Consider the following 144,179-nt stretch of genomic DNA (forward strand, 5'->3'; position numbering starts at 1 on the left):
TCCATGTAAATACAACCTCATCATACACACCACTTTGCGTTGAAAGGGCATTCTATAGGTGTTGCTGTGCGTATTTGCACAGAACACTCATAGAACAAAACACATCACCTGATTTATCAGAAATGATAATTCTGGACATGTGTGTGAATGCTGCAACACCCTCCAATTGAAGTAGCAAGACACAACAAGGAGAATTCTTTTCATTTCTCCTTATTTTTTCTCTTTCAATATATGCTACAATGCACAGCATACATTGAAAGAGAAAAATGCTTTCACTGATTGTTTTTGTGCAGGAAGGTGTGTCTTTTTGCACAAAAACAAACTCCACATGACACAGATATCCTTGCACCGTGGTGCAAGGGTGCCTGTGTCACCACATGGCTGCAGTTTAACACCATCGCTGCTAGTGATATTTTCCTCCTGTGCTGATATTTCATGAATCCCATTGTTCATGATGAGCTCAGCTCGTCATCAGCACAGCTCCACTGTGCCTCATGACGAGATGAGCTCATCATGAGCATCGAAGGGGTTAAGCAGCAGTGCAGAGGGAAGCATAGACTTCCAACATATTTATGTACATAAGTTGCATCCCTGTGCTTCAGAAGTACCACAGCACACTGCAGCTAAAGAGCTTACACTGTCATGTTGCAGCACTTCCTTATAGTTCTGCACTTACACATTCACCATACTTCACATATGCATTCTTTTAGTCAATTATGCAGTACACATACATTTATCTAAACTTTCACACACTAGCATACAAATTTAGCTCTTTTTTAACCAGAGTAGTTAGTTCTGAAAATAATATTTTTTTCTTTTTGTAGTTTTATAAAAAAAATTGATTCTTTGAACGATTTTTTTACAAGGAACAAAAAGTCAACAGGATGAACAAAACCATGAACTTTGGGTGAAAAAAAACCCTCCAGCATTGATGGTTATCGAGAGCTCTGCAAACTAATGGGTCCATTAGGATGGCGGGTGGAAAAAGTCCGCCCGCCACCCTAACGGACATCGGGACCGCCCGCCTGAAGGGCGGGGGTCCCGACATTGGCATTAGGATGCGCCCGCCACAGTGGCGGGCGCATTCCTCAAGTTAACATTGTGGCGGGCGGTGCTCACTACACCGCCCGCCACAATGGTAAAAACAAATGCACGCATTTGCATAATCGAAGCGGCAGGCACCGCGCGGTGCCTGCCGCTGTGAGTATGCAAATGCAGGGGGTACCACAGGTACCCCCTGTGTGCCACCCCCCTTTGGCCATTACTCTGGGGGCCCACAGGGGCCCCCCAGAGTGAACACTGCATGCCATGGACAGGCATTGACAAATGCCTATTCTAATATGGCTGGCGGTGTCTGATAGACACCGCCACCATGTTATCCCTTTTCCGCCCCAGCCGCAAGGCGACAGGGGCGGAAAACAGGCGGGCGGTGTTTCCAACTGCTGGGGTCCCCTCCGCCATCGTAATATGGCGGGGGGAATGCAGGGAAGGATGTCGGGCGGATTGCCTCCGCCAGGGTGGCGGTGGCCACCGCTACCCTGGTGGAGGAAATCCGCCCGACATCCTAATGGGCCCTCATGTCTACCGATTGCTTCCCATAGCAGATCAACCGATTACACTTCACATAGTTCATTTTTACTTTTCCAAATTGGGGACGTATGTCCGGATGTGAAGTTGAAGGTGATGCCCCAGAGATACTAGGAATTTCCGGTGGTGGAGGTGCATTTTGGCAGAGTCTTCTGCATTCTTCGTGAGCGTAATTCACTGGATGCAGGGATTGTAGGTGCTTCCCCATACTTGCAGTGCAACAGGAGTATTTTTTATTAGGATCTCCTCTGGATAGCACAGCACTGCAAATCTTACAAGTCACCTTGGTGGCATTCACTTTTTTTTGGCCCTCCGGAAAAGTTAAAAATGTCCATACAACGGATGTGTATTTTTCCAGACGGGAAGGTTCTGGTAGAAATCCCTCTACATCTGAATCGTCAGAATCCGAGGACTCTTGCAGAGGTGTAGCCATTTTTCTCTGCAGAAGGAAATTCAGGTCTCCAATGAAGGAACATGAGGTTCTTCTCAGCACAGGTCTTCTCCCCAGGAAGGTCTAAGAAGAGTGATTGAAATGGGTGGGGTCCTTCAGTAGTTAGAATAGGAAGTGTTATGAACCAATCAAATCTCTTTATTTCTGGTCACAAGGGGTCAGCATAGGGTGCGCACAGGCAGCAGTGATGAGAACAAAATTTCTTGAGAGAGGCTATCCACACCGACTAATAAGAGAATCGTATAAACGAGCCCGATTTTACGATAGGGACTGCTTACTCAGAACAAAAACCCCCAAACCCAATGATCAATTGGTATGCATAACAAGGCATTCAACAATAAACGAAAAAATAAGATATGTCATAAATTCAAACTGGCATATATTAAATAGTAATAGTACCAACGAACAGAAACTGATGAAACCGATTTTTGCACACAAAAGAAACAAAAATCTAAAGGAATTCATCGTTCACTCTCGCTTTGCGGATAATTCCCAAAAAGATGTACTAAATCAACGTTCAATTATAACCAACCACCCACTAAAAGGAACTTTTCCGTGCTCATCATGCAACTCATGTAATAGCATCTTGTTAGGCGAGGAATTTGAACACAATGGCCACAGAACCAAGGCAAAGGAAATGTGGAATTGTAAAACAAATAACGTAGTCTACTTCATACAATGTCCATGTCTCCAAGGATACGTAGGTGAGACCTCAAGAGCTATTCAAACACGCCTGAATGAACATCGTTCGGCGATAAGAACCAAAAAAACTATATGCCCAATGGTCAAACACTTTCTAGACAAAGGGCACGGTGCTAATGATTTTAAATGGAGGATCCTAGAGAAGATCCACCTTCCAGACTCTAAAGGAGGCACATCTGTCCGCAAGAAACGAGAAGTTTTTTGGATTTTTGTCTTCAACACTTTTAAACAAGGCCTAAACAGCGAAATTCCGTGGGAACACGCAATTCTCTAAAATAAATAAATCCTAATATACAAACAACACACTTTGATGTCCATATAACCATAAAATAGTGCTCCGTTAATTTTCATGAATCTTCTACATAGATTAACACCCTTAGCCCCTCTGAAATAATAAAATACACCAGACCAATCTAGAAATCTAAACTACTAATTAAATATACTAAGATATAAGTATCCGAACCTTATAATCACTGTCGAAGATAATAACTAATGAAAGACCGAAATATAGACAATGACCTCTTTATTTACATACCCTTACCATTTGAAAAGAGAAATTGTTGCGTTCGAACACAACCCAATAATAGGATCAATAGGAAGATTTCACGTGAAGCTACTCATTGCGCTCAGTAATGGTTTAACGAAGATTTATCTTTGTGCTACAACAAAGAAATCACATCTTCTATGCTACATAAATTATATATTAACATTAATATGTTAACTTAGGATATCGACAACTTTATCCAGTGTCTCTAGCGATCACACACAACATAAAAGAATCCCACTGTAAGCGTGACCCTTGAGAACTAACTGGAAAAACTAAACCACCGAGTCACACACCAAGAATTAAAAGGAGGCATTCGGAACGCTCCATCTTGCAGTTACTTGAGGAAAATAAGTACACTTGGGGAAAATAAGCGCACATCGCAATATTGCCAAGGATGTAAACATTGACGGCAAATCAATTAGAAGTAGAGAACGGGCGCGCATCAACTAAACGCGAGTATATGAAACTCTGCATCACCTTCGAGTCACACGTAAAGCATTAAAAGGAGGCATTCGGAACGCTCCAACTTGTAGTTATTTGATAAAACAGCGTACACCGTAACACTGATATGAATGTAAACATTGCCGGCCAACCAATCAAAAGTTGTGAACGGGCGCGCGCTAATCAAAAGCGAAGATAGGAGACTCCGCTCCCATCTCAGACCCAATCAAAGAAGAACTCTCTAAACTCCGCGATTGTTTAATTAAAACTCCGCAACTCCGCACCCTCACGTTCTAGCTACGTGATTGCAGGTGCTAGCAATTTAGAGCATTTAATGACCACATAAATAACGGCGCTAGGAAACAGACTAACAACCTTCATTTTTTCCCGCGCTCGCCGCTCATCAAGACGTCGCATCCCGCCACCGGACATAGGGAGCCCTGCCGACCAGTTACAGGTAAAATTTTCACCAGAGGCCCCCAAAAATAGATCACTTGAGAGAAGTAAAAATAGATTTTTGATATTTAGCTTCCAGTGACACCTGTCTCCCTTTATATTCTTTTAAATCCACAGGCAGGGAGATCTTTTAAAAACTTTGCTTGGAATACATCTAAGGATTAACATCTTTCCTAAACCTGAAACCTGGGATAAGCATCTTTCTTCTTCTTAGGTAAGACATAGTGTATTACTAGAAGGAATATAATGACCACTATAGATACAACATATGTCCAACCGCTGATCATAATATTCATATACCTTCCTAGGTTATCAGATCCTTAAGAAAATTAGAACAACTATCAATTTGAAGTCTACTGAACCAAACCCAATGCACATTAGATAAAGTCTAGGAGGTAAGAAACTGTAACCCATATATTTTAAACAATTATCTGAGACAATGAGATGGATCGTCTTTAAAGAAAAAAGTAGCTGTTAATAAATAAAATGCCTAAGCATCCATTATGTTTATTCTTCCTATCATGGCATCAATCAGAAATACCCAAGAACGAATTTTATCCAATTTCATCATAAAAGGGTTCCGGTTGGCGGGATTTACTATTCTCTCATCGAACCAATCAGGTAAAATAACCACAGATTTACACACCTGGTTTGTACGGTAACTTATAAATTAATAGACAAACATGGAAATGTCCTTTCTATCCTCAGTTTTTATCAACTTATCACCAAAAGATTCCGAATGAGAGAACGAAAATTTATCTTAACATCAACTCTTTGATAAAACGACCAATTAGTAAGTATTGAACCCCCTAATACATAAAAACTTATCCCTGCAGTTCTAGACATAGGAATATCAGCAATTAAATAAAAAAATTCATGTATCTATTGCGTAACATTGGATATTGGTTAATCCACTCTGTACCTCCGGAATACCTCCAGAAATTTAATAAAAATTAATCTAGAATGTGCCAAACATAAATGCTAATTTACAGAGAACCCCTTTCTCGACAATTGCCCATCATTGGCATGTACCTTTCTCTATAAAATACCCTTCAATGGCATGTACCTCTTTCTCTAAAGTCCTCAACCTACAAATAGACAGAACTAATTCCTTAAGGAAATGACAAGACAGATGTAAACTATTAAGTTGTCTCCTCTTTTTCTACAGCTGCTAAAATAACTTTAAAGCTTAATTTTTTAAAGTAATGAGAATGTTTAGAAACATGCTTTTAATCTGTGAATTGGAATTGATATAATTTATATTCTATGTATTTTGACTTTGTAGATATTGTGTGGCTGCTCCAGGAAGAAGGCGCTGGCCGCCGAAACGCGCGTAGAGACCAAATTTTGATGCCACTTACTCTTATATTTTAATTTGTAAAAAAACTGTGTATGAATTTATTATATGTAATTGTTAGGTATATAATGTGATTTTATAATTGTCAATTGATGTTACATGAATGATTTTCTACTTGTGTTAAATGTTTAATAAAAGCCTGTTTTTTTAGCTAGCTGTAGTTTACTTTTATATCGTATCTGATCTACATGTGATTTGTATCGCCAAATGTCCTGGGTTGTTACTTTTCATTCGCACAGGCAGCACTCACCCAGGGCAAAGGGGGTACTTCGTAGGGAGATGGGGAAGGCGGGGTGTAAACATTACTAGGGCTGCGGGAGTGGGGTCGTTTAAGAACTCAGGCAAGGAGCAAAAGTCGGGGGTTAAGGCTTACCTGTGAATTCTTAACCACGGATATGTATTTACCAAATATGCCTGAACAATGAATGATTAGTTGTAAAGGCATGCGTGGTAAAGGCATATTCATGAGTAAGAATTTCGTTGTTTAGCCTTCGTGGAACCGGCATGCGTGGTAAACCCATGCATGGTACCATCATACAACCCACAACTTCTCTTATCAAAACCCTTTTGAATCACATCATACTTGAATCCCCGTCCATCCTTCCCTCCTTTCGATGTTGCCAGTTTCTTTTCGTCACTCTGATAAGATGTATGCCTTTTTAAACTCCTTCATCCAAACTCAATGTCCCAGTGATTTTTATTGGTCCCTTTGTCAGGTTGTCATTCTCTTCAAACCAGTTCTTCTTTCCTTAAAAATCCCTTTGCTACAGTCTATTATCTTTTTTCAAGTTCCACTCACAATTAAATACATCAGTATTTCGTCTATTTCTTGTTCAATCTCTGCCTCTAATTTTTTCTTGGTCTGGCACTTATATATAATTGTTTTACTGACAACCTTTTCTTCTCATGTCACTGCCACTTGTTCACACTCTATATTACCCCTTCTTTTTTTTCTCCACATTGTCCCATTTCCAACCTTGCTTTCTCTTTTATCGCATTCTCTCTCTGGCTCTCTGTGCATGTACACATCTATTGGTATTTATATAGTGCAAACCTAGCTAGAAAATAACAGAAAGTTGTATATTATGTGGGGGAGATGGGATTATACAAATACTTTTCACACATATTTTTTAGGCACAAAGAGGCAGATTTACAAAAAACTAATGGAGCGTGGTGCTGCAAGTCATTTTGCTGCGCTGTGTTCCTTTCGAAGCACGGGGATGCAACGTATTTACAACAATATGTTGCATCTCTGTGCTTTCCCCTGCTCTGGCACACAAACTGCTCCCATGCACAGACACATGAACACTTGTACCATGGTGCAAGGATGCCTGCATCGTGGGGAGATTGTTTTTGTGCAGGAAGGGGCACCTTCCTGCACAAAAAAACAATCAATTGAGGTGATTTCCTCTTCCAATGCATGCTGTAAAATGCAGCACCTTTACAGCACACATTGAAAGAGGAGAAAAAAGAGGAGAAATTAAAATATTTCTCATCGTTGCACCTCGCTGAGCTACCCTAAGGGTGGCGTAGCATTCTGACGTATTTCCAGATTTACAATTGCTCATAAATCTGGAAATGTATCAGTGGACATGGGTGTTGCGTGGAAACATCCCCATCAACAGCCATGTCATGCCCCCAACACGCAAAGTGTTGCATGAAAAGAGGCGATATGTACAAGGACAGGTAAAGTCACGCAGCGTGGCTTTAAGTGTGCTTGTAAATATCACTCAGCAGGTTGCGCCGCCGGTGCGCCAAAGCAACGTGATGCACTGGAAGCACAAGGGGCTTGTAAATCTGCCCCTGGGAGATTAATATATTTGCCAAGAATCACACAATGTTGAGCCTAACGCCAAGGCTCGGAACCTTAGTCTTCTATGTCCAAGGTAGGCAGCTCTAACCACTCAGCCACATATCTTCCACGTAATATCTTTCTTGTTCTTTCTCTCAGTTTAGTTTCCACACTCTCTCTGCGTACCCTGTGCCTTATTCATTTGCTTATTTTATTCATATAGCTTTCTGTTAATTTCCTTTTTAGATCTGAGTATTGACCATGAAACTGTCAAACAGACATATTGTGTATAATATGCAGAGTGGGCTTTGACCCTGCCCCTCCCAACCAGTGATTCTCTTGGACCAGACTCTTTCATTAGTTTTTGATTTTAGGCTTTGCCAATCACTTCTTGGTGAAGCCCAACCAATTGAGTACTCAACTCTCATCTATTGCTCTTGGCTGGTTTGGTGTATCTTTCTGCCTCCACTCTAGTGCTTTCATTGAACTGTATGAGTAACTACTTAACAACTGGTGACACTCTGCCCGCTGCTGCTGGTTTTAATATGCTTATGCTGCATGTGTTAGTTAGCATGTTAATCTCAGACCTATTGGCTTTGCAAATGCCTTTTCTTCAATGCTACCTTCCTGACTCAACCCTTGATGCATCTCCTACCACTAGACTGATGTGAATTGTGTAATTTCCTTCGTGGAAATCACACTAATGTCCCAACATTTATGCAAAAATACAGTTTTGGCACTTTCACTTTTTTTACTGTGAAAAGCATCATTGCGTCCACTGCTGTTGTGGGGACGCATTTCCGCTAAAGAAAGTGCAATATTGCATGTAATGTGAACAACAGCCACTCGTGTTTGGTTCTTTTGCGTTCTTTCTGTGCTCCCAAAATATGATTTTTACCCGAACAAAGGGCCAGATGTACGACCCTTTTTTGCGGTTGCAAACGGGAGATCGGCCCATTTGCGACCCAAAAAAGGGTGCAGGCATGTACAAACTCGATTTTGCGAGTCACTGACTCGCAACATAGTGTTTACAACTTTCGCAAGTTGGATGGGGCGTCCCTTCCTAATAGCGAGTCTCAATGTCATGTACTATTGTTTTGCTACCGCATTTGTGGTCGCAAAACACTTGCAGTTTACCACCTACTTAAAGTTGGTGGTAAACAACTCGCAAACAGCAAGGGGACTCCTTCCCCTTTGCGAGTGTGTGCGAAAATATTTTTTAAGAGCACTGGGCCCACTGCCTGACCTTAAAAAATTTAACTGAAAAGTTTCATTTTTCTCTTTTAATTGTATTCCGTTTTTCTTTAAGGAAAACAGGATGCGTTTAAAAAAAAAAAACTGCTTCATTTAAAAAGCAGTCTCAGACATGGTGGTCTGCTGACCCAGGCAGCCCTACCATCCCTGTGAGTGCTAGCCATTCCCAATGGGGTCGCAAATTGTGCTTGCCTCATGATTATTGATGAGGCATGCAATTTGCAACGTCATTGGGAATCGCACAGTGTCTGAGAAACTGTAGTATATTCACTTTAGCAAGCCCTAAATTGTGAGCCGCAATACGGCGCAATTTGCGACTCGATAAAGTAAATGGTCATACATCTGGCCCCAAGTCACAATTAGGTGGCATGGTTGAATGGTGTGATCTCAGGCATGCCACTTAATTATAACGTGAAATGCCAGATATTACCCGAGATTATGCTGCTGTGAACAATATTTTGATCAGACCTACCTACTACCTGGAGAGACAGCAGTCAGCTGCTTATTCGGCTCCGTACAGCACTACCTGACGTGGCCAATCAGCATTGTTTTGATTTTTGTTTCCGTGCACGATCTCTGTTTGTATTTCGACATTCGTGTATGCTCTGGCACTGCGGCGATGCGTGGTGGAGAGAATCGTGACTGATTATTTTTTAAACTTGGTGTTTTTTTAAAAGCATGTGTTTTGAACAAACAACTACATTCAATAATGTATTTTGTTTGTGGAGTTCCTGTCGGTGAAATGCCACAAAACAGCACACTTTGTAAGACTTGCCTTCCGTCCTGGCTCGATGGTATGTGTTCGTGTGTGTCTGCATCCTTGCCTCTCAGTTGTATGCATGCCTATGAATGGAAAATGCTGAGTACAGATAGATACCTGTCGAATTGTGGCATTGGAAGCTTTGTATGTTATGCCTCACCTACCACTAGAGGCCGCAATGGCACAAGAACACAGATATTCAAGTATTAATATACTTATTCTTTATTGTGACAAATAAAAGCAGAAATACATTTGATTTTAAAACAGGAAACCCCATTTATGGATCAAATGTTTCTTTGCTAGCATAGCAAGAAACATAAATGGTACCTTTAGAAAGTCCAGCAAGCAGTCAAAAAGACTGATGTGGCTGTTGATATCTGACTACACTTACATTGTGACTACATTTAGATTGGGTCCAGTAATCTCTGTTGTTCTCTCCACGTCGACATCTATGTTCAGTGGTGCGTAGAACCAGGTTATTACGGAAACAGAGCTTCAAAAGGAACTATTCAAGCTTGTGTGTAATGTTACAAATAAGAGCTATTCACATTCTCTTACTTATACTAATGTGCAGTGCAGGACATTTTTGAACACCGAGACACAAAGGGGAAGCGAATCACAGCATAAATCCATCATTTTTAGGAAATCTGTATATGCCAATTTAGACTGAAAAACACTACTATGTTAGGACCATTCTGTCTGACTTTTGGTAGCCAGTCAGTATAGCTGTGGATAGGCCACACTTCCCTGGATCGATTTTGTGGTCTAGGATATGGGAGCAGCCGAAATACAGTTTTCAGAGTCTAGGCACAGAGTTTGCCCTTTTCACTGATCAGCCCACTTAGTGAATTTTGTTAGCTTTTCAAAAAAGTTTGATCTTCAGGTGGACCAAAAACGCGTGGGTTATGCCAGTTTTGCTTCTAAGAGAAGCAGATCACCACCAATAAGGATGCAGAGCAGAACAGACTAAGGCAAAAGATCCCGAGCAAGTCTTCGTTCTTTATTAGTCTTTCCCTTGCTGGCTAATTATATCCTCTACCCATTTTTAGGACTGCAGTAAGCCAAGACCTTTTGATTTATCTAAAATTATATGTCTCATACATTTCCTTAAAGAGGCTTCCAGACAGGCCATTTCATCCACTAGTCCGTTGCTGTGCCATTCAAAAACTGCTTGCAGTCACTACAACACACAGCGTGGGACACTGGGCCGGACTGTATGAGAGACTGGCTAACTTCACTTTAAGTGACTGCATTTTGCTCTTTCAGAAGAGGCCCATACCCACATAAGATAGTTCCCTTAAGTGTTAGCGTTTTTTAAAACCTTTATTATTAGTTTAGCATTTAGAACCTGATGTGAGAGCGAACATATGATGTTACAACGCAAACAATTACAACGCATGCTTTTACAACATGGTTTTTACATCACAACTACCATTACATTGCATGCTTTTACAATGCATGCCATTACAATGCCTTTTTAAAAACTGCCATTACCACACATTGCAGTACAATGCATACATTACAATGCATAGGATTACTACGCATAATACTTTTAGGGCAACTGTAGGGTAAGCGTTGGATAGTGTAGGGGTAAAAATTACGATTCCCACTCCAATGACTGCAACAGTAGGGAAACTGCTGGATAGTGTAGGGGTAAACATTACTTTTCCCACTCCAGTGAGTACAACACTATGGAAAGTGTTGGATAATGTAGGGGTAAAAATTACTATTATCACTCCAGTGAGTATATCAGTAGGGAAAGTGTTGGATAGCGTAGGGGTAAACATTAATATTCCCATCGACCCAAAAACCCATACCTACCCTAAAACAAAAAAATCTCCATTACTTACCCTATAATGCATTACAATGGCATGCGTTGTAATGGTATGCGTTGTAATGGCATGCGTTGTAGTGACATGTGTTGTAATGGCATGAGTTGTAATGGCATGCGATGTAAAGGCAGTTGCATTGTAATAGTTGCGTTGTATAAGCAGTGCGATATAATGGCCACGTTTTGTAAAGGATGTTTCCTGTGAGAGCAGGACACTTTCTACTAGTGTTTTGCTGTGAGCATAGGGCACATTTCAGCTTTATCAGTTATTGCCTCCTGCTAAGGCTGTTGTAAATGTCTTTTGGAGTAGACTTTCTGTATCTGACTGCTGCTGTTTCACAGTATGCAGCAACAATTGGTTCTGTAGGGAAGTGCAATATTTCTTTTAAAACCTCTTTATCTCCCGATAGACTGGGAGTGGCCAAGTAAATGGTACAGCGCATCAGGTTAAGAAGTAAAAAACACAAGTTGATACCAAACAAAAACAAATTCAACACAGTTTATTATCAATCATATATCGTGGAATAGTGAAGATGATGACATATCAAGACAACACATAGGACTGTCATGTAACATATACATTTCGCGGGAATTAGAGCGCTTCAGGGCCCCTTGGGCTCTTGGGGACATCGCGACGCGGTGATTGTAGCCGCCATCTTAGGTGAGGGAACCAGGGAGTGCCGAATAGAAGGCGCCATCTTGGTTGGGGGGCTAGTGATCTTATTGCAGGACTCCCGTGTCTGGAAAGGGCTTAAAAGTGGAACTTCCTTATCGACTGGTCAGACTTACTTGACCATCGCGCGCGGAAGTATCTGTTGCTGCATTGTTTGTTTTTAATCATTTTTAAAACTACCTGCTCTACTGCGCGCTCGCGCTAACGTTCTTGGCGCCAGGCGCAACCTTTCCTTAGCTTGTAATTGGGGGGCTACACTTAGAATAGCTCTTACCTGCATCATAATTGTGACCTCACCCCGCATTTCACGGGAATTAGAGCGCGTCAGGGCACCTTGGGCTCTTGGGGACATCGCGACGCGGTGATTGTAGCCGCCATCTTAGGTGAGGGAACCAGAGAGTGCCGAATAGCAGGTGCCATCTTGGTTGGGGGGCTAGTGATCTTATTGCAGGACTCCCGTGTGTACGGCTATTTAAGATGGCTGACTCTAAAGCGCGCAGCGTAGGCGCGCAGCGGGCACGCCGGCGGATCGCCGGAGGTGCGCCAGAGGTAAGCCCGTTTGTGCGCGTTCGCACACAGGACGCGCCAGGCGCCGGACACTCTGCCTCTCGGCACCAAGCCATATTATCATACTCCCGTGACGAACTGGTAAGCCTGAACTCCGGCACTCTCCCTAGCTGTAAGCATAATACCATTTGTAGGCACCCAGATTCCTTGTCCTGCGGCTTGCTGAATGTGAGATCTCTCATCAAGCACTGTGAAGAAATTGCGCTACTCCTAGAGTCCTACGACCTGGACGTACTCTTCATGACAGAGACTTGGACCACAATGACTAGTTCGGTGGAACTGGGGATAGCCTGCCCCCCTGGTTTTAAAATAATACATAATCCCAGGGTGGGGGCCAGAGGAGGTGGAGTCGGCCTAATCTTTAGGGAGACACTAGATTTCTCCCAGCTCAACATCAAGGCCTTCTCTGGATGTGAACTGCTGGGCTTTTCTATAAAGGGTCAAGGAGGTGTGTTACACACTGGGCTGTTTTGATACAGACCCCCGGCTAGTACGTTATCGGTTGTGTCTGAGCTCATAGATTTAATCTATGACCTCTCTCATTCCCACACAAGGCTGATGGTGCTAGGGGATTTCAATCTTTGGCCAGAGGGACCGACAAACTCGGCTTTCGTAGAGCTGGTCCAAGCCTGCCGTAACATTGAGTTACAACAGCTTGTACTCTCCTAAACCCACTCAAAGGGTCATACCCTTGATCTGCTTTTCGCCGACGTATGTCAAGTGTCTCTGAGGGACGTCCTACCTCAGTGTTGAACGGACCATGCTCTTGTCCTCTTTTCTCTCTCATGTACTGCCGCTATAGCAAAGAAAGGTTGTGTGGGTGGCACTAGGATGGGTAGACAATGGTCTAAACTCCTTAAACAATCTACCCTGCCTACTTTGCTTCCGGACGGCTTTATACTGGGAGTTAGTGTGGACGTGAGCTACGACACTTTCTGTCAGCGAATCTTGGCTTCTCTAGACTCCTTGGCTCCGATGCGTAAAATTAGAGCTAGGACTAATCTTGTTATGCCATGGTACTCAGAAGAACTTCGGCAGCTTAAGCTTCAGTGTAAACAGGCTGAGCGTGCCTGGAGAAAACAGTATCTGGAATCACATAGAGTCCTCTTTAAACAAGCATTGGCAACCTATAAAGTCCAGATCAAGCTTGCTAAAGCCAGATTTCTAGAAGAATCATTGAAGGCAGCTGCAAACAAGTCCCAGGCCCTATTTAAGATCGTTAAAGACCTGGCCCATCCAGCCTGTACTATAAATGACATACCGGCCTCCCATGCTCTTTGCGATCTGCTGGCACAAGCTTTCGAGGACAAGATTGCTACCATCCTAAATAATCTTGCCTCGTCTTCTGGCCATGCCATGCACAATTCCACTCCGTCTGAGAACATGAAGGGGGGCGCCAAGCTAGCCGGATTGAACAATTTTCCCCTACCATCCTTTGAGGACTTTTGTGCTTTGGCTGACGGTGTGTCCTCGGGCTCTCCGTCTGATCCTCTTCCACCTAAATTCTGGAAATTGTTTTGGGAAGAGCTTTTTCCCCCACTTTTTTCCATTTGCTGCCAGTCCCTTAGATCGGCACGGGTCCCAGACTGCTGGAAACTGGCTGTGGTTTCCCCACTGCTTAAGAAGGAAAACCTGGACCCTGCCTGTCCAGCTAACTATAGGCCAATTTCCCTGCTGCCATTTCTAATTAAAATCCTTGAGAAACTGGCCACAAAACATCTTTCCAACTTTCTTGAGACCACTAATTGTTTGGACGTGGTCCAGTTTGGTTTTAGGCCAGCACATGGGACAGAATCGGCATTGGTGACTGTTCTGGACGACCTTCGGACGCGTGCTGACCAGGGTCGAGCAGCCTTTTTAGTGCTGCTCGATATGTCGGCCGCGTTTGATACGGTCAGCCACGCAATTCTGATCAGGAGACTGGCAGAGGTTGGGGTGTCTGGCCTGGCCCTTGAGTGGCTGGTGTCGTACCTCGATCATAGGCACCAGGTGGTAGCCCTGCCACCCTTTAAATCTAACATCAGGAGGGTTGGACAGGGTGTACCCCAGGGGTCGACCATAAGCCCCATTCTATTCAATCTTTACCTCCGCCCCCTGATCATGTTGATAAAATCTTTTGGCATATTATGCCGACGACACCCAACTTATCTTCTCATTTGAGGGTAAGGAGGCGGTGTCACATGAGGTCTTCCATCGTTGCATGAGCACCACGGCACAATGGCTGGGCAATAACTCCCCGCAATTTAACAGCTCGAAAACCTAGGTGCTGCACTGCTCCATGGATCGTACCCCTAGGCCTCTCCGACAGGATTTTTGGCCTCCTGACTTTCAAGGTACTAGCCTGCCTGCTGAATCCGTCCGAAATCTCGGGGTGGTGTTTAGCTCCAGTTTTCAGCTAGACGTATCAGTGAACAGAACGGTGGTCACTTGCATGGCACTGCTCTGTTCGCTGCGAAAGATCTTACCCTTGCTCCCTGTGCAGGCTAGACCAGAGGTAGTGCGGAGCATACTCTTAAGTCGGCTTGACTATTGTAATGCACTACTTCTGGGGGCACCTGCTACACTGGTGGGAAAATTGCAACGCGTACAGAATTTCGCCGCCAAGTTGGCACTGTCGCGCCAACGCCTTGACTCTTCTGCCAAAGCACTTAGGGACCTTCACTGGTTGCCAGTCTCTCAACGGATTGATTTTATAGCTTTGTGCTTGGTATTTAGGGCTCTTCACGGACAAGGTCCGTCCCCTCTGCAGGATCTTTTCTCCTGGTACACCCCGTCTAGATCACTCCAGTCAGCCTCGGCGTACTTGGTAGTTGTACCCAAGATTTTGAGGTCCCGGATGGGTGGTCGGTCCTTCAGGTTCACCGCAGCGAGAGTGTGGAATTCCCTTCCGCTGGGCCTGAGGGGTCTGGAAGACCTCCCTTCTTTTAAGAAAGCCTTGAAAACTTACCTGTTCCCCAGAACAATGTAAATGGATCGGATGCTGGAAACATCATGTATGTGTCATAACAGTCTAAGCGCCAGGATGCCCGTCGGGTGACAGTCAATGCGCTATATAAGAATGCCTATACAATACATACATACATACATACATACATACAATATAATAACAAAAAATGCAAGATTAACAAGGTGTATCAAAACTGAAAAAGATCAAATATGCAGGACATTACACAGTTTAACATAAAGTACACAAATGACTCAGTAGGGTGTCCGCTGGAAACATATACATGTTGTTCAAGCACATATCCTCATTGCATGGATGTGAAGTATTCCAGACAGGGATACAGAACACCTATAAGTATTATCAGCATTTTGACCCATTCATGTTGTGTGCTCCTCTGAGAAGGAATGAAGCTGCCAGAGAGTGATTTATTCTAGTCTCACCATCTGTGTTAAAGAGGTTCAAAAATATTTGTACTTCCCTACAGAACCAGTTATTGCTGCATACTACAAAATTCGTCAGGATCTGTGGAATACTGGGTCACCCCATTAGGCACCTACTAGGACTAGTTGGTGAGGGAACGTACTAAAAGGTTGTCTGGTTGCAGACCCAACAGCTTTTTAAGGTAAGCAGGAAAAACTTGCATGGCTTGGCATGATAGAATCTATCCTCCTAGCAGCTATGGAACGTCCAGCTCCAGTGCTGAACGTTCCATTGCGCAGGTGAGGTTCGAACGTCCAACTGCCGACAGCAGCACTCCTGAGGTAGTGGTGCCGTCGGCCGTTGGAATAGGCGCAGCACCTAAGAGGTTAGGGAAACACTGTAACCAAACATCACTAAGGGCCTGATTTAGATCTTGGCGGAATTGGTCCCATCATCGCTTTTTTGGATGTCTTACGACCCGCCAACTTGGTGGTCCACCCACCCTATTTAGATGTTGACTATTGCATAGACAGTCAATTTGAGAACAAATAGGACATTGAGGTTTATTGTGACTTTGGAAAGTGTCACTCACCAGACTCCACTCCACCAGGTATTCCTGTCAAGTCTTCAGTATGTAGGATTTTCAAGACTTTCTCCTTCCAGAACATGAATGGTATTGGGGACCTGGGAGAACCACCACGAGTCCTGTTGGCCTCCATGTGATGCTTGAATGCAAGGGAACACACCCTCCCCCGCAGGCCACCTCTTCCTAATTTCCTTCTGTGTGTGCAGGTTGTTAACTACAGTATTCACTCTGTCAACTATGTTTGCCCACATTTGCCTTTTCTGTAATAAGGGTGTATTTTGGACATGAGCTCCAAACAATTGTGATTCTACTCTTAGGAGTTCATCCACCATGACTGAAATTCTTTTCAGTAAAACAAGGATTTTTGGGACTTAGCATTGTGCACAAAATGAAAAATAAGTAAATTATTAACTACAAGGTACTAAAGAAAGGGGATAAAGGACAGGAGACAGGGAGAATGAAAAACAAAAAGCCTCAGTCCACTGGCAGAGTCTCTGGGAACAAAAGTCGTCGTGGAGTGGAAATGGCAAAGGATCAGGGTCTGAAATGGGGTGTGTTTTATAGTGTGATATGCAGGTGTTTCCATTTGGTTAATTGACATCAGTTTTGTTCTGTTACCATCCATCCAATGGCCACAGAGATGGTGCACTGTGAGGCACGTACCGCGATGGACTCAATCCATCTTGGAACCTCCGCTAGTAGATTGCCAGCAGAACTGTGAAATCTAAATCAGCTTGCAGGAATCCACTTCTGATGGCGACGGAGTAGTATTTGCCAGAATTGGAGCCACCATGTAACCAACGGTGTGCTGTGACCACAGTCAGAAATACTTTTTCGATGGAGACAGTGAGTCAGCCTACATGCATCTAAATACGGCGGGCAAAAGACTATTGACTTGGGTAAGTACTCTGGACCGCTGCCGGAGCAGGATGGCGTAATGCTGCCAAGATCAAAATCAGGCTCTAATTTATTTTAAGGCTGAGAATATTTTTGCAAAATTGATAGAGATTAGGCTAATGGAATAGGGTTGTGTAATGCAATGTCCTAGACGCATTATAACAATAGCTTTAATTTTTGTAATGAGTGTCAAGGATTGCAAATTATTAATATTCTAATGCATATGATTAGTATGTGAATAAGGAATAATCAGTGCTTTAAATGGAAAAAATAAGTGTAGGTACTCACCAAATGGACTTATGGCTAAGGGGTGGAATGTGGGGTGGGGCAAGGGGTAGAATTTGGGGCAGGACAGGGGGTGGGGCTATATTACTAACTTTTTCAGGCTTTATACAGAAAAACTCTATGTGCACTTTAAAAATGTCGGATGAGAAGTGGACAAATAGAATCATCTCAGCAATTCTACCAGGCAATAATATGACTGATACCCTTTGTTTAATTAAAAAAATGTTTGCACTTAGCCTTCATCCATCCATCCATCCACCATAGGCGAACAGCCACACAACGGCATTCAGTTTTTTAAGATATTATTTTATTTCGTCCTTGACACCCTGGCTGCGGTGCACTGCAGGCACATCAGCATCATTCATTTTTTTAATGATTATTTAATTTCCCCCTGACCACAATGACTGCCAAAGGCACACATTAACCTTCATTTTTTTAAGATCATTATTTGTTTTACATATGTACATCCCTGAATGCCACAGGTTTGTCCTTTAGAATAGATGGACATAAAGCAAAGAGCTATCAGTATGTTGTGTTATCCTGATTGGAAATTACATTTTATGATATGGTGGTTTGGTTTGGCTTTAAAATGGTTGATTCATTATTACCTAAGTAACCAACTACACTAATATTGCCTTTGTCTGTACTAATTCAAACTGCAACAATTCCACATTTCACTAAATGTTTTTCTTGCTTGTTTGGCTTTCGTTGCACAAGAGAAGAGGAGACATCACCTGCGATACTTCCAAACAGAAGGCATGTACAGTGACGTCAGTCCTCCAATCTCTTCCGATTGTGCAGCTTAGTGCCACTGCCAACTGAGAGATTTAAGATGGCCCCAAAGAAAGTTGTTCCCAAGAAAGTGACCAGTGAGAAGAAGCTGCTTTCCACCAGTGGCATGCTGACCACAACCTTTTTCAGGAGCCGTGTGCCTGGCAGACCAGTCTCCGGGTAGGAACCTGGGAGCAGCACTCCCGCATCAACGGCACCACCTCAAAATAAGCCCAAGACCATGTCTGTCAGTGAAGCAGCCATTGCAATCATGGTGATGGCGACGAGTAGAGACGCTGAATTTGTTTTGTTTCTTTCTCAAAGTAGTACCAAATCGTTTCAGGAAACAGAGCTAAGTGGACAGCAGCCGTAACCAGCAATAGCACTTATTCCTGAAGTTGGAGCAGAACTGGAGTTTGAGCCTTCTAGTGAGCAAGAATCTTCTCTTTTAGATTAATTGGCTCCCAGATCGTCAACAAGGAAAAGGAAGGGTACCACTCTGCCATCTTCTCCAAGCACCACTTCTGATGATGATGATAGGGACATTTAGTGGACCCCGGCAGAGTCTGGGAGACACCAGGCGAGGCATGGTAAATGAAAAGTTCCTGAAAGCCTTAGAATTATGGAAAAGGAATGATGAGGAGGAGACGAAAACAAGCTAGTCATTGCGGAAGCTGGCACAAGGTACAATATACTATTCAACCTGGCGCTCAAATTGTATCCAACCATGCTGGACTCCTGCTGTGATGGTGATCTAGTTGTGGTTTTCAATTTAGTTTTCTGCTGTTTTGTTGTTTCTGGTAATGCATTTTCTGTACTAGAATCCACTGACACATTTTTTGTTTAAAGTGCTGGTGTGCAGCTCAAGAACATAAAGTATCCCTGCCCACGGAGGTATATACTTCCAAAATATTTTAAGAAATTCCCGATCATGATCTTGAACTCAAACTTGAACACGAACAGCAGCCAAATGCTGCCATACTTCCAGAATTGCTGCTTGCCCTCAAACTTTACTGAGAATCATTGAAGAGTCTATCTCAAAATTGCCAATCAATTTGATAAATTTTCATGCACATTCTGTATTTGTTCTAACACCTCTGTTAACATAGCCAATGAAGATGTACCATGCACAGTATATAAACTAGCAAAGATTATCCCCTTAGGAGTACATTCATCTATGAGTTGTACCATATCAAGTGAAACACACATAGTTAGATTTCCATGTTTTTTAGAGGTGATGTGTGAGGATTGCCTACTTCCAATTGATTGGTTTTGTGAGCAATCTATATATATAAAAACGAAAGTATGTCTGTTTGTCCTTTATGCATTTTGGGAAGTTGTTAAGTACACTCCCGCGAAGGTTTCTGGCAAAAAAAAAAAAAAAAAAATGTTAAAAGTTGTTGAGTGCACTATCGCAAAGGTTTCTGGCAAAAAAAAGAAGAAAAACTTGTGAAAAATATCGCCCCCCCCGGCTCCCCAGGGCCCTCATAATCTTTCCAATACTAAACGTTTACAGTTTCCGGTGCGACTCGCTTTTGCAATGACCATCAGCAAAGCAGAAGGACAATCGCTGCAAGTGTGTGGACTAGATTTGGAGAATCCGTGCTTCTCACATGGACATCTGTATGTGGCCAGCTCACGCATCGGAAAACCTTCTGATTTATTCATGATCGCACCAGACGGAAAAACAAAAAATACTGTGTATCCACAAGCACTCGAATAAATAAGCTGAATTAAAACAACACTTTAAAATGTTTTCCATATTAAAATGAATAAGTTTCAACAAAAATGACACAATGCAAATTAAATGTTATCATAACAAGTTTCCTTAAATTTCCTTTCTTCTGAGATCGCAGCAACGCGCGACGGGTAAGCTAGTCCAAAACAAAAATTTGGCTTGCTTTATAGATGCTTTGTCCATGATAGCATTATTATTCCGTACTCCAGGTTGATGCATTTGTTTTGGAATCAATACTTCAGTTGCTCTAGTCAAAAAAACATTCAGTTGAAGTTGTCTATATACAGCCACTACTTGATTTAGTAACTGTCTTAATTCCGGAGCATTATGGCCATCCACAGCCAGATATGGCTAACCCAGGCCAGGTAGTCCTTGGAATAATTAGGAGCCCATTCTGACATTTGGCACTACATCACATCAGGATTTCTAGATGATGGCAAAGTTTGTATTAACCAGGTATGGAGCTGGTGTATATGTATGAAAATGCCTAGTGTTTTGACCTACAGGATTAGACTCCACCCATATAAAAATATTTTAAAAGGGGTGCGCAGCATGTGCATGTACAACAAAAGTTACTTTACCCTCTGCCTCCGGGAAACCTCATCCCATTAGGGGTTGTGTTAATGGTGCCCTAAAGCATACTCTTATTATAACAGGTTGTGCCACCACTCTAAGACAAATTCAGAATGAGATTCAAAACTGAGATAGAGATGGAGAATACACTTTGCTTTTCAAGTACCTGGCAAACTTGCAGCAGAGACGGAGCTCGTGTCTGAAATGAGGAAGGAAACCAATATTGCAAAAAATATCTCAGCTATTAGCAAATATTGGGAAACTTGTGTGTGTGACAGTTCTACTCAAAGATCGTCCCCGTATTGGGTAGAAAGGATACTTTTTTTCAGCTATAATGTTAAATATGACACGGTATTGGGCTCCCAAGATCTTCTGACTAACAGCAGTCTTAAATGCCAAATTACCAAGTAGAAACAGACAGATTGGTGGACTGTAACCCGCGAACTTCCTGGACATCTAATTAGGATGGTGCATGTGAGGCTTACGGGATTATTTGTTCATAGTAAGTTCCGAATCTCTTTTCACCATAAATCGACACACACAAAAATATCAGAAATTCTGTGAATGTACTGCAGCTTGCCTTGTGTTGTGAATCCAGGCACGGAGAGAGTTCGGCTAATGGACAAATGTGATTTTTAAAGGGATGGCAAAGGGACTGGTCTGTGTATTCCTCTTTCTGAGTGAGGAGGCTCCTAATATCCATGATACAAGGTAAATATGGCTGCGTACATGTGATGCTGATACCAAGAGAGAGATAGGATATTTAGTAGCAGCCAGCATAACACCATACATGCTAATAGATGTGACATTTATACATCATGGTAACAAAGAGAACCAAACAGCACGTGCATGTACAGTACTTTTTCATCTTTAACAGTTTTCATGACATGGAATGAAAGGCAATTCACTTGCATATCATCCTATACCACTCTATTTTTAGGAGAGCACAACCGGGGTTGGGAGAAAAGAGCAGAGATAACCAATTTCAAGGTCTATGGAAGGAGAAAAGATTTAAAACAGAAAAGCGTGGGACTGAAGCCTCGCACATCCTGAGGACCTTCTTCCAGAGTCATTTGTAGACACATATTTCACAGCTGATGGGAGGGGGAAGGAGTGAGCTGTTCCTTGTCTCTTAAATAAAACTGCGGATAATGTTGGAGTCTATTTTAACCTCAACATATACATTACAGAAATCTAAAATGTGATACATGACTACATATAAAACATACATACATAAAAAAAATGAGAAATATATATATATATATATATATATATATATATATATATATATATATATATATATATATATATATATATATTACCTACTGGCGGTCGCCAGTAGGTATATATAGTTAGGATTTTTTCCCTATGGGATTTCTGAAAATTCTATGTCTAATAACTTTGGCGTTTGTGGACGGAATCGGCTGAAATTTTCAGGAAAATGGCACATTTTGTTTCTGAGCAGCCCCTGAAAATTTGGGGGGTGTTCGGCAAGGGGGGGCCGAGAAAAAAGGGGGGTCCCAAAACGCGTTTTTCCCATGTTAATTTCCATAGGGCGGTTGGCCTCACTTTTAGCTCGAACGGCTGAATGGATTTGCACGAAACTTGGCAAAATTGTAGGGACTGTTAGCCCGATGTGCCTTTGCTAGGTCTCAATATATGTGCTCCAGTGGATTTTGAGAAATTAACGTTGAAAACAAGATATATATCTGTAACAGCGCTCCGGGCTGCGCTCCGGTCCGCTTACTTTTCGCGAAACGGAACTTTGCGATGCGAAGCTGATTGGCTCCCCGGTGTCTGTCAACATTCTAAACAGTCCGGAGCGGCCGCCATCTTATCTCTCGGTAGGATCGAGAAAGAAGAAGAGGTGAAAAACGAAGGGGGAATTTAATGAAAGGGGGCAAGGTATACCCCTCTTGACCCCCTAGGAATGTTGTTGGGGTTATTAAAGGGTCCCGTGGGGAAAATAAAAAAAAAATTATTTTTCACGGTAGAAGCGCTTCCCGGGCCGCGAACTGGGCCGCAAACTGGTAGCGAAACGGGAATTCGCCATTTTGTGCTTCGTTTTAATTAAATTACTAGGTATAAGGGGGTGCGGGAGACCATTTTGTGCTTCGTTTTAATTAAATTACTAGGTATAAGGGGCTGCGGGAGACGTATCCTAATCCCTTATGTTTTCTGAGGGTGGCTGAGGAGGCTCATATATGTTGATACATGTCTTCCAGCGGCTGTGCGTGAGCTTTTTTTTTTTTTGCTGCGTGACGTCTGTTAACGTTCGATTCGATGGAAATCAGGAAGTGTTGACCGCCAATTTGTCAGTGCGATAAAATATTTTGTTATAAATGAATCCTTATTGTTAAACATTGTCTGCGCCATCTTGCCTTTTTTCCAATGCCACAATTTTGTCGTGCACGGCAGCCATTTTAGATGCCAGGCCGGTCCCAGGCTATCACCTAGCCCTGCGGATGTAGTTTATGGCCCCAGCTGTAGAGAATCCAGACATGCCAACCCTCCCGATTCAGGCGTGAGACTACTGATTTCAGTGCTAGTCTCCCGCCTCCCGATTCCTGCAAGCAAAAACCCGGGGGCATATTACCAACAACTAGCGATAATTTTTGTCTCTAACTTGTTTAGAGACAAAAATTATCGCCGCACATCGGCGATTTTTATCGCAGATAAACCTTGCTATTAGCAAGGTTTATCGCAAATGCGATAAAAAACGGCCGCAATGCATGAATATCGCTGAAAAGTCAGCGATATTCATGCATTATCCAGCAAATGCTCTTAGCCATGTTATCCACCTCCCATTGGATAACATGGCTAAAAACTGCTCAGGGCAGGTGTTAGCTTTTGGAGATATTCGCGCTTAGCGCGAATATCTCCAAAATTTGGTAATAGGAGATAGCGATGTTATGGACTGTTTCCAGTCGCTAACATCTTGGCACGCCCACTTTGCATGTCATTAGTGATAGATATCACTGACATGCAAAGCGGGGCCCAAGATGGTCGCTATCTCCTTTTAGCTGTCACTAACTGGAGTTAGCGACAGCTTGGTAATAGGGAGATAATTTTATCTCCGCTTTCTTGGCTTTTAAAGCCAAAAAAGCGGAAATAAACCCCCTTGATAATATGCTCCACGATTCCTCGGGGGTTTCAGCTGACAGGGCTTGGTATTGTGTTACGTGCTAATTCTTCCAGGAAACGTCAGAGGGTCGATGCAGGGGTTCTAGAAGGGGTGATAAACCATTTAAGCCTCATGAACAAGCGCATGGTCTTTTAAAGATCTGTGAAGTACTCGGGCGGCGGTGTGTGTGTGCCCTCTTTCAGGAGCGGGCGGGGGGGGGGCACTGCCAGCAACTTGCCAGGCCAGGCAGTGTTCAACACTTGCATCACCCTTTCTCTGCCTGCTATTGCGCTCCATGCTTCGGAAAGGTAAGAAAAAGAACGTGCATTTGAGTTTGAAATGTCCGATCCTGTAGCAGTACACTTGCAAAGCACACACATGACAATAACCCGATTCAAGGCCCCATTCACCCGATTTTTTAATAATATATAGTACTCCAAAAAAGTAGGATTATAAAACTTTATTAACTTTTAAATATAACGAACGCAACAAAAACTGTAAATATATTTAAACATTTTTTGACAAAAAAAAACAACAATGGTCCGAAGCTGTCTTTTGTGCGAATAGTCCCAAGGCAGCACAACGTGCTGAGTTGTGGACGGCACCCAGGTGAAGAACCATCCCTTTTTTAAACCCCATGGTGACCAACTAAGTGCAGGTTTTACATAAAGTAGTGTTTACCTAGAGTGGTGCTGTGTAGGACAGTCTGAATGGAAATTAACCAGAACTATAACGATAACAACAACAACAACAATAATATAACTTTTATGCCCAAATTACGCAAACATTTAGCTAATCTGCTAAAGGGGGGAGTCGCCATTTCTTTTGATAATTTATTCACCCATCCGTAGCCTCTCTATTCTCCATTACAATGTGTTTCTTGCTGAAATTAACCAGAACTATAACCATAACAACAACAACAACAATAATATAACTTTAATGTCCAAATTACGCAAAGATTTAGCTAATCTGCTAAAGGGGGGAGTCGCTATTTCTTTTGATAATTTAGTTATCCATCCGTAGCCTCTCTAATCTCCATTACAATGTGTTTTTTGCTGTCGCTAGCTGATGAAAAAACTAAAGTGATAACTTCCTCATCCTTATTTTGTCTTTCTTCGTTCCTTAAGATGTTATCTGTGTCAACCTTTTCCGAGAATGCTGATGCGTTAGGGATTTCCTTGTGTTTCTTAATAGCATTGGTGTCTGCACACTTCTTTGTCAATTCTGTGAACATGAAAACTGCTTCATAAACAGACGATATCTTTGTTTAGTCATTAGTGTTAAGTGTGTCTGAAACTACAGTGCCCTTCTGTTTTTCTTTCTTCAGGCTCTACAGAGTTTTGTGTGTTGTTCTTTTGAGCGACAATTATTCCAGAGGTTTCAGGTTCACTTGTTTTGTCCTGCAGTGAGTTAACAGCTTTAGAGACTTCATGTTTATTTGCTATGTCCTGCTGTGCGTCAACTGCTTCAGAGACGTCAGCCTCATTTGTTATGTTTCAGTAGATCTTGGACCTGCCCGGCCGCGCCCAAAATGGCTCCGGTGTAAATGGGACTCGTAACTGCTTGTTGTGTACTGGTTGCCCAACCTTGATATCACGAGATACGTATGCAGTTTTGAAGCACATGGCAGAGGCTCGTCTGCTGTAGTGGGGCACCCCTTTATCGTTTCAGTTGCCATTCCGCCCGCTTTTGCTACACTGTGCCTTTTCCGCCATTCAGCTGTTTACCGCCCGCTCTTACGGCTACAGCGTCTCGCTCACCATGTAGTTGAGTTGCTCCCACTCTTGCGGTGCAGCGATAGGCGGCTGCCACAGGACTCTTAAAATGGCGGCCGGCTCTTCGGATTTGGGCCTGGTCCAGTAAAATGGCCCTGGGACACCTTGGAACTCGGACGCTTGTCTGCCAGGGCTTGGGTCCTATTCTCGAAAGCGTCCCCTCAGCCTTGAAGATTCTACAAAAGTCTTGGGGATCTCGACTCCCGCAGGCTTCCGGTGGGGAGCGGCTGCCATGATTGCTTGCGGAATGGCCACGACGGAGCTACGAGATGGTGGTGCTCTCATGGTGACGCCAGCTTCAGTATGAAACATCCAGAAACAAGGTGGGGCTTTCATCGTTTGGGAAAAAAAAATGTTTTAATCCAATGAAAAGTGTTATTTTTAGGTCACATGACCTAGTCTTACATCATTAGGAAAACAAAAGTAAAATGAACCAATGAAAAGTTTTATTAACAAGTCACATGACCTGTTATGCTTACGTTACGCGCTGGGCGGCGCGCTCTGGATCATTTCCGGGAAGCTGCGCCTTGCGCACCGGAGCACTTCCGGGTGCGCTAACGCGGCGCGTCATATGACGCTTTACGCGACAACGCAGGTCCGGAATATAGTCAAAATATCTCCACCAACCAGCGGTCGGAGTACAACCGTTTTCAGCAGTCCAAAAAGTTCTGTTAAATCGCAAGAGCGGGAGCAACTCAACTACATGGTGAGCGAGACGCTGTAGTCGCAAGAGAGGGCGGTAAACAGCTGAATGGCGGAAGAGGCACAGTGTAGCAAAAGCGGGCGGAATGGCAACTGAAACGGTAAAGGGGCGCCCCACTACAGCGTGTCTTCAGGTCAAACGGATTGTGGGATAAGGTCCAGAATGGAAGAGTCATCAAAAGGCAAAAAGTTCCGCCGGACCCCGGGAGCCGGCCGCCTATGTCGGGGGCGATCTTAGGCCACGCCAGGGCAACACGACTTGGGGAGGGGGCAGAAGTCAAGCGCACCCTCCCAGTCCGCGCCACCACACCGTATGTTGAAAATCTGAAGACATCGTTCTACAAACTCTCAACCAGCCTTGGATGAAAAATCTTGAAGAATGTACAAACTGAAAACCAGTTTTTGTTTGCATAGCATCAGCAGCAACGCTTGCTATCAGAGTGCATGAGTTTCATGCTCGATCGATTGAGCTAGCCGGATCAGGCAACAAAAAGTATAAAATAGTTATGTAAATAGTTATTTAATAAAATGTTTTACCCTGTTACTTTGCTGGTGTGTTGTATATATTTATAATATTTGCATAGAGTTTATCGTTATTTTGGGCGGGGTGGGTGGCGGATCCGAGCTGTCTTGCAGCCATCATGGTGTGGAGCTCAGTTCATCTCACTAGTTTCGTATTTCTCATGAAGGGTTGTTCCTAATGTTTCTATTTTAGCGAGGTCAAAAAGAGATCCCATTAGTGATTTTGCTCGATTATTTTTTTTTTTTTTACACGATTTTTCACTATCTGCAAAGACTAAACAGAGTGTTGCGGCTTTGTGCTTGTTAGTAAATAGAGAATGAACCAAAGAGAATAAATTCTAAAATAGTAAATGCTTGGATAACAATCAATCAAATGGAGAGACAAGCAGGCACGACGGATTACAACGGGGGCAAAGGCCTGCGTTAACTACCCTTCACTATCTGCAAAGAGAGAGTACTTCTAAGAGAAAAGAGGGGGGGGGGGCAGCGTTCAAAGCACATCAGCGTGCATAAACACGAAAATGTTTTTACCTATCACGTACTTGACATTTGACAGTTTTTGATATTTGCTATTAAAAAAACATTGAAATTCAATGAAAAAACCATAGGTTTTAGCCCATATATAGTTAGGGATTAGCATTTACAAAACCTTGAAAATTCACTGAAAAAACCATAGGTTATAGACCATATATAGTTAGGGATTAGCATTTACAAAACTTTATTTTACTCACATAAAACCATTGAAATTCACATATATAGTTAGTTGCGCTAACTATATATCGCGCACCCGCAATCCACTGCTGATGATGTCACATATTACATCATTCATGACATGGTCAGTGACATCACTGATGACATCACTGATGAAATCTCAAATGACATCACTGATGACATCACTGATGACATCTCAAATGACATCACTGATGACATCAATGATGACATCTTAAATGACATCACTGATGACATCACTGATGACATCTCATTTGACATTACTGATCACATCACTGATGACATCATTCATGTGATTATACGATGAACCTCTTCAGACTCTGATATAACCTTAGATACACTCAGTGTAAACAGACACTCACAGACTGTCACTCATCCATGGAGTTACTCACACACCTAGTCAGTCATGCAAAGAATCAATCACACCTCCATTTCCTCAACTATACAGTTATACACACCTTACTTATTCGAACATATACTAACACATATTTACTCTTTTATACAATCCCTGATACAAGTTCACAATGATCCATACAGCCACTCACACATTCACTGGCTCTTATGCACAGTAATTTATATATGTGAACTCTCACATGTACTGTGTTTTACATATGTACTTACTTTGACATGTAGCACTGAGATATCCATTCACTCACCAATACACTCGTACACAGTCAACCACCCATACAGCTGTTTCCACATGCAGTTTTGAACCCATAGATCTAGTGAATCAACTGTTCACACATGTATGCACAGAGTCACACACCTCCCAGCCACCCCCACACACACACTCACTCTCCCATACAAATACTTGGACAACCAATCAATAACCCATACAGTTACTCATATAGCTACTGATCAACACATGCAGCAGTTCATAGAACAACAGATATAATGATGCACAAATTAAGATAGTTTAGTCACTAACCCATGCACTCAGTGAGACACATTTAATCACTCTCTCATACAGTCAGTCATGCACCTACTAAATCCTTCATCCAGACACTTATACATCCACTCATTCTTCAATATGTAAGACATATTTTAACTTTACAGAAACAGACAGCCACTGGATGATGTCATCAGTGATGTCACTGACCATGTCATGAATGATATAATATGTGACATCATCAGCAGTGGATTGCGGGTGCGCGATATATAGTTAGCGCAACTAACTATATATGTGAATTTCAATGGTTTTATGCGAGTAAAATAAGGTTTTGTAAATGCTAATCCCTAACTATATATGGTCTATAACCTATGGTTTTTTCAGTGAATTTTCAAGGTTTTGTAAATGCTAATCCCTAACTATATATGGGCTTAAACCTATGGTTTTTTCATTGAATATATATATATATATATATATATATATATGTATATATATATATATATATATATATATATGCAGGTCCACAACACGTAGCAACGCTACGTAAAATGCACTCCCCTCGAAGAACCAGGAAAAAAGTTCTCAGCTAAATGAGCTTTTCCCAAAATTCATATTTATTTAAAGTGCAGCATCGTGATAAGTCATGGAAGCACAAACCCAACGCGTTTATATATATCTTACCTACTGGCGGTCGCCAGTAGGTATATATAGTTAGGATTTTTTCTATGGAACTTTTGAAAATTCTATGTCTAATAACTTTGGCGTTTGTGGACGGAATCGGCTGAAATTTTCAGGAAAATGGCACATTTTGTTTCTGAGCAGCCCCTGAAAATTTGGGGGGGTTCCGTCTAGGGGGGGGCGAGAAAAAAGGGGGGTCCCAAAACGCGTTTTTCCCATTCATTTTTCCATAGGGCCTTTGGCCTCACTTTTAGCTCGAACGGCTGAATGGATTTACACGAAACTTGGCAAAATTATAGGGACTGTTAGCCCGATGTGCCTTTGCTGGGTCTCAATATATGTGCTCCAGTGGATTTTGAGAAATTAACGTTTAAAAAAACAGATATATCTGTGACAGCGTCCTAGATAGCGCACCAGATCGCGTACTTTTCGCGTAACGGAGCTTTGCGTAGCGAAGCTGATTGGCTCTCCGGTGTCTGTCAACATTCTAAACAGTCCGTTGCGGCCGCCATCTTGTCTCTCGGTAGGATCGAGAGACAAGAGGAGGAGAAAAACAAAGGGGGAATTTAATGAAAGGGGGCAAGGTAGATCCTTCTTGACCCCCTAGGAATGATGTTGGGGTTATTAAAGGGTCCCGTGGGGCAAATAATAAAAATTTGATTTTTCGCGGTAGAAGCGCTTCTCGGTTCGCGAACCGGGTCGCAAACTGGTAGCAAATCGTGAATTCGCCATTTTGTGTTTCGATGTAATTAAATTACTAGGTATAAGGGGGTACGGGAGACGTATCCTGACCCCTTATGTTTTCTGAGGGTGGCTGAGGAGGCTCATATATGTTGATACATGTCTTCCAGCGGCTGTGCGTGAGCGTTTTTTTTTTTTTGCCGCTTGACTTCTGTTAACGTTCGATTAGATGGAAGTCAGGAGCTGTTGACCGCCATTTTGTCACTGCGAGTAAATATTTTGTTAAAAATAATTGTTATAAATTAATCCTTATTGATAAACATTGTCTGCGCCATCTTGCCTTTTTTGCAATGCCACACTTTTGTTGAGCACGGCAGACATTTTAGATGCCTTGACCAGACCCACTCTCTGAACGCCGCCGATCCTCAGCATGGCTCCCCACCCTCGCAAGCATCTCCCCCACGCACTGGTCACCCCCGCTCTCTCTCTCATGCATGGGCCATAAACCTCCCCCCATTTGCGCTGCTCTTCCCTGAGAATCACACCCTGTGCCCGCCCGACACCTCCCTTTCACCCTATTCACTACCGCACCCTCTGACACTCCTCTTCCTCTGTGTCCGATTGTCCAGGCCGGTCCCAGGCTATCACCTAGCCCTGCAAATGTAGTTTATGGCCCCAGCTGTAGAGAATCACCCCTCTTCAAAGGAGTTACAGTAGATCAAGGCCCCCACCCGATGAGATCCGTCACACCACACGCGTTCCTACTATCTGATAACCATCCTGTATTGTGCTCGGGGAGGGGATTCTCACTGTGAGGGTGTGTGGGTCCGAGCCTGAAGCGGAAGATTCCAGGGATGCCTTTTTGTACATCAAAGTCTTCACAATTATGTGTCACATTAAAAATATATAGCACTCCAACAAAGTTGTAGGATTATAACACTTTAATAACTTATAAATATATACAACGCTCCAACAAAGTAAACACGTTTAAAAAAAACTTTTTAAACAACTATTTACATGACATTGCTTTAACCAGGATAGACAAAGAAATGACACAGTGATGCAAAAGTTTCTGAAAGAAATGCCAAGAACGTCCCATGTGAAAGTGAATTTTATCTGGCAATTTTTTTCTTTTCCTTCTCATGAAAAGAAAGTTAATGCCAGGTTCGTTACCTGCCTCATCTGCAAAAAAAAAACTCTCGAGAGGGACCGAAAAAAAATATAGCTATGGTAATCATACCATGCATCGGCACATGGAGAGGTGGCACTCTCTTAATTATTCTAAAGCACAACTTCGAGATTTGGTGGATAATCCCCGACCGGCAAAAACATCCACCAATGACTTAGCAATAAGTGAGTCAGAGGCAAGGGAAACGGTCCCAAATCTGTAAAAGAACTTTAGGCAGATGAGATTGACTTGTGTAGCATGTGGAAAATTAATTTCATGCGGAGAGATGAGTATTACTTTAATAAATAGATCATATGAAAATCATCAATGTCCAAAACGTTCTAGAAAGTAATTTTTGTCATTTTTGAGGAAGAGAGATAACCTACAGTGGTACGGGGTCGTTTTCGTTCGTACTAGGGGGGCCAGGTTACATTCGTTCGGGGTGGCTTAGGGGCATTTAAAACAACTTCCCTGATACAGGTAGCATATAAAGTAGAGGCTAAATACCAGGATCTTTATCGATTGCTTTATGCTGTAGAAAAATGAAAAACACACAACAAACCTGGACCATTCATATTTTCAATGTTTCTGCGTACTATACTTTTTAACTCTTAACTAATTGAGCTGCTTCATTTCACCTGCTTTTTAAAAAAAAAAAAAAAAATCGGAAACAGTGGCCATTTCTTCGAAACTTACCAATCTACGCCTTACAACTACGTTTGCTTTTTCAAAAACCTTTAATAAAAATGTTGGTGCCCAAATACGGGCTTACAACCCCGTGGGCCGGCCACGGAGCAGGCTGGAACTGAAAATGGGGGGGGGGGGGGTATTTATTTGTGGAAAACATAACAGAGTAAGTGGTCGTTGATTTCATAGTAAAAAGTGCGACAAGTGCAACAAAATCATATCGATAATTCATTGTGAGCAAGTACCAAAAGTGTCGACAATTCGAACCTTCAATAATAAATACAGTAATCAATGATGCATTAGAAGTTAATATCAATTCATTGTTCGAACGTGTAATCAGTACCCGTCCCATGTCAATTCATTGTTCGAACGTATAATCAATACCCATCCTGGATCAATTCATTGTCCGAACATATAATCAGTCTTATCCCATATCAATTCATGTGCTAAAAACTGCATACATATCTCATGATATCAAGGCTGAGCAATCGGGGCACAACAAGGAGTTGAGAGTTTCATTTGTACCGGCGCCATTTTGGGTGAGGTCAGGAAGGTCTAAGTATAGTCAAAATGTCTCCACCAACTCGTGGTTGGACCGGGACCTCTTTCGGCAGTCCAAAAGTTTTCGTTGAAGGGTAGCAGAGGGGACTGGTGAAATGAACCATCAGTGAAAGTGGGGTGGGAGGAAACAATCTCTCCTACCGGGTCATACTGGTGTCCCACCGGAACTGATCAAGTTGGTAGTCTTGCAGGATTTTGGTGATTTCAAGACTGAGGCCGGCGCTGGCATGAGCGCGCCGACGTTCCGCGGCTACGTCGTGGTCGTTCCGTGGGTGATCATGGCAGTCATTCCCCATCGGGGGTCGGGGGTCCCCGTGGCTCTTATAGAATCTTCAAAGTTGAGGAGAACGTTTCTGGTCGCAGGAAACTAGAAGCGTCGTTGCACCGCAACAGTGGACGAGACCCCCGCTGGGTGAGCGGAGCATCATTGCCTCGCAATAGTGGACGAGACCTTTTGTCACGTGAGTGCAGCGCCGCTGCATCGCAATAGTGGAGGAACCCTTTTGTTGGGTGAGTGGAGCGTTGGGGGTGCAGCTGAGGGGCCCCCACCTGTGGGGGTGGGAGAGGCTCATTCGCGCCGCCTCTCCCTCCCAGCGCACCCCACGCCGACACCTGGCGTTGATATCCGTGATGTCCGGACCAGGCGATAAGAGGGGGGGGAGGGGTCGGAGGCAGAGACAAGACATCCCCCCCGTGGCCTGCAGGGCACCGCTTCAGGACCGAACGGGGAGCTCATATCAAGCCGGGGCCAGACCAGGAGATACGAGGGGAGATGTCGGTGGCATGTGCAAGACATCCCCCCCCAGTGTGGTCCCAGCCATTATTGAAAAAAGAAGAAGATACCGTCGGCCTCGGCTCCTCTCCTGGTCCACCTTATGCGACGACCCTTTTGTTGGGTGAGTGGAGCGTTGGGGGTGCAGCTGAGGGGCCCCCACCTGAGGGGGTGGGAGAGGCTCGTTCGCGCCGCCTCTCCCTCCCAGCGCACCCCACGCCGACACCTGGCGTTGATATTCGTGATGTCCGGACCAGGCGATAAGAGGGGGGGGGGGTCGGAGGCAGAGGCAAGACATCCCCCCCCCCATGGCCTGCAAGGCGGCAGAAGAAGGGAATCGGGAGACCAGTACATTTCGGGCCATCCACCCCACGGCTGCCCTGCACGTGTCGAGGCCTCATCTTCCGGATGGGCGTAACCGTGGCCCTGTTGCACTTCGGGAGTTTCCGGAATGGGGGTAGGTATCTGCTGATTTGTATCTATTTCATGTTACCGTTAATGGGCGTGGCGGGCAGTGGGACAGACATGCTTGGAGCAGTGGGGGGGTGGCGGAGCCTAGCTACCTCGTGGCTGCCGTAACGTCAAGCTTGGCTTTTTTCACCACTTCCATGTTTCTTAAGGTATTGGTGAATTATACTTCTCCGGAAATTTAAAAGTCACAAATGTTTTATTTGTGTAATCGTTTCAGGTCAAACGGATTGTGGGACAATGTTCTGAATGGAAGAGTCACCAAAAGGTGAAATTGTTTTTGATGGTAAAATGATGTGACTCCTGCAATGTGTCGCATTTGCGGAACAGATATATGATGTAATTGTGTTGTTAATGTTACGGTGTACATGTAAAAAATGATGCATAAGTGTTGCACGGGCATTGTAGATACTCTCCTATATGTGCTTAGCAATTTCAAGTCACTTCCCCCGGGTTCAAGGGCCTTGTAAATACGTCCCCATGTGTGTCTGGTCATTTGAAGTCATTTTCCTTGTAGTGTAAGGCCCTTGTAAATACGCCCCCATGTGTAAAATTAATTCATTTGCCCTTAAATGTTGCGTTTTCGGTAATTTTATCGAATCGGTAATTTTACCGATTCAGTAATTTTACCGAAAATGCAAGATTGAAATGTGGGTAGCCAATTTTCCAGTGGCACATGGCTTTCAGAATCGGTATTTTACCATGGAATACAAATCCATGGTAAAATACCGATTCCTGTGTACATGCACATCTGTGCATGTACACATATGCCATGTGACAGACAGACGTGTCCTTAGGGCATGTCTGTGTGCCACATTGCACACATGCCCGTTTTGGGGGTGCTAGATGGTGTCAAAGTGATACCTCCTGCACCCTTGACAAATTCGGTATTTACCGATTCGGTAAATACTGAATCGGTATTTGAATTGAATCCTATGGGCTTCAAGGCCCATAGGATTCAATAGCAAATACCGATTCGGTATTTACCGAATCGGTAAATACCGAATTTTTAAGGAATCGGTAATAAATCAGATGTTGGTACTTACATCCCATTTACCGATTTTGAAATACCGAATCGGTAAAATTCGGTAATATTCGGTATTTCAAAATCGGTAAATGTGATTTACCTACACCTGGCGCTAGGTGTATTATTGTTTTACATTATATGTTTTAAAACTTTGTTTGAAATCAGATGCATGCACACTTAGGGCCAGATGTAGGTGGTCGTTTCAGGCCATTTACCGACCGGTTACGGCCGTTTTCGGCCGTTTCCGATCGTTAAATGGCAAATCGGTATGTAGGGGCTTAAATCCAAGGCCACGTGTAGGTAAATCTACATTTATAGAATCGGAAAAATTATTTGTTCGGTAAAATACCGAATCGGTAATTTTACCGATTCTGTTAATTTGTTATGTAGGGGGGAGTCTTCTGAGTCCCAAAGACCTTAACGAATCGGTATTTTAGCATGAAATCAAACTTCATGGTAAAATACCGATTCCGGTGTGCATGCACATGTGTGCTCGCACACCTATGTCATGTGAAAGGCAGACCTGCCCTTAGGGCTGGTTTGCTTGCCACATGGCACCTGTGCCTGTTTTGAGGGTGTCAGAGGGTGTCAAAGTGATACCCCCTGCACCCTTTTGCATACTTTTTTTTTTTATAGCATTGTCGAATCTAGTTCTTACTGTTATTGATTTACTGTTTGGTAATAGTGGTTAATAACATTTTTTATTATATTTCACCACAGATTCAACTGCAGATTATTTGGGAATTAGACAATGCCGTCTAAGGATAGAATTCGAAAGGCTACAAAACGTCAAAGACAGCTTGACCCCGGGAGACGGCCGCCTATGTCGGGTGCGATCTCAGGCTACACCAGGGCTATAAGACTTGGGGAGGGGGTCGGAGCCAAGCGTCTTCTCCGAGTCTGTGCCATGACACCGCCCCTCGGAGGCCTCCGTCAAGCGGTTTAGGGAGGTACCGTATCACATTGTTTTCAAATGCAGTCAGGTCCACAAACGGCCCCCACTTACTTTGAGAATAGTGAAGCTGCAGCAGGTGCAAATAAGGTTTAGACAGTGTTACAAGCGCTGCTCAGAACTCTGAAGTATGGCACCCAACATCCAGGACTTATGCCATTTGTGCAAGGCAGTGAAATCGAAGCAACTCAGGGACCAAAACTATGAACGAACACTCATGTATTAAAATTTTACTATTGATGCTTGACTGAGGCAAAGGAGATCAGAGTGCATGAGTCTCATGCTCGATCGATTGAGCTAGCCGGATCGGGCAACTAAAAGTATAAAATAGTTATGTAAATAGTTATTTAATAAAATGTTTTACCTTGTTACTTTGCTGGTGTGTTGTATATATTTATAATATTTGCATAGGGTTTGTCGTTATTTTGGGTGGGGTGGGTGGCGGAGCCGAGCTGTCTTGCAGCCATCATCGTGTGGAGCTCAGTTCATCTCACTAGTTTCGTATTTCTCATGAGGGGTTGGTTTTAATGTTTCTATTTTAGCTAGGTCAAAAAGAGATCCCATTAGTGGCCTACTGATTTTGCTCGATTCCTTTTGTTTTTTAAAACGATTTTTCACTATCTGCAAAGACTAAACAGAGTATTGCGACTCTGTGCTTGTTTGTAAATAGAGAATGAACCAAAGAGAACCAATTCTAAAACAGTAAATGCTTGGATAACAATCAATCAAATGGAGAGAGAAGCAGACACGACGGATTAGAACGGGGCAAAGGCCTGCGTTAACTACCCTTCACTATCTGCAAAGAGAGAGTACTGCTAAGAGAAAAGCGAGGGGGGGGGCAGCGTTCAAAGTACATCAGCGTGCATAAATACGAAAATGTTTTTACCTATCACGTACTTCACATTTGACAGCTTTTGATATTTGCTATTAAAAAACCATTGAAATTCACTGAAAAAACCATAGGTTTTAGGCCATATATAGTTAGGGGTTAGCATTTACAAAACCTTAATTTACTCGCACAAAACCATAGAAATTCGCATATATAGTTATCATCAGTGATGTCATCAGTGATGTCACTGACCATGTCATTAATGATGTAATATGTGACATCATCAGCAGTGGATTGCGGGTGCGCGATATATAGTTATTGCATCTAACTATATATGCGAATTTCTATGGTTTTGTGCGAGTAAATTAAGGTTTTGTAAATGCTAACCCCTAACTATATATGGCCTAAAACCTATGGTTTTTTCAGTGAATATATATATATATATATATATATATATATATATATATAGATATATATATATATATATATATATGTATATATATATATATATATATATATATATATATATATATATATATATATATATATATATATATATATATATATATATATATATTCTTCTTTGGAGTTGGATGTTTCTTTTGATATATACTATTAGATTTATTACTGCATACAGTGGCCAGGATAGAAAAATTCGGTCCATCCTATGCAAAAGTTGGCCCATATTAAAAACTGATGCGGTGTTATTTCAATATTTACCTGCAAGGCCAGATATTACATTTCGGAGGGGACCCTCGTTACGGACACATATCTCTAATCCCTGCCCTGAGCTGTCCAAAAAGAAAAATTGGTTTCTATAAGTGCAGCAGTTGCAGGGCTTGCAAATTCGGAGTCAACACTCAACATTACAACACTCCATTCAGCCCAGTACCTTTGCCAATCAGAGGGAATTACGGTTGCAAAACAGAATATGCTGTTTACGTCCTGGCATGCACATGTGGTCTGTGATACGTGGGAAGTACCAGGCTTCTAGTGCATGCTAGGATATTGCAGCATATTGAAGCAATCGTCAACAAGACAGCTCCTACCCGGTGGCTAGACACTTCAAAAGTGTACATGGCAACAATCTCAAGTGTCTAAGCTACTATGTCCTCACATCAGTACCTAAACCCAGAAGGGGAGGAGATCGGGATAGGATGCTGCGGCAATTAGAATCCAAAATGATATTGGAATTGGATTCTAAGGTACCTAACGGGCTCAACACTACGGAAGACCTGTATTATTTTTTATAAATGTGTTTATTCATACAAGCTCCGTAGCTATTAAATTTGCCAGCACCTTCCGAACATAAGGCATGGGTGGTTAACTGCTCCAACTGTAACCTTCCATTTATTTATAAAAATTATTATCCGTCTCAGTCCGACACCCAGAACAAATCTTTTTTTTGTTCTCTTTTTTCTAATTATTTGAAGCAGTGATGGATCAATGATCCTCAATGATCCTCCTGCGGACACCTAATCACATTTATACACACTATAATTAGGTTCAAATAGTCATCATAGTAGGGGTTGCCATCCAACAAAGATGTCCCCGGTATTTGGGTAAACATAGAAAAATGTCATGATTGAAACTATGTAGATATATTGGTTTCCTAACAGTATTTTAATGTTTTGCGCCATATTGCACATTTGAGTGTCAAGTTTACATTATCATTTATTAATATAATCACAATGATGAAATTGAAGGTTTTTAAGTATGTATATTATTACTTTTTACCCGTGAATTAATATGTGAAGTGATTTTATATATACATATTTATTGAAAATATTTTTTATCTATGTATATATTCAATATGATGTATGTCCCTATTGCATGGTATTTATTTGCAGTTTGCACATGCGCAATTGCACATGCACATCGCACTTTATGAATACTAGTTTGGAACGATTATATATAATTTGCATTTATGCAGATATTAAACAACTGTTGTCAATCATGAAATGAAAATAATGTATCGACGATTAAGCAAGAAATGGCAAATGCCCCCGACGAATTTTGTGTGATTTCAACCTACCAGTATTTTGTTTATTTTCATTTTGGTCACATGATGCACACAGATTTAGTTAAAAGGAGGGCATTATGGGAAATATTTCTGATGTGAACAAGGGCAACCGCCCGAAACGCGTCGTCTGCCACGCTGCTGTAAACTTTATCGGAATAAACTTCCTTTTGCCAGCATTTTGGGATTCGTTGGTCTTTCTGTGAGCTGAAACGTTGGTGATTCAGATTTGGCCTTTCGTTGCTATATATATTCACTGAAAAAACAATAGGTTATAGACCATATATAGTTAGGAATTAGCATTTACAAAACCTTATTTTACTCACACAAAACCATTGAAATTCGCATATATAGTTAGTTGCACTAACTATATATCGCGCACCCGCAATCCACTGCTGATGATGTCACATATTACATCCTTCATGACCTGGTCAGTTGGTCAGTGACATCACTGATGACAACTCAAATGACATCACTGATGACAACATCCAGTGACTGTATGTTTCTGTAAAGTTAAAATATGTCTTACATATTGAAGAATGAGTGGATGTATAAGTGTCTGGATGAAGGATTTAGTAGGTGCATGACTGACTGTATGAGAGAGTGATTAAATGTGTCTCACTGAGTGCATGGGATAGTGACTAAACTGTCTTAATTTGTGCATCATTATGTCTGCTGTTCTGTAAACTGCTGCATGTGTTGATCAGTAGCTATATGAGTAACTATATGGGTTATTGATTGGTTGCCCAAGTATTTGTATGGGAGAGTGAGTGTGTGTGTGGGTGGCTGGGAGGTGTGTGACTCTGTGCATAGATGTGTGAGCAGTTGATTCACTAGATGTATGGGTTCAAAAGTGCATGTGGAAACAGCTGTATGGGTGGTTGACTGTGTGCATGAGTGTATTGGTGAGTGAATGGATATCTCAGTGCTACATGTCAAAGTAAGTACATATGTAAAACACAGTACATGTGAGAGTTGACATATATAAATAACTGTGTATAAGAGCCAGTGAATGTGTGAGTGGCTGTATGGATCATTGTAAACTTGTATCAGTGATTGTATAAGAGAGTAAATATGTGTTAGAATATGTTTGAATAAGTAAGGTGTGTATAACTGTATAGTTGAGGAAATGGAGGTGTGATTGATTCTTTGCATGACTGACTAGTTGTATGAGTAACTCCATGGATGAGTGACAGTCTGTGAGTGTCTGTTTACACTGAGTGTATCTAAGGTTATATTAGAGTCTGAAGAGGTTCATCGTATTATCACATGAATGATGTCATCAGTGATGTTATCAGTGATGTCATTTGAGTTGTCATCAGTGATGTCATCAGTGATGTCACTGACCATGTCATGAATGATGTAATATGTGACATCATCAGCAGTGGATTGCAGGTGCGCGATATATAGTTAGTGCAACTAACTATATATGCGAATTTCAATGGTTTTGTGTGAGTAAAATAAGGTTTTGTAAATGTTAATTCCTAACTATATATGGTCTGTAATCTATGGTTTTTTCAGTGAATTTTCAAGGTTTTGTAAATGCTAATTCCTAACTATATATGGTCTATAACCTACGGTTTTTTCAGTGAATTTCAATGGTTTTTTAATAGCAAATATCAAAAGCTGTAAAATGTATTCTTCTTTTAAAGGAAAAATATATTTTATATGTATTTAATATAATTTTTTTATGTATATAATTTTTTTAAATAATTTTTTTTTTGTTTCGCTACTGGTCCGCGCACCGGGTAGCTTCCCGTTAGCTCAATTTGGTGCCGCGACCCGTTCCGCGCACCGGGAAACGTTCCGTTAGCGCAACTGCCGCGTTCGAAAACAACATTGTGACGCGTCGCGTAAGCGCGACGTATCGCATTGCCGCGTAATGCGTCTTATGAGGCGCCGCGTTAGCGCACTCGGAAGTGCTCCGGAGCGCGAACCGAGGCGCAAAGCGCAGCACCCCGGAAGCGCTCCGGGTGCGTAGCGGGACGCGTAACGTAAGCGTAAAAGGTCATGTGACCTGAAAATAACACTTTTCATTGGTTTAGAACATTTTTTTCCCAAATGATGAAAGCCCCCACCTTTTTTCCTCACTCTGACTTTTAACTTTGTGAGAGGAAGACCTGTTTCTCATTATTCAGTGATGGCATCAGTAGTAGCTGCAGCTGGTGGACCCCCCCCACCACCACAACCACCTAGGAAGGAAGGACCACCTACACAGTTCCTTCCAAACCCAGAGGAAGAGGAAGAAGAAGAGGAAGAGGAGGTAGAGCAGAGGCAGTTCTAGCCTGAAGAGCCCCGGCAATCCCACCGCAAAGACCATTTTATATGGCAATTTTTTTCTTACCCTCAAGGCCAAAAAAAGGTCAATGCCCGGCTGGTGACATGCCTCATTTTCAAAGCAGTTCTGTCCCGAGTCACAGACAAAAAGTATAGTTTCGGAAACTATACTATGCACCGCCACATGCAGAGGTGGCATCCAATTAATTACAGCGTTGCTGAGGTGCATCACCTCTAAGATAACCCACCAACTCCTGTGGCCAGTACATCGTCACAGGAAACTCTATCGGGACCAGAGGCAAGGGAGACGGTCCCAAGTATTCAGAAATATTTTGCGCACATGAAGCTCGTGTGCATTTATTGTGGTGCACTACTTTGTTATGGGGAGAGGAGTGTCAATTTAATGAATAGAGCATTTGAAAACCACAAGTGCTCGAAACGCCCCAAGAAGTAATTTTTTTTTGCTCCTGTTGAGCCCTTTCTAATGCCTGTTTTTCGTTGTCCCCCCCCAAAAAACAAAAAAAAAAAAAATTGTTCAAAAAATACAAAAAAAAAATGTTCAGAAAAATAATAAAAAAATATAAAACAACATAAACAATAAAAAAAAGTTATTTTCAGAACTACCTCCCATTTATAAAAAAATGCTAAAAGGTTTAGCACTCTGGCAATCTCTTTTTTTTTTGATTCGCTTCCCGGTTCGCACGCCGGTGCGCGAACCGGAAGCGAACCAAAAAAAAAATGAAAAAAAAATAAAGAGTGAGTATATGGGAAGGAGACAGAGAGAATAATGTTAAAAGAAAGACAGCTAGAGGGAGTAACACAGAGATACTGTATAATAGATAATTATACAAAGAAAAGATGTAAGAGGGTAAAATTGAGAAAAAGAAAATAGATAAGGAAGTGAAAGAAAAAAAGAGAGTAGAAGAATAATAAACAAGAGTTACTTGGAGAATGTGAGTGAATGTTCAAATTAAAAAGAAAGAGAGTAAAGGATGTGGATTGAGAGGTAGGGATAGAACGAAACTAAAACAACAACCCTGAGGGAAGGTGTTAAAAAAACAGTGAGTGAAAGTAAATAGGATTAAAACAAGGTGTATGATAGTGAATAAGGTTAAAACATGTGGAATGACAGAGAGAAAAAACAGAAAGAAGAAAAGAAGAAGTGACAGAAAAGAAATAATTGAAGCAGCAAAGAAATGTAAATAACATAGTGTGCTTGAACTTCAGGGAGAAAGCATAATGAACAACTAGTAAAAGAGTGAAGAGACAGAGACAGTGAGAGTAAGAGAGACGGACTGAGTGAAAAGGAGTGAGGAACTGTGAGAACAGAGGGACTGACAAAAGTAGTGGAAGGAGTGGAGTAAGTAAGTAATTGAAAAGGAATGAGGGAAAAAGCAAAGGAAGGAAACTGAGGGTTAAGGAAATAAAGCAGTGGAACTAATAGAAGTTGAATGTGATAGAGATGTAAGGGAAAGAGTACTAAATACTTACTTTATAGTTGTTGTTAACTTCATCACTTATAATTTTTTTACTTTCAATCTGTGAAAGAAAGAACAAAAATTTAAAAAATATTAAAACATGTATTTAAAAAATAGAAAAGACAAGGCAAAAGGTTGAAAATCATACAATTTTACGAAGAAATAAAGTTAGAGATAAACATTCAGAAAGGAAAATAAAGTAACAGTGAAAGACAGACAGAGACAAAAAGAAATAGAAATAGAGTAAATTATTTAGAGAATAAAAAGGAAGATAGATTCAGTGACAGAAAAGAAGGATAGAAGAGAAAAATAAACTGAAGATGTGTAAGATACTAAAAGAATGTGAGCAAGGTAAACTAAATAAGGAAAGGGTGAATAAGGAAAAGAGAGTGAGGGAGAGAGGGGACAGAGGAAGTGAAGGAAAGAGTGTCAGATACAGACTGAGTGAGGCAACAAAGAAAGATAAATGAGTGAAGGTGAGCTATACTAACTGATTGCAACAAAAAAGGAGAACCCAAAAATATTTAATTTCGAAAACAAAGGGAGGAAAGATGGAAAAGAGAAGCGAAGCAGAGGGTCTAAAAGCTGGAAAATGGTGCATGAGAGAAAAGAAAAAAGCAGAGTTGGAATAAGGAAACAAAGGTTGAAAGATAAGTGGAGTTAGAGAACAAGGGTGAAAGAGAATAAAACAAAAGGCAATGTGAGTATGTAAAGAGGATTGATAGAAGGTAGTAAAAGACAAGTGAGCATGTGACAAGACAAGTACAAATTAAAAATCACAATACAAAGTAGAGAATTAATTATACATGTTAAATGGTTTATTTTTGCTGTTCTCAGAATATATCAAATTTCACTAAAAACAGTGAGTTGAAGGTATTCATCATATAACAGCGGGGAAAAAACACAATCAAAATGATTGTGTTTAAAAAACCCATATAATATAACAAATCAGAAATCAGAACTCATCAAAAGTACACTTACTTTCTATGACGTCGAATGATATGCTATGAACAGCTTATACTCTGTTGTGCTCTAAAAAATCCGTGCCCGCCACTTTCTGAAAGAAAAGCTCTTTCTTATTGAGTAATATGTTAGAAACAATAAATGACTTGCCGCTCTCTATCGCACTTCTCCTCAAGGCCAAATCGTGTAAGAGCCATTTTAAACTCTTCGAATTCCCCAAAGCAAATCCCGTCATTTTCTTTTTCCCCGACTTTCAGAAAGAAAACGTCCAAAATCAGTTTCACAATCCTGTACTAGTAATATCTCCCCTTCTGGCTCACTCATGTTCCACATTTCCTATAACACTGATACTGCTTACTATGAGGCACACTTACACTACCTCTATGACTACTACAATTATTTAATTCTCTTGATCACTGTTAATCACAAAGCAATTTAAAACAGCAGACTAAATTATATCAACTCCTAGAATCATTATACGCCAGTTACCTACCCTAAAGTTTCACTTCTAAAAACACTAAGTAGGATTTTTTTAAGTCAAAAGGCAAACATTGTTTCATAGTCAAATGGGAATCATTGCCGAAAGACCAGCCTTTTTAACATTTTAGATAAGCTGTGTAATGTCCTGATGTTGTCAAAGGACCGTCATGTCATATAATAGCTGCAGTTACAAATGTTCTTTCTGAAATCGATGACTGTGTAGCCACAACATTTTTAATTAAAGTTGACAACTTACTTCCATCAGGTCTATATCGTTGGAATTTTAAAATCACATTACACCCATAAGTTTGTACAAATAATGTGGACAGCATTGCAGACTTACATTTACCTCTACTCTATGTTTTGATCGGCTGCTTGAATTAGCTTATTGAAAGAAACAGTTTTTCTGAACTCATTGAAAGTACACTTACTTTTCCATGACGTCGAATGATATGGTATGAACACCTTTTGCTTTGGAAAATACTCTGTTGTCCTTTAAGTAATCCGTGCCCGCCACTTTCTGTAAGAAAAGCTTCATCTTTTTCAGGAATAACTTAGAAATCATAAATCACTTTTGGCTCTGTACTGCACTTATCCATAAGGTCAAATAGTGTAAGAGCCATTTGAAACTCTTGAAATTCCTCCAAGCAAATCCCGAGATTTTCAGTTTTCCCCGACTTTCAGAAAGAAAACGTCGACATTCACTTTCACAATCTTGTACTAATAATATCTCCCCTTCTAGCTTACTCATGTTTCACATTTCCTATAACATTGATACCACTTACTATGAGGCACACTTACACTACCTCTATCACTTTTCCAATGTTTTCATTCTCTTGATCTCATTTACTAACAAAGCAATTTAAAACAACAGAGTAAATCATATCAACTCTTTGAATCATTATAGGCCAGTTATGTACCTCTATGACTACTTTACATTTTTAATTATCATGATCACTCTTATTCACAAAGCAATTTAAAACAGCAGACTAAAATTTATCAACTGCTCCAATCTTCGTAGGCCACTTAGCTTCCCTAAAATTTTGGTTGTAAAAACACTAGCTAAGAATTTTTTTAAGTCAAAAGGTAAACGTTTTTTGAAAGTTAAAACAGAATCATTGCAGAATGACCAGCCGTTTCCAGATTTTAAATAAGCTGTGTAATGTCCTGAAGTTGTTGAAGGACCGTCATGATATATAATTGCTGCAGTTACAAAAGTCCTTCCTGATATTGACAACTGCGAAGCCACAAAATTTTTAATTAAAGTTGTCAATTTAGTTCCATCAGGCCTACATCGTTGGAACATTAAAATGACATACTGGCCATAACTTCGTATAAATAATATGGACATCATTGCAGACTTACATTGGCTACACTCCATGTTTTGATCGGCTGCTTTTACTAGCTTAATAAAGGATACTGATTTACTGTCAGGCAAAGTTAAATATATAAATCTTTCTGAGTCTACACTAGTAGTACTTGATAGCCTACAGTTCTCGCAGTCATGCTGCCATTGATAAGAAAGGCCAAACAGATAATCTACATCTACACCTTCATCTTGCAATACATCAAGCATATACAATAAAACTCCTGACAATCCTGCAATATTTTGAGAGAATTGCGTTTGACCTGAAAATTTGTCTAAGAGATTTCGAATTTCAGACACACTTTCTATTTTTCTTCTATCAGTGCTACATTTCTCTAACACAGAATTCAACAAACAGCAAAATCTTTGATCCGAATTGACCACAATCTGTTCTTTTAAAGTTTATAGAGAAAAGACAACATTAACCACTACATTAGCATAGCAGTTGACACCAGAACTATTTTCAAATTTAAAACCAACAACATCTTGAACAGCATCCATTTTCTTTCTGCTTACAATTTCGGGTTCATCGACTTTTCGTCTTTTTGCCAAAACCTCCCTACTATTGGTCACATTTCTTCGTTTCCGGCCTACCACACGTTTTTCAAACAAAGGATATTGAGGCAAATGTGGCGCATATTCTCTTCTTAACCTATTGTATTCCTTAACACAATCTAGATCTGCACAAATGTTTGTCTCATCACACTCAATCACGTACAATCCAGATAAAGTTCTGACTCGTGATAATGCCACATAAGCCATACCCTCCTTGAACACAGAACTGCCAATATTCAACAAAGCACTGTCTACACTTAAACCTTGCGATTTATGGATTGTCACCGCATATGCCAAGCAAACAGGAAACTGCTTACGGCGAACATATAAGTCTTTAACAAGCAAAAACCTAGCAGAGCAACGACCAATTTGCTGTACATCCTCAATGCCATCAAATTTAATTTTTATAAATTCAATTCCATCTCTATTTCTGTATTTCTCAAAATCAACAACATTACCCATTGATCCATTTACCAGACCTCTTTCAACATTTAAATTCCTTCTCAAAATGATACGGCAATTTAAGCACACATTCAGAGTCTTTTCAAAACCAGCAGTCTTAGATATAGTCTTCTCTAAAGAATCCAATTTAGATTTCAAATTTTCAGACAAAATAATTGTTGCTCCCATATGCTCAATTCTAATAGTAATCGTGCATGTAAAGCTTCCTTCCCATGCTCGGTCACTTTTCCGATTCTAACATCTTGTAGAATATTCTTATAACCTTCATCCTTCGCCTGACGCATATTTTCACGCAGTTCAGCATAATTGAAGTTTAACCATATATTAACGTTGCCAATGCTCCCTAGGCACTTCCTGGTATCTTCATGCGTAAGCAGTTTAAACACTGGTTGTCCTTTCACTGGTGGCAGCTGCAGAAGATCACCGAAAACAATGATGTGTTTGCTACCAAATAACACATCATACTGTGTTTTAAGAACTTCTTGCATTCTCAAATGCACAAAGGCAAGCATGTCATTGGAAACCATGCTTACTTCGTCAATGATAAGAAGTTTCATCTTCTTTAGGACTCTTGAAACTTCACAACAAGCATCTCCAGATAACTTGTGGTATTGCAATTTGTTATCATGCTCCACTGGCAGCATCAGTAGACGATGCAAAGTAATACCTTTAATGTTATGTGCTGCCAGTCCAGTTGGAGCGGTGACAGCACAAGACAACGATGACTCAGTCCTTTTCTGCAAATAACATGAAATTGCTTTAATGAGGAAACTTTTTCCAGTTCCTGCTTCTCCACTCACGTACAGTCGGACAGGCTTCAACGACGTACATGAGCACTCTTTCTTCTCATGAATTAATCCATGATCAATTTGGTTGGTAACTTCGTCAAATATTTTCCTCTGCTCAACGTTGAGTTGTCTTTCCAAATCTTCTAAGTTAACCGCATCCTCCTGAGCATGTGCCATGGCTCTTTCCACTTCAATCATGGCAGTGGCAGCTTCATTTTCGATAACTGGTCCTCCTAGTGGATCCTGACTCAATGAAGTGGAACTCTGACTGTCCTGAGAACTGTCTCTAGCAATCTCGGCTGCAATTGTTGCTTCCTGCTCGATTTCTGCATTCAACATTTCTAGATATTTTGGAAAAACAGGACATTCTATGGACTCCTTGGCTGCATTGAAAGAATCTTCATAACAGAGGAAATCTCCAAGCAGTTCCTCTTCTGCACGCCAAGGCTTGAAAAGTTGCAAAAGAGCTAAATAGAAAAACTCTTTTCTTTCAGGAGATTCGCAACTCAATTTTCGATGATTTACCAATTGACATTTTCTTTGCTTGACCAGACATCCCTCACTTCCAATTATAGAATACACTCCTTTATCAATATCTTCTTTGATGTTCCTCTTGAATATGTAATTTTGTAGAACCTCATACAGACAAACATTCTCGAGGTGACTGCTTCTATTTGGATAATATGTATCCAACATGTTGGTCTTCAAAATATCTGTACTGTGTGGCTCCTTCTCCGCCAAATACTCAATTTCCCGTACAGGTTTCAGAACTCGATTACATGGTGCAGCAAGACCAAGACTCACCCAAATTATACTCCTAGATTTGGCATAGAGACTTGCTGAAGATAACCGATCAGAACATTCGTATGCTCCGATTTCTCGATGCGACAACATCTTTAGACTGAAACTGTACAACTTCTTACTGAGGCTCTTTTCATGTGAAATGTCATCCAACATATCCTTCAGTTCTGTCTTTTCTTTTTTTGTGATATAAGACGTCACATACCGAGCCACAGCCATACAGTTGTCAGCCACAAACTGTATATCCATGTTAGCATTCCACATGGACAAAATCACTGGGTTGTAGTCGTTGATGTACTTGGACTCTTCGTTTCTTTTTAAATTGTATGTATTTTTGGGTGATTTCCTCGTCACATTATGTCGCAGCGAAGACATCAAATTGTTCACTCTTCCTTTAGATATCACTGATCGTGGAAACCCAAAACGACATTTTGTATAGAACTTGTCCTTGTTTCTGAATTTAGGACGACAGTACTTTCCACAACGATGGTTTTGAAAGCGTAAAACTTGTTCTCTTAAACTTTTGTCTTCCTTTGTCTTTGGAACAGCACATGTAGAATACTGTTCTATGAAACTCATCACTAAGTCATCCGGATCTGTTCCAAATTTGGGTGCATCTTTGATCCATAGCAGCATATGTATATGAGGAGCACCTCTTGCTTGATACTCCTTTCTCCAGAAGAAATCCAACACCTCTCCAAGAGGTGGATTTTTCTTGTTCGTAATGAAAGACATCATAGCTTCAAATCTTTGATTGAAGTACCTGCATACATTGACTGGATCCAAAGAGCACAGTTCTCTGGGTGTCTTGAATTCGATATTTTCAATGTTTCCATTTGCCTCTTGTAGAAATTCAAGTAAGCCTTCCCAGCCATACTCGGCACAGCTGAGAGTTAGGAACAATGTGGGAGTTCCTAAGTTCCTCAGCATACATTTTAAGTCACCATGACGACGGTACAGCGACGGCCCGTGGAGGGAGTTACGGTGGGGCAGGAGGGCGGGGAGGGGGAGGGGCAGGGTGGAGGTTGCTAAAAACCGGCATATGGATAATTGCAGGTAAGTAAACAATTTAATTAATAAAACGAATTTCGTAGCGCGCCTTGCATCGTAAAATGCAATGCAGTGCGAGCTACGAAATTCGTTTTATTAATTAAATTGTTTACTTACCTGCAATTATCCATATGCCGGTTTTTAGCAACCTCCACCCTGCCCCTCCCCCTCCCCGCCCTCCTGCCCCACCGTAACTCCCTCCACAGGCCGTCGCTGCGACGGTACCAATACTCATTAGTACCACGCTGACATGCCATGAGATTAATCAGGTGAGAATCCAAAATACTGTCTTGCACATTGACTTTATCCATAAACTCCCTTGCCGAGATATTTTGCAGCTGTACAACACTTTTCAGGATGTGGTTCACTGCATAAGACAGTCCAGACAGATCACTTTCATACAGTAGATGAAACAAATAGGGAATGCATTGACGAAACCTAGGATCTTCTGCATACAATCGTAAAGTCCGGTATTCAGAAGCAGGAATTTGATCAGGTCGCTCATCATATCTTCCTCCTCGACCTGTTGGAAATAACTGTGGGAAACACCGAGCTTCCAAACTTTCCTCCCAAACACTAATGGGACTCCCTTTGGCTTGTTTCATTTGAAACAACTCAATATCATTCCCCATGACTTCTTTGGAATGCAAAGGATGAACACTATAATGCTCATATATTTCTTCATTTTTAGAGGCATCTACTTTCTCTATTTGTCCAGCACACAAATCGCTGTCCTCTTCTTCACTTAGTTCCTCTTTTGCAACACATACATTCTTGTAGTACTCATTGTTTTTCATCAAATACAACGTTGCCTTTTTGACTTTCCTAACATCCACTAAATCTTGCCAGATTTTCTTACTCTTTGTCGGAACCCCATTAACTAGGATAACCAGAGGTTCCTCTTACACTTTGTATACACCAATTGTATCAATATTTTTCTTCAAATCTAGAGGCAAATAAACAACTCTTCCCTTTAATCCTCTCTGTAAATCTGAAGGAGACAATTTCCCTGTCTTAGGCTCCATTCGAACAATAGCCTGAAAAGGATGGACACTTTGAATCAAAATAGATTCATAAGTATTTAAATCCTTCAGTTCAGAAGGAATGTCAACCAATTCCAGATTACTATGAACCGCTCTAGCAGGCATCCAGTTTTGATTTAATTTGTTAAAACAATAAGTACACATACGTTGATCCGATCCCAAATCAAAACAATTTTCTACCATCAAGTATGTTGCAAAATCCTTCCATTCACTATTGTTTTCCATTTCACTTTTTGCATATAAATTCACTAACTTAGTCTGATTCTTATAATAAGTCTGTCGACAACACACACAAGTGAAATTAGGTCTCTCACTTGATTTCACCGTAAACGTGGAAATTTCCTTGTGAAACTTATCTGTACTGGAAATCTGTACACTCTCTTCCACATTACCTTCTTCTACTGGGTCAATTTCAACATTGTTCTCTTTACTAGCAAAGTAACACAACTCAATTTCTTCACAAATATTCTTCACATCTACTTCAGAACCATGCAAAAGAGCAGTGCTTAATTGTTTAAGCATAATTGCTGGACTCTTAGCATAATACAACATTCTCACTAATTTCCTCACTTTATTATGATGGACTGCTAGCATCCTGAAATGATGAAAAACACTCTGGCATACTCTCCTGGAAAGACAAGCCAGTGAATGACCATGCAAACCTGTCACTTCTCTCACTCTGCAAGGATCTAATTCTTGCAACAACTTCATTTTCTGTTTTAAACTTTTCTTATTAAATGTCCGTACAAAATCACAAAGCAAATTGATGGAATCCTGTCGCACACTGCAAATACTACTACACTTCCAGGTGTACACTGGTCCCTTAGGACGTCTCCCTAAAACTTCATCACCTAACACCTCTTCTCTCTCTGTTGACACAAGTTTTTCTTTTTCAACCGGACAACCGTCTTTCACCTCATATGCTCGACCACTGGTATCAACTGCATGCACCAAATCATTGTCCTGGAAGTAACTCTCCTCATTAAAAAATGCCTCACAACTTGAACTATGCATCCATTCTCCTGAAAAAACTTCACAAAAATTGTACGATTAACTGTTCTCTTCATCTACTATTCGATTTGAAATCATAAATTGCCTTGTTTAGTTTCCTAATTCTATTGATTATCAAAATAAATAACTGTCGCTTAATTTTGAAAGCCTGATCAATAATTTTCTCTACATTTTTCTTTTTCTTATAAAAAGCCACTTTCTGTTGACCTTTCTTAATATTTTTTAACAAATTGCCAATTATCCTGTTGCGGAACATTCGTCTAGGAATGTCCCTAAACTGATTTTTCCTTCTACTGCCATGCACAGAGTTATCTCCTGCTCTAGCAGTAACATTTTTGAGGGGCCTTTCCTTCCCGTTTAAATTGGCTCTCTTCTTCTGGACTAAAACATGTTCTGTAGTGATACTTTTTCGTCTGCAAATGTTTCTTAAAAAAGATTTTGTTGTCTTACCCGGAGTTTTTTTGGTGACTTGACAAGTTTTTATTGTAGAGGACTGCTGCAAAGGTTTACCAAGGTGGGGTGTAAGTCACTCTGCTTCTTTTCTTTTCCTTTGCCTTGAGGGCATTTTTGAATTTTTCAAAAGATCTTGAGTTGAATCTGTGGTAAATTAAAAAATTTTTTTTATTAACCACTATTACCAAACAGTGAACCAATAACAGTAGGCAAACAATTAACACACTAGTTGTCAATTCTACCTACGGTAATTGAGCAGCATAGACAAATTTAAAACCCACAAATAGTAGCAATGGAATGGAATGCTTCTACAATAATTTGCTTACTGGATGTGTTTAAAATCGTTTCTTGAAGTCACTTAGGTTTCAGAATATGTACTGCTAGAGTTTCATAGCCAGCATGGGGCATATTTACAAGGCCTTTGAGCCTTTTTAAGTCAAAAAACACATTTTTAAAACACATCAAGTAAGAAAATTATTCTCCCAGATTCATGGGGGAAGTGACTTAAAATGGCCTAGCACACATGGGGGCGAATTTACAAGGCCCTTCCACCACTTTTGCGTCACTTTTAACATGTTGAAAATGACGTGAAAGTGGCTCAAAGGCCTTGTAAATATGCCCCATGCTGGCTATGAAACTCTAGCAGTACATATCGTGAAACCTAAGTGACTTCAAGAAACGTTTTTTAAACACATCAAGTAAGCAAATTATTCTCCCAGATTCATGGGGAAGTGACTTAAAATGCCCTAACACACATGGGGGCGTATTTACAAGGCCCTTGCACCACTTTTGCGTCACTTTTAACATGGGGAAAATGACGTGAAAGTGGCTCAAAGGCCTTGTAAATATGCCCCATGCTGGCTATGAAACTCTAACAGTACATATCAAGAAACCTACATGACTTCAAGAAACGTTTTTTAAACACATCAAGTAAGCAAATTATTCTCCCTGATTCATGAGGGAAGTGAAATATTTGTTTAAAGAAGCAGACACCATTTTTTGCTTCTCATAAATTTAAAAAGCATTCCTTTTCCTTAAAACGATTTTCAAGTCATAATTTGAAAACACAGCACAGCTCCTATGTACAAGCACACTCTGTCAGTACTAATACTTCACATTATCTCCAATTACAATTTCTCAAAGAAGCAAAATCTTTTTGTAAAACACTTGACACAAAGCAACATTTTAAATACACAACTTGCTTCCTAATTTTCTCCTTAAAGCATACTAGTCTCTATCTAAATTAAATGAATCTTTTCTCGCCTTAGCAAATGCTTTTTGAGTTTGAAAACAGTCTCAGACACACACCAATTTTTCTTTAGCAGAGCAAAGGGTAGGCACTCCAGAGGCTGCAACCAACAATGGCACAGAAATGCTGTAATTCATCACACATATCTCTCATGTCACCCAATCAAAACCCTTCCCTCACTTTTTTCAAATCAACACCCTTCCCCCCTCTGCCCTTTCTGCCTTTTTTCCATAGCAACTACCTCCTGACAGACCTCTCATGTTTACAAGTTCACACACCAATGTTTCAACTGAACTCTGAACTCTCAGTACACCTGCTTATCCAGTCCAATGTTTCTTAAAATGATTTTTTCTTAACCATTCGAATTACATCTTTCAAAGAACACATCCATGCACCCTAACTTTCTGTTTTCAGCAATCAAAATCCACCAATCACTGCTACTGAATCATTAGCACTGAAACTCCAGTTTTTTTCATTACAAACTCCTACTGTTTCAACTGCCATTTCATTCCCACACTTCATCTGACTGCAGCAGAACCTCCTCTCACCATGTTTTCTGTCTGGATTCTTGGACATAGTTACATCCACTGGGCTCACAGGTATGCTGATAACAGAAATTTGCACAACCTCAATTTACAAAATGTGGAAATCAACTGGATTGGCCAGAGAGGATTGAGATGTCACCAATTGATACCATTGGTGAAAACCTTTTTGCATTTGCCAAACCCTGACCTCTTAATAGTGCACTGTGGAGGAAATGATTTGGGCACTTTGACTGGGGTAGGTCTGGAAATGCTGTTAAAGGACACCTTTGAGCAATTGATGGCACTTTTTCCTCAAACTGCCTTGGTATATTCAAATATATGCCACAGACAGAAATGGAGGTGGTCCAATCAATTTTGTCCACAAATTGAGAAAGCGTGGAAGCATGTAAATAAGTCTGTTCAGCTTACATGAGAGACCATGGAATGGGCTCCATCTACAACAATAACTTGCGTTACTACATGCAAGATATCTACAGAGGAGATGGTGTGCACTTCTCAGATGAGGGGAACAGAGTTTTCATCCAGAATTTAAGACTGTGTATTGGTACCTACTTATAAGTACCTAAATCTTCCACAGAACCCAAAAGCTCTTTTAAGAGCTACCCTAACTATGATCACTCTAAATAAATTTAAAATGTAACTTTTTTTCACTAATTTTCACGATTTACGCTTTCCGGAGCGCTACCCGGGCGCTAACCGCGCGAAAATTTGAAACATTTTTTTTTTGGGCATATATGGGCCTCCTCATCCACCCTCACAAAACCTAGGGGGTCAGGATATGTCTCCCTTGCCCCCTTTTACACAATCCCAGCATTGTTTATCCTCCATCTTGTGTCCAAATTAGACCTTAACGCAAGATGGCAGACTCCCGTTACGCTGCCGGTAAGCTACCCGGTGCGCGAACCGGGGCGCGCAATGTCACACGCAGCAAAAAAAATGTGGGAAGTTAATGTACCAAAAAAGCACTGGAGACACTTTCACCAAATTTTGAATAGTCTCTACTACATACCAGTCCCTACCATTTTCCCAAATTTGATGGAATTCCATAGAGCCATTCAAGTTGTAGCCCTGTCTAAATATCCTGAGGTAAATTACATGGCAAAAACACATTAGAAAGAGTTGACATTTGCAACCAATGATAACATTACTTTCAAGTTGTATTTTTATGTGCTGACATTTGATTGGTTTGCTACATGAATATATATGAAAAATAAGACGGAAAGACAGCCATTTTGGCTGGTACTCCCTGAGGTACATTTAAGAACCATTTGCACGGAAACCTGAAACACTTTGCCACAGGTAAGTTGATAGTTTCTAAGGGGAAATATGTTGTGCAGCTAAAGTTATTTTTAAAAAACGTTTTCTGTTAGTTATGTACTGTCCCTCAGGTATAGTTATGGATTGAGTTAGGCTTCATTACATGCAGTTCTTCTTTTGTTCAGTTCCTGCCTGATACTATACACTGCCCAAAGATAACTTCACTGATAAAAACTCAGAAAAACCTGTATCAACTTCACCCCTACAGCGCATTATCTCTACTGATATAGCTTTAAAAACTATATGATCAAATTTGTCCATATTAATTGCAAAGAACTAAATGCTTGATAAAGGTAGTTTCATATTAGGTACTACTGAAAACGATAAATTAAAGTTATTTTTTTTCTGAAATTTACAGCAAAAAAAATAAAAATTAAAATGGAACAATCGAAGGAGGCTGTTGCAAATACTTTGGAGATATCATCAACCTATAAGGAAATTATGATTCACCCTAAAAATGAGAGCCAAAATATTGATGAAATTTCAAATGCAGAAGAAGACAGGGATTTTTGGGATCAATCTCTTGATGAGGAATACCTCAAATGTTTGGATGCAGTTGACCTGTTAGTTAGACTTTCAAATAAAGACATTCCTGAGGAAATAATTCAGGAGGATATCCCTGATAAATACTTGTTACAAGTTCTTCAAAATATAGAAAATTCTACAGAATAAATTTATATTTAGAAATTTAAAATTGTTTGACACATTATTCTTTTTCATTTGTAATTCATGCAGTAGGAGAATGAAGGAAAGTGAGTGAGTGAAGGAGTGAAGGAAGGCAAGTTAGGGAAAGGGAGTGAGGGACAGACAAGAACTGCTAAGGGAGAGTGAGGTATCAGAGTAAGAAGAGAGCGGTGGGAGAGATCGAGGGGAGGAGAGTGAGGGTGAAAGAAAAAAAGTAACGATACAGGAAAAGTGAGGGAAAGACTAAGGGAAGCACTGTAAGGACAGTAAGCAAAGTGAGGGAGGAAAGGGAGTGAGGGAGAGATAAGGGAGGTGAGGATACGAATTTATCAACTATCATGCAGAAGAAGAGTGTGGGGAAAAAAACAAAGAGGAGGACTAAGAGGAAAGAACAATCAGTTCAAAAATACAATTGCATTAAAGCATGAAGTGCTTTTCCACACATTTACATTTAAATAACCCATATTAGAACATACAAAATATCTACAGAGGAGACGGTGTACATTGAATTTTAGACTCTTCATTGGTACCTACATGTTGGTACTTACATCACCCACACAACACAACACCTCTATTCAGAGCTACCCTACCTCAAAGCACTCTAAAATATTATTTTACTATTTCCCTTGGTTTTCCCCTTGTTACGCTTTCCGGAACGCTACCCGGTGCGCGGACCGGGCGCTAACCGTGCAAATTTTTTTTTTTTAAAGTTTTTTTTTAACATATATGGGCCTCCTCACCCACCCTCAGAAAACCTAGTGGGTCAGGATATGTCTCCCGTGCCCCCTTATACCCATTCCCAACATTGTTCATCCTCCATCTTATGACTAAATTCGCCCAAAACATATGATGGCAGACTCCCGTTACGCTACCGGTGAGCTACCCGGTTCGCGTATCGGGTAGCGCTTCCACCGCGAAAAATCTAAATTTTTTATTTTTTTATTTTTTTGCCCCGCGGGGCCCTTTAATAGCCCCCACATCAATCGTAGGGGGTCAGGAGGGGTCTACCTTGCCCCCTTTTATTCATTTCCCCCTTTGTTTATTTCCACCTCTTGTCTCTCGATCCTACCGATAGACAAGATGGCGGCCGCTCCGGACTGTTTAGAATGTTGACAGTCACCGGAGAGCCAATCCGCTTCTCCTGGCGAAGTTCCGTTACGCGTCTGGTACGCGAACCGGGCCGCTAACCGGGACGCTGTCACAGATATATATATTTTTTTGAACCTTTAATACTCAAAATCCACTGGAGCACATATCTTGAGACCTAGCAAAGGCACATCGGACTACCAGTCCCTACAATTTTGCCAAGTTTCATAGAAATCCATTCAGCCGTTCGAGCTAAAAGTGAGTCCAACCACCCTATGGAAAACTCTTGTTAAAAACACGTTTTGGGACCCCCCTTTTTTCTCGGCCCCCACTTCATGAAACCCCCCCAAACTTTCAGGGGACGCTCAAAAACAAAATGTGCCATTATCCTGAAAATTTCAGCCAATCCCGTCCATCAACGCCAAAGTTATTCAACATAGAATTTTCAGAAATCCCTATTCAAAAAAATCCTAACTATATATACCTACTGGCGACCGCCAGTAGGTAATATATATATATATATATATATATATATATATATATATATTCACTGAAAAAACCATAGGTTTTAGGCCATATATAGTTAGGGATTAGCATTTACAAAACCTTAATTTACTCGCACAAAATCATAGAAATTCGCATATATAGTTAGATGCAATAACTATATATCGCGCACCCGCAACCCACTGCTGATGATGTCACATATTACATCATTCATGACATGGTCAGTGACATCACTGATGACATCACTGATGACATCTCAAATGACATCACTGATGACATCTCAAATGACATCACTGATGACATCACTGATGACATCTCAAATGACATCACTGATGACATCTCAAATGACAACATCCAGTGACTGTATGTTTCTGTAAAGTTAAAATATGTCTTACATATTGAAGAATGAGTGGATGTATAAGTGTTCGGATGAAGGATTTAGTAGGTGCATGGCTGACTGTATGAGGGAATGATTAAATGTGTCTCACTGAGTGCATGGGTTAGTGACTAAACTGTCTTAATTTGTGCATCATTATTTCTGTAGTTCTGTAAACTGCTGCATGTGTTGATCAGTAGCTATATGAGTAACTATATGGGTTATTGATTGGTTGCCCAAATATTTGTATGGGAGAGTGAGTGTGTGTGTGGGGGTGGCTGGGAGGTGTGTGACTCTGTGCATAGATGTGTGAGCAGTTGATTCACTAGATGTATGGGTTCAAAAGTGCATGTTGAAACAGCTGTATGGGCGGTTGACTGTCTGCATGAGTGTATTGGTGAGTGATTGGATTTCTCAGTGCTACATGTCAAAGTAAGTACATATGTAAAACACAGTACATGTAAGAGTTGACATATATAAATAACTGTGCATAAGAGCCAGTGAATGTGTGAGTGGCTGTATGGATCATTGTGAACTTGTATCAGTGCTTGTATAAGAGAGTAAATATGTGTTAGTATATGTTTGATTAAGTAAGGTGTGTATAACTGTATAGTTGAGGAAATGGAGGTGTGATTGATTCTTTGCATGACTGACTAGGTGTGTGAGTAACTCCATGGATGAGTGACAGTCTGTGAGAGTCTGTTTACACTGATTGTATCTAAGGTTATATTAGAGTCTGAAGAGGTTGATCGTATTATCACATGAATGATATCATCAGTGATGTGATCAGTAATGACAAATGAGATGTTATCAGTGATTTTATCAGTGATGTCAATTGAGATGTCATCAGTGATGTCATCAGTGATGTCATTTGAGATGTCATCAGTGATGTCATTTGAGATGTCATCAGTGATGTCATCAGTGATGTCACTGACCATGTCATGAATGATGTAATATGTGACATCATCAGCAGTGGGTTGCGGGTGCGCGATATATAGTTATTGCATCTAACTATATATGCGAATTTCTATGGTTTTGTGCGAGTAAATTAAGGTTTTGTAAATGCTAATCCCTAACTATATATGGCCTAAAACCTATGGTTTTTTCAGTGAATTTCAATGGTTTTTTAATAGGAAATATCTATAGCTGTAACATATATTCTTATTCTAATTCACAAATATATTTTATATATTTTTTTTTTAAGCAAAGGACCCAGATATGTTTACAGTTTATCACTAACAATGTTCCAGGCTAATGTATTTTCACGAGAAATTAACAACTGTCCTGCAAGTAAAATATTCCTATTTCGTGAAAAAGGGCGTTTCTTCGTCCCATGAGGGAGCCATTGAGCAAAAGAGACTCAACCTGCTGTCTTAGTCGCTGATAGGCCTGATTATCGGATTTTTATCGATCACTTTATGTTGCAACAGTGGAAAACAAAACAGCCCTTGCCCATTTATTTTTACAGCATTCCTGCGTATTATACCTAGGACTCCCGGTTTTATGGTATTTATTTTTTTGCCATTTCCGTCTGTATTTATCCATATTTCTTTTTTGGCCATTTTTTCTGTATTTATCCACATTTATTTTTGTCACAAGCAAAAGACGACGCTACAGCTAGTATTTTTCCACATTTATTTAAATTGTGAATGCACACATGCGCTCGGTTGTTATTGGTCAACGCTATGCTATACATTCATCTGAAAACGTTGCCATTTGCAGCATGTCCAAAATATGCTTAAAAGTGCTATCACAAGCCATTGTCTCAGAGCTTTGCAGTTTCTGCCATCGGCAGGGTGCTACATCCTCTTCCCCCACTGCACTCCTTACTGCCACACTGAGAGGCTAGTAGTAATGGCATGTAAAGACGTGACTGAATGCCAATTTAGGCCTACATTTCAAACGTTTAATTTTTGAGTGAAAATCAGAGAGGATTTTAATTACTCAATATGATTCTTAATTATGCTAATTTACCCCACTTTCACTTCCACTGAACCTAATTTGTTAAGCCATTTAAATGGTACTTGCTTATCTTTGTGGCACTATAAAAGTTTTCAAATGTCTGCAAACTGACAGGACCTAAGTGTAGTGGCACTACAAATCAGGGGTGCAATGCAGACCCCTGCATTCACTGTGGTGCAAGAAGGCGCCCACCCTTCTTGAGGTCCCCAGTCCACCAGAAGGATACGATTATTTGTGACATAGAAGTGTCTCAGGGCCCCTCAACATATTCTGTGGGGAAGGGGCATTATTTTGTATCATGTCAGGGCTACCAATTGATACACATTGAATCATGCAAAAATTATATTATTTACATATTTACAAAAAATAAAGCAACAAAAATGATGGCAGACTTCTGCACATGAAAGTTTGATTCCCCTCCCCCACCCACCTCTACTTATGAGTGCGCAGGAACCATGGCTGCCCCCAAATCATTGTGAATGGGACACGTTCTTTCCAGCAGGCATATTAACCCTCTGTGCTATAATGAGTCAGAACCTGCACTAGAGGAAGCTTTGGTCTCTCTCCGGGAAGAACATTAATCACCGGAATGGTCATTTTTATTAATGCCTGAAATTGCAGACTATTTTGGATCCACAGCCAGGGGGGGCTCAAGGGCGGTGATACCGGGCCCCTACATCAGGTGCTGACTTCAGGGTGCGTCCTGTTTGCAAGTTCATTTTAGTTTTAAAAGCACTCGCTGGCCAGTGCTTTGTCTCCAGGACTTTCTGACGTTGGCCTGGAGTGTTTTCTTCCCTGATTGCTATACTTGGAGCAATCGGCAGAGTGAAGAGGCAGGGGCCGAGGGGTGAACAATAAAGCCTCATTAACATGGAAATGGTCTTTCAAAGACCTGTGAAGTACTGGGCGCGGCTGTGTGCGCGCAAGCAAGCTGTCTTAGCCGGGCTAACACCTCTTAACCCTCTAAAGAGGGGGAGACATCAGATGGTTGGGGGTTTGATTCTATTGAAGTGAATGACTGAATATACTTGTATTTTCCCGTTTTTATATATAAATACAGACCAAGGAAAACTTGTTTCCCGTCTGTATTTATATGTAAAAATCCGTTTAAACGGAAAACCGGGAGCCCTAATTATACCCTACCCCCAAACAGTATTTTGCCTGTTACCATAGTAGTAGTTTATGGAACACTTACGTCAGCACATAGGTTAAAAATTTCACCACAATGTGTTGCTAATGAGTGACATATAAAACACAAGAGAGGTCCTAGGGGAAAGTTTATAGACCCTATCTGTTAAGCCCCCTAAACAGAACTGACACCAACAAAAGATTAACAGAGAGTCCAACAAAAAAGTACCTTTACATGCAGAAAAAAGAAGTGATTTTAACTAACAATGAGTTCCCATCAGTCCACCATCGAGACCGCCCTTCATCATTTGGGATCTCTTAGGCATAGATAATTCACAATCAGGGGTGAAAAAACCTGTGTTGGTGATTAGTTGCCATACACAGGAAAAACCAGTATTTTAATCCTGATGTGAAGTGCTAATGTGAATGCGATGGCGTTTCTAGTGGTGAACTGAATAGCAGTGCTTGAGAGTAAGTGAGTAGTGAAAAAGATAGGGAGATCTAAAATTAGGTAGTGATTAGGAAAAACAATTTAATAAACACCCTCACACTCCTAAATCAATAAAAACAGTGCTAAATAGTGGTTTAACAAATGTCCACTATAAAGGATATCAGGTCGACATGTTTCTGCAGTCGAATGAGGTCAAAAGATCCCCTGCTGCTTCCTCAGGACCATTAGAGCTACTGCTAGGTAAGATAAAAAGGATCATATCACCTGAAAGTGTATGTTTTAATCATCCTCTCATCCCAACTGATGAGAGGGAACAGCCCCACCTCACCTGGCACGAGCTCAGGTAGTGGATGCACCGCACTCTCCGTCGGTACACCGGTCGTCCCTCAAAGCTCTTTCGAGTGACATTAAGCATTATACTTCAAATTATAAATATAATTTCTATTGATGACTGCTACCCCCACAAAAAAACAGACGTATGTACTTTTTTAATTAACTTTTATTAAAACAATAACTGGAACTATAACTAAAATATAACACTACAATAAATAACTAGAACTATAAGTAACAAAACAATATAATAAACAACATATGATATGGAGTCCAAAATAAGTATTGTAGTTAATCTGCAAAACAAAAAGAAAATTAGTGTTTAAATTTAGATTGAAGTGACTAAATGAGATCAAACATCACAAGTCAAAGTAAAACTTGACAATATTTATATTTTTTAAAATCTTCGCAGTGTGCCTGAAACGCTTCCACTGGCATTGTACATGCAGACTTTGGTCCACCCTCTTTATCAATTTTTGCAGTTTAAAATATAACGTCCTACATGTGTTATTCATCTCCTACTTTCTCCTTTCAAATTCTCTTGTAAAGACCTTAACAACAAATAAAGGGAACATTTTCTGCATATTTTTAATAAAGCATATGACACAATGCATAGTAACACCGTATTTATTGAATGTTTTGAAAATAATTTTCACAAGTCTTAAAAAAGGTGAATGCAAGAAAAGTTACTTGCCGCATATGCAAGACTGCTTTCAAGAGGAGACCCCAATATAAACGACTTGTGTGGAACTGCAAGTATGCTGAAGCAGTTGCAGACTAAGAATCCGATCAACTTTGCAAGGGAAGAGTTAAGGAGATTGAGAGCGGCTCCTTCTGCTTCATGAGAAGGCCCGAGTACCAGTGGAGCAACACCGTCAACCTCTAGAGCACAGCCTAATATTTGTCCCCAATTTGAAACCCTTTAAGAGAAAAAGTAAGAAGGTTGGGAGCTTTGTATGCCATCCTAATATCTAATTATCCATAGTTATACAGAGATCCGCCCTGTATCAGACTCATATGTACAAGTGTATGTACCTGTTTTTCTCCCCACTGATTGATTGATTGGCTGGACATTTATTCTTCAAGGAATACTTCTCTAGAGGTATTCTTTGTTTGTTAATAACGTGGAATAGAAATATTCTGTCTAGTCTTTGCAAGTAGTGAAGGGTGGGTAATGCGGACCTTTGTCCCCCGTTGTAATCTGTCATACCCATCTACTCCCCACTGATTGAGAAACTAGTTCCACCCGGACCATTTATTAGAGGTACATCATCTGGCTCAACCGGAGAGTACCCCTAATAAAGAAGACATATGTAAAAAACGAAGTAATCACTGAATCCTGTTAAACAGAAACTTTAGCATGAAATACACTTGAAAAGAAAGGGAAAGAAATCAAACAAAATCAGTAGGCCACTGATGAGTTTTTGACTTCGCTAGATATAAGAAACATGAAAGTAGTGAAAAAAGCCAAGCTTGACGTTACGGCAGCCATGAGGTAGCTAGGCTCCGCCACCCCCCCACTGCTCCAAGCATGTCTGTCCCACCACCCGCCACGCCCATTAACGGTAACATGTAATTGTAATTGTGGTATACTTATAGAGCGCAACCTGTCACCACCAAGGGCATCCTGGCGCTTTGAACCCTGATCTAACAGCAGCTTCAGCAACTAGCCTATCCTCGGGAAGAGGTGGGTTTTCAACGCCTTTCTAAAGGCTGGGAGAGCCTCAAGGCTCCTAAGGGATAGTGGTAGAGAGTTCCAGAGTTTGGCCGCCGCTACTCTGAACGATCGGCCACCCATCCTCACTCTCTGGAAGCGCGGGACCACTAACAGCTTGGATGACGAGGAGCGTAGTGCTCGAGCTGGAAGACACCAAGCAAACATTCTCTGCAGTGGGATAGGTCCCAAGCCATGAATAGCTCTGAACACTATGCATGCAGCTTTGTAGCGAACACGAAGGTGGATCGGCAGCCAATGGAGTTCCTGTAGTGCTGCTGTAGCCGAGCTGTAATAGGGGCGGGACAGAGCGAGTTTAGCCGCCAGATTCTGTACCCTTTGGAGCTTGCCCAGTAGTGTTACAGGGGCATCCAATAGTAGTGCGTTGCAGTAGTCGAGTCGACTTAAAATTGTGCTCCGCACTACTTCGGACCTGGCTTGCTCAGGAAGGAGAGGTAGAACCTTGCGCAACATCCGGATAAGCATCATGCAGGTAGACGTGATCTTGTTTACGTGCAGATCCAGCTGTAAATTGGGCCCAAAAGTGACCCCCAGATTACGTGCCGAATGTGTGGCAGACACCGTCTCCGAGAAGGACGGGGGCCAGAAGTCGTCTGGAAGGTTCCTGGGAATTCGATCACCGGAACAATGCAGAACCTCAGTTTTGGTACCGTTGAACTGTAACGAGTTCAAACGGAGCCAATCCGCTGTGGCTTGCATACATCGGTGAAAAGTCTCCAGTGGGACCGCATCCTGTCTCTCCAGCGAGAAGACCAGCTGGGTATCATCTGCATAATTAAATGCAGAGATCCCAAAGGATTTAATAAGCTGGACTAGTGGGCGGAGGTAAATGTTAAAGAGTATAGGGCTGATGGCTGAGCCCTGCGGTACTCCTTGTCCTACTCTCCGCTCCTCTGAGCTGAAGGGAGGGAGCGACACACGTTGTTGACGGTTATCCAAGTAGGAAATTAGCCAGTCCCTAGCCTTGTCTTTAACTCCACACTCCTCCAGCCTCGCTATCAAGGTTGGATGGCTGACCGTGTCGAACGCGGCCGACATGTTGAGCAGCACAAGAAAGGCTGCCCGACCACTGTCGACTCGCGCCCGCAGATTGTCAAGCACGGTCACTAACGCGGATTCCGTCCCATGAGCTGGGCGGAAGCCGAATTGCGTCTCATCCAGCCAGGTGTTTTCTTCCAGGAAGCCGGATAGAGTGCGGGTAACCAACTTTTCCAAGATTTTCACTGGAAAAGGCAACAGAGAGATTGGCCGGTAATTGGAGAGACAGGCAGGGTCCAGCGTAGGTTTTTTTAAAAGCGGAGATACCACTGCCTTCTTCCAACAACCCGGTACAATCCCTGTTTCCAATGACTGGCAACAGATGGAATGTAAAGGCTGGAAAAGTTCCTCCTGGAACAACCTCCAGAGTTTTGGCGGAAGAGGGTCAAGAGGCGAACCAGATGAGATCGTGAGGGCTAGGTTGCTAAACTCCTCCAAGGAAGGCAAAGGAAAGCTACTCAGTTGGGGTCGACTGGCTTCACTTGCCGGAGCTCCCAAACTGAGGGCCCGGTCCAAGGAGAGCAGGGGAGGACTGCTCAGCCGGGGTCGACTGGCCTCAAGCGCCGGAGCTTCCAGACTGAGAGTTTGGACCGCAGGAGGCAGAGAAGAGCTACTCAGCTGGGGTCGACTGGCCTTCGTCGCCGGAGCTCCCAGACTGAGGGCCCGGACCAAGGGGGGTGGGGGAGAGCTACTCAGCTGGGGTCGACTGGCCTCACTTGCCGGAGCTCCCAAACTGAGGGCCTGGTCCAAGAGGGGCAGGGGAGAACTGCTCAGCCGGGGTCGACTGGCCCCAAACGCCGGAGCTTCCAGACTGAGAGTTTGGTCCGCCGGAGGCAGAGAAGAGCTACTCAGCTGGGGTCGACTGGCCTTCGTCGCCGGAGCTCCCAGACTGAGGGCCCGGACCAAGGGGGGTGGGGGAAAGCTACTCAGCTGGGGTCGACTGGCCTCACTTGCCGGAGCTCCCAGACTGAGGACTTGGTCCGGGGAGGGCGGGGAGAAGCTACTCAGCTGGGGTCGACTGGCCTCCCTTGCCGGAGCTCCCAAACTAAGAGCCTGATCCACGGGGAAGGGGGGAAAGCCACTCTACCGGGGTCGACTGGCCTCGATTGCCGGAGCTCCCAAGTTGTATGCCTGATCCTCTGGTCGGGGTCGACTGGTAGTTGAGGCTGGAGCTTCTACACAGGGGTGAGAAATCCCCTGCGAGGGTCGACTAGCCATCAGCTCCGGAGCTCCCGAACCAGTAGGAGAATCGACTGGGTCCTGCAGACCCTCCAGGATTCTGCGGATTTTCTCCTCAAAGGCCTCGGCAATAGAATCACAGAGGTCTTGCGATGCAGGGACGGAACTGGCCACACACGTGGGATGGGCAAGGTCTCTGACAATTTTGAAAAGGGCCTGTGCCTTGTTAGGGGCATGAGTCAAGGTGGATTCAAGATAGGACGCTTTAGCCAACTTGATCTGAGCCTTGTAATTTTGTATGGCAGACCGGAACACAGTTTTCTCCGAGTCTAGGTATTGTTTCCTCCACACCCTTTCGGCACGTTTGCAGTCGAGTTTGAGCTGACGAAGTTCGCTCGTATACCAAGGGCTGGCTCGATTCACCCTACCCCGTGACTTCCGAAGGGGTGCCAGTTTATCCAAGGAGCTCGAAATTGATTGACAGAAGCGAGCATAGCTCTCCTCGGCTGTAGTGCCAAGCTTAAAATCCTTATCTAAGATGTTCGGCAGGGGGGAGGTTTTGAGAATACGGGACCAAGGTCTCTCTAATTTAGCTTGGGGTAGTCCAGCCTCTCGTGAGGTATGGTCCTCCAGCCAGAGAGAGAACAAGATCAAAAAGTGGTCTGTCCAATACTGGCACTTAATATCCTCTATCGAAACCCATGATGGGTCCGCGAATACCAAGTCCAGAATGTGACCCTTACAATGCGTGGTGGCATTCACCAACTGTTCCATCTTAATATCCATGCAGGCTTGGCTGAGGGAATAAAATACATTGTCCCTTGAGCCACCGGCCCACAGGTTAAAGTCACCAAGAATCAGTAACTTGGAGTGGGAACTAGAGAGTTCGTAAATCAAGTCAATGAGGAGTGCCAAAGTTGGTGCTGGTCCTGGGGGGCGATAACAAAGAACACCTGAGCACAGTTTCAGCTCCTGCTGTTTAACTGTAAAGCCCATCAGTTCAAAACCTGATACCTCACGAATCTTTAGCTGGGAGAGAGTAAGCGAATCTTTATAGATGAATCCGATTCCTCCTCCTCGGTTAAGCGGGCGAGGAGTATGACTGATTTTATAGCCCGAAGGACAGGCTAGGCCCAACTCTACCTCACAGTCCTCCCGGGTCCATGTTTCTGTGAGAAAGAGGACGTCGAGATTTTCAGACTCAATAAGAAAGGCGATTTCCATGTGGTGCTTACAGAGAGATCTGACATTAAGCAATCCACAGGAGATTCGCTAGGTAGTTAGTGGTCTGGCCCCATTCTGACAGGGTCTGAGCCTCAGTAGGTCAGGCCGGGAATAGGTGATACGATGGGAGCCAGAGGGGCCAGAGGTAGCGGCCCTAAGCGCGTCCGTTGCGCGAACGGGCGCAAACGGGCTTACCTCTGGCGCACCTCCGGCGCACCTACGACGCGCCCGCTGCGCGCGAGCGCTGCGCGTCGATCCATCCATCCTAAAGTACTATTACGCTGAGCGGAGGACCGCCTACTAGCCTCTTGCCTTACGCAAGATGGCCGCGGAGTGCCTCGCCTCACAGCCCAACCCAAGATGTCGGACCCAGCTAAGCTGTCTGGCCTCGCCGAATGCGAGGAGATACATGAAATAGATATAAATCAGCAGATACCTACCCCCATTCCCGAAACTCCCGAAGTGCAACAGGGCCACGGTTACGCCCATCCGGAAGATGAGGCCTCGACACGTGCAGGGCGGGGCCCAGCTAACCGCCATCAGCCGTGGCGTGGATGAGCCGAAATGTACTGGTCTCCCGATTCCCTTCTTCTTCCGCCTTGCAGGCCACGGGGGGGGATGTCTTGCCTCTGCCTCCAACCCCCCCCCCTTCTTATCGCCTGGTCCGGACATCACGGATATCAACGCCAGGTGTCGGCATGGGGTGCGCTGGGAGGGAGAGGCGGCGCGAACGAGCCTCTCCCACCCCCCCAGGTGGGGGCCCCTCAGCTGCACCCCCAACGCTCCACTCACCCATCAAAAGGGTCGTCGCGTAAGGTGCACCAGGAGAGGAGCCGAGGCCGACGGGAACTCTAGCTGCGACAACACTGGAGAGGAATGTCTTGCACATGCCACGACCCTCCCCTTGTATCTCCTGGTCTGGCCCCGGCTTGGTATGAGCTCCCCGTTCGGTCCTGAAGCGGCGCCCTGCAGGCCACGGGGGGGGATGTCTTGCCTCTGCCTCCGACCCCCCCCCTCTTATCACCTAGTCCGGACATCACGGATATCAACGCCAGGTGTCGGCGTGGGGTGCGCTGGGAGGGAGAGGCGGCGCGAACGAGCCTCTCCCACCCCCCCAGGTGGGGGCCCATCAGCTGCACCCCCAACGCTCCACTCACCCATCAAAAGGGTCGTCGCGTAAGGTGCACCAGGAGAGGAGCCGAGGCCGACGGTATCTTCTTCTTTTTTCAATAATGGCTGGGACAACACTGGGGGGGATGTCTTGCACATGCCACCGACCCCCCCCCCCCCCCGGGCCAGGAGAGGAGCCGACGCCGACGGGATCCCTCTTCTTTCTTTAATGGCTGCGACAACACTGGGGGGGGATATCTTGCACATGCCGGCGCCGGCCTCAGTCTTGAAATGACCAAAATCCAGCAAGACTACCAACTTGATCAGTTCCGGTGGGACACCAGTATGACCCGGTAGGAGAGATTGTTGCCTCCCACCCCACTTTGACTGATGGTTCATGTCGGCAGTCCCCTCTGCTACCCTTCAATGAAAACTTTTGGACTGCCGAAAGAGGTCCCGGTCCAACCACGAGTTGGTGGAGACATTTTGACTATACTTGGACCTTCCTGACCTCACCCAAAATGGCGCCGGTACAAATGAAACTCTCAACTCCTTGTTGTGCCCCGATTGCTCAGCCTTAATATCATGAGATATGTATGCAGTTTTTAGCACATGAATTGATATGGGATAAGACTGATTACACGTTCGAACAATGAATTGATATTAAGTTCTAATACATCATTGATTACTGTATTTATTATTGAAGGTTGGAATTGTCGACACTAATGGTACTTGCTCACAATGAATTATCGATATGATTTTGTTGCACTTGTCGCACTTTTTACTATGAAATCAACGACTACTGACTCTGTTATGTTTTCCACAAATAAATACCCCCCCCCCCCCCAATTTACAGTTCCAGCCTGCTCCGTGGCCGGCCCACGGGGTTGTAGGCCCGTATTTGGGCACCAACATTTTTATTAAAGGTTTTTGAAAAAGCAAACGTAGTTGTAACGCGTAGATTGGTAAGTTTCGAAGAAATGGCCACTGTTTCCGATTTTTTTTTTTTTTTTTTAAAAAAGCAGGTGAAATCAAGCAGCTCAATTAGTTAAGGATTAAAAAGTATAGTACGCAGAAACATTGAAAATATGAATGGTCCAGGTTTGTTGTATGTGTTTTTCATTTTTGTACAGCATAAAGCAATCGATAAAGATCCTGGTATTTACCCTCTACTTTATATGCTACCTGTATCAGGGAAGTTGTTTTAAATGCCCCTAAGCCACCCCGAAGGAATGTCACCTGGCCCCCCTAGTTCGAACGAAAACGACCCCGTACCACTAAAGGTTATCTCTCTTCCTCAAAAATGACAAAAATTACTTTCTAGGACGTTTTGGACATTGATGATTTTCATATGATCTATTTATTAAAGTAATACTCATCTCTCCGCATGAAATTAATTTTCAACATGCTACACAAGTCAATCTCATCTTCCCAAAGTTCTTTTGCAGATTTGGGACCGTTTCCCTTGCCTCTGACTCACTTATTGCTAAGTCATTGATGGATGTTTTTGCCGAAAGGGGATTATCCACCAAATCTCGAAATTGTGCTTTAGAATAATTAAGAGGGTGCCACCTCTCCATGTGCCGATGCATGGTATGATTACCATAGCTATATTTTTTTTCGGTCCCTCTCGAGAGTTTTTTTTTTGCAGATGAGGCGGGTAACGAACCTGGCATTAACTTTCTTTTCATGAGAAGGAAAAGAAAAAAATTGCCAGATAAAATTCACTTTCACATGGGACGTTCTTGGCATTTCTTTCAGAAACTTTTACATCACTGTGTCATTTCTTTGTCTATCCTGGTTAAAGCAATGTCATATAAATAGTTGTTTAAAAAGTTTTTTTTAAACGTGTTTACTTTGTTGGAGCGTTGTATATATTTATAAGTTATTAAAGTGTTATAATTCTACTACTTTGTTGGAGTGCTATATATTTTTAATGTGACACATATTTGTGAAGACTTTGATGTACAAAAAGGCATCCCTGGAATCTTCCGCTTCAGGCTAGGTCCCACACACCCTTACAGTGAGAATCCCCTCCCCAATCACAATACAGGATCGTTATCAGATAGTAGGAACGCGTGTGGTGTGACGGATCTCATGAGATGGCGACCTTGATCTACTGTAACTCCTTTGAACAGGGGTGATTCTTTACAGTTGAGGCCATAAACTGCATCCGCAGGGCTACGTGATAGCCTGGGACCGGCCTGGACAATCAGACACAAAGGAAGAGGAATGTCAGAGTGTGCGGTAGTGAATAGGGTGAAAGGGTGGTGTCGGGCGGGCACAGGGTGTGATTCTCAGGGAAGAGCAGCACAGATGGGGGGAGGTTTATGGCCCATGCATAAGACAGAGAGCAGGGGTGACCAGTGCGTGGGGTAGATGCTTGCAAGGGTGGCGAGCCATGCTGAGGATCGGCGGCGTGCAGAGAGTGGGTCTGGTCAAGGCATCTAAAATGGCTGCCGTGCACGACAGAAGTGTGGCATTGGAAAAAAAGCAAGATGGCGCACACAATGTTTATCAATACGGATTAATTTATAACAATTATTTTTAACAATATATTTACTCGCAGTGTCAAAATGGCGATCAACACTTCCTAATTTCCTTCGAATCGAACGTTAACAGAAGTCAAGCGGCAAAAAAAAAAAAAAAAAAAAACGCTCACGCGCAACCGCTGGAAGACAAGTATCAACATATATGAGCCTCCTCAACCACCCTCAGAAGACATAGGGGGTCAGGATACGTCTCCCATACCCCCTTATACCCAATACTCACATTGCTTTTCCTCCATCTAGTAATTTAATTAAATCGAAACACAAAATGGCGAATTCACGTTTCGCTACCAGTTTGCGACCCGGTTCGCGAACCGAGAAGCGCTTCTACCGCGAAAAATCAAATTTTTATTATTTGCCCCACGGGACCCTTTAATAACCCCAACATCATTGCTAGGGGGTCAAGAGGGGTCTACCTTGCCCCCTTTCATTAAATTACCCCTTCGTTTTTCTCCTCCTCTTGTCTCTCGATCCTACCGAGAGACAAGATGGCGGCCGCACCGGACTGTTTAGAATGTTGACAGACACCGGAGAGCCAATCAGCTTCGCTACGCAAAGCTCCGTTACGCGAAAAGTATGCGATCTGGAGCGCTATCTGGGACGCTGTCACAGATATATCTGGTTTTTTAAACGTTTATTTCTCAAAATCCACTGGAGCACATATATTGAGACCCAGCAAAGGCACATCGGGCTAACAGTCCCTATAATTATGCCAAGTTTTGTGTAAATCCATTCAGCCGTTCGAGCTAAAAGTGAGGCCAAAGGCCCTATGGAAAAATGAATGGGAAAAACGCGTTTTGGGACCCCCCTTTTTTCTCGGCCCCCCCTTGACGGAACCCCCCCAAATTTTCAGGGGCTGCTCAGAAACAGAATGTGCCATTTTCCTGAAAATTTCAGCCGATTCCGTCCACAAACGCCAAAGTTATTAGACATAGAATTTTCAAAAGTTCCATAGAGAAAAAATCCTAACTATATATACCTACTGGCGACCGCCAGTAGGTAATATATATATATATATATATATATATATATATATATATATATATATATATATATATATATATATATATATATATATTTCCACGAACAACTCCAAACCACCTCCAGCAGCGCCGGCGAAGAAGGAGGACGGACCACTCAGTTGAGGCAAGTTGTATTTATTTTTAATCAGTTTCCAGCAGTGACGCATTTCGGGCTGGGCAGCCCTTGATCACACCCACTAGTGGTCCTCAGTAGGTAGTTATAGTTACAACCTAGTTTCCATAGGAAAAGCATTTTTTTGTCTGCCAATAACCTTGTAGCCCTTTGACAAATCTTGGAGAAATTTTTAAATTAATACGACGTTCACTTCAGCTGCTATCCTGAAAGTTTTGGGGTGATACGTCGAGAGGAGGCCGAGAACCAGGGGGTGCTTAAAAGCACGTTTTCCCCATGTTACTTCCCATAGGACCTTTTGGCGCGGCTACAGCCCGAACTGCTGAACAGAATTACACCAAATATTGCAGGAAGGCAGATTCCAGGTTCCAAGAAGTTCCTTTTTGTGGTTTGATGTAAATCCGTTCAGTAGTTGCTGAGAAATGTAAAGAAATTCCCAGTTGTATATAAATACTTCAAACCATGAAGTATTGGCAGCCATCTTATTACTCAGTTAAATTGAGTCACAAGATAAAAACATAAACAAAAAAAAAGAGGGCAGGGTAAAAACACCCTGACTGCCCCGGGGCCGAAAAAGCTATTTTTTTTAAAGAGGGAGTCGTGCTGGATCCGTGGCTCCTTCCTGATTTTTTTTTTAAATGAAGCGCAACCTTCCACGCCACATTAAATATAGGCTTTTTGGTAAGGCAGCTTATATAGTAATTCAGGGGGGTACCCATGCGGCACCCCCGCTCCCCGGGTACCGTCACCTTCCTGGGGCACAAATATTGAAAGAGATGCAGGGGCTAAATTACTTAATAATGCATGAGGGGGCTCAGGCCATTCCACGCAGCCCCAGGGACCACCACCTACCCGGGCTTAATTAACAAAGGAGGAGCCCTATATGTCCCTGGTAACCACACCTCCCAGGGCTGGCTCCAGCAACATCCCCGGGATCCCCATTACAGTTTGCTATATATTGGCGGAAGCCATAGCAAACTCAGCTCTGCTTTCAGCAAGCAAGTTCGAAAATGCTCTCGCTTGCTGAAAGCAGAGCATGTCTGTTGCCTCTGCCTGATGTCAAGCTCACAGGGAAACAAACAAATTGCTTTGAGATCCAGGGAGCTGCATGTTATCAGGTCCCTAGGTCTCAAAGCAATGCTGGCTCCCGCAGGAGGTGGGGAGCTGGCAGGGACTGTGGGGGCCTTCAGCTGTCCCCAACATTGAAAATGTGGGTTCCCCGGGTGGGACCAGGGCACCCACACTATAGGTTTGGCCCCGGTGGGATGGGATCCCCGGGGCTGAAATCAGGGGTTGGCTGATGGGTTCCTCGCGGCCAAAAATGGCCCTGGGAGGGTTGCCATGTATCCCACCCCTCCAAAATACACCAGTCGTCGGGGGATGGGGTTCCTGTGTCCAAAAGCGGCCCAGGTAGGAAGATGTGTGCCTCCTCCCCCACAAAATGTGCTAGGCCCTAGGGTATGTGGTCTTGGTGGCTATAATCGGCCTGGGAAAGGGGGCTGTGTGCTCCCTCCTGGGTTAGCTGCCTTTGGGGGGTTGGCCATATGCCATGGGTTGGCTGCATGTGGGGGGTGGGCGCGGGGTTCGGCTGTATGCAGCGTGGGTTTGGTTGCTTGCAGGGATGTTGGCTGCAGGGCCTAGCCAGAGGGAATGGCCACAGGCCATGCACAGCTAATGACCACACATATTACATCTCTCATAAAATCCTCTATGACATCATTGATAGTATCTTTGCGACATTTGCTGCAAAATTATTGATGAGAAAACTATGCAAGGCGGGGGCACAAGTTATAGGTACCTTAGGTCATGAGTTATTGTTACTTGAGATAACTCTAACTATAACTGATGAATTTCTGTGGTTTTCTGTATGTAAACTCTGAACCTAACTATAGCGTCCCCGTAAGCTTTGGTTTTTTAGTGAATATATAAATATATATATATATATATATATATATATATATATATATATATATATATATATATATATATATATATATTCACTGAAAAAACCATAGGTTTCACACACGTTATAATTAGGAATTAGCATTTAAAAACCTTAGCAATTCATTGAAAAAACTATAGGTTTCACACACGTTATAGTGAGGAATTAGCATTTAAAAAACCTTAGAAATTCACTGAAAAAAAACATAGGTTTCACACACATTATAGTTAGTAATCAGCATTTAAAAAACCTTAGAAATTCACTGAAAAAACCATAGATTTCACACATGTTATAGTTCTGAATTAGCATTTAAAAAACCTTAGAAATTCACTGAAAAAACGATAGGTACAGGCCCTTTATCGAAACTTTTTATTATAACAACTACCCCGGCCGAAGGCACTATGAAATTTGCACACTTGCTCCCGTTCTTGGCTGCACTTATCAATTATTCTTCAATTTCATATTTTGATTCAAACTCAAGGCCCTTTATGGAGCCTTTTTGTTGTAACTACTGTTGCAGTGATTCTGCTCCTACACACAACTGTGCATAAAGACTTACGACCTCAGTGAATTACGGTGTTCCAAACCCCACCTTAGTACCCAAACACCCTAACAGACTAGCAATCAGTGGCTCAATGGTTCTCCCTCCTATAGCAAAAAAAAAACAATTATTAATCAACCCACAACATGCGAATTAGGTTACCTCAGATAAGGTAGATAACAAGAGCACTCTTTCGTTACATTCTTACACCAGTCCAAAACAAGCACTTATAAACACACCTGCAACTTTGAAATGTTTATTTCTAACACTGTAATCTCATGCCCAGTACCTTACATAATACAAGCAAACATATTATCAGAAACAAAGCTGTCAGCATTGTTACTATTCCATAAAATACAAAGGGAGAAAGCATCCTATAATGCAAAAGGGAAACAGATTTAAAATATACCTAAATTTCACCCTCCCTACTTAGAAGGTTAGTTTTTAACTACAGAAGATCTCATACCTCTGTTACTCAGCAGTAGTGGATCACATTGAGTTCTACACAAACTGTCAAGATACGAAAGTCCTCAAACTGTGAGTAAGTAAATTCTTTATTGTTCGGTTAATTAAAAACTGTGTGTAATCATGCCTGCACACTTCATTACTAAACGTGCAAGTATAAGAGATGCCACAGCTGCATATCTCTTATGACTCGAACGTACGAACATCATTCCGAATAACACACACAGTATCCAGCATAATCTTGATGTTTCATGCTCTCACTTTACACACTAAAGTAGCAAGGCAGTCTACAAATGTAGTATATCAAATTATTCTCATATGAAGCAAAATATTCACCCTTCTCTAAACAATATTGCAAGTGCGTGTTGTGTGCAAAGCAGAGCAGGAAAACAAAAATGGCGTTTAAGCTTCTAATAAACCCATGCTAACTTAACACGGTGTGAGTGCAAGGCTCACCCCACAACACATTTCCTTGACCAAAGCACTTAATATAAAAGTAGGCAAATTACGAACGCACAGTCCAAGCCTAAAAAGCAGAGTCAAGTTCAATTTTGAAAAAAAATTTATTCGATCTTTGATAAAAAGCAGTAAATAAATAATAAAAAATAGGTAGAAAAAAAAACCACTCTTATTCCACCAGCGTATAAGCACAGTATGTAGTAACAGCCTCCAACAGGAAGTCATTGTTCTCATCTGAAAACATTTCAGCCATCCAAATTAATAGTGAGAATAAACATACATGTTCCTCAACCATCGGAGGAAAACTCGGGTCATCTTCAATGTAACTGCGTGCCAAGAAGTCATGCACGGCTGCAAAAATATTCCAACGTCCCATTATTCCACGTGTCGCTGCTAAGGCCATAATCCTGCCGCCAGAACAGAGCAAGTCATGAACCACTAAGGGACTCATCAGCTGGTCATAATCCGCGTTGGGAGACACCGTACTGCAGAGACACAAATCCAGGGCCCAGTCGAAATCACAGCTCAGGCAATGGAAGACAGCTTGAACGCATGTGAACAAGAAGAATCGAAACGATAATCCATAAGCTGCACTCATCGTTGCAAGACCCAGCGCTTCATAGTAACTAAGCATTCGGATGCGGACTAGCAACAACCGAGAAATATTCTCGTCGGCTGCAAGATGTGCATCCAAATTTAACTAAACAAATAAATACAAGCACACCTGCAACTAATGTGAGCATTAAGCACAATTCACCAAAAATGCTGGAAAAAATTGAATGAAAAAACACCGACAAGACACCAAATATAGTTTCTACAGAAGTCACAAGGCCAATGCTTACCCCCTACTCGAGGACGCATTAAAGGTAGTCTAAATTAACTCCCTAAAATTCCAGGGCACGTCTGTATTTAATAAAGAATACACTTCTGTGAGGGTGTTTGCTACATGAAGGACAAATGTTTTTGTAGCAGATATAACAGCGACCTCTTTTTGAGACAATAGCGCTCTTATACGGCTCATTTGGTTGACTATTCTTTCAAGGTCGGAATCAACGGCCAGATGGAAACATCCAGCTTCCTATGCAGAGGAGTAAACACAACATTTTTATAGCAAACCACACGCTCAGTTACCATAAATCATGTAAGCGATGCCTGCTAACATCGCACAATAAGCCACACTGCTGAATCAGATCTCCAATAAGTGACCACTTCTAACTATTCTCATAGCGCGCCATGTGCTCTGATTTGACAGTGAGAGAGTGATCGCACCATAGTTTCTACTGCTAATCATTCTCAGCATACCCTACAAATACGATAAAAAGGCGATAATTTTAACACCGGTCCTTGATAATATGCCCCGAATTTCGTAGCGCGCCCTGCAACGCAAAATGCGATGCAGGGCACGGAACGAAGGGGAATATTATCAACAACATAAGGTGATACATTATCGTCGCTTTTATTGGCAAGAAACTGCTGATAAAGCGGCGATAATGGGCTCGATAATAGGCCCTTGTAAATTCCCATAGCAGCCCAGGTTCTGGTGTTAACTTGGGCTGCTATGGGAATTCACAAGGGAATATTATCAAGACCATTATCGCCGCTTTATCGGCAGTTTCCTGCTGATAAAACCAGCAATAATGTATCGCCTTATGTTGTTGATAATATGGCCCAAAATTAGTTTTATTAATTTAATTGTTTACTTACCTACAATCACCCAGATTCCGTTGTTTATCACCCCCTACCCTGCCCCTCCCCCGCCCCGCCTGTCCCACTGCAACTCCCTCCACGGGCCGCATCTGGGCTTGATAATACGCCCTTGTTAATTCCCATAGAAGCCCATGTTAACACCAGAACATGGGCTTCTATGGGAGTTAACAAGGGCATATTATCAAGACCATTTTTGCCGTTTTATCGGCAGTTTCCTGCCCATAAAACGTCAATAATTTTAACACCGGTCCTTGATAATATGCTCATCAGTGCCATATTATCAGTAAAGGGCGATACATTATTGCCGTTTTTATCGGCAGAAAACTGCCGATAAAGCGGCGATAATGGGCTTGATAATAGGCCCTTGTAAATTCCCATAGCAGCCCAGGTTTTAGTGTTAACCTGGGCTCCTATGGCAATTCACAAGGATATATTATCAAGACCATTATCACCGCTTTACCGTCAGTTTCCTGCCGATAAAAGCGGCGATAATGTATCGCCCTTTATTAATATTATGGCCCATAATCCCTTAATGTACAGAGACGCACAAACTGATATTAAACAAAAAAACATAACAGCATGCATTATAGCAAAACACATTTACTACTATAAAAGTTTAACAACGGACAAATATAGGGGCATATTATCAAGACAGGCGATAACATTATTGCCGCTTTATCTGCAGTTTTCTACCCATAAAGCGGCAATAATATTATCGCCTGTCTTGATATACCCCATAATTCCTTAATGTACAAAGATGCACTGCACACACTCCCATACAACTTATCAACTCACCTTTCAAATTTGTAGATTAAGAAGAATACCACTCACACAGTGGATGTTCTTGTACAGAATCTCTCTAGTTCCGTGTTTGCAGCAGAACCGTCAAATGGAACATTTTACCTCTCATTTTACACATACATACATACATATAAATAACCAATTAAAATCCTTCACACATTAATTCAAAACAGAACACACATTTCTATTTATTTAACATTCCAAACCTTTCCAACTGACATAACTTTCCACCCTACCCCCAACAGATCATGCAAAAGTCAACTGTCAACAGAGGTCAAAAGTTCAGCACTGTATAAAACACTGCTCCTCAACAAATTTAGACTATGCATAAGCACTTACTTATAAGTACCAATATAGCAAAAATGTCTCATTACAAGCAACAAAAATATAAACACATAAACTTGATAAATATCTGTAAAAGATGTATTTTTAATTCATTTTTCTTGCTTACGTACACTTATGGAACAACTTCAAAATTTCGCACTGAACGCGTACAACAAATATACCGTAAAAAAAAAAAGCATACATCACTCATTTTTTACAAACACCGGACACCCCATCCTCCAAGCCTCAAATATAACATTCAAGACCGTAGGTAGAGCCTCAAATCCAGCACAGTACCAGCCGGCTCCCTGCATCATTCGGGAGCTGGCATTGCTATTCCTCACAGAGAGCAGCTTACATGTTTCCATTCTAATTTTAAACATGATTTCAACAGTTTGTTATACATTTTATAAAATAATATGGTACTGCACGCTAAAGCAGAAAAGTCAGCACAATTATGATAGAATACAAAATAGAAAAAAATATATATACTTCTACACTCAACAAACTCGTAACCAGAGTATACAGTATAATTCAAAAAACACTCTACCACAACTAGTTTTTCAAACACATTGTACAATAAAATGCGTCACAAAATAGGTTACATACATGGTGACTCTATAACGTCACATAGAAAAAAGAATACCACTCTTACACTACCAGGAAAACACAACAAAAGTACGAGGCCCAAACTTCCATTGTAGTGATTTCTTAGTTGCAGGTCTAGTTGTCAGATCGACACACACACTCCCTCATGGCTAGTATACACCCACTTGTGGATTCTTAAGCAAGAGACTGCGAAAATTTGTCAAAGAGGAGAGAATGTAAAAGTTTAGAAAAAGAAGATTTGGAATAAACTGCCAGAGTTCTTAATGTCGCAAGGACGGCATAAAGCTGTGCATTTGGCTGGGGCATTAATGTGTCCCATTTGTAATTACTACGGTCGTACCTAGTGGCATTTGGGCATGCCACATACCAATCTGCACGCTAAAACTAATTCAAGAGAGAAAGTCGGATGAAAAGTTAAAAACTGAGGTGTGCATCCCTCACCTTTACATAAAACATTGTAACTATGCTCACCCAGGCATTGCACCCATCGAGTACAAAGCATGAAGAAAAGGAGAAAATGGATTAAGAACCCACGAGTTTGGTGAAACAACAGGGCTCGTCTCGAACTTTTTTAAAACAACACGGAGTGCTGAAAAACAATCATTTGTATGGACTCACAAACGTCATGTTTTATAATTGTGAGATGGTGTGTCAAGCAGAAAGAAAACGAAATAAGTAGGGATATTAGAATATTGCATCATGGGGCATGGAGTTTTTTTCGTGTTGAAACTTAGGTACACGGAAAAAGGGTTGTATGTTATTTCATGGCCAACCTAAACGAGGGGATATTGGACCAATAGGGACTGAGGAGGGCGGGTCAGCTTGTTGATAAGGAGGCAGGTGAGTCAGATTAACGTAACGCTGCATCAGTTGGTTTAGAAGAGAGGCTTTTTTCACCCAAGCGGCAGGTACGTGAAAACGTGGGATTACTGTAAATGTGAGGTTAAGATAAAATCATTTCTTTAAACTGGGAACACGTACGCTTAGGGAGCATAACGGTTAAGGTTTAAGATAAGAAAGACAGCAATAGTGCGCAGCATATGAACGTGTATATTGAAGATAGCCTGAGGATTTTTTGCGAGTATGTCAAACAAAGGTTTTGTTATAAGCATCATGAGTCGGAGGCTGTATACGTTTTCATATACAAGCGGATAAGTGAATGTTTATAGAATAATGGGAAAGAGCGGGATGAGATGGTTTTAGAGAATGGAGTGACTTGAATGTATACTACTGACCTGTAAGGTTGAAAAAGTGGAGGGCAAGATTGATGTACCCAGTCCACTATGACTTGTAATAATGAACCAGGCGAGGTGACAACCATGATGTACAGGTGGTAATAGAATACTCAATTTATTATTTTGATAAAAATCTGCGAGAAGTTGTTGTTCTTCTTCTTTTTTTTAAAGCACATCGGAGAATGGATGATTAATTGGCATATGTTTTATTGTTGTTTCTAGTGACCCCCGAAGAAGGGCGCTGCGTCGCCCGAAATGCATTGGGTTTTTTATGAATAAAACACCGCTTGAGATGAGCCCGGCATTTATCGTATTTATTCAAGAGGTCCGGATGGGCACAGTGTAAATATAAGAAAATTGAAAAAAAGCACACATTCCACTTGTGGATTCTTAAGCAAGAGACTGCGAAAATTTGTCAAAGAGGAGAGAATGTAAAAGTTTAGAAAAAGAAGATTTGGAATAAACTGCCAGATTTCTTAATGTCGCAAGGACGGCATAAAGCTGAGCATTTGGCTGGGGCATGAATGTGTCCCATTTGTAATTACTACGGTCGTACCTAGTGGCATTTGGGCATGCCACATACCAATCTGCACGCTAAAACTAATTCAAGAGAGAAAGTCGGATGAAAAGTTAAAAACTGAGGTGTGCATCCCTCACCTTTACATAAAACATAGTATACACCCACACCATACCCATTCAGCGCATCCGTCACTACACACGTGACCCTATCTATAAAAAAGACGGAGCGCACGTGTTGTATGCCATTTTACAGTTGTTCCCAAAGCACCGAACAAAGGGCCCACTACTACATGTGTGGCCTCTTTGGTCACTGAGTTAGTAGTGCCCGAAAGCACTGAGCAGGTGAAGAACCTGCATTGATGATGATGATGGGAGCACGAGTATGTCGTGAGCCATAGAGTTATCAAGACTCGGCAACACTGTGGAATTTTAGTTTGCGAGCTAAACATCATCTGCGCCAGCTTGTCACCCACGTACGACGTACACGGCAGCCATTTTAGGTATCATAGTCTCCCTGTCCGCGATCAATCGCCAGCGCGCCCCTCTGACTCAGCAAGCAACCTCCGCGCACCCTGGCTCCCCCTCCCTCCCTCTCATGAGCATAACCCTTCTGCATGACCCTGTCCTTGGGAGTCACGCCTGCGCCTGACCAGCACCTCCTCTCCTCCCATGAATGCCCTTCTGTTGATAAACCTTCCCTCCGCGCTCAATTGTCCACGCGGCATGAATACCACTCCTTTGATGACCCCTTACCCCGTGTCCGACTGTCCACACAGGTCCGAGGCCATCGCCTAAGCCGGGAGATACCATTTACTGCCCCTCATTGTATGGAGTCGCCCCTCTTCAAAGGACACACTGTTGATCAGGGCCTCCCCACCCCCTGGGATATGATCAGGCGCACACATCCTAAGACTTGGCGGAACACTCAGCTGCGTGATGACCCCCTCCTCTTGTCAACAGGTTGAGGACCTCTATTGTGAAGGTATATGGGGGTGGGATTGACACGAGGATTATGGGGATGTCCTTTTCCTTACTTCACAATGTTATGATTGTAATAACGAAAGGTCACATGCCATAAACCAGTGTATAAGAGGCCAGGCCTCAGAGAGGCTGTTAGAGCACCTCGAGACGATACCTTGTTGTCTGATCTGATGTGTTCTGCTCCGTCGGAATAAAACTTCTGTTTCCTGCCTTCTGGTCTCCGGCGCCTGCCTCATTGCTTGGTAATTTGAATGGTACAAGGGCGGTTAGCGCCGGGCAAATCTTGGAAAAGGTCATAGCCCTACCTTTTTCCACAATTGGCGTCCCAAAGCGTGGGGCCCATCAGCGACACGTGGATCCAGTGGGAGAGGTCCCGACGACAGAGTGAACGACTGCAACGATCGGGAGAGCTCGTGTCCGATAGACCCTCGTCTGACAGCCAATCATCCGACCTTCACTAGTTCCGAACAGACCTCTCTCGAGTGATCTACGGTCCTGACTGGGAACCATCAGGAGTGCCACGAACACAACGAAGAGGAGAGGACGATCGGGCGCTGGATTCAGAGGACAGGAAACCGTCCATGCGGTCCGGGTAAGGTCGTGTAGACACGACAAACTGAGAAATGATTGTTTGGTTTGGATAATACTAGTATTACGCTTTGTTGATACCTCTGGAGATTCACCGTCTGCAAACGGAGAAAACAACAGGCTCTCTCTTTGCAAGCAGTGAAGGATAGGTAACGCAGACTTTTGTCCCCATTGTAATCCGTTGTGCCTATCTTCCTCCCCCACTGTTTTCCCGAACTGTCGTTCGTGGATTATTGTCTGGAGATTCTTTGTCTGCAAACAGGGAAGAACAAGGTCTCTCTTTGCAGGTAGAGAAAGAGTGGGTAACGCAAACCTTTTCGCACCCACTTATTCTCCCCACTGATTGTTTGATTGACCGAACATTGATTGTTCGGTATTGGTTCTTTTGAGGTATTCACCGCCGGCAAACAACGGAGAATAGAAATATTCTGTCTAGTCTTTGCCCGCCGTGATAAGATAGGTAGTACAGACCTTTGTCCCCGTTGTAACCCGTCATGCCTATCTTCTCCCCACTGATTGGTAGCCTGTACAGCCCGGACCGCTTATTAGAGATGAACCATCCAGCTCCACTGGAGGGCACCCCTAATAAGGACATGTTCACTAAGCATGGACTAGTCGCTATAGCTTATACTAAGCTATGGCATAAATATACAAAGAAGAACCCTGAAAGTCAGTGGCCACTGATAGGTTCCTTTGATGAAAACAAAATAAAAATATTGGAAATAGCGCTCCAGAAAAATAAGACCACGCCCACTATGCTTGATAGTATAGGCATGTGGCGCAAAGAAACGGAACAACGAAAGAAAAGAGAAGAAGCAAAAATAGGGAAAGAATTACGAAAGGCAGCCCACCTGGCCGCTAAGCAACTAGAAGAAGAAATAAAAGAAAGAAAAGAAGCAGCACAAAACCAAGAATCAGGGTCGACAGGTCAATGCCCTATTAGGACCCCCTCTGCGCTCTACCCTGAATTGCCCTCCAAACAACGGGCGAACGATGAGTTACTGCTAGGTCCCCCAATCATCTACATGCCCCCTCCATATGCTCCCAGCCAACAAAGCTTGCAAGCCCCGAGCGCGAGCGAAAGTGACCTTAGTGCTAGTGCACCAGCCCTCACGGCCTCCGCACCAGCCACATTAACAACATCGTCAGACGACCCCGAGGCTAGCAAACAACCACCAGCCAGACCAAATAGGTTGAGCAAAGATGAGCGGGATGGGATCGACAAAATAGCAAAGACATTAGTAGAACGAAGGGAGAGCGAAGAATACACAATGAACACATATAATTCGCATGCCGACAGCCACAGACGGCATTTCATTTTGCGATTCAGCTACCACACCCTGAACGCATATGAAGATAGGTATCAAAGTAAGGGTCCCGCTAAACTAACAACACTGTATAGGAAGATTGATGTTGGAGATGGGACTGAATGTGAGGCGACGAAACTCTTCATGCAGATGCTTGAGGTCTTCCGTCACCTCACGGAACAAGAACCAGAAGCCAAGGTTACAGTCCCTGAAACGACCTCAGTAGAAGTAGCTAATACTATGATGCCTATCAGAGAAGCGGCCCCTTACTGGATCCCGCCACGTGGCCAGGGAACAAGCGATGATATTAATCATGCAGATGCAAAAGGGAGAGTTGTGTACAATTGGGTTTACCAACCATGGGACCGACAAGATATCCTAACCTTTAAGCAAACTCTGCCCGATTTGAGAAAGAACCCGACAGCATTCTATACCGAATTAGGCACAGCCTTGGGTTCGACGATAATGACTTTAGCGGACATTGACTTGTTCTTCGGGTTATGCCTGCCAGCTGACGTGTGGAAGCAAATCCGGAAGGCTGACCACACGGATCTGTTTGGACATACCTGGGACCAACTCGGTAAACTAGACAGACAGCGAGAGCCAGGAAGGAAACCAGTAAAGGACATACTGGAACTCCCAGACAAACTAGTTCAGAAGTTAAAGACACTGATCCCAGAAAGAAAGGTAGACTGGTCGATAGTCACGGCCTGCCGACAGAAACCCCAGGAAGATGTGTCAGAATACTTCTCCCGATTCGAGACAGTGTTCTCCGACTACAGTGGCCAAGACATGACCACCGCAACCGGACAGCACCTGTTCGTACAAAATTATGTAAAGGGCCTATCACAAGAGGTCTCCCAAAAACTGCAGACGAGTGAGAGTAGTTGGGGGGCCTCCAAACCTGCAGCTATCCTCCAGATGGCTCAGTATTACGAGCACCAAAAGAATGAGAATGATAGGGCGTCCGAGAAAAAGAAGAAAGATTTAAAAGAAAGGGTAATGATAGCCCAGATACAAGGTATAGCGGCAGGACGGGAACCCCAAAGAGGGAACTACCAATCGACCACCCCCAGAAATCTACCTCCTAAAGATCACACCCCAACACCCCACACTGGACGTAGAGACATTAGCAATGACCAATGCGCCTTCTGCAAAGGATTTGGCCATTGGAAATCCCAGTGTGCGGTTCTGCTAGAGATGAATAGAAATAGGGACACCAGAGATGTGGCAGGTGGTCCGAGCAATAGAGGACAAGGACGAGGGCACACAAACGACACCAACAATGACAGATCAGGGAGATTAAACACATTTGACCGCCCCCGACAGAACCAATATCAGCTATCCGATGGTGAGAATACCCCCGATTTTGCATAGGACTGCCAGGGGCAAGGGAGGGATCCAGTCGAGCTCTGTGTTGACCAGCAAGGTCCTTACGTCACTGCTAAGGTCCTGGGTACAGAGTCTCCATTTTTGGTAGACACTGGGGCGACACGTAGTGTGTTATCGAAACGACTGATTCCAAGGGCACCCTTGTCTGGCTCACACATTACATCGATAGGCTTCGATGGGACGCCCTCCACTAACCCCCTGTCCGTACCTATCACCTTTGACCTAGAAAACAACACCACTGACGCGACATTTCTGCTCTCCCCCAACTCCCCTGACGCCATTATGGGCATTGACTTACTGAAACATTTTCGAGCTACCATTAGGTGTTCCCCAGATGGAATTCGAGTCATCCTGTACGACAACCCAGGCATGCCCAAATCCTGCCCCTCACGACACATGTGCCCCATAACTGACGCTGACCTGTCCTTGCTTGATACTCTGCCACCGTACCTATGGGCCAAAAATGACTCTGATGTGGGACGAATGATGATTGACCCCATTCATATAACTGTAAGACAGGACGCTATGCTCCCGAAACTCCCACAATATCGGATATCTCCCGAAGGCGAGAAAGCACTGGTAGCGATCATTCAGTCTCTGGTAGATGCAGGAGTGGTTGAAGAAGTGGTTAGCAACGTCTGCAACAGCCCAATCCTACCTATTGTTAAGAAGCAAGGCGAAGGAGATGAGAAAGCATACCGCTTCATCATCGACCTGCGAGAAATTAACAAAGTGGTTGTACCCCAATACCCTGTAGTCTCCGATATCACCACCATTCTGACCCTCATCCCGTCCACTGCCACCACCTTCACTGTTATCGACCTTAAGAATGCGTTTTTCTCTATCCCCATCCATCCAGACAGCCGTTATCTCTTCGGCTTCACTTTAAAATCCCGCTCATACCGATTTTGTAGAGCTCCCCAGGGGTACACCGAAAGCCCCAGCATTTACAGCCAGGCCCTCAAAAGACAGCTGGATGCCTTCCAGCTACTAGATGGAGTGGTGTTGATCCAATATGTCGATGATATCCTTTTGGCGGCCGACACGACCCCCCTCGCAATCACAGCCACTGTCCAACTCCTACACTTTCTTGCAGAGAATGGCCATAAAGTTTCCAAAAAGAAATTACAATTCTGCCAGCCACAAGTGACATACCTAGGCCATCTCCTGTCCAAAGAAGGGAGGAAACTCACACCCGACCGAATCCAAACCATCCTGGACACCCCCGTCCCAAAAACACAAAAGCAAGTCCGCTCTTTGGTTGGCCTAACCTCTTTTTGCAGACAGTGGTTACCTAACTACAGCCTCATTGTGAAACCACTACTTGCCCTGTTGACCAAAGATGTCCCCTCCCCGCTCCCCTGGACCCCTGAGTGTCAAGCATCCTTTTGTGAATTACGAAATGCACTCTGTTCAGCACCCGTCCTAGGAACCCCGGATTACTCCAAACCCTTCTCCCTCTTCACCCATGAAAGGGAGGGGTGTGCATTGTCTGTCCTAACTCAATCAATTGGCCCTAAGCAGCGCCCTTGTGCCTACTTCTCCGCCACTCTTGATCCTGTAGCCAGAGCTTTGCCTGCCTGCCTTCGTGCAGTAGCCGCCGCTGCTGTCTCTATCCGCCAGAGCGAAGGAATAGTACTTTCAAACTCCCTCACTGTGTTAGTACCCCATGCAGTTGACACCCTTTTGAACCAGACAAAGACCCAACACCTGACAAGCGCACGACTGACAGGGTACGAATTGACTCTATTTGCACCCCACATTACACTGAAGAGATGCACAACTTTGAATCCTGCCACTCTGTTGCCCTTGCCTGAAAATGACCCCGACGCGCCTCCCATACACGACTGTGTGACCCTCACGGACGAACAAACTAGGAGTAGAGTTGACCTCCGAGACACTGCTTTTACAGACCCTGATGGAGAGCTATGGGTAGACGGCTCATGCATCAAACTCCCATATGGCACCACTTCAGCTGCCTATGCTGTAACGACAGCCCGAACAGTAGTTGAGACAGCCTGCATCACACAACGATCTGCCCAGGCAGCGGAACTGATAGCCCTCACACGAGCATGCATCATAGCCACAGGGACCACCGCGAACGTATATACAGACAGCCAGTATGCCTTCGGGGTGGTTCACCATTTTGGGCTCCTGTGGAGGGAGAGGGGATTCCTGACGTCCCACGGCACCGCCATCCTCCACGGAGATCTGGTTTCTGCCCTGATTGATGCAGTTCTCCTCCCCAAACGATTAGCGGTGATCAAATGTCAGGCACACAAAAGGGTGACAGACTTAGTCGGACAAGGGAATGCACTGGCCGACATCACTGCACGAACCACAGCTGAGAATAGGACAGTGACACGCATGTATGTGACCAGGTCACAAGCAGAGAAATGGACTGACACAAGGGAAATGATCAGAGACATCCAGTCGGCCAGCACCCCTCACGAACTGACTAAGTGGGCAGGGGTGGGTTTGAAGGATGATGAGGGCTGCTGGCGAACAAAAGATGCAAACAAATGGTTGCTACCTGACTCATACCTGATCCCCATACTGACAATGGCTCATTCCCCCGCACACATAGGATCTGCACCCATGATCGAACTCATTTCCAAAGTCTGGCACAACAACAAAATCCCCGACTCAGCCAGACGCCTAGTCCAACAGTGCCTTATCTGTCTGCAACACAACCCCGGGAAAGGAACTGTGGTACCCCGGGGAGGGTTTGGGACCCCCAATCACCCCTTTGAGGTCCTTCAGATGGACTACATCCAACTAGAGAGATGCCAAAGCTTGAAGTATGTACTAGTCATCGTATGTGCCTTCAGCAAATGGGTAGAGGCCTATCCAACCCGTGACAACACTGCCATGACTACTGCCAAAGTACTACTGAAAGAATTCTTCCCTCGCTATGGCCTTTGTCGAATTTTATGGAGCGACAATGGCCCCCACTTCATAGCTGAGGTTATCCAACTAATCCTAAAAGGATTGGGGGTGAGACAGAGATTTCACGCAGTCTTCCACCCCCAATCCGCCGGCCTGGTGAAACGCCATAATGCCACACTGAAGTTGAAATTGTCAAAAATAGTGGCAACCACCGGACTTAAATGGCCAGACGCTCTGCCTTTGGCCCTGCTATCGATGCGCTCTACCCCCACCAAGCACCATTTGACCCCCTACGAGGTTGTATTCGGGCGACCGATGAACCTCTGGACCGCTCCCAAGCCAACCTCCATTCATGACGTCCCGGACGTCCTACTATCTGATTATTTGTGCAAGTTAACTAAAACGTTGTCTGTCATTCATCAACAGGTGCAGCAGGCCATCCCCGATGCTTCCAGGGGCCCCGGCCACGACATCCAACCGGGAGATTTCGTGCTAATACGAAATTTCCAACGGACCAAGAGTTTGGAACCCCGGTGGACGGGCCCCTGGCAAGTGCTGATTACCACACGGACGGCGCTTCGAGTGGAGGGGAAGAGGCACTGGCTGCACGCACATCACTGCCGGAAGGTCTCTGCAACCCTGGCCACGACAGAGAGCGTCAGCACCCAAGAAGAGCTCCTGAACAAAGACCGACCGACATTGAACTGTTATCCCGATACTGAGGTACTTGAACTTGCAAAATTCTCTGATCCCACTGTGCCATCCAGAGAAGGGTATTTCCTGCGTCGAAAGGAGGGAGCTTCGGCTAAGTAGGCCACGGACTAAGTTGAATCTCAGAACGGTGACCTAAATACAACCAAGGGTTGCCGGGAGAGAAGCTAAACGAAGTCTGCGGTTCTGCCGGCTACCGAGCTCCCTTGAAGATGATGGAAGCGCCAGATAAGAAGATGATGGAAGCGCCAGATAAGAAGATGATGGAAGCAACAGGAAATACCCACTATAGAAACTCAAAGACTGACAATTTGCACAAATCAAAGACAATCGCCCTCTTTATTGTCTTCCTCTTCTGCCTCCTCCTCATGACCACCTTCTGGATTTTGGAGGAAAGCACACCGGCTCATGAGGCATTGCTACCTACTGCACAACCGACCCCCATGAAAGAGCATCACCTGATCTCCCTGTCACCTCAGCTCCGAGAAAGGCGCAGGGAATTCTGGAACAATTCCTTCGTGCAACTGTTGCACCAACACAACCTTGCTGCAAATGCTACGAACTGCTGGATCTGCGGGTTGCTCCCGCATGCCACTGGACACTCCATCCCCTTCATCCCTTCTCCTTTCTCAGTTCACGGCTCCTGCCTCGCCTGGTTGATCCTCATGCAAGAGAGCCACAAGGACAACGCCACTTCCGGCCAGACCGTGTCGCACTTCTACTCTGGGTTCTGGCTGAACAAAACCGGAAAGACCTCTGCTGCCCTGTGCCCTGCGCTCACAGGCGCCACCTTCCTTAAAGACATTCCAGCCAAAGAACGTGTCGAAGTACAGGTGCTCCACAATCCAGCTAGATCCACCTTCTCTCATCTGCAAAAACAAACCACCGCCACTCTGACTGTGGCCCTGTCTGTTATCAATATCACCGGCCTTGTGTGCCTAGAAGGCCAGGGGACGCAGCTGGTGGGTCACAGTTCCTGTCGAATCACCAGAACATTGGACTCAGTTGACCCCCCTTCTTTTGTTGCTTCTCCGAATATGTACTTTGTGTGTGGCACCAAAGCTTACACCTGGCTCCCGAAAGGTTGGAAGGGTACCTGCTACATTGCCTTCATTCTTCCCCCCACGTATGTAGCCCCTGCCAACCATCACCGGCAGAGGCGTGCAGATGACATTGGACAAGCCGACTCCACTGGAGCACAGTTCCTAGATGCAGCAAACGGACTTGTTCCTCTGTGGGGCCCAATGGCAAACAGCCGCGCTATCCGGCACCTGACCCAGGCAGTGGAAACAACGATCAACATCACCGCTGGCATCCTCGCTAACAACACGGCGGAGCTTCAGGCGGTACGCCTTGTGACCCTCCAAAACCGCCTTGTCCTAGATGTGGTCCTAGCCGACCGAGGAGGAGCATGCTGCATCATCGGATCTAGCTGCTGCACCTACGTGCCAGATAACTCGCCATCAGTCTACAAAGCCATTGAACACCTCCACAGACTTTCCTCGGAGGTTCACCAAGAACAAGAAGGATGGTCGCTTGGGAGCTGGTTTTGGGACACTTTGAGGAATTGGGGTTGGAGATTGTTTTCCTTCGTGCTGATACCTGTTGTGATATTATGTGGGTGTTGCTTGGGTATTCAATGTCTACCCCCCTTGTGCAGCTTTGTTTCTAACTGTATGTGCCCAAAGACTTTGGACTTCCGAAATGAGCACATGAGTCCCCTCTATGAAGTAGAAATACGTGGCCTTATGGGAATAAATCCGAACTGACAAGTTGGCGAGACATGTTAAAAGGGAGGACTGTGGAATTTTAGTTTGCGAGCTAAACATCATCTGCGCCAGCTTGTCACCCACGTACGACGTACACGGCAGCCATTTTAGGTATCATGGTCTCCCTGTCCGCGATCAATCGCCAGCGCGCCCCTCTGACTCAGCAAGCAACCTCCGCGCACCCTGGCTCCCCCTCCCTCCCTCTCATGAGCATAACCCTTCTGCATGACCCTGTCCTTGGGAGTCACGCCTGCGCCTGACCAGCACCTCCTCTCCTCCCATGAATGCCCTTCTGTTGATAAACCTTCCCTCCGTGCTCAATTGTCCACGCGGCATGAATACCACTCCTTTGATGACCCCTTACCCCGTGTCCGACTGTCCACACAGGTCCGAGGCCATCGCCTAAGCCGGGAGATACCATTTACTGCCCCTCATTGTATGGAGTCGCCCCTCTTCAAAGGACACACTGTTGATCAGGGCCTCCCCACCCCCTGGGATATGATCAGGCGCACACATCCTAAGACTTGGCGGAACACTCAGCTGCGTGATGACCCCCTCCTCTTGTCAACAGGTTGAGGACCTCTATTGTGAAGGTATATGGGGGTGGGATTGACACGAGGATTATGGGGATGTCCTTTTCCTTACTTCACAATGTTATGATTGTAATAACGAAAGGTCACATGCCATAAACCAGTGTATAAGAGGCCAGGCCTCAGAGAGGCTGTTAGAGCACCTCGAGACGATACCTTGTTGTCTGATCTGATGTGTTCTGCTCCGTCGGAATAAAACTTCTGTTTCCTGCCTTCTGGTCTCCGGCGCCTGCCTCATTGCTTGGTAATTTGAATGGTACAAGGGCGGTTAGCGCCGGGCAAATCTTGGAAAAGGTCATAGCCCTACCTTTTTCCACAACACGAATGAGACTTCTTTGTTGAAGATCGTGACTACATCATGAAGAAACTCGTTTCCACAAAAGGTGAGCAGTGGCACTTGAGTACGCATCAGAAGGAGTCAAAGAGTTGTAGCTGACTACATAAAAAAAATGCGACTTAATATTTTAGATGAACGCACTCCTATATAATGTATTCATTTATATATTTAATTTTTTTTCCCAATAGCAGTAATGTTTTTATAATCGCTGAAATGTCCAGAATATATTTAGAATACAAACAGACACCTTATCAAGGACCGGTGTTCAAATTATCGCCGTTTTATAGGCAGGAAACTGCAGATAAAGTGACGATAATGGGCTTGATAATATGCCCTTGTGAATTCCCATAGCACCCCAGGTTCTTGTGTTAACCTGGGCTGCTATAGGAATTCACAAGGGCATACTACCAAGCCTATTATCGCCGCTTTATTGGCGTTTTCCTGCCGATAAAAGTGGCGCAGCTGTAACAGTCTAACTACGGAATATTAAGAACCCACATTAAAATTCACTTTTGACAGTAGTTACATAACTCAGTTTACGATGACTAATCAAAATTTCCTTTTGTTTCCTTCACCAAACATCCTTCAGAGGCAACCACGGCCTATCGACCAACAGTAATGGAATTTTCTGCAATGTATTGAATATACTTTGACGTATAGAAGCAGAGTTCAAGTCGAGTGGTGAACTCCGGTGGCCGCACTGTTTATACAAGGTAAGCACAGCAGCCTACATATACAATGCCTTCATAGCAATCCATTAGAAATAAATCGGCATATTTACAATGCCGTTATGCCACTTATGCGTCAGTAACGCAGTAGGCACTTCCATATATACACCACTTGAACGCGGCACTATAACAAGTGAAATGTACCAGGTACACTGCACTCGTAAAACTGTAGTGTTACCTTTATTTGTGAAAGGAGAGAGGGCCATAATATCAAGCCTGGGTGACAAAATGATTGCCAGTTTATTGGCAGGAAACTGCAGCTAAAGTGGCGATAACGGGTTTGATAATATGCTCAATGGAATTCCAATCGAAGCTCTTGTTAAAAGAGAAGGACATCTAACATGAGCTTCGATTGGAATTCCATAGAGCATATTATCAAACCCATTGTCGCCACTTTCCTGCCGATAAAGTGGTGATAATTTTGTCGCCCAAGCTTGATAATATGGCCCAGAGTGCGTAGTGTACAGCAGCTTCTCCGTAAAATCAGATACATTACAACAGTCTGACAAACAGATTCACAACGTTATTACGCCACTTTTGAGTCACTTTTAACATGGGTAAAGTGACGCAAGGAGCTTATAAATCTACGTCTGACTTTTCAAGAAAAAATCTCAACTCCAGACTCTGCAACACAGTTTTAATGTTGTTTTCTCTCTCTTTCTCTCTCTCACTCTCTGTGACATCATTTCTCTTTCTCTCTTAAACTTATAGACACTGCTGTCTGCTTGGATGTGTAGAAGAATTGTTCAAAACAAGTTGTGAATTCAACTGGCCCGAAGAGTTTGTCCGCAGTGTTTAACCGCATCGCTGCGGCGGCTTTTCCCGCTGTGTGCGGCTATTTTCAAAATACCGCGTTACATGACGAGCTCAGCTCGTCATCAGCATACGAGCACCGTAGCTGATGACGATAAAGCGGCAATAATGGGCTTGATAATAGGCCCTTGTTAATTCCCATAGAAGCCTATGTTCTAGTGTTAACATGGGCTTCTATGGGAAAAAACATGGCCGTATTATCAAGCCCATTATCACTGCTTTATCGGCAGTTTCCTGCTGATAAAAGTGGTGATAATGTATCGCCTTTTGTTGATAATATGGCCCATTGCTCTTTTTTTGACCAGTAAACTTGGGTACATATTATCAAGGACCGGTGTTAAAATTATCGCCGTTTTATTGAGCTTGATAATACGGCCGCGTTATTTCCCATAGAAGCCCATTTTAACATCAGAACATAGGCTTCTATGGGAATCAACAAGGACATATTATCAAGCCCACCCTCCCAACATTAATAAAAAACCCCAGACAATGCAGGTACCCGGAGCTGGAAGGTCATTTTACATATTACTGCCCTACAAAGGTGGCGTTCCCCGCGACGTGTACGGGGAGAGAGAGAGAGACAGCTCAAAACATAATTTTTTTTAAAACACCCGAGGCATTCCGCTCCCCAAGACTGCGGGGAGTAGGACCGTAACCCCCCGCATACTTCAAAATTAAACCAGAGGAGTGCCGTTCCCCAGTGCTCGGGGCACCTTACAAGCCCCCATTATGCAAAAAAATTGCCCCCGTCATTCCCCCCCCCCCCCGAGACCGAATTAATAAAACGGACTTCTAGTTTTTTTCACCTTTTCTACTGTGTAATAAAAATTGAGCCTAAAGATCCATGTACCACCCCCTGACCAAGACTATATGTTCAGAATGTTTCTAACCGGCCCCCTTACCTTATTTCTCAACTTTGTTTTACTGTTTTCTTGTTTGAGACTCGGCGCTACCGAGGCACAAGATGGCTGCCAACACTTCCTGGTTTAGAGTGTTGAAAGACAGTTCACAGCCAATCAGCATGCAGCTCACGCTCGTAATTGAACGGATTTCCGTACGCGTGCTGAACTCCGTCTCTAGATATCGCTATGATATTACTTGTAATTTTCTCAGAAGCTACTGAATGGATTTACACCATTTAATAAAAAGCACAATCTGCGAACTGAACTCTACCTCTCTGCCAAATTTGGTGTAATTCCATTCAGCCGTTCGGGCTGTAGCCCTGGCTAAAGGTACCTATGGAAAATTGCATAGGGAAAACACGTTTTGGGACCCTCCTTTTTTCTCGGCCCCCACTTGACGAATCACCCCCAAACTATTTAAACATTACTCGCTAATACATGTATACACTAAGATACACTGAATAAGTCAGTAATACAATCATTTTTACAAGAAAAAACATCCATTTAGACACTTATTTACCCATTTATTCTTCCATCGACCTTTAGATATACATATATGAAAAATATTTATTTTTCAGAAAGACACACATTCACTGGATGATGTCATCAGTGATGTCATTTGAGATGTCATCAGTGATGTCATGAGTGATGTCACTGACCATGTCATGAGTGGTGTAATATGTGACGTCATCAGCAGTGCTTTGCGGACGCGCAGTTATAGTTAGCTGAACTAACTATAACGGGGGAATTTCAATGGTTTTGTATGGGTGGAATGTCCAGCTAACTAGAACATGTGTGAAACCTATGATTTTTTTCTGTGAATTTCTAAGGTTTTTTAAATGCTAATTCCTAACTATAAAGTGGCTGAAACCTATTGTTTTTTCAGTGAATTTTTAAATGCTAATTCCTAACTATAATGTGGTTGAAACCTATGGTTTTTTCAGTGAATTTCAAAGGTTTTGTAAATGATAATTTTTAAATGTATTAATTGTTATATTTTTATTTTATTTTTTAAATTACAATACATATTTTTAATATAAATTGAAAAAAAAAATTGAAGTATTGAAATTATAATAAACATTTTTTTATTTTATATATTTTTTTGTTTATATATATTTTATATTGCAGGCAATGATATCCTATGGAAGGAAATTCAAGTTACTGGTAAGTACAGTTAAATTTAATTTTCAGGAACAGTAGTGAGCTGAAAGATGCAGCACTGAGGTCTCTCCTGATAACAGGTTATTAAATCGGAATTCGTAGTTCGGCTGATTTTTGAAGAGTTTTTTAAATTTCCAAAACTCCACAATTAGAAAAATGTCAAAGTGAAACCAGTCAATATTAGCCTACGGAAGAAAATTCAAGTTACTGTAAGTACGATTAGAATTACTTTTCAGGATCAGTAGTGGGCTGAAAGATGCAGCACTGAGGTCTCTCCTGAAAACAGGTGAGTAAATCGGAATTCATAGTTCGGCTGATTTTTGAGGAATTTTTTAAAGTTTCAAAACTCCACACTTAGAAAAATTTCCAAGTGAAACCAGTCAATGTTAGCCTATGGAAGGAAATTCAAGTTACTGTAAGTATGGTTAGAATTACTTTTCAGAATCAGTAGTGGGCTGAAAGATGCAGCACTGAGGTCTCTCCTAATAACAGGTGAGTAAATCGGAATTTATAGTTCGGCTGATTTTAAAGGAATTTTTTAAAGTTCCAAAACTCCACACTTAGAAAAATTTCCAAGTGAAACCAGTCAATGTTAGCCTATGGAAGGAAATTCAAGTTACTGTAAGTATGGTTAGAATTACTTTATAGGATCAGTAGTGCGCTCACAGATGCAGCACTGAAGTCTCTTGTGATAACAGGTGAGTAAATAGGAATTCGTAGTTCGGTTGACTTTAGAGGAATATTTTGCTCAATAGTGAAGGAAGGTAACATGTATGCAAACACGCCCTGTGGCGCATTTTAGGTTGGGGAATTAATTCCTCTTCAATCCTGAGGTCCCCTGTGAGCCAACTATCCCACCAGGTACCTCCAGTATGCACCAGGAGCTGTGTTTCGGAGAGGTGTTCAGAGGGCATGCCCCCTTTTTACAACACTCTGCAACACTGCTCCGTGGAGCTTACTGGAGATACCTGTTGGACTAGTAGCCCCCTAGGGGACCTCTGTATTGAAGAGGAATTAATTCCCCAACTTAAAACGCGCCACAGGGCATGTTTGCACTCACATCACCTCAAGCCCCGCCCCCTACCTTCACCACTGTGCAAACGCGCCCATAGCGTGTTCTAAGTTGGGAGATTAAGTCCCCTTGCATACTGGGGTTCCCTGGGGGCCAAGTAGCCAACCAGGAACCTCTGGTATGCGCCAGGGAGCTCAGTTGCAGAGAGGTGTAAAAAGGGGCGTGGCCTCATTACACCTCTCTGCAACTCAGCCCCCTGGCACGTTTGCAGAGGGGGAACTAATTCACCTTGCATACTGTGGGTCCCTGGGGGCCAACTAGCCCACCAGGAACCTCCAGTATGCGCAGGGAGCTGCTTTGCAGAGAGGTGTAATGAGGCCATGCCCCTTTTTACACCTCTCTGTAACGCAGCCCCCTGGCGCATTTCCAGAGGAGGAACTAATTCCCCTAGCATACTGTGGGTCTCTGGGGGCCAACTAGCCCACCAGGAACCTCCAGTATGTTTTTGTGAGGCCACGCCCCTTTTTACACCTCTCTGCAGCGCAGCCCCCTGGCGCACACTGGAGGTTCCTGGTGAGCAAGTTGGCCCCCAGGGACCCCCAGTATGCAAGGAGAATTACTTCCCCCTCTGCAAAAGTGCCAGGGGCACGTTTGCAGAGAGGTGCAGGGAGGGGGCGTGGCCTCCTCCCGATCCTGTTTTTTTAAAAATTTGCTTTTAAGAAGGGGGGCTGTGTAGCCCCACTTTTTTTCTTTTTTTTGGCTCTGGGGACCTCATCCCCAGGGCCTGCCCCATTTTTTTTTTTTTTTAAATCGGGAAGGGGGCCGCATGGCCCCTCTCCCATGGGCATACTCTGCCTCAGGGACCCCATCCCCCAGGGCATGGGCCTTTTTTTGTTATATTTTTAATTAGGAGGGGGGCTGCTTTGCCCCCCCTCCTATGGCCACTTTTGGCCCCAGGGACCCCATCCCCCGGGGCCGGCCATTTAAAAAAATTATTATAATTTGTTTGGGGGAGGGGGGTGTTCTGACCGACTTTTTCGGCCCTCCTTTGAGGGAGGATGATTGGAAGTGACTCCAGTCTATTATCATTCTAGTGCAAGGAGTAGTACCATAGACAGGGCCTATTCATAGGGCACAGTAATGCACTTTCGTACCCTTTTCCTTAGATCAGGGCTTATAAACTTATGTTAGGGGATAGATTCATTAGTATTAGTGATAATCCGTCCTTTTGCAAGAGTGTTAGTATACCTTCTATGGAGTTATGCTTATTTCGGGCCTTGTAGGCCTCAAACGGGAGAGACTCCATCTTGCTTTCTGCCCCGGCAGCTTGAGAGGCTTCTAGGTCAAGTGTAATGTTTTAGTTTCCAAGTGTTGTTTGCTTGGAGAGAACCGGCTCAGGCTGGCCCTTATCGAAAGACTGTATTTTTCTCCACTCCGAAGACACAACATCAGGCCGGCCGGCCGGCTGGGAACGTGTCCTTGGTACGGGGAGGTACAAGAATTTGGTGGGCGGCAGGTTACTGGCCGTAACTTTCCATGAAAGGACAAGCTTCCATATTAGCGAAAGCATGAGGCAGTGAGTTAGTCAGTCTGTAGGTGGCAGCTAGCCGTTAGCATCAATGCCATTAATTATTTCCAGGCAGACAGTCGCCATTTTGAAGTCCGAGAAAGATCAAGAAGCTGATACTCTCTTAGAAAGATTGAAGTCATTTTAGTTGGAGAAGCTGGCGAGCTTTGACCTATACGATCAGAGCATTCCGAATGAAGCAGTTAGTCAGGAGAACGAATACCAGAGTGGCTGAAACTGAGTTATAAGATCGAAGCTGAGAAGTGGAGATGGTCCGTGATTGAGAGGAGAGAGGAGTAGCGCAGAACAGTCAGAGAGAAAGCAGCCAATGAAAGGAAGGTTCCAGTGACTTGGGGGAAGCAGAGAAGACAGAGCATAGCGGTGCAGACGTGTACCCATGACTGCCGAAGTGTGACTTTAAGACGAGCCAAGGCACAGACGAGAAGGGAACCTAGATGACTGATGAATCCAGACTTCACATTACTCAGGTGACGTCGACTTTTTTTCCCATAGTGTGCACATTCTAACCTTTCACTTTCCTTTGCAGGATATATATATATATGTTATAGTGTAGTATTGTATTTTTTATGATCATTGTAATAAAGTACCCCAGTTCTTAGTGAACCAGCATGTGCCTCGTATTCTTGTTCAATCAGGGTAACCTGTTCTTCTAGTCAGGCATTGTTTTCATGAACGGATGTAATTCCCGGTCAGGTAAGAAGTGACTGAGCAATGAGGGAGAGAGGGACCCCTCGATGTGAAGAATAGATTGCACATCCTCTAATTAGGTAAGTTGTTGTATAATTCCTAATATTGTAGTATCATATCCCAAGTAGCCAATGAGAGATTCCTTCCAAAGGTATTCATAGGAAAGTGATTGTCGTTGGTAAGCGGCGTTAATGAGAACACCAGGCGGGATACTGGTGCGTATATCCGCCGGATTGTGGATCGGAATGTGAGTGAGAGAACACCAGGGAGGACACTGGTGCGTAGATCCGCCGGATTGTGGATCAGGCTGTGAGTGAGAGAACACCAGGGAGGATACTGGTGCATAGGCACGCAAGATCGCGGCTTGCTGAGCGAGCACTGACTGTGGTCAGTGTGTAATGGTAACTAATCAGAACTGCCCTAGTGTAGATTAGTCTGCGCCCAAGTCGCCGCGAGACTAACTGGTATGAATGGGATATTGTAGAAGACCTATGCATGTATATTGCTAATTCCCCATCCTTAGGTACAAGGCATATACATACCTATTGTAAATACGTCCTAAGGAGGGAGGTGATTACGTTCCGGCTGGGTTGGAGGAGCTCTGAGGAGCTGATCCTATCTGGTCCGAGAATCCGGCCGTTACATCGGGCCACGTGGCCCCCCTCCTGGGCCAATCCTGGTCCCGGGGACCCCATCCGCCAGGGCCTGGCCCTCCTAGTTGGGGGTCGTAGGGGGGCCCCAAGCCCCCCACGGTCCCTGCCACCTCCCCGCATCCTGCGGGAGCCGGCATTGCTTTTTTGCATGGGGAGCAGCTAACATGCTGCTCCCCATGCAGAAAAGCAATCTGCTTTGGTTTTTGCAAGAGAGCAGGTTTCCTGCTCTCTCTTTTAAAAATCAAAGCAGTTTGCTATGGTAGGGAGGGAGCCGCGAGGCTCCCGCCCTTCCATAGCAAACAGCAGTGTCCCGGGGGTAGGCACCCCGGGACACTGCAGGAGCAAGCCCTGGGGGGTGGCGGTCCCTAGGGCCATCAAGGGCTCCAGGAGGAGGGCCGCACGGCCCCCGTTCCACCTGTTAAAAGCCCCAGGGGGGTGGTGGTCCCCGGGGCTGGAGGGTCCATCACGGACCCCCCAATTTAAATATTAGTGCCCCAGGAGGTGGGGGGGCTTGAGCCCCCCCCCCCCCCACACAGGTTTTAAAATTTTTTTAAATTAAAAAGAAAGCCCCGGGGGTGGCAGTCCCCAGGGCTGCGGGGGTGCCATGAGCCTCCCCACATACTTAATAATAAAGCCCCGGAGGGTGGCGGTCCCCAGGCTCAGGGGGCCTTAGAGGCCCCCATCATTCATATAAAAGCCCCAGGGGGTGGCAGTCCCTGGGGCTGCGGGGGGGCCGTGTGCGCCCCCACTATCATACTTACTTTGCCCCGGGGGTGGCAGTCCCCGGGGCACTTTTTTTCATAAAGCCCCTGGGATTTGGTCCCCCCGGGGGGGGCTAATTAGAAAAAAAATCAGACCTTTTTTTTTTACGGGGTACGCGTACCTATGCGTATTCCGCGATTTAAAAAAAAAATGTTTTTGGGCCTTGGGGGTCCTTGTGGGACCCCCTGAGCAGGCCTAGGGGGTCAGGGTGTTTCTACCCTGCCCCCTTTGCGTGTTTTGCACATTTGTTTCAATGCTTTCTTGTGCCTCAGTTCTACCGAGGTACAAGATGGCTGCCAACACTTCCTGGTTTGGAGTGTTGACAGCCAATTAGCATAAAGCCCGTGGTCGGGAAGGTACAGAGTACGGTACAGAGTATGGTACTTCATCTCTAGATATATCTATGATTGTACTTTTGATTTTCTCAGGAAGTACTGAACCATTTAACAAAAAGCGTAATCTGCGAACCGAACTCTACCTTTTTGCCAAATTTGGTGTAATTCAATTCAGCAGTTCGGGCTGTAGCCTTGTCTAAAGGTCCCTATGGAAAATTGCACAGGGGAAAACACGTTTAGGGACCCGCCTTTTTTCTCGGCCCCCGCTTGACACCCCCAAACTTTTAGGGAAGGAGCGGAGCGGAGCAGGCCATTTTCTTGGAGAATTCCGCGTGTATTCGTCGACCGGCGCCAAAGTTATTCCAAATAGAATGTTGCGGATTTCCTATGGAAACTAGGTCCTAACTATAACTACCTACTGGTGACCGTCAATAGGTAATAAATATATGGAGTGGGCTGTGAATAAACACCAGTTATTGAACCAAATTGCTGGCCGGGACATCGTTCTTTTCAAAAAGGTGAACGAGTGTGGTGGAATACTTTGGGAGTGGTGATCCCGTCCTGGCCCGCTGCTGCTAGTGGCCATTTGATGCTTCGTCGCTGACCTCTTTGCTGGATATATATATATATATATATATATATATATATATATATATATATATATATATATATATATATATATATATATATATATTTTTTTTTTTTTTTTTTTCATTTATCACCATGTCCTTTTGCCTCATATCAGGCCATATTATTTGGCAAAACCCACTTCCAGTAATGAAACTCCCCTGTTGCAAGGTTTTAAAAATGACGGTCCTGCCAGCACCACAGGCGTGCAATAAAAGGTGAGAAGGTCCTTGATGAAAGCAGGCTCAACTGTCCCATGCAGCAGAATTTACCAAGAGAGAACGCATGATCTTCAAAAAGAGTGAATTCCATTCAACATCTGTCACCAGTTAATATTTCATGTGGTGCTGTAGGTAAAGCGAAGCAGGTAAAAAAGTGAATGGACCTCCGAGGTCCACATCAGGTGAAGGACTGACACGCAAAAGGCAAGGTGTGTGCACTGTTCATGAGAGAAACTGAAGCCTGCCTGGTTTGGACTTCAGACATCCAGGAATGTGGAGTAGTGTCTCTATTTACAAAGTACAGAAGAGGGTACTGAGAGCAGCATCCAAGTGAATCTATTATACACGATACAGGGACTCAGAGCCTTATCTAGATTTTGATGGGTGGGATGGTCGTTTACAAACATACATATATACAAAGATAGTAGTGGTAATGAAAGATCGTATATCCAATTAGATCAAAGTAAGATGTGGGTATTTGAATGTAAGCCTCAATTTGGATGTGAATACTATGGTACTAGCATTTGACACCCTACTACCAAAAGAGATGGTTGGAAGAATCCACCACTCAACATATAAATAAGCATGAGCGAATTTTGCGGATCTCGCGTTCGCGAATTTTGCGGATTTGCGGATTCGCAATCCGCAAAATCCGCGAATTCCCGCGAATTTGCGGATTTTTTTTTTTTGTGTTCGCCCGTGTTTCTGCCAGTTCGCAAGGGTTTTGTACACTTTCGCAAATTGCGAACTTACCTGTCGGGTCGCAAGTTTCGCAAACTTGTTGTTTCTACGTGTCCAGCCTGTTTGGGACACTCTTCTTCATCACTGCCACTCTCTGTCACCACTGCCACTCTCTGACTACTCATGCCACCCTCTGGCCCACCCATGCCACCCTCTGTTTCATCACCACACCCTCTGGTTGTCCAGTGTACATTATTTTCGGCAAAGCAAAGCACACCTTCCCTGCCTCAAGTGACCTGAATTAATTTGGGGCTGATTAATGTGTCACAGAATATTTTTTTAGCTGGCACCTGCTTCCTTAGTGCGCCCTGATTAGTGATCTTTTGCACTTGCTAAGTGCTTTCATTGTTGCAAAATTAGTTACAACACCTGCCCTGCCCCAACTGACAATAATGAATTAGGGGCTGATTAATGGATTTTAACTTCCAGCCTGGCTCCTGCTTGTCTCCCTTAGCTGTAATTCAGGACCTTTGTGGCATATGTGTAACTATTCTGAGGTTCAGAGCAGGGTCACATAATAGTTTCAACTGGCAACTGAACTCTGGAGGGGCCCCTCAGGAAGCACTACAGGAAATGGCTACTAATGATGAGCCTGAACTTTTGAACCTGGTAAGTAGTTACTTTCAGTTTTGCTAAGATCGTATTTCTGCAATTTTGCACTTATTCGCGGGGCGCGAACTCACGCGAACTCACGCGAACAGTGCGAGCAGTGCGAGCAAAATCCTCTGCTCGCGGATTTGCGGATTTTGCGGGAGATTCGCAAATCTCGCGGATTGCGGATTTCCCGAAAATCCGCAAAATCCGCGAGCGGAACGGATTTTCCGCCCATGCTTACATATAAATGCAAATGATATCACAGCACTAAAAAAACAGTAGTCCAACAGTAATCAATTTTGTTCATTAAATCACGTAAGAAAGATGTATTATTCCATGCTTGTTTATTTTCCGAATTCAGCTGGAACACCAAATGGTACATCCAACATCACACAGTATAACTGATTTTTTGAGTGCTGTGATACCGTTCACAAACATGGCAGATGTCCCATCTGCAGTATTACAAGTACATAATGGCTTATGGGACTTGTAATATGGCGGATGGGATATCCGACTGCCAAACTCTCACTAAAGCCCGAAGTCTTTGAGAAGGCAGGGGCTCTGCCCTGAGCCAGAATAATTATATAGAAAAAACACATCTGAAACCATAAATATATACGGCTTGTAAGTGAATACATTGGTCACTTGTGGCCCCCCTGTGGAGGATTCCATCCGATTACTTTACACAGGATAGTTAAATAACGAAGAATATTTCCTTACCTTTTTCAGAAAGGTGCATTTATGGTCACCATCATTCTTAAAAGAGAGCACACAAAACATATTAGTATTCACAAAATATATATGTACATTGTACTTTTGCAATATACAAGTAATATCAATTGTGAACAATGTCGAAAACAGCAGACCCTACACATTGAAACCCCTCACAGTGCTTCTAAAGTCTATGGGTTGCTAAAATATGTCTATGATCAACAACGTCCACACAGGGGGCCTAGACACCATAAGAGGTGACTTTGACGGAGATAGATTCAAATGTAGTCCATCAGTGCACTTGATTAATTTATATAAATCAAGGTTGTTCTTGCTTATGGTTGTGTTTCTGGTGCATTTCAACCCAAACAGCTAAGTATTGGGCCTTCTCTAGGACATGGTCCAAATGTAACCTGCATTACCGCTAAGTGTGTAGTTAACTCTAGACCCTTTGTATAAAGCAATTGCCTCTGAACTACTTTGTAGCATATATGAGAGTACTGTTGAGCTGTTTCTCTTTAAAATAACTCCACAGTTGATGTCTCACTTCACTTAATGGGGACCTTCCGTGTATTTTCTTAAAAAAGGGTTCTTGGTTGAACTTTTTGAAGAAAGACATTCGCTATGCCATTTACTTAAGGCAAATAGCCCTTGGTAAAAAGAAAGAGGAATGAGTGCGGGTTGCTGTGCACTCTGAGGCTGGTGTTGGCTGGGTCTTGCTAACTTGAAGAATGGCTGCTCCTAGTAGACGTTTTGATGAGGCATCTTAGTTTGCCAGTTGTCTGGTGTGGACCTAAATTACTTCCAAATGCTATGTGCAACCCTCAGAGTATCTCTAGGCTCAGGAAGTAGGGGTGCTGAGAGTGCTGCAACACCTATAGAAATAAACATGCTGGAGTTCAGAAAGTTAATGATCAATAAAGATACATTTAATTTTAGTGTGTATCCTGCCACATTAGGTGTGTTCAAAAACAAAGGTCAAATATCAGGCTATATTTACTGACAAAGTGCAACTTATTCAGAAACTGGAGTGTACTTTTATTTCTCTGACTGCAAAGTGAAAGGGTTTGTAAAAATGATTTATGCCAACCTCTTTTTGATCACCCACTGGACTCCTGTGTAGGATGGGTCATTGTTCTTATGACATCTCATTGCTTTTTTTAACCTTGCGTCAATCCCAGACTCATAATTAAAAGTATTTTTGCTGGGAGCTGCAACAATTGTAAGTCACTTCTTTTTGCACAGATTCCACCATGTCTCTCAGATAAGAGACTCTGCTTCCCGGTGGAGGCAAAACCTGTTAAAGACTCACTTGACTTATAGTGGTGAGATTATACCACTGAGGAAAATATTCATTGAGGGTCGTACTACTATTTTAAGATGAGACTCAAGTCATTGAGAATGGTGTGGTTGCACTCCTTTTGATTACCTCTATGTGTATCTGACTTACCCTGACTATGATTGTGGTTCCTGATTGGATAGGGTGCATATCTCCTACAACCAGAAAACTAATTTCTAACAGGGCACGAAATATTTGCAGTTTGACCTGCTCTTAATTACTACATTTTTCACTCAATCACACTTTAATAAATATTAAACAGACTTTTCTTTCATAATAAAATCCACCAAATTTTGAGGTAACAAATATGTAGAAGTTAACCCTTTTTGCTCTCACTGATCAGACCCTCCAAAATTGCGAAATCAGCAGTTTTGTAAAAATACAGCATTTTTATAAAACTACCGCAAAATTTGGAAAATATGATTTTTTTAAAATATATATTTTTTGACTTCTCAATTACCAACTGTCATTTGCAGCGATATCCGGAGCAATGGTTGGTGCAAGCTGCAGCGGCCTCCTGATGAGGGCCCTGGCACGTATTTCTTTTTTTTTTTTACAAATTATGTACTGGTGTCTGCTCTTGAGTCACAAGTCTGTAGTCTGAAACGTGACTTTAACTGCAGCAAGATACTCATGTCCCTTAGGTGGAGCCGGGAGTGCTCTTGTGAATGCGAACATCTGGAAACTGCAACATAAAAAAATGCCATTAGTTCGCGTTTAGGGGCCGGACTAGGCTTGGAAGCGTGTTTAAATTGGAGCCAATAGTTTGGCCCTGTCTTTTTAAAACTGTAATTAGACAGACTTTCTTACTCCAATAGTTTAGGTCATTCTCAGGGGCCCTCTTCGTGCTAGGACAACAGGAAGTGATGTAACATTGCAGGAGACCCGATTGGTAGTAAGCGATGTGAACAACGTGTTAAAAGACAACAACCTCCCCAGGAAAAGACGGGTGCTGTGTTTTGGGCTCACAGTGGGAGAAGGAGAGTATACACACACTTAGCCTTTTGTTATCTTAATTTGAAGGCTACGATGAACTAGTCTTGTCAAAGCCAATAGGTTTGACTCTGGCACTTGAGCACTGAATCAGGCAATACAAACATCTTCTGCTGTGCAAAACACTTATAAAAGCACAAAAAGATACAGTTCTTTGACCTGATCATGAATCATCTTTTTCCTTAGTCTCTCTTGGTGGTCCCTGCCTTTGTCGGGCTCTGACCTAAATCTCTGCTGCTGCAAGGGCATCTCCTCTCTGGTTTTGTGGGCGTGTCCTCTGTTGTTCTCGCTTGAGTCTTGTAGGTGCTAAACTGTTGCCGGAAGAGGGTTTAGTGGGGGCAAGTTTGCCATTGCTTTGGTGTCATCTTGTGGAGCAACTTTTTAATTTTTTTTATTGAAGTCAGTTGCGTGGCAGAGGGTAGGTGTTGTCTGGGTAGGTCAGGACGAGGAAGCGACTGGTGCGCACTTTAGGGCCTATTCACAAACCACCTCTTGTAGTACGTTAAGTGGTACTACAGTAGGTCCATTCATGTGCTACAAAATGCTTCAGAGGGCTCTGCCTCTTTTATCTTATGCTTCTGTAGCCTGACAGCTGAGCTCTTTGCCACGACTGAGGGAGGGACATACACTCATCCACAAAAGAGCTAATCCCTTTTACTATTGAACTTTTAAAGTTACTAAGGCAAAAACGACCGAAACAATAGTACGTCCAGCATCACACACTGTCAACCACTGGTACTTTAACACCTTTCCCTAGCAAATAATGGAGGTAGGGACTTAAACTAACACCAAGCACACAAAAAGTGATGGGAAGAATGCTTGCAAATAGACCATCCACTGGTGTTCACACACTACTTACCTTACCTTTGGTCAAGTGCTTTCTGGTGGATAGTCTACCCCAGTGCCTAATTTGAGTCCATGGTTTCTGGCGCTCAGCATTGCCTCTTACCTGTCAACAGAGGCACTTATGGTGGCACTGTTTGTCTAAGTTAGAGATGAGCACAACAACAGTTGTTTTTTAATTCAATATACATTAAAATTGAGGGATACTTTGTATCAGTTTCTCTCCGGGGCATTTATTAGCCCTACTAAACATGCCTATTTCAAAGTAGAATACTCTGCTAAAACAGTTTTCATTGATTTAAGGCTGAAAATGAATGATTAAGAGTAAAATAAAGTGCTGTAAAAATGCCGCTATTTGAGCCGCTAAGTTTGCGAATCCATGCCGCACTATCCTGGGGGTCTGATTGAAAGGCTATCAGCAATTTCAAGAATATCATTCAAAGGCGCCAGATTTTGTTCACCAGCATGTGCATACAATTCACAAAACGGCCACCAACATCTAATGAACAAACACTGTATTTTTCAGACCTACAAATGAAATTTTCAGTAGTTATATATTTTCAGAGTTTCAATTCATTTACAAAGTACTAAAGTATCCTTAATTTTTCAAATGGCACATTCTAGTACGCGCAATTTTAGCCAATTTTTCATCAGACTATAGTATGGAGAACACAAAAAACATGCATTTGACATGGACAGAAATCATGCATCTATGCTTCTTTGTGCTTCCAGTTTGTATCTGCATCATGCTAGCTTGCATCTTACCGTAGTCTCTTTTTGATTGAATTGTCTGCTGTTTTCTAACTCAAAACTAATAAATACATCAAAAAAACATGCTTGTGAATTATGTAAGACACAGGACAATATCACAGAGGGGCAGCATGCACAAATAGAAATGGATGCAAAGAGATCTCATGTAAGAAGTTAATATAAAATAGCAGTAACCCCCTTTTTGTAAAGTGTTTCATAGCTCAAATAGAATGCCACCAAGAATTACCCAGGTCGGAATTTAAGTGGTGGCATTTGATTTTAGAAACCTATTTCTAATTAGGTCCGTGCATCTCTTGAACAGGTTTCAGACCAATTCGGGTGTGACCTATCGAAATGTAATGGGATGAACACATTATCACACAGTAATTACTGGGTGCAGTATATCATGCTCAACTCATAATTACAACCGTGCAACACGCATTTAAAAAAATGTTGTCTTTATTTCTATTTGAGTGTTCTAAACATTTCTGAGCACATTGTGTACTGAAACATTTCAACAACATACATTCTCTTCACGCTCAGGGACTGTCTTAGATCTTGGTGATATTACTGCTGTCCCGCTGCGGCAGCATTCCCAAGTGGCCTCCCCCCTGACTCAGGTTTTGCAGTGGGGCAACGACGGACAGAGCGGGGCCTCCATCTTCCTGAGCTGGGTCCAGGAGAGGTGAGGTCCAGTTCCCGGTCAATCTGGATGTGAGAAACACACCGTTTTGACACGGAGGAATATGAATACAGACTAATATGTCCATTCATATCCTTTTCATTATTTATTAGCATATTCTTTTTGTATTTACACTTGCAGTAGTAATTGTTGTAGAATAGAGGCCCTGAAGAAAGCCGTGGGACCCCTTTCCCTACCGGCTGAAACATGTTGGCCCCTCGTGGCAGTTAATTATTTGTTTGATACTGCCTTATTGCACTGTTCTTGATTTTAGTTAGGGGAAGAGACAATACTCCAAATAAAAGCTTTCTTTTTTGTCTCTTCACTCGATTTTATTCACCACTTTTTTGCACTGCACTGGTTCCCATATGATTCTACTTCTCTCATGGTCAGCACAGTGATTGTGGACTTGACCCATTGAATATCTGTAGATTGGGTGAGGAAAAGGTCTCAATGATCAAGAGACAGACCACCCCAAGATTTTGGACGACCAAATGAGATTATTGATCATCACATGACATTTGATGGGAATCCATTGACCATTTAGATATTTCTTTTGAGTCTCACCAACAATCGCTTACAGTTCTGGTTTATGTTCACTGCTATATCGTCTTCTATATAGGCTTCACAGGAATTTTGTATCCTTGACTGATTTTTTAACAGTCATGCCCGTTCTATAGTCCATTAACTTGGCTTTACTTTAGACCCCTAGTTTTTTATAAGTATTGTGTTAGCATTCCCAAGTACTCCGTGTAGCTGATGGCGGTCCGCCTGTCATATATTTAGATATTGCGGCAATAGACATGAGACCGTCGCTGCGGTGGTCTTCTCTGCTGGCTAACAGTACTCTGTCGCTGTCATGCCGGCTGGTTTATGCCAAGCCGAGAGGGATGTTCCTGTTGTGCTTTCAGTGTGCTGGTGGAGGAGTCCTGACAGAGTGAGGCCATGGTGGTGTGGAGACAGGTAAGTACAACTTAATTTCATCACAATATACATATATGTTGTGTACCTGTCAATATATATATGTAGATAATGTGTACTGCTCATATTTTTCACATTTAGCTTTGCACACCAACAACATACACTCCCCATTGAAGGTACACCCACACCCACCACATATGCCTCCTTTATATACCGGTGAAAACCGGTTGGCTGAGAGTCGTGGCTAAGTAGCAGCAGCACTGAAAGGACGTGGACAAAGGCATTCAAAATGGAATCAGTGGTGGCACCATGAAAGGTGAGTTTTCATCTCTTTTTCTTCAATTCCCCCAACTCAAGCTTGGAGGTTTCCCAGCCACGTTTGCCTCAATGGAAAGGCACATCGTAATCTCAATGTCGGGAATCTTCACGAGACTCCCTCCAAAAGCAGCTTCTGCCTCTGACGCCGTTGTCACAGTGAAAAGATCCTGTTGGAGATGAAATCTAAATTGAGCAGGATTACTGCCAAGGCAGTGGGTGGGAAGCTTGCCAAAAAAGCGACCACAAGACCCGATCCGCCAAGATCTCAATCAGGCCCTCAGTCACAACCTTAGCAGGTTTATTGTGGTCTGACCATCTGTTCTAAGCTCTAGATATCTGTTTTAGATCCCAATGGCCCTACAACATGGCTCCAGAAACAGTAATTCGACAGCCATTGTTTTCGTCTGAATACCAGTAGCAGGCATGGCTATCCAAAACTTTTGTGAGGCTCAGGTCAAAATTATTTTTGGGGGGGGTCCCATTTTGGCTTACACTTTGTGAAAGCCTTTACAGCAGCCGCAGGACTACTAAAAGTGCAGGGCCCTGGGCAAGGATACCCAGTCGTCTTCCCCCTGTGACAGCCCAACAAGCTGGACAGACAATGAACCAAAGGCCCAATGGATCCGACTGAAGTTACTTTAAATGGCTATCCTCTCCTTCATTTAGGTAACAGTCAGAATATTTTTACAGAAGCTGAATTGCAGTTAACCAAATTCTTCCACATAATACAACTTGTACTTTTTTGTTTGGTATAACAGATGCATAATGTCTCATATTTAGAGTCATTGGCCTAAATACTTTTCAGACAACAGTCCTCTTGAAAAGGCAATCTTATTGGGCTCTGTTGGCAACTGGGGGTAGATTTGCACATTCGCCTTTGACGTGACATCTAGCTAAGGCTGTGTTGGATAAATGGAACACGAAAATTCAGTTAATTAACTCAAGATTGATTTTGTATGAAACCAAAGTAGATTTTCGAAGAAATCGATCTACATCATTGAAATTTACTCTGAAGTTAGGAAATGATAAAAATAGTCGCCTCTTCCCCAGAGTAAAAACAAAAGGCAAAGCCTTGCTTCTACAGTACCAAGAGAGGGTCTAAAATCTGCTTTAGAGTTGTTGATTATTTTAGGCTTATCAGGTGGGTTTGGAATCTAACTTCCACAACATTGTGCATTCCCAATCTAAAAAAGAGATAGGACACTAATTAATTCACCGCATATGGTCTCCTATTTAGTTCTCGCATAGAGACAGCCTTAGCTATCTTGTCAGCCTCATGTTTTCCCAAAAATATCATAATAAAAATGCACACTTATGTACAGATAGAGGGGATTTCAGTCAGCCGTCTTCGTCCATTGGTCTGTTCAAGTGTCCTTCACATTTTGATTTCTCATGTTACAACCTAAAGCATGGGGCAGTCATTCATTAGCTCTCTTCACTATGAGGATTACACACCAACAATATCAAGATAGACAAATATTGAGAACAGAATATCGAGGGACAAAATTCAAAATATAAGCACATATGAAGTCCTGATTTACCATTCTTAACTCAACAGCTACGTACCTTGAAGATATATGTACCGCATAGGTATATATACATATGTGTAGTTAAGTGTAGAACATCAAGGCTTTTCTGTTGATATTTTATTTTTGATATTCTGTCCTCGATATTATGTCTCATCAGTATTGTGGTTTAGATATTCAGGGTGCAGACGGCTGTGAGTGACAGAATGTTGCTCTTGCGCACATCAGTCAGTTAGGTAGTCCACTTCAGAACTAGGGCTGGGAAGCCAACCTTTGTTTTTTTACTGCTGTCATTTGATGCTTTGAAAAAAATGGTTTAAGCTATTTTTGCAATGGGTCATCGTTTTTTCTTTACTTTGAATTATTGCAAACTTATGCACACCACCTCATGATGGAGGCATTTTCCTTTTTACTACTTTTATACTCTACTTGTCTAATGTATATTTTTGCAAAAGAAAGAAAGAAAATGTTGAAAATGGCGGGCTTACCATGATCAGACTAGTGGCTTTGTCAGAGATTGTTTGCCAATGGAGCCAATAGTTGCTTCCTTCCAAGAAGCAAGCCTAGTGTCATGAGAGTTCCCCCTCTAGCTTTCTTCACCCACTAAGTGAATAGATCTTGACTTGTCCTACTGGAATTTTCCTCAGCTTTTATAGTTTCCTTTGAGACATATATCTCTTTCCACACTAATGTCTGATTCGGAACCTCAGGTGCCAGTAGCACTGTTCTCTCTGCAGCTGCACTGGGTAACATCAGGAAATAGGCACTCTCAATGCTGGAATTGAACTTCTGCCAGTGAGGAAACCTCGGTGGAATCTGACTCGACTAGCTCCCACAAAAGGGGCAGATGTGGAAATGTGGATGTTGGCTTCCGGTTGAGAAATGATTAAAGTATGCTTTGTTGGTAATATGGCATTTCAGGGTCTCTGTACTTGTCCCAGAGCTTTTCCATAACAGCCTCTAAAGGAGGTGCCATCCTTCAATATTGGCCTCTGTTGATTCTCTAAATTCCCAGGTACAACGTGCTATTTTTTTGTGGCTATACTTTTATTGCATATTTTTCTGTAGATAAGCCATCTCTGTGGCATGTTCTCCCCTGAGGATTTAACTATTGCTATTATGTTTTCCTTTTCATTGCAACACTTTGGGACTGTAGGCTTAGAACTATTTTATATATGTTATGTTACAATAACTTGATATAGCACCGCGACTTGACTTCAAAAGGGCATCTTGGCGCTTGGATAGCAAGTCAGGTAGGAATTAGCCATTCAAAGAGCCAGATCTTAACATGTCTTGTAAAGCCAAAAATCACGGTGCATACCCTGATATGAAGGGGGAGCATAGCCCAATGACAGGGAGAAAGATAGAGAAGAAAGACCCTCAGCACTTAGGTCCAAAATATCTTTCAAATGTATCCCAACATGCCCTAAATTGGGAGGAGGAATCCTTAATTTTGTCCATGTTTAAATGGTGGGATATCTTTTTTCCAAGTGGCATATGATATCATTTGGTCACGGCATCATGGTTTCATCTAATTCTCCTAACTTCCAAGTCAATGATATTGTAGCGCCAGAAGATGAATCACATGCAACAGCATTGGGGATTTGTACAGAAAATGTAATTGAGGGGTCATGATATTTTTTTAGGTTTAAGATTTGATCCCAATGGGTGACGGCAAAAAAGAAAGAATTAGCGAACTTTGAAGTAAGCCACTGTTTAAGATTAAGCCTCCTTGGCTAACAGCATGAAAGATTAAATTAGATGCCTTAAATGCAATAATTAACATCATATCAAAGACTTGTAATTCAAGTTCCTGGTTTTGAACAGTTTCCTACACCTCAATAGAAAGGTCCTCTTCTAAAAGCATCTTCAAGTGTGGAATTAAAACCTCACAAAATAATTGGTATTATTTCTCTTCCTGTGGTCACAGACTCATTTTCTGTCCACACAATTAAAACAGAAGAACCTTTTTTCATGGAGAGTGATCTATTTTATCCAATAAGTAGTTAAAAATCGTGGCCTGGCTCATGTGTTCAGTATTCCCAATTTTAACAGCCACCTGTCTGCAACTAACACATATATCGTTTTTAATCCGTGGTATTATTCTACCCACTCCTCTTCCGATTGGGCACTTCATTCCTGGAATGAAATAACTTTTGTATCCCTCTCTACAAAATGCCTCATCTGCCTATGTTCATTGAAAGCAGATAACTCCAAACAGCAGGATATAAACCTGGTACTCATTAACCTACATTTTGCTTACTATACCTGCGATGTTCTGTGATATAATTTTGATGAGGCATCCTTGTATATATGGCTCATTAGCCCTATTTTTCCGAGGGGATAATATATCAGAGCATCATGGAACCATTCAATGAACATCTTCATTGGACTTGTTATTGTGTCAGTGGTTGGAACTAAGTAATATTTTGAGAAAACATAAGGTAGAGCATCGAGGAACAGTTTGCAATAGTTTTGTGATCAGCACAGCCATTATTTACTTGGTTGATTCTTCTAATTTTGGGAGCAACATAGAAGGAACTAAGGATATTATACCTAAATAATGACTCCAAAATATTTTGCTACCAGAATATTGTCAAAAAAATATTGATGATTAAAATATTGACAAGATAAGTTTATATAGGTGAGTATTGGACTACGTTACTTAACTCCACATCAATGTACCGTGATGATATATATCTCATCGTGGTAAGTAGATGTGGAGTTATGAATAGTAAGTCTATACTGACCTCTGAGTTTAACCTTTTGAATGCTTTGTTCCTCATTATTTAGACCACAAGATTTAACTTGCCCAATCATTCTGTAGTCGCAATTGTGGCATACAACCAGAATCAATATCCACACAGGATTTTGTATCACACTTTATTTATGACAAATTACTTGACTGTGTGAGAACAAATGATTGCGCACTTTCAGCCTGATTCATCAAGCCGAAATCGGCTCGCAAAGGGCCAGATTCTGAGAATCTGGCCCTTTGCGAGCGCTATTTTTGCATTTGGGATTCATCATCCCAAATGCAAAAATCGGTAATAGCGATTTCGCTATTTTGCGAGGAATTACATTTAAGGAATCTCTATTTGAGATTCCTTAAATGCAATTCATTATCCATTTAAAAATTGCGATTTCGCAATTTCGGCCCGCTATTTACCGTGAGGTCAAACCTCGTGGTAAATAGCGAAAACTTAGAAAAATGCTTTTAAAAGCATTTTTCTAAGTTGCATGTAATGTAATGTAATGTAATGTAATGTAAGATTGCTTTTATATAGCGCATTCTATCACTCCAAGGAGCATCTTGGCGCTGTGAGCCACCCCAGAATAGAAAAAGGTGGGTAAGCTGGAACAGTTCTCAGCAGATAACCCTTACACCAAAGCCTTACAGGCAGTATCAGTGAGCGTAAAAACCCAGGTCTTTGAGGCTTTCCTAAAAAGAGATTCTGATGGAATTTGACGAAGCGCGGGGAGGAAGTTTGTTCCAGGCTCTGGAGCCTAACACTACGATGGATTTTCCACCTTTGGTCTCTAGTCTAAATTTTGGAACAACTAGCAGGTTAAGGTGGGAGGATCTCAGATTCCGAGTTGGGAGATGCCGTTTGAAGTTTTTGGAGAGATATCTAGGTCCTTGTGCGTGATAAGCTCTAAAAGTAATGATCAAGATTTTAAATATTAGGCGCTTATGGATAGGAAGCCAATGGAGGGCACGGAGTGCGGCCGAGGCCGATGATTTCCTGCCCAGGACAAGGCGGGCGGCGGCATGCTGGACCATCTGCAACCTGTGTAGCACGGTCTTATTAGCTCCAGCATATAGGCTGTTGCAGTAGTCCAGTCTTGATGTAATAAGTGCCACCGCCACCGTCTTTCTCGTGGACAAAGGAAGGAGATCGAAAAACTTCCTTAGCATTCTGATGATATGAAAGCAGGTACTTGCTACCCCAATGGGTTGTTGCTTGAAGGAAAGCGCATTGTTGAACTTAACACCCAGGTTGCGTGCAGAGGAGATGGTGTTTGGGGGAGCTTCAGCGCCTTCAGGCCACCACTACTTAGGGTTAGATTTTGCGGGCCGAATGGAAGTATTTCTTTTTTCCCAGAGTTACACTTCAAGTGGTTGGTCTTCATCCAATCAAATGTCGCTGTTAAGCACGTTTTTAGGTTATCTTCCGCTTGTAGTGACTCCCTGTCGAGTACCAGAATGAGCTGCGTATCGTCAGCGTAGGAAATAGTGCTGATCTGATACGAAGAAATTAGCTCAATCAGTGGTACCATATAAAGATTGAAAAGTATCGGGCTCAGAATAGAGCCCTGCGGTACCCCTGATTTGATCGGTTTTTCCTCAGATGTAAATTGGCCCAGCACTGTGATTTGTCATCTATGGCTCAGGAAGTTTTTGAACCAGTCTAGCACTACTCCGCCTATCCCTGCGCTCAGGAGACGGTCAGTCAAGATGGTGTGGGAGACCGTATCGAAGGCCGCCGAAAGATCGAGAAGTATCAAGACGGCCTTCTTCCCTAGATCCATAGCAGAGCTCAGGGATTCAGCGGAGAACAAGAGTGCAGATTCGGTCGAATGTTTGGACCTGAAACTCGACTGATTCGAATGCAGGATGTTATTATCTTCTAGATATGTAGTAAGTTGACTGTTGACGAATGACTCAGTCAATTTAGATAGCAGCGGCAGCAGTGAGATGGGCCTTAAGTTGGTGAGAGTAGTAGGGTCAGGTAGAGGCTTCTTCTGGAGGGGTTTAACCGCGGCTAATTTCCATTCTGATGGAATCTCTGCCGTTGCCAGTGATGAATTAATGATTCCATTAACTATCGGATTTACTTCATTGGCCAGGGCTTTTAAGAACATGGGAGGACACGGATCAAATGGTGATCCAGACTTGCTAGACAGAATGGCCTGACGTGATTCCTCCATAGAGATGGGAGCAAAAACATTAAAATGGGATTTTATTGGATTGTTTTTTCCATTTGCTTCTATAAGTGTGTTTTCAGTAGGAGTTGAAGTTAAGGTTGGAGGTGGAAATTCCTTGACAATAGCTTGAATTTTATTGTCAAAGTAATCTGCTATGGAATTGCACAGTGGTAGCGAGGGCGGAATATCTTGGGCAAGTGCCCTAGGATTAGTAAAGCTATTTACAATCTTGAATATTTCTTTTTGATCATTTCCCGAAGATGCAATGGCCTCTGAGAAGTGAGCTTTTTTTGCTGATTTAATAGCAGCATGATACTGTCTACGTGCTGTTTTATAGATTCTGTGGTCTTCTTCCGCATATTTTCTGCGCCCTCTGCGCTCTAGTGATCTCACTTTGACTAGTTCACTCTTCAAAGTGGGGGAGAACCAGGGGGCACTTCTTTTGTTTCTATTGCCCATTGGCGTTATTTCTTTCAACAGGCCTGGTTGGTTACTAAGAGTTGTAATCCAATCACAAAAATATTGATTATCTATTGTGGTATGGCCAGATAGTATAGGTTTAGTCTCTATGGGCCCGATTCACAGAATGAACTTACTACTTTTGGCATTCACAGAATGCACTTACTACTTTTGGTATTCACAGAATGAACTTACTCATTTCGGTATTCACAGAAGTTAGGACTACTAACTTTAGGACTCCTAAATGCCTTCTGTGAATACCGAAAGTCTTAAAATCAGGATTTTTCTCAATTTAGTAGTAGTAAAGTTAGGACTCCTAACTTTAGGACTCCTAAATGCCTTCTGTGAATACCGAAAGTCCTAAAATTACGATTTTTCTCAATTTAGTAGTAGTAAAGTTAGGACTACTAACTTTAGGACTCCTAAATGCCTTCTGTGAATACAGAAAGTCCTAAAATTACGATTTTTCTCAATTTAGTAGTAGTACAGTTAGGACTACTATCTTTAGGACTCCTAAATGCCTTCTGTGAATACCGAAAGTCTTAAAATTAGGATTTTTCTCAATTTAGTAGTAGTAAAGTTAGGACTCCTAACTTTAGGACTCCTAAATGCCTTCTGTGTATACTGAAAGTCTTAAAATTAGGATTTTTCTCAATTTAATAGTAGTAAAGTTAGGACTACTATCTTTAGGACTCCTAAATGCCTTCTGTGTATACTGAAAGTCTTAAAATTAGGATTTTTCTCAATTTAGTAGTAGTAAAGTTAGGACTACTATCTTTAGGACTCCTAAATGCCTTCTGTGTATACTGAAAGTCTTAAAATTACGATTTTTCTCAATTTAGTAGTAGTAAAGTTAGGACTACTAACTTTAGGACTCCTAAATGCCTTCTGTGAATACCGAAAGTCCTAAAATTACGATTTTTCTCAATTTAGTAGTAGTAAAGTTAGGACTACTATCTTTAGGACTCCTAAATGCCTTCTGTGAATACCGAAAGTCTTAAAATTAGGATTTTTCTCAATTTAGTAGTAGTAAAGTTAGGACTCCTAACTTTAGGACTCCTAAATGCCTTCTGTGTATACTGAAAGTCTTAAAATTAGGATTTTTCTCAATTTAATAGTAGTAAAGTTAGGACTCCTAACTTTACTACTACTAAATTGAGAAAAATCTTAATTTTAAGACTTTCGGTATTCACAGAAGGCATTTAGGCATCCTAAAGTTAGTAGTCCTAACTTTACTACTACTAAATTGAGAAAAATCATAATTTTAAGACTTTCGGTATTCACAGAAGGCATTTAGGCTTCCTAAAGTTAGTAGTCCTAACTTTACTACTACTAAATTGAGAAAAATCGTAATTTTAGGACTTTCGGTATTCACAGAAGGCATTTAGGAGTCCTAAAGTTAGAAGTTCTAACTTTACTACTACTAAATTGGGAAAAATCCTAATTTTAAGACTTTCGGTATTCACAGAAGGCATTTAGGAGTCCTAAAGTTAGTAGTCCTAACTTCTGTGAATACCGAAATGAGTAAGTTCATTCTGTGAATACCAAAAGTAGTAAGTGCATTCTGTGAATGCCAAAAGTAGTAAGTTCATTCTTTGAATCGGGCCCTATTACATTTGTTAGAAAATTAGGTTGGGCGAGGACTTTTTTCCAATCATGTTTCTTTCCTCCTGTAGATCTTATTTTAGTATCTGTAAGTATTTTGGGGTGAGTTAAGGGTCACCTCAAAAGGAATAAGTTTGTGATCAGACCAGGTTTGGACTACTGGGGATGTACAGGTCAGCAGGTTAAAATTTGAACAGATACAGTCCTTTGGACATGTGTGTGCGCAACACCTGTTTCAATTTGCATTTAAGGGGTGCTACAGGGTGTCCTTTGGACACCCCTGGCACCCTTTAAATCGCTATCTTATTTGTGATTAGCTAATTGCTAATCGCAAATAAGGAATACTCCCCATTCATTCCTATGGGCCTTTTGGCCCATAGGAATGAATGGGGAGTTATTCCTTATTTGCGATTAGCAATTTGCTAATAGCAAATAAGGAATGTGTAGGAATCGCAATTCTTTTTGCGATTCCTACATGAATCCCGTTTTGCGAGTCTGTAATAGCGATTCCTTATGAATCGCTATTATAGACTCGCAAAACGGGTCTTTGATGAATGAGGCTGTTTGACTTTGGATTTGAGAGGAAACGGAGGACATAAACCTATACTATATTACCAGATTTTGCAGTACAATTGGGACTGTTGGGACTGTTGAGGCAGGCTAAACCATGTCTGCCTTCTGATGGACGTGAAAACCTTCTCTCAGCCTTACAAAATCCACTAATCTGTCAGTTAGGTGAACAGTGACTTTTTGTTTCCCTTTGATTCACTATAAGCAGAGGGTCTGCCTTTAAGAATATTACAGTTGCTTACCTGGGGGAGATTATAACTTAACGGAAGTCCCAGAAGAGGTCTTACAAATGATCGTTGCTGTGCGTTGGATTTATGGCTAGAGCTATAACATTTATGTTCACAATGGTAAGTAAATATATTTGAAGGGACAGGCTGGCATTCTAAGAGGTGGTGTTGGTAACCTACCAAACCATTGACTTCTGTTTGCCTTCAGAGATGCTAGCCCTCTCATGAAAAGCGGCCTAAATACTAAGGATTCAGAAAACGGGGTGGTGATGAACAGAGTGTCTGAATTAAGCAGACCACTCTTACCCAGTCCAAAGATCAGGGCTTGATCCATCACCGTTATTTATCTCACTGCACCATCCCAGCTCAGAACCTGGCTATATGCAAATCAGTCTGTCCCTGGCCCAGTGCATCATGGGAACAGGGCAGACTAAACTACCAAGCCAATTCTTCACCAGAAAGGAGACAAGCTACCGGGGACCGGTTTCTGGCATTTCAGCCGTCTTCGGCCCGGCTTGCTTGAATCCTGATGGTGCAGTGAGAAAGGGACTCATGTCTGAGTATACCCTGCCACACCTATAGTGGCCAAAAACGATTCAGAAAAGGGGGTGGTGATGAACAGAGTGTCTGAATTAAGCAGACCACTCTTGCCCAGTCCAAAGATCAGGGCTTGATCCATCACCGTTATTTATCTCACTGCACCATCCCAGCTCAGAACCTGGCTATATGCAAATCAGTCTGTCCCTGGCCCAGTGCATCATGGGAACAGGGCAGACTAAACTACCAAGCCAATTCTTCACCAGAAAGGAGACAAGCTACCGGGGAGCGGTTTCTGGCATTTCAGCCGTCTTCGGCCCGGCTTGCTTGAATCCTGATGGTGCAGTGAGAAAGGGACTCATGTCTGAGTATACCCTGCCACACCTATAGTGGCCAAAAATGATTCAGAAAAGGGGGTGGTGATGAACAGAGTGTCTGAATTAAGCAGACCACTCTTACCCAGTCCAAAGACAGGGCTTGATCCATCACTGTTATTTATCTCACTGCACTATCCCAGCTCAGAACCTGGCTATATGCAAACCAGTCTGTCCCTGGCCCAGTGCATCATGGGAACAGGGCAGACTAAACTACCAAGCCAATTCTTCACCAGAAAGGAGACAAGCTACCGGGGACCGGTTTCTGGCATTTCAGCCGTCTTCGGCCCGGCTTGCTTGAATCCTGATGGTGCAGTGAGAAAGGGACTCATGTCTGAGTATACCCTGCCACACCTATAGTGGCCAAAAACGATTCAGAAAAGGGGGTGGTGATGAACGGAGTGTCTGAATTAAGCAGACCTCTCTTACCCAGTCCAAGGATCAGGGCTTGATCCATCACCGTTATTTATCTCACTGCACCATCCCAGCTCAGAACCTGGCTATATGCAAATCAGTCTGTCCCTGGCCCAGTGCATCATGGGAACAGGGCAGACTAAACTACCAAGCCAATTCTTCACCAGAAAGGAGACAAGCTACCGGGGACCGGTTTCTGGCATTTCAGCCGTCTTCGGCCCGGCTTGCTTGAATCCTGATGGTGCAGTGAGAAAGGGACTCATGTCTGAGTATACCCTGCCACACCTATTGTGGCCAAAAACAATTCAGAAAAGGGGGTGGTGATGAACAGAGTGTCTGAATTAAGCAGACCACTCTTACCCAGTCCAAAGATCAGGGCTTGATCCATCACCGTTATTTATCTCACTGCACCATCCCAGCTCAGAACCTGGCTATATGCAAATCAGTCTGTCCCTGGCCCAGTGCATCATGGGAACAGGGCAGACTAAACTACCAAGTCAATTCTTCACCAGAAAGGAGACAAGCTACCGGGGACCGGTTTCTGGCATTTCAGCCGTCTTCGGCCCGGCTTGCTTGAATCCTGATGGTGCAGTGAGAAAGGGACTCATGTCTGAGTATACCCTGCCACACCTATAGTGGCCAAAAACGATTCGGAAAAGGGGGTGGTGATGAACAGAGTGTCTGAATTAAGCAGACCACTCTTACCCAGTCCAAAGATCAGGGCTTGATCCATCACCGTTATTTATCTCACTGCACCATCCCAGCTCAGAACCTGGCTATATGCAAATCAGTCTGTCCCTGGCCCAGTGCATCATGGGAACAGGGCAGACTAAACTACCAAGCCAATTCTTCACCAGAAAGGAGACATGCTACCGGGGACGGGTTTCTGGCATTTCAGCCGTCTTCGGCCCGGCTTGCTTGAATCCTGATGGTGCAGTGAGAAAGGGACTCATGTCTGAGTATACCCTGCCACACCTATAGTGCCAAAAAACAATTCAGAAAAGGGGGTGGTGATGAACAGAGTGTCTGAATTAAGCAGACCACTCTTACCCAGTCCAAAGACAGGGCTTGATCCATCACTGTTATTTATCTCACTGCACCATCCCAGCTCAGAACCTGGCTATATGCAAATAAGTCTGTCCCTGGCCCAGTGCATCATGGGAACAGGGCAGACTAAACTACCAAGCCAATTCTTCACCAGAAAGGAGACAAGCTACCGGGGACCGGTTTCTGGCATTTCAGCCGTCTTCGGCCCGGCTTGCTTGAATCCTGATGGTGCAGTGAGAAAGGGACTCATGTCTGAGTATACCCTGCCACACCTATAGTGGCCAAAAACAATTCAGAAAAGGGGGTGGTGATGAACAGAGTGTCTGAATTAAGCAGACCACTCTTACCCAGTCCAAAGATCAGGGCTTGATCCATCACCGTTATTTATCTCACTGCACCATCCCAGCACAGAACCTGGCTATATGCAAATCAGTCTGTCCCTGGCCCAGTGCATCATGGGAACAGGGCAGACTAAACTACCAAGCCAATTCTTCACCAGAAAGGAGACAAGCTACCGGGGACCGGTTTCTGGCATTTCAGCCGTCTTCGGCCCGGCTTGCTTGAATCCTGATGGTGCAGTGAGAAAGGGACTCATGTCTGAGTATACCCGGCCACACCTATAGTGGCCAAAAACGATTCAGAAAAGGGGGTGGTTATGAACAGAGTGTCTGAATTAAGCAGACCACTCTTACCCAGTCCAAAGATCAGGGCTTGATCCATCACCGTTATTTATCTCACTGCACCATCCCAGCTCAGAACCTGGCTATATGCAAATCAGTCTGTCCCTGGCCCAGTGCATCATGGGAACAGGGCAGACTAAACTACCAAGCCAATTCTTCACCAGAAAGGAGACACGCTACCGGGGACCGGTTTCTGGCATTTCAGCCGTCTTCGGCCCGGCGTGCTTGAATCCTGATGGTGCAGTGAGAAAGGGACTCATGTCTGAGTACCACACCTATAGTTGCCAAAAACGATTCAGAAAAGGGGGTGGTGATGAACAGAGTGTCTGAATTAAGCAGACCACTCTTACCCAGTCCAAAGATCAGGGCTTGATCCATCACCGTTATTTATCTCACTGCACCATCCCAGCTCAGAACCTGGCTATATGCAAATCAGTCTGTCCCTGGCCCAGTGTAAGAATTGGCTTGGTAGTTTGGTTTGCCCTGTTCCCATCATGCACTGGGACAGGAACAGACTAATTTGCATATAGCCAGGCTCTGAGCTGGGATGGTGCAGTGAGCTAAATAACGGTGTTGGATCTAGCCCTGATCTCTTGACTGGGTGAGAGTATTCTGATTAATTCAGAAACTCTGTCCATCACCACCCCTTGTTGTTAAATATTTTGTCCACCCTAAGCGTGGAAGGGTATACTCAGATGTGAGTCCCTTGCTCATTGCACCATCAGGATTCAAGCAAGCCGGGCCGACGACGGCTGAAATGCCAGAAACCGGTCCCCGGAAGCTTGTTTCCTTCCCAGTGTAAGAATTGGCTTGGTAGTTTGGTTTGCCCTGTTCCCATCATGCACTGGGACAGGAACAGACTAATTTGCATATAGCCAGGTTCTGAGCTGGGATGGTGCAGTGAGCTAAAAACGGTGTTGGATCTAGCCCTGATCTCTTGACTGGGTGAGAGTATTCTGCTTAATTCAGAAACTCTGTCCATCACCACCCCTTGTTGTTAAATATTTTGTCCACCCTAAGCGTGGAAGGGTATACTCAGATGTGAGTCCCTTGCTCATTGCACCATCAGGATTCAAGCAAGCCGGGCTGACGACGGCTGAAATGCCAGAAACCGGTCCCCGGAAGCTTGTTTCCTTCCCAGTGTAAGAATTGGCTTGGTAGTTTGGTTTGCCCTGTTCCCATCATGCACTGGGACAGGAACAGACTAATTTGCATATAGCCAGGTTCTGAGCTGGGATGGTGCAGTGAGCTAAAAAACGGTGTTGGATCTAGCCCTGATCTCTTGACTGGGTGAGAGTATTCTGCTTAATTCAGAAACTCTGTCCATCACCACCCCTTGTTATTAACTAAATACTAAGGGGCATATTAGGATGGTGGGCGGACTTTCATCGGCCCCCCTACCCTAATGTTGCTGGGACCGGCCGCCGGTGGAGCGGTGGTCCCGCACCAGCGATTAGGATGCGACTGTGGCGGTGGCATCCTCTATTGTGGTGTGGGGAGCACACCATATAAAGCACATGTGTCCCTGTGCGCGCAGCAAGCGCAACGGTGTCGCGCCGAAGGTGCGCCTAAGGTAAGCCCGTCTGCACCCGTCCGCGCACCGACAGCGCACACAGCCAGAAACGCTGGATCTAATGAGTCAGGGGCTGGGGTCAACATATTAGGCTACAGCTGTGAGTCGTTGCTTATGTTTAATAACAACTCATGTACCACCAATAAGCACTGGGATGTATTGCATTCTATGTCACGGACCTGCCCCTTTTGTCACTTTCACTTCAAGACATCACCTTCTGCCTCACCCTCTCCCTCTCGCACTGAACACAAGGCTAATATTCGCGCAGCTCTTATCAATGCACGCTCGCTGGTTAAACACACAGAAGATGTACATGAGCTGGTTGTGGACGAGGAGCTAGATCTCCTCTTTATTACGGAAACATGGTTAAATGACTTTTGTGCACCAGTGATTGAACTTGCAACTCCACGGTGGTATAAGATCACCAGACTGGACCGCAAGTCAGGCCGAGGAGGCGGCATTGCTGTGATCTTCAGGGATAGGTGGACACTGTTAAAGGAAGGTACAGGAGAAATTCTTGAAGGGGAAGCACTGGAGTTCTCTCTAGCCCTTTTCACTTTGGGTGGAGTTTTGATCTACCGCCCCCCTGGCCCGTCAGGCACCTTTATTAAATCCCTAGAGGAAGTCATCACCCGAGGGGCGATTAGGTTCTCAAGGTTCTTGCTGCTAGGCAACTTTAACATTCATTTTGAGAACCCCCTGGCTCCGGGGACAAGGGATATGTCGGACCTATGCGAACTAACCCACCTCACATTGCATGTGCGCCACCCCACCCACACCTGTGGCCACATCTTAGACTTAGTCTGCTCTAATTGTAGTCTTGAGTTGGGGGATCCGCGGCCAGTGACGTGGTCGGATCACCACCTGGTCAGTTTTTCGTGGGATATTAGCAGTCCCTCCCTGCCGGGCAGGAAAACCCCTGGCCCTCCTCCAAAAAAGATTAACATCCAAGCCCTGGCCACAGCCTTGGCTTTGTCATCCCCTGTCAAGGCCTCCAATTTAGAGGGTGCAGTAGAGAGATTCTCGGAATGGATCAGCAGGGCCGTCAATTCTCTCCCGCAACCTTCTGGGAGTGGTCGCATACGGGATCCTCCCTCGAGACCATGGTTCACCGACCACTTAAAAACATCGAAGCTAGAATGCAAAAAATGGGAACGGGCATGGCACCGGGAATACTGCCCCCGAGCTAAGGCTGCTCTTCGCACCGCACAAAGAGAATACTATGCTGCCATTAAGGTAGCCAAAAGTAATTTTTTTGCAGAGAGAATTTTCAGAGCCAACAATAGCAGTAAAGAGATCTTTGCTGTTGTTCGCAGCTTTATGTCACTTGTGGCGGAATCATCTTCTGCCCCCATCTCTGCTGAGTGGTGCGAGGAGTTGTCTACCTACTTTATTGATAAAATTCAAACAATTCTGGCAAGCCTATGGCTTTCTACCCCGGCTCAACACCCCCCTACTTTGTTGTCACCACAGAATTATTATTATTATTATTATTACATTTCTTATATAGCGCTAGAATCGACCCCCGAAGGGGTATCTCCGCGCTTGCCTTGGGAACCGGTCCTGGTTTTTCCCTGTGAGATAGCCCCTACAGGGCATCCCCAAGGTGAAAGCTAGGCATCCCGCCGCGGGGGGGCCGTTGTGGAGATTAAGCAAGCTTAATGCCCAGAGTTGCAGAGTGTGAACCCATGATTAGGTCAGGCACCGAAGCGAGAATTATCGAGTCTGTGGACATTTGAGCTCAACACCCTGCCGCGTCGGGAATCGAACCCTGGTCCCGGGTCTGACCTCTGCTTCAGGGTCTGCCTGCTCTAACCAGTGAGCCACACATGCTGAGTCAGCTCTTCGCGCATTTTGACCGGGCCGAAGATAAGGACGTTCTGTCCATTTTGAAATCCCTAAAATCGGGGTCACCAGCGGACCCTTGCCCTGCGAGGGTCCTGAGCGGGGTGGCAGAAATAATTGCACCTGTGGTGGGGGCCTTGATTAATGAGTCACTTCAAGTAGGCATGGTGCCCCCTCAATGGAAACACGCCAAACTTCTGCCCCTTATTAAAAAACCTACGGCGGATCCGCTCCTATTATCCAACTACTGCCCCATTTCCCTTCTTCCAGCCCTGGCCAAGGTGTGAGAAAAGGTGGCGTTCAGACAAAATGTGTGGAATCTTCGGGTGCATTGCACCCTGCTCAATCGGGCTTCCGAACATCCTTCAGCACCGAGACAGCGTTGGTGGGGGTTACGGAAGCCGTTAGAGAGTATCTGGACATCATTGATTCTGTTGGATCTCTCTGCCACGTTTGACACGGTACCCCACCTCCAGCTTCTCGCCAGGCTGTCAGATATTGGTATTACGGGCAGAGCCCTTGCCTGGGTCAAGGCATTCTTGGAAGATCGGTCTCAACAAGTATGGACGCCCCCTTTAACTTAACTGACAGTTAAGTGGCCACAGGGGTCCCGCAAGGGTCAACGCTGAGTCCCTTGCTCTTCAACATTTATCTGACCACCCTTATTTACCTGGCAGAGAGAATGGGGGCCAAAATTATGACTTACGCCGATGACACCCAACTTCTCTTCACCTGGAAGGGTGACGACCTCCAGACGTCTGAGGCCCAGCGTTGTCTATCCTCAGTTTTTGCCTAGCTGACCCAGGCTAGTCTGAAATGCAACGAGGACAAATCAGAAGTGCTCCTCTATGGACAATTTCCGATGGCATTCAGGGAATCCCTTTGGCCTAAGGGATTTCCGTGTCACAAGGGGGACTGTGGGGTAGCCAAGAACCTGGGGATCTGGTTCGGAGCCGATCTGAGCTTCCACGAACAGATCATGAGACTCTCAGGAGCCTGCTTTGGTACCCTGAAAGCCCTCAGGAAGTTCTTCCCCCTCCTTCCTCGAGTTGCAAAGGAGGCTGTAGCCAGGGTGCTCATACTCTTGCGCCTGGACTACACTAATGCCCTTTACATCGGCTCTCCTGGATTTTTCTGGGGGAAATTACAGGTTGTGCAGAACGCGGTGGTCAGGCTCCTCTTTGACATCCCGAGGAGACTAAGTGTCCGCAAGCAACTGAGTGATCTTCACAGGCTCCCGGTTGTTCAGCGAGTACGCTTCAAAGCCCTGGTCCTGGCACATAAAGCTCTCCATGGCCCCTGCCCCTCCTACCTGAGTGCTAGGTTTGCTTTTTACTTCCCGACCCGTCATCTGTGCTCTGCTGCGCAAAGGCGGCTGGTAATCCTTAGGTCTAGAAGAGCCCGCCTGGGAGGTCAGTCCCTGGCAGTGAGAGCATCCACCATGTGGAATGCCCTGCCGGATACGCTAAGACACACAAAAGAACTTCCCACCTTTAAAAAACTTTTGAAAACATATCTGTTTAAACAAGTGGTGTAGCCGCCCCAGTCTGCTCGGTCACTGTTTTCCCCAACGCGTCAGTACACTCTTGAGTAGCAGTGCGCAATACAAATCCATATATAACATAACATAACATAGCATATTCCCAGCATTGTGGCGGGCGGTGCTCACAGCCGTGCCCGCCACAATGCTGGGAATGCACTGTGTGTATTGTCATGCACAAGGTGACAGGCACCACACGGTGCCTGCCACCTCGTACATGACAATGTAGAGGGGTACCATAGGTACATCCCATGTGCACCCCCTACCCCCCCAATACCCTGGGGTCCCACAACAGGCCCCCAAAAGCAGAATCCCCATGGCTTTCCATGGTGGGTCTCAGCCATGGAAAGCCATGCACCCCTGCCCATGCTAATATGGATGGCGGTGTCTAGCAGACCCCGCCACCATATCTAGTCCCTTTTCGGCCCAGTCTACTGGTAGACTGGCAGAAAACCGGCAGACGGTCTTTATGTCCATTAGGGTCTCCCCCGCTACACTAATATGGCTGGGGGAAATGGGTGGCAGGCGGGGTATGATGAAGGGCGGATCGCCAACGCCATGCGGGCGGTGGTGATCCACCCTACATCCTAATAGACCCCTAAGTACCAGTGTTTTACATGGTCTATGCTGATTTTTGGGTGAAAGTGGATCAGGATAAGGGTGTGATGATTTGCACTTCAATCACCAATTTTTTAAACCCTGTGTCCTCCTTTATCAGAGCCTCGTGTGTGCTAAACAGATTTCCATTTGAAATTGTTGGGCCTCATCGGAATCGATTAATGTGGGGAACCTCTTCACTTATGTCCCTTTAGCAGTGGGTGATTTTGTTCTCTCTAGAACTGGGACATCAACAAGAAATAGTTGGAAATCACAATTATCATTACAGGTAAAACCTTCAGAATGACTGGGCCGAGGGTGGCTTTCCACAGGGTGATTTCTACAAAAATGAAAAAATTATATTTTATGTTGTGATAAAGAAGCTGGGCAATGTTTTAACCACATGTAGAACCCCTTTGTTTGCCACTGCTTATTTTCTTAGGCTGACTGCTGCCAAAAATACTTCGTAACGTGGAGGGCTTCAGAGGGATGGAACACCACCATTACATGTCCCAAGCAGAGACAGCCTGTATATGGGCAGAGTGGTACAAAAGGGGGTGGTGATGGACGGAGCATCTGAACCAATCAAACACTCACACCCAGTCACCAGATCTGGGTTTCATCCATCACCGTTCTTTAGCCCACTCTGCCACCCCAGTGTCAGGAGTGCCACTGCAAGAGTCCAGGTGTTTCCTTCTTGAAGATGACTAATCCCAATACCTCCAAGAACCAACTAATGTGGCAAGAAATTCAACACTTGACACAACCAATTGGCCCCTAAAGGGAAAGGGAAGTGGGGAAGGGAAAGGGTAGTGGATTGGGGAAAGGAAAGTGAGAGAGAGAAACACAACACAGGATCTCTTCTTGAGATATTTGTCAGTTTCCCCTGAAGTATTCCGGGCTTTTCTGAAGAGTTGCCTAATCACAGTTAAAGCTAAAACAATATTCAGAGGATTGACAATCATTAGAATCCAAGCAACAGTTACCAAAGTTCTCTATGAGTATGACCACAGAATCTCTTAACATACATACCAACAAGAGTTAAGCCCACTCCTATACTTCAATGTGCAAGTTCTAAGGCACTTCTTAGCGTAATTGTGCTCTCAAATCACCCTAAATAAATAAAGAGTCAAGTAAATAATCTCACTTTCACAGATTGACTCTTAGTCTTTCAACTGGTTAGTAAACACACAACCAAACCTTTTTGCATGCATTGATTCTGCCTTACCTTGCACAGTAATGCGTGGGTCTGTTAACTGGGCTCTGTAGGTTTAAACAAGAAGAGAACACAGACAAAAGAACCCAAATCTACACAACTAGGTACTTGTAAATACTAATTAACACTGTGTCTAGTTGGCTCTGCAGTTTAAAATCACTGCTACACCTTTGATTGTTATCATTGAGTTCAAAAACAGTAATTAGTTTGGATCAAAAGAAAGTCTTCTTCAAAGAAAGCAGTTCGTAACATTTGTTTTTGGCAAGGCTTGTTTTTTCTTTCCTCCGAACGCTAATAATGTTTTAAATAGTCTTACTTGGTCGCAGGTCGTAGGAACTCGGAATGCGGGGACCGAAAGAGGTGAGGGACCGACAGGTCCGACGAGAAACCGTTCCGTCGGCAAACCGGAAGTCAGGAGAGCCGCTCTTGACGGAGCTCGAGAGGAGCCGGAAAACCCCAAGGAAGAGGAAACTCCGGTCGCTGTCTCCCCGTGGCTCGCAGGGTCCTTGAATGAGAAGCAGGTGAGGGTTAGCCGGACTCGGGACCCACAGGCTGAAGCACGGAGCAGAAGCCGGCGGGCGGGTCTGGGCGAGGGAGAAATCTGGAGCTCTTGACGTGACGCTCTGTCTGTTCGAGAAGCGAAGCGTCTAACCCCCAGACGGTAAGCCTTTTATAGGCTTCAATACATGTGTGGGGCAGCGTCAGTTCAGCGCACCTGCCCAACGTGTTCTTTATGAATATTCAAACAGTTCCTAGGCAGAAAACAAACATTGTCCCAACCAATAATGGAGAAACCTAAACAAGCATTTCTAAAACCAACAATCTTCATTTTTGCTTAGTAACTTGTGTATCTAGGAGAGAAAATAGTCAATGTTCATCAATGTTCAAGTTTTCATGACAGTTCCCCCCCCCAAAGGCCTTCTCAGGGGTCGTGGGTTATCAGGATGTAAGGCATGAAAGGAACGAATTAAACGAGGAGCATGTACATTGGTTTCTGGTTCCCAAGATCTTTCTGAGCTGTCATAACCCTTCCAATCAATTAAATAATACAATCGCCCCCTAATTCGCTTAGAATCTAGGATTTTCTTGACTTCATACTCTTCATGATCTCCTATTATGATTGGGGGAGGTGGCGTATCAGGACGAGTGTCTGGATGAACAGGTTTGATTAGAGATACATGAAATACAGGATGGATCTTATATTCTTGGGGAAGTTTCAATTTTACAGAGACTGGATTTATTATTTTTTCAATGGAGAATGGGCCAATGAAGCGAGGCTTTAGTTTCCTAGGTCCCTCTAATTGTATGTTCTTGGTTGCTAGCCAACCCTGATCTCCTGGTTTATAATCGGGTGCAGGTTTCCTACGTTGATCTGCATAACCTTTCATTCTAGCCTTTTGTTTAATCAGAGTCTGTTTAACGTTTTCTTGGAATTTCTGTAAGTTAGCTAATCTTTCAGAAACTGCTGGCATGTCGGATCTTTTTTCTGGGAATATTACTGGCAGTGTTCTGGGGTGTTGGCCTGTGCGGAAATAAAACCGGGAACAACCTAAGGCTGAGTGTACTGTATTGTTATATGTGAATTCAGCTAAATGCAAAGCTTCTATCCACTCCGAGGATAAAGTCGTGGTTAAACAACGCAAACTTTGTTCCAGATACTGATTAACTTTTTCAGTTTGACCGTCTGTTTGGGGGTGAAAAGCCGATGATAATGCCAAATCTATTCCCAACAGACCACTCAACTGTTTCCAGAATTTAGACAAGAATTGTGGACCCCTGTCTGAGATGATTTTTTGTGGTAAACCATGTAATTTAACTATGTTGGCCAAAAACACATTGCGAATTCTACTGCTGAAGGAAGTTTTGGTAAAGGAATGAAATGTCCCATCTTAGACAACAGATCTACCACTACTAAAATAGTAGTCATAACAGATGATTTTGGCAAATCCGTTATAAAATCCAGGCTGATAGTGTGCCAGGGCGTTGGAGGTACTTCCAATGGTTGCAATAAACCCATAGGGAAAGAATGGGAATTCTTTTGTCGAGCACACACAGGACAAGCTTGGACGTATTGTTGGATGTCAGATTTCATACCTTTCCACCAAAAATGCCTTTGACACAACTCTATAGTCTTATTAATGCCAGGGTGGTCTGCGATAGCTAAATCGTGATTCCATTTGATCACTTGTTTCCTCAAATCTTCTTTTGGAATAAATAGTTTATCTTTAAGATAAAATAATCCGTCTGATACTGTAGTCTGTTTTCGTGCTAGCCAATCTTTTTGATCCAATTCTTTTATCTGATCCTTGAGTATGGATAAGAAATCTCCCTGAGAAATTTCTGCGCAAATTTTTTCTTCTGGAATGATACTCCGTTCACCCTTATCCAACTCCTTGTGTTTATCTCAAACTAAACGTGATAGAGTATCTGATAGTAATTGCTTGGTTCCAGGTCGATAGGTGATAATAAAATCAAACTCACTAAAGAATTGTAACCATCGCATCTGTCGAGGTGTGAAAGCTTTTACAGTGGAATAAAACTGTAAATTTTTATGATCAGAAAAGATCGTTATTGTATGTTTTGCTCCCATGAGATGATGTCTCCACTCTTGGAAGACTGCCTTGATAGCCAGAAGTTCACGTTCAGCAATTGTGTAGTTCTGTTCTGCTGGTAATAGCTTCCTAGAGAAAAAGGCTATTGGATGGAAATTTCCAGAGTCTACATCTTTCTGCAATAGAACTCCTCCAATTGCTGTCTGTGAAGCATCTGCTTCGACAAAGAATGGCCTATCAGGGTCTGGGTGTTTCAAAATTGGGAGCAGAAGTGAAAGCTTTTTTCAGAATGTCAAACGGGCCTTCTGCTTCAGCGTTCCACTGGAACTTTTTCCCTTTCTGTAACAAGCTAGTAATTGTTACAACGATTTCTGAAAATTTTGAGATAAACCTCCTGTAGAAATTGGCAAATCCTAGTATTCTTTGTACCTCCTTGATAGAAGTAGGAGTTGGCCAGTCCAGAATTGCCTTTACCTTTTTAGGATCCATAACAATACCTTCAGGGGATAACCAGTAACCTAGGAATTCGACCTTGGAAGTGTTAAACACAAATTTCTCCAGTTTGACAAATAAGGAGTTATCTCTTAGCTTTTGTAAGACTGATCTAACATGTATCACATGCTCCTCAGGAGTTTTAGAAAAGATCAAAATGTCATCGATATATACAATGACACAGATGTCTAAAAGATCATGCAACACTTCATTGATAAAATATTGAAATGCTGCTGGGGCATTGCAAAGGCCGAAAGGCATCACTGTATATTCGAACAGTCCAAATTTCGTGCGGAAAGCAGTCTTCCATTCATCACCCTCCTTCACGCGAATTAAGTGATATGCTCCGCGGAGATCTAGTTTGGTGTAGATAGTTGACCCCTTTACTTGGTTTAAAAGCACTGGTATCAAAGGTAGTGGATATCGATTTTTAATCGTAGCCTTATTTACTGCACGATAGTCGATGCAGGCTCTCAAGTCTCCTGTCTTTTTAGCTACAAAAAATAACGGGGATGAGACTTGAGAGGTAGAGTGGCGAATAAAGCCCAATTCCAAAAGCTCGTCTAGGTATGTTCGTAGGTATTGATTTTCAGGTTCAGTTAGTGCATAAATGCGACTGCAGGGTAGAACCTCTCCCGGAATTAAATCTATCCTGCAGTCATAAACCCTGTGAGGTGGTAACGTGGTGGCTTTTACAGGGTCAAAAACATCAGAAAAATCCTGAAATTCGAGTGGTAATTTTATCGGGTCCGACTGGGAGACAGCACAGAACAGAGGTTGCTTGGGATCTCTATGCTCCTGATAGCAATGTGTTTTAGAAAATGTTGAGTCCAAAGTTACTGTGCGTTTCACCCAATAGATTTTCGGGTTGTGAAGCTCTAACCAAGGGATACCCGGAATGACCCCAAAAGCAGGAGTGTCAATGAGATCAAAACAGTCAATCCTGTATGACCGTTTTCAGATAGTAGAAGCAGAGGCTGTGTATGGAATCTAATAAGACCAGACGAAAGTGCTGATCCATCAACTACCCGTACTGGTCCTGTTTCCTTCTTGGGGACTTTAGTAAGATTTAACTTTCTAGCGAATTCTAAGTCAAAGAACTTTCCAGTCGGTCCTGAGTCAATCAATACCGGAATACTGTGCTTTTGTTGGTTAGTTAGAATTAAGACTACTCTAATGGTGAAGTGTTGCGGTACGTGATTGATAATGTTAGTTAAATACTGCGAGATCTTGATTTTATTATCTCCCGAGGAAACGATCTCTCCTTCCCTCGAGAAACTTAGTTTTCCGATTCCTGAAGTGTATCTTGAATTGTGGCCATAAGTTTCTTTTTAGCTGGTCTAGAAGGGCACTCTTTGGCAAAATGACCTGCCTTTCCACAATATAGTCACAGATTGGCTTTTCTTCTTCTATCTTTTTCATCCTGTGATAAGGGTCCTTTGATGCCTCCTATCTGCATGGGTTCTACCTGAGCATTTTTATCTTCGTAGTTTTTCTTTTCTGTCTTAAAATGTAAAGTTCTGAAATCCGACTTAGGCCTTTCTGTCCTTCTTTCACCTAACCTATGATCTAACTTGACCACTAGATCTTGGAACTCAGTAAAATCATCAGGTAAGTTTACAATATGTGCTAGGGAGTCTTTCAACTCCTCCCTAAGTCCTCGATAAAATAAGGATATTCTTTTATCTTCTGGCCACTGTGTTTCAGCTAGCAATCGATTAAAGGTAGTCACATAAGAAATTAAGTCTCTTGAACCTTGACGCAAACTTAATACCTCGTTGTCTGAAGCTTGTAAGAAAACATGCTTAGCAAAGAGACTAGACATTGCATTCTTGAAATGTGTTAGGTTTTGCAATAACGGATCATTTTTATCAACCAGGGGCATGGCCCAATTAGCCGCTACACCTCCTAAATAGGAAATGATAAAAGCTACTTTAGTAGTGTCTGAAGTAAAAATATGAGGTTTGCATAAGAAGTGCAACTGACACTGACTCATAAAAGTTTGAAAATGAGAACTGTCTCCGGTAAAGCGTTCAGGGTTAGCTAAAGGGACAGGTTGCGGGGACACAACTGTGATCTGGGCAGACTGGCTTTGACCTAAACCAGATGGTAAACTCTGAGCTTGAAATGGAGCCCCAAATTTAGGTGGTGATAAAACGGGTCGTTTAGGGTCCCCTTTGTTTCTCCAAGATGTAAACCCATCTCTAGTACTTTCCAGTTCCCCCCTGGTATGATCTAGTTCTTGTCTAAGAGATTGATTTTCAAGACGTAGGTCTTGAATCTCATCATTCATTTTGCGCACTAATTCTACCAACTGAGTGACATCCATGTCAGCCGGATCCATGAGATTAGTCAACTACAAGTGGAAACTTGGACGGTTTGTTTTGGCTTCGCTTTCTGTCAGGAGTGCCACTGCAAGAGTCCAGGTGTTTCCTTCTTGAAGATGACTAATCCCAATACCTCCAAGAACCAACTAATGTGGCAAGGAATTCAACACTTGACACAACCAATTGGCCCCTAAAGGGAAAGGGAAGTGGGGAAGGGAAAGGGTGGTGGATTGGGGAAAGGAAAGTGAGAGAGAGAAACACAACACAGGATCTCTTCTTGAGATATTTGTCAGTTTCCCCTGAAGTATTCCGGGCTTTTCTGAAGAGTTGCGTAATCACAGTTAAAGCTAAAACAATATTCAGAGGATTGACAATCATTAGAATCCAAGCAACAGTTACCAAAGTTCTCTATGAGTATGACCACAGAATCTCTTAACATACATACCAACAAGAGTTAAGCCCACTCCTATACTTCAATGTGCAAGTTCTAAGGCACTTCTGAGCGTAATTGTGCTCTCAAATCACCCCAAATAAATAAGGAGTCAAGTAAATAATCTCACTTTCACAGATTGACTCTTAGTCTTTCAACTGGTTAGTAAACACACAACCGAACCTTTTTGCATGCATTGATTCTGCCTTACCTTGCACAGTAATGCGTGGGTCTGTTAACTGGGCTCTGTAGGTTTAAACAAGAAGAGAACACAGACAAAAGAGATCCAAATCTACACAACTAGGTACTTGTAAATACTAATTAACACTGTGTCTAGTTGGCCCTGCAGTTTAAAATCACTGCTACACCTTTGATTGTTATCATTGAGTTCAAAAACAGTAATTAGTTTGGATCAAAAGAAAGTCTTCTTCAAAGAAAGCAGTTTGTTACATTTGTTTTTGGCAAGGCTTGTTTTTTCTTTCCTCCGAACGCAAATAATGTTCTAAATAGTCTTACTTGGTCGCAGGTCGTAGGAACTCAGAATGCGGGGACCGAAAGAGGTGAGGTACCGACAGGTCCGACGAGAAACCATTCCGTCGGCAAACCGGAAGTCAGGAGAGCCGCTCTTGACGGAGCTCGAGAGGAGCCGGAAAACCCCAAGGAAGAGGAAACTCCGGTCGCTGTCTCCCCATGGTTCGCAGGGTCCTTGAATGAGAAGCAGGTGAGGGTTAGCCGGACTCGGGACCCACAGGCTGAAGCACGGAGCAGAAGCCGGCGGGCGGGGCTGGGCGAGGGAGAAATCTGGAGCTCTTGACGTGACGCTCTGTCTGTTCGAGAAGCGAAGCGTCTAACCCCCAGACGGTAAGCCTTTTATAGGCTTCAATACAAGTGTGGAGCAGCGTCAGTTCAGCGCACCTGTCCAACGTGTTCTTTATGAATATTCAAACAGTTCCTAGGCAGAAAACAAACATTGTCCCAACCAATAATGTAGAAACCTAAACAAGCATTTCTAAAACCAACAATCTTCATTTTTGCTTAGTAACTTGTGTATCTAGGAGAGAAAATAGTCAATGTTCATCAATGTTCAAGTTTTCATGACACCCAGTTCAGACATGGCTATATGCAAATCAGTCTGACCCTGTGCCTCATGGGAACAGTCCAGCCCGAACTGCCAAGCCATGTCTTTCCTGGACCGGAAACAAGCTTCCGAGGAACGGTTTTTGGCATTCCAGCCGTCTTTAGCCCGGCTTGCTTGAATCCAGTGGCAAAGTGAGCAAGGGACTCACGTATGAGCATACCCTGCCACACTTATGGCGGCCAAAAGCGGTACAAAAGGGGGTGGTGATGGACGGAGCATCTGAACCAATCAAACACTCACACCCAGTCAACAGATCTGGGTTTGATCCATCACCGTTCTTTAGCCCACTCTGCCACCCCAGTTTAGACATGGCTATATGCATATCAGTATGACCCTGTGCCTCATGGGAACAGTCCAGCCCAAACTGCCAAGCCATGCCTTCCCTGGACCGGAAACAAGCTTCCTATGAACAGTTTGCTCGCCATAAGTTGACTGGGTGTGAGTGTTTGATTGGTTCAGATGCTCCGTCCATCACCACCCCCTTTTGTACCGTTCTGTATATGGGCAGAGCATTAAGGGTCCCCTTGTGGTGCAGATGTACAGACTGCTGAGGTGGCTGCAGGGCTCCATATTTTCAATGGAAAGCTCCAAGTACATGTAGGAAAAGGGATATAGCTCAACTTATTGGTCCTGCTGCTCGTAGCCTGTCCTGCTGGGACTGCTTATACAACGCGCTGCGGTAGGTATACATCTCTTGTTTTACCGCAAACTAATAGAATGCTGATAAGTCCTTTCCTTTTTTGCTCCATTCTAGCACGTTATGCTTTAGATCAATAAAAGCCTTATTTTGCAATGTATGTAATATCCATTCATTCTAATCATATACTGAAAAAATGCAGCACATTGTTGAGATAAAATCAACGCTGGCTTTAATAATTATTTTCAATTATTGCAAATGAAGCTAACTTTACACTGTTACTGTACCAGTTGGACATATGATGTTTCTTGACTTTAAATAAAATCAAACTAAAGATTTTCGACCTCGAAAAAATGGAGAGAATTAGGGATGCTAGTTTATTACTTTATTAGACTCTTTCCTCCCCATTGCGATGTCCCTCAAAAGAAAGTACTCAGAGTACCCAGTCAGTGAAATTATTTTACAACCGTTAAATATCAGATGGTTAATCAATTCTGACGCGCTTAAAGCCATATGGGGCTTCTTTTAAATTCCAGTCTGCAAAGTCATCCCTTAAAAATGCCCCACTGGAAGGAAAGCAGCCTCTGTTTTACACTGGCTGTTTCAGTAGCCAGACATGCTCCCACAAAGATACTCTGCACAGTTCGATCTCATTAAACAGTGCTCCAATTTCTATTTTACCATAACCCTTAATATTTCTCTTGAAAACAGTTTACTGGGCAGTACGGTATGATATTTAATCATCCAATATTTATATTCTCGGAAACACATTGAATTCTTTTGATAGCTATCTGACGATAAGAGCTTACCTTTTCTGGATTAAACAATTGTGCCCCATATCAAAATGAACTTAATCTCTGATTGTAACCCAGGAATAAAATTAGCGAATTCAGTATGGCATCGGTAGCCTGTTCACATGGGGGCAAAATAATAGGCACCGTACTGTTTTCCTACAAGTAATTCCCCTTTTCCTACTTTTGGGCAAATTCCTAGTTGCAATCAAATCTCATGAACAACAGTATGTGCGGAACTAACCACATATCTTTAGCTCTTTCTATGTTACAAACGGAGATGTTGGTATAATGACATTCGGAAACGCATACATTTTCCTAGGTGCTCAGGGGGGAGTAATAAAGTACACAGGAGTAACAAAATACACAGTGGATAAATTCCCTTCAAAAGATAGCAGGGCAAATGTTAGTGTGAAAGCTGAGATAACATTTGCTGATGTACAAAAACACTTTCACTTCTTGTCTCTAGGACAAGATTCATATTCTATTATGACTTTAGGTAAATGGATGCTTTTGGGTTAACCCCTTACATATGAGCACTCACCTACCCAGCTTGTTTTCTGGACAGTTTGCTCATGAACTTTTATAACCTTTTTCCCACATGAGATATCCAGGAAAAATGTGTGTCCTTTTTAGGTCTGCCTACAGGTCCTGATGTCATCAATTATTCAGAAAAGGAGCACAGAGGAAAAAGACCCAGCACATCAAAGGATACTGTCCCAAACCCTAAGACTGACCAGTGATGTCATAAGTGATGTCATTTGAGATGTCATCAGTGATGTCATTAGTGATGTCACTGACCATTTCATGAATGATGTAATATGTGACATCATGAACTCTTTTTACCTGGCAAGCTGGCTGATTTTCACGAGGCTCCCTCGAGAAACTGTCGCAAGGGGAGCGGACTGCCTTTCCTGTCCTTGCCTCACCTGTGATGGAAACGGCAGCGTTGCCGGCCACACGAACGCCGCGAGGGCAGGGACTACAATCCCCAGATGCCCCGGCGGCCACGGCGCACGGCTGACGACATCGCTGCGCCCGGAGGCGCTTGAAAGCTGAGGAACGCCCCCCGCCCTGGAGGACGCGCGCGGGCGACGCCGGGCTAAGCCTGGGCAAAGGGCGGGTCGTCTACGGAAATCCAAGGCAGGACAAGACTGGGCTGGGCCACACCCCTAACTTCTTCTATAAGCTGGTAAGATTGTACTTGTGGGCCTTGGAACAAACTATACCGTGTAATTCAGGGCCCTTCGTGACTCATAATTCAATATTGCCACCTACTTTCTTCTTGACTCAAAATGGCTCTTCATCATGGGAAGTGGAGGAAGTCGGCAACTAGTATTTCAGGGGGCAGCATTACTGGCACACTCGATAATTTCATCACAAGAGCAGCAGTCGTGCTAGAGCGAGAAATAGCCCTCACGGAGAAGCGGCTATCTCTGGAACTCACAGGCTCCAAGCGATCATCCCTGGGTGATATAGGTAAAGCTGTTACACCGGATCATGCAGATAACCAAAGACTTAGAGCGATTAGCAATAATTCCCAAGGTAAAGGCCTAGATGGGTGTCATTCTACAATCTCTGTAAATACTTCCATGAACACTACATCTTGTGATAGTTTATCCTCGGAGGGTTTTCAACCAATTATCTTGACCAGTAAGCAGACTCAGACGATCCCCATATGTCGCGTCTTTCATACTCCCCGTCTCTGTTGAATTTACCGTGACCAATTCGAAATGGTCACAACGAGATAATTTCACTATTCCACCTCACCAAACCTATCACCATTGCCAAACCACAACAGCCCAAAGGGTTGCTGCCCTCCTTTAACAGCTTCAACATGGCCGACGACTAGGTCCATTTCCTAGTGCCTGAACACTGTATCCAATACCAGGCCCGTCAACCAACCAATGCGCATGCGCGGAATCTGACCGGGTAGCCACGGCCACTACGATATTCGCGGTTTCGAGGAGGCGAAGGGTACAAAAGCTACACGCACCATGCGATGTCCGTACCAGCTGTTCCAGATTCCTTCCGGATTTCACGTGGGGGTAGGTTTGCAGGCAGAGACCGCACACCGCTTGGGTAAGTATCACCGAATTTGCACCGGACCTCTTCGGGTTCCGGACTACGAAATCGGTCGAGGCCAGTGTTGCCTTGACTCGCTGAGGTTCTCTGTGCTCACTGTTACCACTTCTTTGGGGGCATAGCAGCTTCGGCGGGATTTGGAGGTTTCTAGTTGTGTCTTGTTGGCGTGTGGCTGGCTGGTGGACAAACATGGGCGCGGTCTCTTCTCGGGTCCTCGTGCTCACCATCTCTACGGGCGGTGCGGGACGCTGGGAGCCTGATGGCGCCCCTTGCTTGGCCCTGGTTACCACCGCCGCATTAGTGGCACTAGCCCTCTTAAAATCCATTCGAACGGTTTGATGTTGCCAACATTAGAGGCCTACGGTGTATACAGCTGACACCTGTAGTGCTGAGGGGTGACCTGTCCCGGTCGCTAGTGGTCTCTACCACGATCTGTTACCGGCATAATCTTTGGGAATACAAATTGTCCTATCCCCTTTCCCTCCCTTCTTGTCCCAGGTTCCTGACTCTTCTGTGCAGGTCCCACAGAGCAGACTGAGAAGCACCTTAGGGATTTGCTTAGGGTAAGCGTTCCTGGTCCGGTTTTCTTCAATCAGACTCCATCTGAGTCCTTTTAATGTTCTTTACAAGAGTGTGTATATTGTTTTATGTAGAAGCGTGCACCTAAATTACATAGGATTGTTATTTTGACTCTCCTCCTGTTGTATTTCTTTCCCCCCCATTTAGGTTGCATTACTCAAGGCAGGACCAACTGGCCTGCCCCACTACGCACCTTAAGACCCAAGGTTGTATGAAGTTTTTTATTTCACTGTGTAGTACGAGCACCAAGGTCCTGAGGAATTGCTAGTTTAGCATGAAACATGTCGACCTAAACTAAGGGTTGTAGATATCTTTGCTACATATTGCCCTAGCATCTATCTCCCCTCCCACTATTTTAACCAAGGGAGTTAGTCACGTTAATAAAGTCCCTTGTGGACTAACTCACCTTTTTTAATAAATCACCACTTATTCATGACTACACATTCACCTACCCTCTCACACGCATGCACCATATGACTGGAACAAAAGATCTCCGCTTAAGAGTCCCTTCGCGGGTGCCCGTCGGACATTGCAGCGCCAGTCCGACGAGGAGCAGGACCCATATGATGAAGCATGACACCTAGCTTGCTGGGTGTGTGAGGGTTCTAGTTCCCAAGAGGGAATTCCCCCATTCTTTCCCTTCCCTCTTGGATTTTTTGCTTCTACTCCACACCACACACTCTCTTTCCATTTTATCCAGCCCCCCTGGGGAACTGTGTGTACCTTCTTTGTTGCTAAACATATGATGGGTTTCTTTTAATCCCAAGGCAAACAAATTTTGGGTATTTCAAAACCCAATGCAAACATATTATGGGTTTATTTAGAACACACACACTGGACCCCGTTAAAAATTGTCCACCAAAGGTTCCACTCCTTGTTAAAAAATATACCCATCATATGTTTGCCTTGGGTTTAAAGAAACTTATATTATGTTTGCCTTGGGTTTAGAGATATCCATAATATGTTTGCATTGAGTTTAAAGAAACTCATATTATGTTTGCATAGAGTTAAAAATACTCATAATCGGATTGTTTTGGATTTAGAGTTAAGTGCTCTGTCTTGGTATGGGTGGAGTCTAATTCCTCTTCTTTGAGGTAGACCTATCCTGCCATTGGTTTGTGCAATTCAGGGTTGTCGATCCCTGTTTTGCTGCAGTCTTGTGCCTTGTTGTGACGCAATGGGTACACCATGTGGTGAGTTGTATTTGGAAACCGCAGTGTGTGGTTTAAGAATGTCTTGCATTCTTTGTTGTCTATGATCATTATCAGAGAGAAGGGTGTATTATAATGTTTTTGGTAGTGTATCCTCTTTTTCTGTCAAAGGTGTGTTTTTCCATCTCTATGCATTTTTGTGTTTATGATCGTTATCAAAGGGGAAGGATGTAAGGATGTATTACAATGTTTTGGTGGTGCGTCCTCTTCTTCTCCCTGGCAAAAGTGTGTTTACCATCTCTATGCATTTTTGTGTTTATGATCGAAGGGGGAAGGATGTGTTGTATATATTGTTATTAATGCTTTCTCCTTTCTGATTTGAGTATTTTATTGTCTTGCAATTCTTTTGAATGTTTTGATTATTAAGGGGGGAGATGTGTTGTAATGTGCTTATTACTAATGCGGTCTCCCCACTGTGGTTCTCTGCCTTTCTGCTCAGCCTCTGATGAAGTCACATGAAATGTTGGGTTGGTTTGTTTGTAGGAGAGAATCAGTTGGTGTGAAGGGCTGAGCAGAGAGGAGCCTGCTACTGGTGGGGCATTACCATGGATCTGAACATCTTCCTGTAACTGACAACCTGTAAGATTACCACAAGAATAAATCTACTACTTGTAACTACAAGACATGACTGCGCATCATTCTTCGTTTTAACAGAATACAGTTTGTGTTCAGGGCCATACACAATTAATAGGATTAGCCCATTTATTATGTGTTGCACTATTAGGCATCCGCTTTCTGAATTCAACATTTTATTAACTTATCTGTAAGATAGATCCCTGCTGATCTATATGGCTACACACAATTGTAATGTAATATGCATGTGGAGTGAAGAGTCATTCTGTATTCCAACAGCTAACATGAAGTGGCAGCCAGGAGCCATACCTAAACCATCCTGCATTTCCTCCATCTGCATGATGCGATGCAGTGTGTGCAAGGTAAGTGGTTTTATTTAATTTTTATTTAATTTTACCACTACCCTTGTCTGTCGACTCCCCCTTGCCACGCCCTACAGGGTCACTACTCTTACCTGTGCTGGCTACCACTGATTATATATGAATATTTAACCAAGGACTAAACGGGGCAAAAAAATCCTCCCTAATAAATATATTCTCCAAGAATTCCGTATACTCTGTCATTCCTCCCAAAACACAACCTGTATTGAAATATCATCTGTATCTCCCACCAAAGTAGCATTATATCATGAACATAGCAGACTCCAACATATGTTGACTGTGCAGATGAGATATTTGGCATTTGGCATTGTCGATCAGGTTTGATTTTGATTCCCCAAGGTTATTTCTTGCATGCAGGAATGGTTTGTCATATTCATGTTCATTGAGGAATGCAATTACTAATTGAAAAACTCCAAACAGGAATGCTTTGTTATTCAGCTTGACCTTCAATCGCCCTGAGCATGCTCAGCTCGTTTTATTGATGCTCTTTTTTCTGCTTGTTTGATTTTGTTTTCTCATCTTTCTTGGTCATTTTTCTCTGTTTGTCAAATGAGTTTCTAGTAGAATCTGCCTAGCGACTTTTCCAAGCTCATTATGTAATGACAGTAAACCCTCTACAGCTTTACTCCATCTACATATTGTTATACCTCTGTTTTCCTTGGTTTCAGTTCAGTTCCTTCTTTCTGGCTACAGCAGTAATCCACCACAAATAAGTCTAGCATTGTAGATGACCAAGATCAACAGAGTGTTACATTTCAATTGGTACTGCTTGGTAAAAAAAATAAAAACACACCCTTTTGGGTCTGCTCTTCTCCCAGGTTTCTCGTTGGTGAGGAGCCTCTCCACAATAACAAAACTCACTGCAGGATTCAGCTCTTGTGTTTTCTATGAAAACTTTGGTGAGTAGTTTGGATTAGTGGCAGGGCTCTAGAGGTACTGATAACAGTTGGCCAAAACAAAAAGTAATGGTTCAAATACTTTAATTAATATTGGTCAAAGGTAAAACTGGTTTATTCTATTCCTCTTTATGATAACTGCACTGCTACATCCTTAGAGCAACTATATGTAGATCAGTAGATAACGTCTCCAAATGGCTAACTACTAAGACATATGTGCTTTTTGCATGAGAACACTAATAACCCCAAACATGTTCCTGCCTTGCAGAGTCTCATCAATGAAGTTCAACTTGAATTATATGGCATATCAAAGAATGTGATTTTTTACAGAGCATACTATCCCCACATTGAATTACTCCCTTAGAAGAACAAAAAGCAATAGATGGCATGTTTGATTGAATCAAAGTTACTGATATTTACTCTAGATCAGTGTTTGCCAAACTGTGGGTCAGTGTGCCTTTCAATTCTCTGTTTTTTTCCTCAAATTAATTCGCTTCAAAGACAGAAGTCACATGTTAGGCTATGTCTTCTGACAAATTGCTGCTTATTTTTGGAATATGGGGATTGGGGTTTACAAACTCCTCTCACTTTGTAGTCAGAGAAAGAAAAGTAAAATTGAAATATGAGAGAATTTTGCTTGGGTACAGGGAATGTGAAATGAAAGGCTGTAAGATGTCATTTTTGTAACACACAACAGGCCTATTGGGCAATCAGGCAGTGCCCGATGGGCTGGTCTTACATATAAATGTGTGGGCTGTTTTTTTTGCAGTTTGTGGTCCTGCTTTATGGCCAGATGAGTCGGTTTTTACTGTTGAGTTCCTTGATTTTAAAAGAAACATTGCCTGCAGCAAACAGAAATGGCTACTTTTTTGTACCAGTCCGACCCAGTACATAACCAAAGGGAAATATCTGTAAATTAACTTTAAACATTCAGCAGTTAGAAAAGCATATTTATTTGTAATTCTGAAGTGTGATGGCGACAAAGATTATAATAGGATCAAAACAAATCTAGACACTTAGTGATGCACAAATTATAAATATTTACTAAACCCCGATTTTCACACATTATCATTTGTGTGGAATAAGGTATTATCAGTAAAAACTATATGAATGTGCAAATGTAGTGGTATTTCAATGGAAAACATGCTGCCTGTAAATGACAGTGTGCTACCACATGATGCGTTAGTAACATTAAAAAAATCACCCGCCTCTTGTCCTCTAAAGTTAGGTGGGTTGCGAAAGCTTGTCATTCTAAAAAGTGGGTCACAGTTCTAACAAGATTGGTAAGCACTGCTCTAGGTTTTTTCATTTTGCTTATTGCACCAGCACTGACCGGTACCAAACAAGTCCAGTTCAGTCTTGGCCCAGTCCCAACAAGGACAGTCCAGCTCAAACTACTAGGCCAAATCCACTCTGCATTGGATCACAAACAACCAAGAGAATTCTGAAATATGGATTACCAGCACCCACGCATGGGCCTACCCATTTCAATTAGTTACTCACTGGGACGAGCAAAAACTGAAGGATGTAATGCTTGAAGTAATCTCAGAGACTGACAATTACTATGGGCCTCAACACAGTGTGTTGATTTTTCTTAAATGTGATACTACAGAAAGGGACCAACCATATACGAAATGGTCTTTGCCCCGCCCTGAGATGGACATCCAACCCGAAATGAGTGGTCACTGACCTCTCATTTTGTGTTGGATGTCCATCTCGGGGCGGGGCAAAGACTGTTTCGTATATGGTTGGTCCCTTTCTGTAGTATCACATTTAAGAAACATCAACCCAGTAGCGGATGGTGCTGGGAGTAGCTGCCGGGCAGTGACGTGGGAAGGGGGAGTAGTAATCTATGGATTATGGAGGATTACAGGAAGGTAAACATATAAATAAATAAAACGAATTTCGTTGCGCGCAGTGCATCCCCAAATGCGATGCAGTGCACGCAACAAAATTAGTTTTATTTATTTATATGTTTACTTACCTGTAATCCTCCGTAATCCATAGATTACTACCCCCCACCCTGCCCGTCCCCTTCCCCACATAACTGCCCGGCAGCTACTCCCACCACCGACCGCTACTGGAGGTCACGTGCCCTCCATATGAGATTACAAGGCGTGCTGGGGCGCTCTAGCCAGCAGCCTGGTGGTGTTCTCATAACGTACACGTATACAACCCAGTTGCATAGATTATGAGTACTAATAGCAGCCATAAACGGCCAGGATGTAAAAGTCTACCCACTATCCTACCTGCTGCGAAACCAGGGTGCTGGTCTACAGCTCTCGCTTTTCTACAATCACTATCTCATGTTCTATTTGAGCCTGGTGAATTATCGTAGCGATTCAGCAACTCATTTTACAGTATGTGCTTCTAATGGCATTGCTTGATATGATTTCCTCCTTGGATAAGGTTACTTATTGTAACTGGTGGTTGTGGATTTATTGTCTATTATTAGGCAGTGACGTCTACTTCTGCGCCGGCTATGCACAAATGCAGGCACGGCCCGTGTCGGGCGTTATACTGGGGCGGTGACGTCAGTCAGGGGAGGGTCAGGGCGGGGGGGATGTAAAATATGGGATAAGGAACATTAGAGGTAAGTATCAAAAAAAAAAAAAACGAATTTCGTTGCCCACTCTGCATCGCCAAATGTGATGCAGCATGCCTGCAGAGGAGGAGGACGGGGCTTTGCTGGACCGGAGGCCCTGAAGTGGAGAGAAGGACAGAGAGGCCAGGCATGGCTCGTGCCGGGCGTTATACTGGGGCGGTGACGTCAGGCAGGGGAGGGTCAGGGTGGGGGGATGTAAAATACGGTATACGGACCATTAGAGGTAAGTATCGAAAATAATAAATAAAACGAATTTCATTGCCCATGCTGCATCACATTTGGCGATGCAGAGTGGGCAACAATTTTTTTTTTTTTTCGATACTTACCTCTAATGGTCCTATTTTACATCCCCCCACCCTGACCCTCCCCTGCCTGACGTCATCGCCCCAGTATAACGCCCGGCACGGGCCGTGCCTGAGAGATGCCAACAGGTGAGGAGGGGCAGGAGAATAAAGGACGCAATATAGGCCTCTAAAGAGATATAAAAGGGGCATAAAGTGCAGTAAAGTGTAGAAATTAAACATGCAGCAAATAAACCAGTAAAAATGAACGTACAATTGGTGCTGTTAGACGAAGCAAAGTTGAAGAAAAGTTTTTGCTGGCTGGTAATACAAGGTTCTTGGACATTGGGCATTGGACATTGGAGTGGTAGTGTCGCTGTATGCCCACTGGCTCTTCCTGACGAGTACAGTCTGATTGATTGGGTTAATATGGGGAGGTTCGATAAATTAGGTCAGTTTGTATCCAGAGGAGATATGGCCATTGGCCTAAAAATAAAAACACGGTTGGCTAAGGCACAGAATAAAAATCTGGCAGCGGGAGGTAGTAATGGGGGAGTCTCATCTGCACGAATTCCAGCTTTGAGAGCTCAGAAGAGCTCAGAAGAGGGGGAGCTAATGCTGGAAGCAACAACAGAGTCTCCCAGGATGCTTACGGAAGCCAAAACTCCCCCCCCCCCAAACATCTGCTAGTGAATCAGGAGACATTGCAAAGCAGATAGAAGTATCTTCAAATGGCAAATTTAGTAAAAAGGAGGAAGGGGGTAGGAGTTCCCCTTGTTTGCGAAAAAAACGGTACAGCCTACCCCCCTGCAGCCCAATCTATCTCCATCTCAGAATATTGCTCCTGATCTCTCCTCTCCTGACCCGTTTCCGTTGGATTTAAGTCAGTCAGCTTCAACATCTCCAGAAATTTCCATGGTGGTGCCAGGTACTTTACACAAACCAAATTCG

Source organism: Lissotriton vulgaris, chromosome 3_1, assembly GCF_964263255.1.
Source record: "Lissotriton vulgaris chromosome 3_1, aLisVul1.2, whole genome shotgun sequence".
Taxonomy (NCBI): Eukaryota; Metazoa; Chordata; class Amphibia; order Caudata; family Salamandridae; genus Lissotriton; species Lissotriton vulgaris.